This window comes from Coregonus lavaretus (genome assembly GCF_964263955.1).
Source record: "Coregonus lavaretus genome assembly, chromosome: 1".
NCBI classification, from domain to species: Eukaryota; Metazoa; Chordata; class Actinopteri; order Salmoniformes; family Salmonidae; genus Coregonus; species Coregonus lavaretus.
The window spans coordinates 71,295,877-71,422,257 of NC_139988.1; the positions used below are offsets into that span (position 1 = coordinate 71,295,877).

The 126,381-nt window shown below is 42.3% G+C and overlaps 3 protein-coding genes and 1 pseudogene across 6 annotated transcripts in view; 1 reads left to right on the forward strand and 3 right to left on the reverse strand.

Annotated features, from left to right (window-relative positions):
* Nucleotides 1-3,409: 3,409 nt before the first annotated feature.
* On the reverse strand, nucleotides 3,410-9,470 carry LOC311128156 (ataxin-7-like protein 3). 3 transcript variants are annotated; one of them, XR_014613188.1, is made up of 9 exons: nucleotides 9,330-9,470; nucleotides 8,439-8,562; nucleotides 8,057-8,189; nucleotides 7,671-7,842; nucleotides 6,048-6,148; nucleotides 5,442-5,464; nucleotides 5,263-5,326; nucleotides 4,931-4,976; nucleotides 3,410-4,454 (listed from the first exon to the last, which is right to left on the reverse strand). XR_014613188.1 is itself a non-coding variant. In XM_084160143.1 (9 exons), exons 2-9 carry the CDS (start codon nucleotides 8,487-8,489, stop codon nucleotides 4,449-4,451), a joined length of 558 nt encoding a protein of 185 aa, XP_084016269.1. In that variant the 5' UTR covers nucleotides 8,490-8,562; nucleotides 9,330-9,470; the 3' UTR covers nucleotides 3,410-4,448. The 3 variants fall into 3 exon arrangements, 2 of the variants coding, with proteins under 2 accessions (XP_084016269.1, XP_084016268.1); XM_084160143.1 differs by having other exon boundaries at nucleotides 5,301-5,326; XM_084160142.1 differs by lacking the exon at nucleotides 5,263-5,326.
* Nucleotides 9,471-23,791: 14,321 nt separating this feature from the next.
* Nucleotides 23,792-52,572, reverse strand: LOC311128125 (nucleolar transcription factor 1-like). The gene is made up of 16 exons (XM_084160101.1): nucleotides 52,177-52,572; nucleotides 51,405-51,577; nucleotides 50,849-50,932; nucleotides 48,352-48,507; nucleotides 45,073-45,137; nucleotides 44,852-44,975; nucleotides 43,626-43,745; nucleotides 42,357-42,478; nucleotides 36,477-36,624; nucleotides 36,210-36,251; nucleotides 32,894-33,018; nucleotides 32,448-32,643; nucleotides 32,168-32,215; nucleotides 31,244-31,303; nucleotides 24,777-24,857; nucleotides 23,792-24,685 (listed from the first exon to the last, which is right to left on the reverse strand). The coding sequence occupies exons 1-16, from the start codon at nucleotides 52,223-52,225 to the stop codon at nucleotides 24,590-24,592; spliced, it is 1,689 nt and encodes a 562-aa protein (XP_084016227.1). The 5' UTR covers nucleotides 52,226-52,572; the 3' UTR covers nucleotides 23,792-24,589.
* Nucleotides 52,573-59,174: 6,602 nt separating this feature from the next.
* Nucleotides 59,175-99,370, reverse strand: LOC311133914 (band 3 anion exchange protein-like; annotated as a pseudogene). Its single transcript has 19 exons — nucleotides 99,363-99,370; nucleotides 95,572-95,705; nucleotides 80,090-80,136; nucleotides 77,468-77,651; nucleotides 73,750-73,885; nucleotides 69,640-69,709; nucleotides 69,426-69,468; nucleotides 68,810-68,994; nucleotides 68,277-68,487; nucleotides 67,769-67,985; nucleotides 67,349-67,545; nucleotides 66,463-66,657; nucleotides 65,918-66,166; nucleotides 65,464-65,553; nucleotides 64,990-65,156; nucleotides 64,296-64,537; nucleotides 60,255-60,424; nucleotides 59,681-59,854; nucleotides 59,175-59,255 (listed from the first exon to the last, which is right to left on the reverse strand). The product of its transcript is annotated as a band 3 anion exchange protein-like (transcript).
* Nucleotides 99,371-123,177: 23,807 nt separating this feature from the next.
* The window catches only part of ngfrb (nerve growth factor receptor b), a gene marked incomplete at its 5' end in the record, with an annotated part of 73,170 nt that continues 69,966 nt past the window's right edge, over nucleotides 123,178-126,381 (forward strand). Inside the window, one exon of the mRNA XM_084160132.1 lies at nucleotides 123,178-123,213. Within this exon, the coding sequence (XP_084016258.1) occupies nucleotides 123,178-123,213 (36 nt within the window). The remainder of the gene's footprint in view (nucleotides 123,214-126,381) is intronic.

Sequence of the window (126,381 nt, forward strand, 5' to 3'; positions counted from 1 at the left end):
AAGGGATTAGCCAATCGTGAAGAATAAAATGGACTACTTCAAAATGGAGATCGCCTCAATGGTGCTGCTCATGCAGTCACAGATACAAAGAGGAGTCCTATCTATCTCTATGGCTGAAACTTTTGAAAGCTCCCTTTCTGCAAGGATGGGGGGAATGGGTTTTATTTGTCACTGTTCGACTGTAGCAAAGATACTTTACTCTGAGACTGAAGGCTACCCTGTCAACCCTCATGCCAAATACAAATTATGAGTGTATAGGCTTTAAAATCAATACATTTTCAAAAACACATAGAAAGCTTGAATAACGAATATCCTAGCAACGGGATATTAAAAACTGTAATATCTTATGTTTCACGGAGTCGTGGCTGAACGACGACATGGATAACATACAGCTGGCGGGGTTTACGTTGCATCTGCAAGATAGAACAACGGCCTCCGGTAAGACAAGGGGTGGCGGTCTGTGTATATTTGTAAACAACAGCTGGTGCACGGAATCTAACATTAAGGAAGTCTCAAGGTTTTGCCCGCCTGAGGTAGAGTATCTCATGATACGCTGTAGACCACACTATTTTTCGTAGATGTCTATTTACCACCACAAACTGATGCTGGCGCTAAAACCGCAATCCATGAGCTCTATAAGGCCATACGCAAACAGGAAAACGCTCATCCAGAGGCGGCGCTCCTAGTGGCCGGGGACTTTAATGCAGGGAAACTTAAATCTGTTTTACCTAATTTCTACCAGCATGTTAAACGTGCAACCAGAGGGAAAAAAACTCTAGGCCACCTTTAATCTACACACAGAGACGCCTACAATGCTCTCCCACGCCCTCCATTTGGCAAATCGGACCATAATTCTATCCTCCTGATTCCTGCTTACAAGCAAAAACTAAAGCGGGAAGCACCAGTGACTAGGTCAATAAAGAAGTGGTCAGATGACGCAGATGCTAAGCTACAGGACTGTTTTGCTAGCACAGACTGGAATATGTTCCGGGATTCTTCCGATGGCATTGAGGAGTACACCACATCAGTCACTGGCTTCATCAATAAGTGCATCGATAACTTCGTCCCCACAGCGACCGTACGTACATACCCCAACCAGAAGCCATGGATTACAGGCAACATCCGCACTGAGCTAAAGGGTAGACCTGCCGCTTTTAAGGAGCGGGACTCTAACCCGGACGCTTATAAGAAATCCCGCCATGCCCTCTGACAAACCATCAAACAGGCAAAGCGTCAATACAGGACTAAGATTGAATCGTACTACATCGGCTCCGACACTCGTCGGATGTGGCAGGGCTTGCAAACTATTACAGACTACAAAGGGAAGCACAGCCCCAAGCTGCCCAGTGACACGAGCCTACCAGACGAGCTAAATCACTTCTATGCCCGCTTTGAGGTAAGCAACACTGAAGCATGCATGGGAGCTTCAGCTGTTCCGGACGACTGTGTGATCACGCTCGGCGTAGCCGATGTGAGAAAGACCTTTTAACAGGTCAACATTCACAAGGCCACAGGGCCAGACGGATTACTAGGATGTGTACTCCGAGCATGCGCTGACCAACTGGCAAGTGTCTTCACTGACATTTTCAACCTGTCCCTGACTGAGTCTGTAATACCAACATGTTTTAAGCAGACCACCATAGTCCCTGTGCCCAAGAACACTAAGATAACCTGCCTAAATGACTAAAGACCCGTAGCACTCACGTCTATAGCCATGAAGTGCTTTGAAAGGCTGGTCATGGCTCACATCAACACTATTATCCAATAAACCCTTGACCCACTCCAATTTGCAGATGATGCAATCTCTTTTGCACTCCACACTGCCCTTTCCCACCTGGACAAAAGGAACACCTACGTGAAAATGCTATTAATTGACTACAGCTCAGCGTTCAACACCATAGTGCCCTCAAAGCTCATCACTAAGCTAAGGACCCTGGGACTAAACACCTCCCTCTGCAACTGGATCCTGGACTTCCTGATGGGCGGTCCCCAGGTGGTAAAGGTTGGTAACAACACATATGCCACGCTGATCCTCAACATGGGGGCCCCTCAGGGGTGCGTGCTCAGTCCCCTCCTGTACTCCCTGTTCACCCATGACTGCATGGCCAGGCACGACTCCAACACCATCATTAAGTTTGCCAACAACACAACAGCCTGATCACCGACAACGATGAGTGTGGTGCCAGGTTAACAACCTCTCCCTCAACGTGATCAATACAAAGGAGTTGATTGTGGACTACAGGAAAAGAAGGACCAAGCACGCCCCCATTCTCATCGACGGGGCTGTATTGGAGCAGGTTGAGAGCTTCAAGATCCTTGGTGTCCACATCACCAACAAACTATCATGGTCTAAACACACCAAGACAGTCGTGAAGAGGGCACGACAAAGCCTATTCCCCCTCAGGAGACTGAAAAGATTTGGCATGGGTCCTCAGATCCTCAAAAGGTTCTACAGCTGCACCATCGAGAGCATCCTGACTGGTTGCATCACTGCCTGGTATGTCAACTGCTTGGCCTCCGACCACAAGGCACTACAGAGGGTAGTGCGTATGGCGCAGTACATCACTGGGGCCAAGCTTCCTGCCATCCAGGACCTCTATACCAGGCGGTGTCAGAGGAAGGCCCTACAAATTGTCAAAGACTCCAGCCACCCTAGTCATAGACTGTTCTCTCTGCTACCGCATGGCAAGCGGTACCGGAGAGCCAAGTCTAGGTCCAAAAAGCTTCTAACAGCTTCTAACCCCAAGCAATAAGACTCCTGAACAGCTAATCAAATGGCTACCCGGACTATTTGCATTGTCCCCACCCCCACCCCCTCTTTTACGCTGCTGCTACTCTCTGTGTATTATCTATGCATAGTCACTTATCTATACCTACATGTACATATTACCTCAATTACCTCGACTAACCGGTGCCCCCGCACATTGACTCTGTACCAGTACCCCCTGTATATAGCGTCGCTACTGTTATTTTTACTGTTTGCTTTTATTTCCTACTTATCTATTGTTTACTTAACACTTTTATTAACTGCATTGGTGTTTAAGGGCCTGTAAGTAAGCATTTCACTGTAAGGTCTACACCTGTTGTATTTGGCGCATTTGACAAATAAAAATTTCTTTTATTTGAAAAGCTCTACAAGCTACATCACTTTGGGCACACACACAAAAAATTTAGGAAAATGTTGAATTCCCACAACAGGCAATCAACAGCCTTCCCTGCTGGTGGCTGAGTGCACTACAGGCTGGGAAGGCCTAGGGTATGTTCAGGTTCATTCAACAGATACAAATGTTTACTCAAACTTGGCTTTGTTGCAACCCTGACCCCGCTGCCTAGATATATGCATCAGCCCATGTCAAGCTAAACATAACTTTGATTCCTATACTCTCAGTTCAAATAATTATTACACGTCGACAGGTAATTGTTTATTACTTGACAGATTAACAAATACAAAGCCATGATAGCAGCATTTCAACTATTCAAATATTTACACTATCACAACACAGAGGATACATGTAACCCTTTACAATGTAAACAAATAATAAAACATGTATTGAATGCTAGAAAACAAGCCTAACTAACTACCCATCTACAATGAAACAGATTAACCCATGTTCTACAGCAAGGAGTTTGCAGTCTATTTCAAAACCTATTTCCACAGGTAAATGACAAGTGACGGGAGTCCTTTAAGCATACTCTCATCAGTAGGAGAATCATGTTGTTGACAGGGTGAATGTGGAGTAAGAAAATAAAACGACAAACCATTAATCATGATTGTAAGTTGTGTGACTTCTGATTTTAACTGTCCATTTGTCCATAATTATGTTCTTGTCAAAAAATGATTGTTGAAAAGACTTCTTGACTGATAATATCATCAAAAAGTCTGCGCATAATCAAAAGGGCCTTAGTATCCATTGCTCTGACCTCGACTGCCTCTACCTAGCCACTGTACTGTATGACCTCACTCCTTGTCTGTGCATTGACAGATTCTAACGTGATATTTCGTAGAGGCCAGCCAAGAGCTACCTATCGATAAAATCATGTATGATATAAAATAATGATTATTGGTGCAACGATTTGGTGAGGGGGGAAAACGGAAGTCACAAACTGTGCAGGGGGTCTCTGGACTGCTTCAGCAGTGTTGTGTTCATTAGGGCACACTGTAACAAAACATTTTAAAACGCTTCACAATGGAAAACAAACAAGCATTTCTTATTGGAGAAGTTCAGTCACTACCTCCCTGTTTCAGTCAGTTTTGTTCAGTTTGGTGCCTAATGAACATGACCCATTTAGCAATAGTCTACTACACGTCTGTCACGGTCCATTGAAAAACAAAAGGAGCCAGGGTGGACTCTGAATGGTCTTCCTGTCTGTCTGTCACTGAGGGAAGGCCTCGTCTTTCATCAGCATGCGTGGGCTCTCCTGGTTGTCCATACGCCGTCTGGGGCCGATCATACCTGTGGAGACAGACTGACTCTTTATCAAAGTCATTTCCATTCTCCACTCCAACCAAATTATGCTGTGAAATTATGATTATGGGGACATTCCAGGATGTTTTAATTTTAGTTACATTCCGCAAATGATCTCTGCAACCACCTTAATATAAAATAGCAATATCTTCTGAGATGCACAGCGCAACTGCAAAACATATTACCTAAAACTCCACCATTATCTGTAGGATAGCTTATATTTCATATGAGCCACAGTCCACACCTTACTTACTTTGTCTCTCAGTCTCAATGACCTAGAACTAGGGTAGAGCGTCTCAGGGACAACTTACATATAGTATATCCTTTGTCATAACACTGTCATACTATTGAATTAATGCCAGAGTGTGTATTAGGCCTCTCCAAAGAATGAGGTCTAAAGCAGTCGCTCCATTTGCCACAATTACCATGCATTTAGTAGTTATAGACTGATGATGATGACTTACCACTCTTATGTTTAAATGATTTGGATCTCCTGGGTGAGTTTGGATTCTACAATAAAAAGGAAAATATAAACAAATAGTTTACACAAAACTAAGAAAGATGTAATTGAATTGTCTTATTCGTAAAAAATAATATGTTTTGTTTAACAGAAAGCTTGACAATCACAACAAGCATTAAAATGGAAGAAATCTAAATTTGATCTCATCGCCTTTCAGGATCATGCTGCACACTGTTGGAAACTTTATGAACATATTAAGATAACTTTATATGTATGGTTTGTTTTGGTCGTGCTATCCTGTAGTAACTTTATTAGATTGGTTACAACTACACAAACCCCAAATACCAATCAACATTCTCCCTTCGATCTCTCACTTGAAATACAGCTGTGGCACTGGATTCTATTCAGATAAAGCATCAAGAAAAGCAGAATGATCAACTAGTGGCAAAACGATATTATTACAGAAAATATTAAATTTGATCAATAACAGGTTGTTTCAAAGAAAGTGCCAATACCTTATCTGATTTTCTCTTCTTCGCTGAAAAAATGAGAGCATTTTATAAGACACTTGGACATACTTTAAATGATATACATGATATCACAACGTACAAATACACAAGAGAACCAAGCACACTGATAACACTTCAAAGCATATATATATATATATATATATATATATATATATATATATATATATATATATATATATATATATATATATATATATATATATATATATATCTTAATTTTTTTATACACTTTTTTTTAACTACTAGATTACAAGTGAAGATCAAACAGATACAACTACATTTTGGATGCATGTGCACTTAGTTGAGGTCAATTCTGTTTCAGTTAAAATTAATGTAGAGATTGACTCATGGTATTCACAATTTAAAATTCTCAATGTCAATTTGTCTCCTCTTGTGAGTAGATATATACACTGTAACTGTCAGTCACCAGGGTCATCTTTAGTAGGGCACACTGTAGGAAAACGTTTTGCAATGGAAAATAACTTATGTTCTTATTGGACAAGGTCATGTAGTACCTTTCTGTTTCACAACGTTTGCTCTCGTTTCGTGCCTAGATCACCTTGGAAAGGAGGGTGAAAGCCAGTCCTTTACCTTTCTTTTCCGCCCCGTAAGACCAGTCGTTATCATTGACGTCATCGTTATCCTCCTGGTCGCTCTCTGATTTATTGTTAGTGTTGTTGCCGGTGACTATTCTGTGTGGGGAAGAAATGGCAGTCAATGACATCATCCATTGAATTATGACCTGGGTTCAAAATACTATTTGAAATCATTTCCAATACTTAATCTGCGCTTAATTGAGCTTGTGTGGTTTAATGGACCAATAGAATAGTCCCAAAATGGCAAACCCTGCCCATCTGGCACTCCAGGCAGGCTAGAGCAAAGTATTTGAAAGAAGCCTTCCTTCAGCATTACTTTAGAAAGTAAGGCTACAGTTTAATCAAGTGTGCAAACTACATTCTGATTAGAAAATAATAATAATACTCTAATAATATATATATATATATATATATATATATATATATATATATATATATATATATATTAAGATGTTTTATTGTCACATACACCAGATAGATACAGTGAAATGTGTTGTTTTACAGGGTCAGCCATAATAGTACAGCGCCCCTGGAGCAAATAAGGGTTAAGTGCCTTGCTCAAGGGCACATCAACAGATTTTTTACCTTGTCGGCTTGGGTCTTCGACCCAGCAACTCCAGTCTTAATGGCATTACAGTGCTGTCTGCACTGCAATGTCAGCTGGTTTTAGGGTAGCTGTATTTAAAGGGTAGCTGAACCCCCCCAAAAAGACGTATCTAGTTGAAAACGGCCTATGTGGCATCGATATTAGTCAGAAACATTTATGCTAGTGTCAAAATTTACTCCAACGTGTAAATAGGATAATTTTGGTCATAAAGTCAATATCTTCCAAAAGTGACACTTAAGTTCCTAAATCCTTGGATAATTGTGGGTTGGATTTTGATTTCAATCATGCCCAGTCTTGCCCACTAAAAGGGGATGGTAACGCATAGGGAAATTTGTCATGCCCGGTGAAACAGCTGCGCTGAGTGCAGCCGAATCAACCTACAGCCTGCCCATTTCATTACAGACAACAGAAATACCCATTAGCACGCAGCAACTCTGACTTGTTTACATGAAACAATACATACAAGACATCGTTGCCAATGTTATGTTGAAAGAACGAGACTTGGTCTTTATAAAGGGCTTGTTTTTTTCCCCCAACTATTCGTGAGCTAACATTAGCATCACAAACACAAATATCATCAAAGGTATTCTAGAAAGGAGGAAATGCTCAGAATTTGGGATTCTTGACCAATCACGTGCACGTTGTCATGCTGCGTCAAGTGGTTGCTAAGCCATTCATCTAGTAAAGTATGGTTGCTGTTTAGGATCAGTAAAGAGGAGCACACAACGCCAGGCTATTAGCGAACATAACACTCCCACTTCAAACTCTCGTTGCTTCAGTCATGGCTTCTAGCATTCCATAACAAAAACGTGGAAAAGGGAGGCGAAATTAGTGAGTTTAGCCCCCCATTTAATGATGTCAGTAACCGCATCAATATTACATACATGTATTGCCCAACTGCAATGTAGATTACATAGCATTCAATAATTGGTTAATTTGCACAGTGCGACTGCTTTGTAGACGGTTTGGAACGTGCCACTTGTTTCAGTTGTGTGGGGGTGGGTGGCTAACCTGCGGTTGGCTATGCGGCTGCTGTTGCGCCCCATGCCCAGGCACTTCTCCAAGTGCGGGGCAAAGCGTGACGCGGCGATGCTCCGGCTGCAGTTGGGACAGACACACTCCTTGTTCTTCCACTGGTTGTACACCTGCCCGAACACATCCACTCCTGGCTGGTCCACAATTTCTACTCACGCAAAAATAAAGATAATGAAAAATTGTACCTCAAAGCGCTTTACATAGTAAAGGTATGTAGGTATATATTATCTATTGTAATCATTGGAAGGTGGTGTAGTTAGCGAATTAAGAATTGTGGAATGATATCTTCTGTATGCGTCTTTATCTTAAACATTGTTAAACAATAATTTAAAAAAAGGTGAGTAGAAGGTAGAAATACATACCAAAGTCCCTCATGCTTTCTTGGTCCGTGTCTTCCAGGAAAAAGTAGCCCTGCTTGACGGCCCGGTGGACCTCAAAGCACAGGCCCAGACAAGCATCCTCCACCAGATCAGACAGGATGTCCTGAGCTACGCCCTGCCAACCACCACAGCATTATTATATAGAACCAGGATATAGCCTTTCTATGGAATGCTACTGTCAGAAGGGTTGGCTACAGAACTGATTCACACTAGGGCCAAGCTGAATTACGCTGGTCAGGTTACGCATCCGCCATAGCTGCAGTCCAAATGACACACAGTCAGACTAAATGAAATGTGTGGGTGAAAAACGAAACCCTTATGTATAGTCCACACAGGAGTAAACCAAACCTACTACTATATTTACCTCCAGCTTGCTGTTGTCCAGGCTGGACATCGAAATCTCATCCATTTTCATTTGCCAGAACTAGAAGATGAGCCGACACTTCTTTGCTCATGCTGTAAAGCAGCAAGCATTGGCCAAGACAGGGCTGGACCAGACAGGAGAGAAGACACGATATCATAACATCATTTCATCTTCATACATTACATTTACAATGTAAAATATATTTCAATGAGTAATGGCAAGGAGAGTGGCGAGCAGGAGCAACAACAAGCAATGAAACATTGTAACAAATGGTGATACTTACAACTAAATGCACAATGAATTATATTAAAAGAGTGGAATCTAGGCTATTCACGTTTATAACCTGTCATTAATGACAAAATATAATTGGATTATTCGCTGTTTGTAGTACAAATCAGATAACGACATGCTATGTTTTCTGCTTTGCATCATATCGTTTACAGTACAGCATTGAACAAATGTTTTCCTTAGATAATTTATCTTCTTTTTTTTATCGTACAGAAGTCCTCGGTCCCTACTATGGGGCATAACATTGTCCAGTATGCACAATAGAAAACAACGCAGATAGACACGATTGCATTCGTGTCGATTTCAGATTAGCAGAAAGAGACGGGGGGTATTTTTTGATTATTTACAGAAAATAAAAAAATACTGGAAATAAATGTATCATCAATCCAACATATGGTGCAATCATAAACAATTGTAAGACATTGCATGTTACTTAAAGAAACAGATTACTGCGAAGCATGCTATGGTTTGCTTAGTACACTGTTTCAAAAACTCGATACATTGTGTCACATAAGAAAAACATCACTTCACGGTGTAACTCCCTTTAGCCTTAAATATTACAACAATTAGATACATGCCAGTCCTTAAATGTTTTTTATTTACCTATATCGGAAGGCATCCATCTTTACGTCAGACGACTCAGGCAGTAGCAATCGATCGCTACACAAGAGAACGCTAAATACTAGCAGCATTGCCGTCTTCAGTGAACCCAGCCGGCTATTGTCAGTGGATTTAAGCATGTCCACGTACAGTGCAAGTGACCCATATTCTCCCTCTCCAGTCTTTAACACTCTCTCTTTCTCTCTGGGATTTACATATAACATGATTTTATGGTAAATGTCTGCTTTAAAGACTTGGCAGAATGGCTTTAGTTGTTGAAATATCAAATAGAGGCAAGATCATGAATGCTGAATGCAATACAGCATTCATCATCAGAGATCCCTATTCACATACAATAAAAAGTGACATCATAAAAAAAAAAAAACTCTGTCTGATGAGTATCTCGATATTGGTATCATCCCGGCCCTTGTTTTAGCATGCAGGTGTTGAGAATTATAATGTAGATGCATATCAATATTATATTTTAGATATAGATTTTAGATAAAGGTATATGATTTACACATTAGTGTATGTTGATTTCAAATGATAAAAGTCTGGTCAGTTTGATGAAAGTGGTGGAAATGACAGTAGTAATGGGCAACAGGTTTGATCGTTTCTCCTGCTTTGAATGGAGTTAGGTTTTTGCACAGGCTGCTCATATAATTGTGGCACTAGATGGCACTAGGTGTATGCCAGTGACACAGTTATGACAAGTGCAGATATAGACTGCCTCATCTTCAGCCTCAAATCCATTAATGTGCAGATACTCAGTATAGCCAGATCCAGATTCGGAATATGTGAACCTGCTTGACAACCCAGTTGCTCTTGTGTTGTCATAAAACAAAAAACATGGGCTACCTCCAGCCTTCTGTTGGTACCATGTAATGGTCTAGGTCCTGGTATCACTAATAACATTTGACATTTTAGTAATTCTTATCCAGAGCAATTAGGGTTAAGTGCCTTGCTCAAGGTCACATCCACAGATTTTTCACCTAGGCTTGAGGGGTTTGAACCAGCAACCTTTCAGTTACTGGCCCAACGCTCTTAACTGCTAAACTACAGTAGATTTTCACAATCTCTCCCAGGTTCATAGAAAGGGATTTCTCCTGAGTTAGTACCAGAGCAGCTTCCAGACCTGTTAAAATATATATATATTTTTAAGTTCATACAAATCATGTTCATACAATATAATCTTCCAATGCCTCTCATTGAGTGTGAGTAAATCAATTGGTCTGGTAAGAGTACCTAGTAATAATCTTCATATATATACAGTAGAATCTACACACAGTGTTTTCACCTTACTGTAGTTAGTCAGTGTTAAATCAGTCAGAGGACATCACTGCTTAATTAATCAGAGGACATCACTGCACACTCACTAGACAACTCTGAGAATTAGAGAAATGTTGGCAAAAGTTGACCATTTCTAATTGTAAAGGGAAAGGAGGGAGACCGTTGAACAGAATAAATACTGTAAATAAGTAAATAAATGTGTGTGTGTGTGTAAATGCATACAACATTCCATTTTATAAGCCATGACCCATGGAATAGTCAATGGCAATGTAAAAGCTGAAAAATGTGACTTGAAAGTTGACCTATTCTGAAGAAATCTTGTGTTCATTCATTTATTAAATATACTGTTTCATAAAATGTATTTTCAAAGTTTCAAAGATGGATTTTAAGATGTTGTTCATGATCATGCCTCGAGACTGACTGAAAAAGAAAAGTAAATGACTACATGAGAAGAAGAACATACCATTACCTTGTTCATAACAAATGAAAATAGAAATGTAATTGTCTCAAGGTCAGGAAATTAAGATAATGACCGATACTAATCTGTGTTGTTTGAGACATTCATAACCAGCTACAAAAGCTGTGTAACACAATGGCTGAGACAGTATTGGTGTAGACTAAAGCAATAAATCCATGATGACCCCTTTAGGAGAACCAGCAGAGTTCCCCAACCAGGCCTCATCATGGAGATGGACGGAGGAGGAGATGGAGGCTTGGTCATCACCCTCCTCTGAGGTTCCCTCCTATCCACCCATCTTCCCTGGGACTCATTCCAGACAATCTGAGGTGAAAGATCAGGTGAGCTTCTTGCTTTAGGGATTGCATGTAATTCAAAAAAATCCTCTTGTTACTTATTCACTTTTCTCTTTAATATTATTGGTATGCTGTTTATTGCTGTATTCCCGGTGTAGCCATATTAGATGTTGTACTATGCAGAGTATCTCTATCTTTCTCCATGAACTTAACAGAAAACCAGAAACATCTTTGATATTCAGTAATTAACTGATCTCTATGAAACCATCAGCCCCAAAGCTACAACAGTTGTCAGTGAGCAACATCAAGCACATATTAGCCTAGTATAATTTCTAATATAAAAAAAACAGCCTCCTTCCTGATTTATCCGTATCATCTGGAAGATTAACCTCTTTCTTCCTCCAACGAAAGAGTCGGCCGAACCACCCATCAGTCTTTGGGGCAAACGGGCTGGCGTCATTAGGAGACGGGACGTCGACCTTTGTGGACTGCCTAATGGCAATGGAGGGAGCACTAGCCTTCTTCTTGTCCAGAGGTGTGTGCGTGGGCATGTGAAGGTGAGGGGACAGTGGCTGGGCTGACAGCTCTAGACTGCTTGCACCTTCCCTCTGCAAGTCCTCCTAGATCTGTCTCAAGGTGTTTCCCAGCAGTACTGAGCGCCCCAGGCTGGCTTCTACTCTTCTGACTCTTCCACTCTTCTGACGTGGCTGTAGCTTGTCCACACACAGGCTCAGCACCAACGGGCGCTGCTGCTCAACAACAAGGGGTGTGCAGACCTGGATCTTGTCCACAGGTGTGGTGTTTCCTTCTAGGTAGGCTACCACATGGTCCATGGGTGGTGTGGCAACCTCCAAGGAGGCTTCCATGTAAAAGGCAGACGTGGCGTCGACCTGTGAGGTCACCTGCGGGTCAATGAAGGGAGCAGTATCACCCAGAGAGTCCTTCACGTCTTTGAGGTCGAGTGGTTTGTCGTTCACCTGAGGGGAAGCCTGTATGTTGTCATGGAGTGGTGGTTCATTGTCAGGTGGGCTATCGATCAGTTTGTCATCCAGGGTTTGGCTTTATCTTCTGTAGAGGTCTTTAGGACATCATCACTGGATGGAGCATTCATCTACTGAGAGGGCTCTTCTCAGGAGTACTTTGAACCACCAAGAAATGTAGAGATTGGGATATAGCAAGAAAGTCACAAAGACACAATTAATGAAAAGGTCTCTGACATTGATATGTAAACAGCCTACTCTGTAATGATCATCATCTTCATCATAGACCAATACATGGCTGACTATACTCACTTTAACCTGGATGCCGAAGAATCGAATAAACTGCCACATGATGTAGCCAAGGAGGAACTCCATGGACTTCCTCTGGGCAACCTTGGGCAAAATCCTTTAACCTGGAGTGAGTTTAGGTTGATGCATCCACACTGCTGTCAGTGCGCGTCTCTCGGCCTTGGCCTGCCATCCCTGACTTGGCAAAATGTAATGTGTTCTTTCTGGTCGTAGAGACAAACCCACACTTTATTTTGGAACGTAAGGCTATACCACCATTCGCAAATTTTTCATGCGGCTAACATGAGTTAGAGATACATTACAGTGTAAAAGGTTTCGTTTAAAGTTGCACTATGCAGAAATCGCTCCGCCAAATAGTTAGCCTAATTTCTGTTTATGTGACAAAATAAGCTAGTATAGTGTAGAGAATCATTGTACCGTCACAAACGCTGTGAAATATATTTTCCATTTTTAAAAAAATTGTATTTTAGGGAAGCATAGAAATAGCACACATAGAACCGCTCTACTGTTTATTAGACTTGCTTTCAATTAGAATGATAGATCTATAACTCACATTTCTATGTGAATATGGTTGGGTCACCTAAAAAGTTACATATCGCCACCTTAGATCTTAGATATTTTTATTTTGATAGGCTAATCTTTTACTGGTACAGTTTCTGCCACTATTTATTTTACCGGTACTCCGTACACCCCAGTGCCTGGGGCCTCATTTATAATCGTTGCTTAAATTTAACACTAAATATCTGCATGCACCATTTCTGCATTCACAAAACTATTTAGATTTATAAACTTGGCGCACGCCATACATAGGCATGTTTCCCGTTATAAAGCAGTAGCAAGCAGATTATTCAGTCAACCTTTTTATCTGTTGGTGATATTATTTATCGAAGTGCAGCTGCTACTACTCTTAAACTTTTGGATGCCATCTACCATAGTGCCCTTTGTTTTGTTACCTATGACAGTTTTGATACTCAACACTGCATCCTGTATCAAAAGGTTGGCTGGACTTTGCTAAAGACCCGTAGAGCTCTACATTACTCCCTTTTTGTTTACAAGGCCCTACTTCTTATCTAACTTTGCTGATGAAGTATAGACACCTATATATATATATATATATATATATATACACAGTGGGGAGAACAAGTATTTGATACACTGCCGATTTTGCAGGTTTTCCTACTTACAAAGCATGTAGAGGTCTGTAATTTTTATCATAGGTACACTTCAACTGTGAGAGACGGAATCTAAAACAAAAATCCAGAAAATCACATTGTATGATTTTTAAGTAATTCATTTGCATTTTATTGCATGACATAAGTATTTGATCACCTACCAACCAGTAAGAATTCCGGCTCTCACAGACCTGTTAGTTTTTCTTTAAGAAGCCCTCCTGTTCTCCACTCATTACCTGTATTAACTGCACCTGTTTGAACTCGTTACCTGTATAAAAGACACCTGTCCACACACTCAATCAAACAGACTCCAACCTCTCCACAATGGCCAAGACCAGAGCGCTGTGTAAGGACATCAGGGTTAAAATTGTAGACCTGCACAAGGCTGGGATGGGCTACAGGACAATAGGTAAGCAGCTTGGTGAGAAGGCAACAACTGAAGGCGCAATTATAAAAAAATGGAAGAAGTTCAAGATGACGGTCAATCACCCTCGGTCTGGGGCTCCATGCAAGATCTCACCTCGTGGGGCCTCAATGATCATGAGGAAGGTGAGGGATCAGCCCAGAACTACACGGCAGGACCTGGTCAATGACCTGAAGAGAGCTGGGACCACAGTCTCAAAGAAAACCATTAGTAACACACTACGCCGTCATGGATTAAAATCCTGCAGCGCACGCAAGGTCCCCCTGCTCAAGCCAGCGCATGTCCAGGCCCGTCTGAAGTTTGCCAATGACCATCAGGGTGATCCAGAGGAGGAATGGGAGAAGGTCATGTGGTCTGATGAGACAAAAATAGAGCTTTTTGGTCTAAACTCCACTCGCCGTGTTTGGAGGAAGAAGAAGGATGAGTACAACCCCAAGAACACCATCCCAACTGTGAAGCATGGAGGTGGAAAAATCATTATTTGGGGATGCTTTTCTGCAAAGGGGACAGGACGACTGCACCGTATTGAGGGGAGGATGGAAGGGGCCATGTATCGCGAGATCTTGGCCAACAACCTCCTTCCCTCAGTAAGAGCATTGAAGATGGGTCGTGGCTGGGTCTTCCAGCATGACAACGACCCGAAACACACAGCCAGGGAAACTAAGGAGTTGCTCCGTAAGAAGCATCTCAAGGTCCTGGAGTGGCCTAGCCAGTCTCCAGACCTGAACCCAATAGAAAATCTTTGGAGGGAGCTGAAAGTCCGTATTGCCCAGCGACAGCCCCAAAATCTGAAGGATCTGGAGAAGGTCTGTATGGAGGAGTGGGCCAAAATCCCTGCTGCAGTGTGTGCAAACCTGGTCAAGACCTACAAGAAACGTATGATCTCTGTAATTGCAAACAAAGGTTTCTGTATCAAATATTAAGTTCTGCTTTCCTGATGTATCAAATACTTACGTCATGCAATAAAATGCAAATTAATTACTTAAAAATCATATAATGTGATTTTCTGGATTTTTGTTTTAAATTCCGTCTCTCACAGTTGAAGTGTACCTAGGATAAAAATTACAGACCTCTACATGCTTTGTAAGTAGGAAAACCTGCAAAATCGGCAGTGTATCAAATACTTGTTCTCCCCACTGTATATATATATATATATATATATATATACACATACAGTACCAGTCAAAAGTTTGGACACACCTACTCGTTCAAGGGCTTTTCTTTATTTTTACTATTTTCTACCTTGTAGAATAATAGTGAAGACAATAAAACTATTAAATAACACATATGGAATCATGTAGTAACCAAAAAAGTGTTAAACAAATCAAAATGTATTTAATATTTGAGATTCTTCAAATAGCCACCCTTTGCCTTGATGACAGCTTTGCACACTCTTGGCATTCTCTCAACCAGCTTCATGAGGTAGTCACCTGGAATGCATTTCAATTAACAGGTGTGCCTTCTTAAAAGTTAATTTGTGGAATGTATTTCCTTCTTAATGCGTTTGAGCCAATCAGTTGTGTTGTGATAAGGTAGAAGATAACAGAAGTTAGCCCTACTTGGTAAAAGTCCATATTATGGCAAGAACAGCTCAAATAAGCAAAGAGAAACTACAGTCCATCATACAAAACTCAAAACAGATCATCAAAAAGCTGTTTTTTTTCTTCTAAATCACATAGTAACTTTTTCACCAAACCTAATCAGTGTTTCATCTAGAAATAGCTTTCATATAAAGTAATTGCCTTTCACAATTCAATGCTCACAATATTTTTCATATGATACTCTTCTCATTTGTTTAAATACATATGACCATCACTTAATCCAACTGCACTTAATTATTAATCACTTAACCGTTTGGTAAACCTACATATTTTAAAACTGGTTTGTCTACTATACAGTGCCTTCGGAAAGTATTCAGACTCCTTGACTTTTTCCACATTTTGTTAGGTTACAGCCTTATTCTAAAATGGATTAAATTGTTTTCCCCCCCTCATCAATCTACACACAATACCCCATAATGACAAAGCAAAAACAGGATTTTAGCAATAAAAAAAGAAAACTGAAATATCACATTTACATAAGTATTCAGACACTTTACTCAGTACTTTGTTGAAGCACCTTTGGCAGCGATTACAGCCTTGAGTCTTCTTGGGTAGGACGCTACAAGCTTGGCACACCTGTATTTGGGGAGTTTCTCCCATTCTTCACTGCAGATCATCTCAAGCTCTGTCAGGTTGGATGGGGACCGTTGCTGCACAGCTATTTTCAGGTCTCTCCAGAGATGTTCGATCAGGTTCAAGTCCGGGCTCTGGCTGGGCCACTCAAGGACATTCAGAGACTTGTCCCGAAGCCACTCCTGCGTTGTCTTAGCTGTGTGCTTAGGGTCGTTTGTCCTGTTGGAAGGTGAACCTTTTCCCCAGTCTGAGGTCCTGAGAGCTATGGAGCAAGTTTTCATCAAGGATCTCTGTACTTTGCTCCGTTCATCTTTGCCTCGATCCTGACTAGTCTCTCAGTCCCTGCTGCTGAAAAACATCCCCACAGCATGATGCTGCCACCACCATGCTTCACCGTAGGGATGGTGCCAGGTTTCTTCCAGAAATGACGCTTGGCATTCGGCCAAAGAGTTCAACCTTGGTTTCATCAGACCAGAGAATCTTGTTTCTCATGGTCTGAGAGTCTTTAGGTGCCTTTTGGGAAACTCCAAGCGGGCTGTCATGTGCCTTTTACTGAGGAGGGGCTTCCGTCTGGCCACTCTACCATGAAGGCCTGATTGGTGGAGTGCTGCAGAGATGGTTGTCCTTCTGGAAGGTTCTCCCATCTCCACAGAGGAACTCTAGAGCTCTGTCAGAGTGACCATCGGGTTCTTGGTCACCTCCCTGACCAAGGCCCTTCTCCCCAATTGCTCAGTTTGGCCGGGCAGCCAGGTCTAGGAAGAGTCTTGGTGTTTCCAAACTTCTTCCATTTAAGAATGATGGAGGCCACTGTGTTCTTGGTGACCTTCAATGCTAGAGACATTTTTTGGTACCCTTCCCCAGATCTGTTCCTCGACAATCCTGTTTCGGAGCTCTGCGGACAATTCCTTCGACCTTGTCACGATTGTTGAGAGACGGGTCAGACCAAGGTGCAGCGTGGTATTTGAACATGTTTATTAAACCAAATAAACATTAAACAAAACAAGAAACAACATAACGTGAAGTCCTCAGGCTAAACATATGCAAGCCTAACACGGAACAAGATCCCACAATTAAGGTAGGCAAACAGGCTACTTAAGTATGATCCCCAATCAGAGACAACGAGTGACAGCTGTCTCTGATTGGGAATCACACCCGGCCCAACATAGAAATACACTACCTAGATCACAAACATAGAATTTCCAGCATAGATTCTCACGCCCTGACCAAACCAACTAAAGACAACAGGCCTCTCAAGGCCAGGGTGTGACAGACCTCATGGCTTGGTTTTGCTCTGACATGCACTGTCAACTGTGGGACCTTATATAGACAGGTGTGTGCCTTTCCAAATCATGTTCAATCAATGTAATTTACAACAGGTGGACTCCAATCAAGTTGTAGAAATATCTCAAGGATGATCATTGGAAACAGGATGAACCTGAGCTTAATTTCGAGTCTGAATACTAATGTAAATAAGGTATTTTTATTTTTATAAATGTGCTATAAAAACCTGTTTTCGCTTTGTTATTATGGGGTATTGTGTGTAGATTGCTGAGGATAATTTTTTTATTCAATCAATTTTAGTATAAGGCTGTAATGTAACAAAATGTGGAAAAAGTCAAGATGTCTGAATACTTTCCGAAGGCACTGTATATGGACTTTGAGCACTGCAGAAATAAAATGTGTGTTTGTAAAGTATAAACATCTAAATGACATGTATGATACATGATAACCATACATAATGACTACTTGTTAATGCTACTTGATTTCACATAGTGTTAACCACAATTGGTCACCATATAAAAGAGTGTGTGTGAACACTTGCAATTTCTTTCAACATGGAGCTGGATACACATCAAAGGAGAGGAAGAAATCAAAGAGCTCATGGACAAGGGGCCCTTCAGAGAGGTGGTCATGGGCCCCATCAAAGAGGTCAAAGAGGTGGGCATTGGCCCCATCAAATAGGTCAAAGAGGTGGGCATGGGTATCATCAAAGAGGTCAAAGAGGTGGGCATGGGCTCCATCAGAGAGATCAAAGAGGTGGGCATGGGCCCCGTCAAAGAGGTCGAAGAGGTGGGCATGGGCCCCGTCAAAGAGGTGGACATCAGAGAGAGGGAGGCAGACGGCATGGAACTGTTGTGTCTAATGACGTCCGGGCCATCGTCATTGACCATGTGGTAAACAGAAGCCTTACCATGGCAGAGGCTGCCATATAAGTTCACCCCAATCTGAAAAGATAAACTGTTCGATCATGAGAACATTTTCCAAGAAAACCGGTAAGTCTGCAGGATATGCACTATGCTTTTATCATTACATTTACAGTAAACAACATATTGTAATGCAGGTAAATTCACAAAACATATTACTGTATTCTTACAGTATGACCTATTGACAGTATACTCTGTTCTACAATCAGAATTTACAGAAGACCCCATGGTGGTGGCCGTGTGCTGACCGACCAGCAGGAGTGGGCAGTGGTTGAAATGCTGAGGGCCAGGAATGACATACAGCTGTTCGAAATAAAGCAGGCCATTGAGGAGAACGATGACACCTTTTTCCAATGTGGCATCCATCAGCCTACCAACAATCGTCCGCCTTTTTACCTAGTGCCTTTAGAGAGAACACTCCTTCAAATTAGTGGATTTAGCTATTTCAGCCACACCGTTGCTGACAGGTGTATACAATTGAGCACACAGCCATGCAATCTCCATAGACAAACATTGGCAGTAGAATGGCCCGTACTGAAGAGCTCAGTGACTTTCAACGTGGCACCATCATAGGATGCCAATAAGTCAGTTCGTAAAATGTCTTCCCTGCTAGAGCTGCCCCGGTCAACTATAAGTGCTGTTATTGTGAAGTGGAAACATCTAGGAGCAACAACTGCTCAGCCGCGAAGTGGTATGCCACACAAGCTCACAGAACGGGACTGCCGAGTGCTGAAGCGCGTAGCTCGTAAAAATCGTCTGTCCTCGGTTGCAACACTCACTACTGTGTTCCAAATTGCCAAATCGAAGCAACGTCAGCACAATAACTGTTTGTCGGGAGCTTCATGAAATGAGTTTCTATGGCCAAGCAGCTGCACACAAGCCTAAGATCACCATGTGCAATGCCAAGTGTCGGCTGGAGTGGTGTAAAGCTCGCCGCCATTGGACTCTGGAGCAGTGGAAACGCATTATCTCGAGTGATGTATCATGATTCACCACCTGGCAGTTCAATGGACGAATCTGGGTTTGACGGATGCCAGAAGAACATTACCTGCCCGAATGCATAGTGCCAACTGTAAAGTTTGGTGAAGGAGAATAATGGTCTGGGGCTGTTTTTCATTGTTCGGGCTAGGCCCCTTAGTTCCAGTGAAGGGAAATCTTAACAGTACAGCATTTAATTACATTCTAGACAATTCTGTGCTTCCAACTTTGTGGCAAGAGTTTGGGGAAGGCCCTTTCCTGTTTCAGCATGACAATGCCCCCGTGCACAAAGCGAGGTCCATACAGAAACGGTTTGTCGAGATTGGTGTGGGAGAACTTGACTGGCCTGCACAAAGCCCTGACCTCAACCCCATCAAACACCTTTGGAATGAATTGGAACGCCGACTGCGAGCCAGGCCTAATCGCCCAACATCAGTGCCCGACCTCACTAATGCTCTTGTGGCTGAATGGAAGCAAGTCCCCGCAGCAATGTTCCAACATTTAGTGGATAGCCTTCCCAGAAGAGTGGAGGCTGTTATAGCAGCAAAGGGAGGACCAACTCCATATTAATGCCCATGATTTTGGTATGAGATGTTCGACGAACATACTTTTGGCCATGTAGTGTATCTATTTTTCAAAATGTAATATTTACTTGACTTTTTATATTATTTTCTCGTTATCTTTTTACTATCACTTAATCAAACTGCTCAAAACTGATACTATCCTAAATTATTTAGTGCCTAGTTGACATACAGTGGGGAAAAAATGTATTTAGTCAGCCACCAATTGTGCAAGTTCTCCCACTTAAAAAGATGAGAGAGGCCTGTAATTTTCATCATAGGTACACGTCAACTATGACAGACAAAATGAGATTTTTTTTCTCCAGAAAATCACATTGTAGGATTTTTAATGAATTTATTTGCAAATTATGGTGGAAAATAAGTATTTGGTCAATAACAAAAGTTTCTCAATACTTTGTTATATACCCTTTGTTGGCAATGACACAGGTCAAACGTTTTCTGTAAGTCTTCACAAGGTTTTCACACACTGTTGCTGGTATTTTGGCCCATTCCTCCATGCAGATCTCCTCTAGAGCAGTGTTTTGGGGCTGTCGCTGGGCAACACGGACTTTCAACTCCCTCCAAAGATTTTCTATGGGGTTGAGATCTGGAGACTGGCTAGGCCACTCCAGGACCTTGAAATGCTTCTTACGAAGCCACTCCTTCGTTGCCCGGGCGGTGTGTTTGGGATCATTGTCATGCTGAAAGACCCAGCCACGTTTCATCTTCAATGCCCTTGCTGATGGAAGGAGGTTTTCACTCAAAATCTCACGATACATGGCCCCATTCATTCTTTCCTTTACACGGATCAGTCGTCCTGGTCCCTTTGCAGAAAAACAGCCCCAAAGCATGATGTTTCCACCCCCATGCTTCACAGTAGGTATGGTGTTCTTTGGATGCAACTCAGCATTCTTTGTCCTCCAAACACGACGAGTTGAGTTTTTACCAAAAAGTTCTATTTTGGTTTCATCTGACCATATGACATTCTCCCAATCCTCTTCTGGATCATCCAAATGCACTCTAGCAAACTTCAGACGGGCCTGGACATGTACTGGCTTAAGCAGGGGGACACGTCTGGCACTGCAGGATTTGAGTCCCTGGCGGCGTAGTGTGTTACTGATGGTAGGCTTTGTTACTTTGGTCCCAGCTCTCTGCAGGTCATTCACTAGGTCCCCCTGTGTGGTTCTGGGATTTTTGCTCACCGTTCTTGTGATCATTTTGACCCCACGGGGTGAGATCTTGCGTGGAGCCCCAGATCGAGGGAGATTATCAGTGGTCTTGTATGTCTTCCATTTCCTAATAATTGCTCCCACAATTTCTCAATTTGTCTGTCATAGTTGATGTGTACCTATGATGAAAAGTACAGGCCTCTCTCATTTTTTTAAGTGGGAGAACTTGCACAATTGGTGGCTGACTAAATACTTTTTTCCCCCACTGTATATAGTTTGATAACTGCTGAACACTGTAAAATTCTATATTTACAGTATACCACATAAATGTATTAATTTGACATCAATTTATGTTGGAAGGTAAAACCAAATCATACACTGAGTGTACAACACATTAGGAACACCTTCCTAATATTCAGTTTTGCCCTCAGAACAGCCTAAATTTGTTGGAGCATGGACTCTACAAGGTGCCGAAAGCGTTCCACAGGGATGCTTCCCAAAGTTGTGCCATGTTGGCTGGAAGTACTTTGGGTGGTGGGCCATTCTTGATACACACAGGAAACTGTTGAGCGTGAAAAACCCAGCAGCGTTGCAGTTCTTGACACACTCAAACCGGTGCACCTGTCTTGCCCATTCACCCTCTGAATGGCACACACACACAATCTATGTCTCAATTGTCTCAAGGCTTAACAATCCTTCTTTAACCTGTCTCCTCCCCTTCATCAACACTGATTGAAGTGCCCCATGTAGCTCAGTTGGTAGAGCATGGCGTTTGCAACGCCAGGGTTGTGGGTTCGATTCCCACGGGGGGCCAGTATGAAAAAAATAAAAAAATAATGTATGCACTCACTAACTGTAAGTCGCTCTGGATAAGAGCGTCTGCTAAATGACGTAAATGTAAATGAAATAACACATATGGAATCATGTAGTAACCAAAAAAGTGTTAAACAAATCAAAATATATTTTATATTTGAGATTCTTCAACTAGCCACCCTTTGCCTTGATGACAGCTTTGCACACTCTTGGCATTCTCTCAACCAGCTTCACCTGGAATGCTTTTCCAACAGTCTTGAAGGAGTTCCCACATATGCTTAGCACTGGTTGGCTGCTTTTCCTTCACTCTGCTGTCCGAACTCATCCCAAACCATCTCAATTGGGTTGAGGTTGGGAAATTGTGGAGGCCAGGTCATCTGATGCAGCAATCCATCGCTCTCCTTCTTGGTAAAATAGACCTTACACAGCCTGGAGGTGTGTTGGCTCATTGTCCTGCAGAATGCCATGCTAGTTAAGTGTGCCTTGAATTCTAAATAAAATCACAGACACTGTCACCAGCAAAGCACCCCCACACCATAACACCTCCTCCTCCATGCTTTACGGTGGGAACTACACATGCGGAGATCATCCGTTCACCCACACCGGGTCTAACAAAGACACAGCGGTTTGAACCAAAAATCTCCAAATTGGACTCCAGACCAAAGGACAAATGTCCACCGGTCTAATGTCCATTGCTCGTGTTTCTTAGCCTAAACAGGTCTCTTCTTCTTATTGGTGTCCTTTAGTAGTGGTTTCTTTGCAGCAAACTGAAATGGTCCACCCACGCAGACAGTGTGGTGAAGAAGGCGCAACAGAGCCTCTTCAACCTCAGGAGGCTGAAGAAATTTGAAGAATCTCAAATATAAAATATATTTTGATTTGTTTAACACATTTTTGGTCACTACATGATTCCATGTGTTATTTCATAGTTTTGATGTCTTCACTATTATTCTACAATGTAAAAAATAGTAAAAAATAAAGGAAAACCCTTGAATGAGTAGGTGTGTCCAAACTTTTGACTGGTAGTGTATGGCAATCATGCTGGCCAAAATTGCAGTCTTCCCGACTGTAGGCAACCGGTAACTGCCAAAATAAAGGAAACACTTGAATAAATGAGGGATACAAATTACATTTTATGGTGGGGTGCATTTTCCTGCCATTAAAGCTGTTCTGGCAGCTCGTGGTGGCCATACACCCTTTTAAGACACTATGTTGGTTTTTCCTTTATTTTGACAGTTACCTGTACGTGCTTGTGATAACCTTTCATCAAGTAATGTTTTTGAAACTATTGATCCTCTGTGCCTAAATTATGCATTGCTCTCTGGTGTATTTTGAACATTGAGAGCGGGCTCCTGTGGTTGGATAAAACATTTACATAAATGTTTTTTTGCCTCTTGGGCCCAGCCCCTGACTCACACAACTGACCAGTCACATCTATTTACTATGCAGTTTATTTTTTATTAATCAGTTACCGAATCATGGCAGGGCTCCCCAGTTACCCACGTGTGCCCCCTACCATCTCTCCTCCCATCTGATGATTAGCAGAGCGGCAGCAGTAGGCTGTCTACACTCATTAAGAGCAGGCTCCTGAATCCTCCTGTGGTTGGCGGTTGCAGTAAAAAAATAATATTACATATATACTGTATGGATTTCCTTTATTTTTTTGTCTTCTGCCTCTTGGGCCACCCACGGGCCTGGGCCCAGGGGCTTCAGCCCCGGTAAGCCCTTACATTAATCCGGCCCTGTGTATTAGTGTATAAACAAAAGGTATTTCACAGAAATATTGAGGCACAACTTCAAAGATAGTCTAAAAGAAAAAAACTGATGGCACACCTGGCGCAGGTAAAACCATTGAATTTGTGAACGGATGTCATACTACATTAAAAAATATCAACTGGCAAATGAATGTCTTACCTCTTGTCCACTTCATTAAGGATACTGATCAAACAGCAATATGATTATCTCAAACTTTACATGAAATGTCATAATCTGCCGCACTAAATTATATCACAAGTTAGTTCTGTTTTTATGGAAATTGATGAATAAATCAATGAATAAATGGTCCTTTCACATAACTACCACACAGGAAAATTCTGATTTTATTAATAACAGTAAACATTGTTGGGGCCTGTTGATACAAGATACTGAATGTTATGTCAAAAAAACATCTGAGTCTATTGGGACACAAGTGTCAGTGACATTTTTAAAATTTATTTTTTAAGTCATTTAGCAGACGCTCGTATCCAGAGCGACTTACAGGAGCAATTAGGGTTAAGTGCCTTGCTCAAGGTCACATCGACAGATTTTTCACCTAGTCGGCTCGGGGTTTAGAACCAGCGACCTTTCGGTTACTGGCACAACGCTCTTAACCACTAAGCTACCTGCCATCCATAACCCCATGACATTAATTCAGTCATTAGGTTATGGACAGCGTGAATCATTCCGTATCGGAGTCCTCTTCGGAACTGGAGCTACTACTGGAGCTCCCTGAACAATTCTCCTTGTCTGTCATATCTTCATCATCATCCTCCTCCTAAGGATACATAAGATCAGTGTTAATACTTATCATGGCGAATTATCCCAAAATAAAGGCTTGATGAAATAAAAAATGTGTCTACTCTAACCTCATCATCAGAGTCATCTTCTACCTCCTCTTCATCACTGGATGTGTCGATGTCGTCCTCCAGGTCTTCGTCCTCGGAGTCCTAGGTTGAGAGAGATACATGCTGATACTGGCTGAAATCCCCAATTGGACATCAGTGAGGGATTTAACACTTACATTCAGATTATGCCTAACCCTATAGGCCCTGGTCAAAAGTAGTGCACTTTAAAGGGAATACGATGCCATTTGGGACACAGCCCATGTCAAGTTTGGATTCCACCCCATAGGAGCACTTGTTGCAGTATTGTTGGTAAGTATTGCAAATATGAAATAAACAATACCCAATAAATGCTCTAGGCGCTTTATTGTGCAATGTTTCGACCTGAAGGTCTTTGTCAGGCTGATATTGTACAAAGAAACAACTAGAGTATTGGTCAGCATGCAGGTATCTAATCTTTATTTCATGTGTTTACTTTTTGTACCCAGCACCTGCAAGTCATTTGATGTGCATACACTGTTTGAAACTACACTGCTCAAAAAAATTAAGGGAACACTAAAATAACAGATCCTAGATCTGAATGAATGAAATAATCTTATTAAATACTTTTTTCTTTACATAGTTGAATGTGCTGACAACAAAACCACACAAAAATTATCAATGGAAATCAAATGTATCAAACCATGGAGGTCTGGATTTGGAGTCACCCTCAAAATTAAAGTGGAAAACCACACTACAGGCTGATCCAACTTTGATGTAATGTCCTTAAAACAAGTCAAAATGAGGCTCAGTAGTGTGTGTGGCCTCCACGTGCCTGTATGACCTCCCTACAACGCCTGGGCATGCTCCTGATGAGGTGGCGGATGGTCTCCTGAGGGATCTCCTCCCAGACCTGGACTAAAGCATCCGCCAACTACTAGACAGTCTGTGGTGCAACGTGGCGTTGGTGGATGGAGCGAGACATGATGTCCCAGATGTGCTCAATTGGATTCAGGTCTGGGGAACGGGCGGGCCAGTCCATAGCATCAATGCCTTCCTCTTGCAGGAACTGCTGACACACTCCAGCCACATGAGGTCTAGCATTGTCTTGCATTAGGAGGAACCCAGGGCAAACCGCACCAACATATGGTCTCACAAGGGGTCTGAGGATCTCATCTCGGTACCTAATGGCAGTCAGGCTACCTCTGGCGAGCACATGGAGGGCTGTGCGGCCCCCCAAAGAAATGCCACCCCACACCATGACTGACCCACCGCCAAACCGGTCATGCTGGAGGATGTTGCAGGCTGCAGAACGTTCTCCACGGCGTCTCCAGACTCTGTCACGTCTGTCACATGTGCTCAGTGTGAACCTGCTTTCATCTGTGAAGAGCACAGGGCGCCAGTGGCGAATTTGCCAATCTTGGTGTTCTCTGGCAAATGCCAAACATCCTGCACGGTGTTGGGCTGTAAGCACAACCCCCACCTGTGGACGTCGGGCCCTCATACCACCCTCATGGAGTCTGTTTCTGACCGTTTGAGCAGACACATACACATTTGTGGCCTGCTGGAGGTCATTTGGCATTGCTCCTCCTGCTCCTCCTTGCACAAAGGCGGAGGTAGCAGTCCTGCTGCTGGGTTGTTGCCCTCCTACGGCCTCCTCCACGTCTCCTGACGTACTGGCCTGTCTCCTGGTAGCGCCTCCATGCTCTGGACACTACGCTGACAGACACAGCAAACCTTCTTGCCACAGCTCGCATTGATGTGCCATCCTGGATGAGCTGCACTACCTGAGCCACTTGTGTGGGTTGTAGACTCGATCTCATGCTACCACTAGAGTGAAAGCACCGCCAGCATTCAAAAGTGACCAAAACATCAGCCAGGAAGCATAGGAACTGAGAAGTGGTCTGTGGTCACCACCTGCAAAACCAGTCCTTTATTGGGGGTGTCTTGCTAATTGCCTATAATTTCCACCTGTTGTCTATTCCATTTGCACAACAGCATGTGAAATGTATTGTCAATCAGTGTTGCTTCCTAAGTGGACAGTTTGATTTCACAGAAGTGTGATTGACTTGGAGTTACATTGTGTTGTTTAAGTGTTCCCTTTATTTTTTTGAGCAGTGTATATACAGCGCATTCTGAAAGTATTCAGACCCCTTGACTTTCTCCAAATGTTGTTATGTTACAGCCTTATTCTATAAAATTGATTAAATCGTTTTCCCCCCTCATAAATATATACACAATATCCCATAATGATAAAGCAAAAATAGGTTTCTATAAACTTTTGCACCTTTATTAAAAATAAAAAACTGAAATATCACATTTACATACAGTGCCTTTGGAAATTATTCCGACCCCTTGACTTTCTCCACATTTTGTTACGTTACAGCCTTATTCTAAAATGGATTAAAAAATTAAAATAAAATCCTCAGCAATCTTCACACAATACCCCATACTGACAAAGTGAAAACAGGTTTTTTGAAATTTTTGCAAATGTATTAAAAATGAAAAACAGAAATACCTTATTTACATACGTTTTCAGACCCTTTGCTATGAGACTCGAAATTGAGCTAGGTAAATCCTGTTGACATTGATCATCCCATCTACCTATACAGTGAGGGAAAAAAGTATTTGATCGCCTGCTGATTTTGTACATTTGCCCACTGACAAATAAATGATCAGTCTACAATTTTAATGGTAGGTTTATTTGAACAGTGAGAGACAGAATAACAACAACAAAAATCCAGAAAAACACATGTCAAAAATGTTATAAATTGATTTGCATTTTAATGAGGGAAATAAGTATTTGACCCCCTCTCAATCAGAAAGATTTCTGGCTCCCAGGTGTCTTTTATACAGGTAACAAGCTGAGATTAGGAGCACACTCTTAAAGGGAGTGCTCCTAATCTCAGCTTGTTAACTGTATAAAAGACACCTGTCCACAGAAGCAATCAATCAATCAGATTCCAAACTCTCCACCATGGCCAAGACCAAAGAGCTCTCCAAGGATGTCAGGGACAAGATTGTAGACCTACACAAGGCTGGAATGGACTACAAGACCATCGCCAAGCAGCTTGGTGAGAAGGTGACAATTGGTGCGATTATTCGCAAATGGAAGAAACACAAAAGAACTGTCAAATCTTCCTCGGCCTGGGGCTCCATGCAAGATCTCATCTCATGGAGTTGCAATGATCATGAGAACAGTGAGGAATCAGCCCAGAACTACACGGGAGGATCTTGTCAATGATCTCAAGGCAGCTGGGACCATAGTCACCAAGAAAACAATTGGTAACATACTACGCCGTGAAGGACTGAAATCCTGCAGCGCCCGCAAGGTCCCCCTTCTCAAAAAAGCACATACAGTGGGGAAAAAAAGTATTTAGTCAGCCACCAATTGTGCAAGTTCTCCCACTTAAAAAGATGAGAGAGGCCTGTAATTTTCATCATAGGTACACGTCAACTATGACAGACAAATTGAGAAAAAAAATTTGTTTTGTCACATTGTAGGATTTTTTATGAATTTATTTGCAAATTATGGTGGAAAATAAGTATTTGGTCACCTACAAACAAGCAAGATTTCTGGCTCTCACAGACCTGTAACAACTTCTTTAAGCGGCTCCTCTGTCCTCCACTCGTTACCTGTATTAATGGCACCTGTTTGAACTTGTTATCAGTATAAAAGACACCTGTCCACAACCTCAAACAGTCACACTCCAAACTCCACTATGGCCAAGACCAAAGAGCTGTCAAAGGACACCAGAAACAAAATTGTAGACCTGCACCAGGCTGGGAAGACTGAATCTGCAATAGGTAAGCAGCTTGGTTTGAAGAAATCAACTGTGGGAGCAATTATTAGGAAATGGAAGACATACAAGACCACTGATAATCTCCCTCGATCTGGGGCTCCACGCAAGATCTCACCCCGTGGGGTCAAAATGATCACAAGAACGGTGAGCAAAAATCCCAGAACCACACGGGGGGACCTAGTGAATGACCTGCAGAGAGCTGGGACCAAAGTAACAAAGCCTACCATCAGTAAAACACTACGCCGCCAGGGACTCAAATCCTGCAGTGCCAGACGTGTCCCCCTGCTTAAGCCAGTACATGTCCAGGCTCGTCTGAAGTTTGCTAGAGTGCATTTGGATGATCCAGAAGAGGATTGGGAGAATGTCATATGGTCAGATGAAACCAAAATAGAACTTTTTGGTAAAAACTCAACTCGTCGTGTTTGGAGGACAAAGAATGCTGAGTTGCATCCAAAGAACACCATACCTACTGTGAAGCATGGGGGTGGAAACATCATGCTTTGGGGCTGTTTTTCTGCAAAGGGACCAGGACGACTGATCCGTGTAAAGGAAAGAATGAATGGGGCCATGTATCGTGAGATTTTGAGTGAAAACCTCCTTCCATCAGCAAGGGCATTGAAGATGAAACGTGGCTGGGTCTTTCAGCATGACAATGACCTGAAACACACGGCCAAGGCAACAAAGGAGTGGCTAAGGTATAGCAACAAAGGGTATATAACAAAGTATTGAGAAACTTTTGTTATTGACCAAATACTTATTTTCCATCATAATTTGCAAATAAATTCATAAAAAATCCTACAATGTGATTTTCTGGAAAACATTTTCTCATTTTGTCTGTCATAGTTGACGTGTACCTATGATGAAAATTACAGGCCTCTCTCATCTTTTTAAGTGGGAGAACTTGCACAATTGGTGGCTGACTAAATACTTTTTTCCCCCACTGTATACAGGCCCGTCTGAAGTTTGCCAATGAACATCTGAATGATTCAGAGGAGAACTGGGTGAAAGTGTTGTGGTCAGATGAGACCAAAATCGAGCTCTTTGGCATCAACTCAACTCGCCGTGTTTGGAGGAGGAGGAATGCTGCCTATGAACCCAAGAACACCATCCCCACCGTCAAACATGGAGGTGGAAACATTATGCTTTGGGGGTGTTTTTCTGCTAAGGGGACAGGACAACTTCACCGCATCAAAGGGACAATGGACGGGGCCATGTACCGTCAAATCTTGGGTGAGAACCTCCTTCCCTCAGCCAGGGCATTGAAAATGGGTCGTGGATGGGTATTCCAGCATGACAATGACCCAAAACACACGGCCAAGGCAACAAAGGAGTGGCTCAAGAAGAAGCACATTAAGTTCCTGGAGTGGCCTAGCCAGTCTCCAGACCTTAATCCCATAGAAAATCTGTGGAGGGAGCTGAAGGTTCGAGTTGCCAAACGTCAGGCTCGAAACCTTAATGACTTGGAGAAGATCTGCAAAGAGGAGTGGGACAAAATCCCTCCTGAGATGTGTGCAAACTTGGTGGCAACCTACAAGAAACGTCTGACCTCTGTGATTGCCAACAAGGGTTTTGCCACCAAGTAAATCATGTTTTGCAGAGGGGTCAAATACTTATTTCCCTCATTAAAATGCAAATCAATTTATAACATTTTTGACATGCATTTTTCTGGATTTTGTTGTTGTTATTCTGTCTCTCACTGTTCAAATAAACCTACCATTAAAATTATAGACTGATCATTTCTTTGTCAGTGGGCAAACATACAAAATCAGCAGGGGATCAAATACTTTTTTCCCCCTAACTGTAGGTGCCCTTCTTTGCAAAGCATTGGAAAACCTCCCTGGTCTTTGTGGTTGAATCTGCGTTTGAAATTCACTGCTCAACTGAGTGACTTTTCAGATAATTGTACGTGTGGGATAAAGAGGTGAGGTAGTCATACAAAAATCCTGTTAAACACTATTATTGCACACAGAGTGAGTCCATGCAACTTATGTAAGGGTGGCAGGTAGCCTGGCGGGTAGGAGCGTTGGGTCAGTAACCGATAGGTTGCCGGATCGAATCCCCGAGCTGACAAGGTAAAACTCTGTCGTTCTGCCCCTGAGCAAGGCAGTTAACCCAATGTTCCCCGGGCGCCGATGACATGGATGTCGATTAAGGGAGCCCCCCGCACCTCTCTGATTCAGAGGGGTTGGGTTAAATGTTGAATGCATTCAGTTGTACAACGGACTTTTTCGTTTTTACTTATTTAGCAAATTTTTACTCCTGAACTTATTTAGGCTTGCCATAACAAAGGAGTTGAATACTACTTAAGACATTAAGGGATGTAGCTCAGTTGGTAGAGCATGGTGTTTGCAACGCCAGGGTTGTGGGTTCGATTCCCACGGGGGGCCAGTATGAAAAAATTAAAAATAAAATTATGTATGCACTCACTCTGGATAAGAGCGTCTGCTAAATGATGTAAATGTACATTTCAGCTTTTAATTTTTTATGAATTTTGAAAAACATTATTCCATTGACATTAAGGGGTATAGTGTGTAGGCCAGTGACAAAAAGTCTCAATTTAATCCATTTTAAATTCGGCTCTAACACAACAAAATGTAGAAAAAGTAAAGGGTTGTGAATACTTCCTGAAGGCACTGTATCAGCACGTGTAATTTGTCGTCACGTTGTGTTGTTGTTGTGGAGGTGACAACGTGTGGTGTGTTAACTTACTGATGTTCTGCCCTGCTTTGCCATCCTTCCCTGCTCTGGGTTGTCGAGGATTTTCAATTTCTGAAGAAGAGATACACATTAACACATACAACATCAACGCTAAAGATAACTCACGCCAATCGCAACCAGACAGACACACACATAGGGCCCTATAAAATCTGTGGTGCCGGGAACTCGCAAGGATCACGGAATCCAGACATTAAAACGGAATTCAAGAATATTCCAAAATGTATTGAACTTAGTAGGGAATCAACTAAATGTATTGAAAATTAATTAACTTCCAAGTTTATCATAAGACATGAACAGAATGCATCAGTGATTCGTATTTCCTGCAACTTTCTCAAGAGGCAAAGAGAATTCCCCGTCTGTGTATGCGAGGTGTGCGCGCCTACCACTTTGTGTAGCCGTTAGTGGAAATGCTAATGAAAAGACATCTGGTAGATGGAAAGGCTTTCCCAAAAACTCAACTAAATGTTAACTACAAAGTAGTCTATGCTTACCTGGCAGAATGATATCATGATTATTTGCATCAATCCAGAGGGTATTTGTTTTGCAAACTCTACCATCACGTGTGCTACAAAAACACAGCTAAACAACAGCTTCTTGCTAGGTCCGCACTGGAATTAGAGGTTAACTAACTACACCCTAACATCTAAATTCCTTCCAGACCTAAAAGTGGTCGCCTGATGTGGTTTAAGCATTGTTGTAGACTTACAACATCCAATGTAGTTATTTTTCTATTAAAAAAAGTGTGATTTTGAGAGCGAAAACCTGAATGAAAACAGGGGGAAATGTCAACCTGAAAAAACTAAACGGAGAAAACGGAATTTGGGGAAAAATCTAACATTTTATAGGGCCTTATATACACACACACACCTCTATATACACACACATCAATTTCCTCTTGGTTTTATCTCTACTTACATTTGGGTTTTGCTCCAAGTACTTTGCCTGTTCCTTTGGGAACATGGTCTGAAAAATGTAAATAGTAAGATCACCAGTTAACAGTAGAAACTTACAGATAGACCTCAAATCATAACAGTGGTCATATTTAATCTAAAAGAAAGAGGGTTCGTCCGAAATGGCATCCTATTCCTAAGTGCACTACTTTTGACCAGAGCTCTACGGGCCCTGGTCAAAAGTAGACACTATATAGGGATTAGGGTGCCAGGTGGGAAACAACCAGAGAGTGAATGGACTTTACATTAAACCAGCTGTGTAGCTCTACTTGGTACTCCCTGGTCCTCTCCTGGGCCATTCTCTGGTAGCACTCCTTTTCCTTCTGGGACAGCTTCTTCCACAGTGGGCTGACCACGGCCATGCACTTCCTGGAGCTGAGGTGGCTCGACTCGGCTCTCAGCTCCGCCATCTTCTCGCTGTAGAACATTGTGTGACCCCACCTGTTCAGGAAGGGGGGAGGTTCAGTGAGGTGGGGAAGGGTTTCCAAAGCTAGAGGTTGGGGTCACACTCAATGCTGAAACTGGGGAATGGGGGGAATAATGACTGCATACATTTTGAATGGCAGATAAAATTATTATTATGATACATCTGCACTGCACAAAACTATAAGAAGTAAGTATTTCAGAAGTACTTTAACAAACTCAGATCCCTTATAAGGAGAACAGTTGGGCCACAGCCAGGGATACTCACTCAGGTGGTTTCTTGGGCTCGCCTTGAAACTTAATTTTCATCCCCTTTTGGGCAGCCAACGTTGAGGTCTGCACGCTTTTCCTGTTCTCCACTAGGATGTGCTGCTGCTCCTTATCTGTCACAGTCTGATTGGACACACACAAGCCCCATGTTTCTGACAGCATTATGACCACATTATGACTAAAGGCCACGATACATTGGTAATTTTGGGGGGCAATATTGCTGAGCAATGTTTAGGAATCCTCCAATCAGAGTGTAGATATTGGTCATGTGATCAATCTGCCATTCTAAAATATTTTGGAAAACATAGCAGACGTTTTTGAGCTCAAGTGAGAGAAAATGTTGGCCATTCACATCTCAAATGTTTCCTCACTCCATCTCTGCAGATCCTCTCAACCTCTGTCAGGTTGGATGGGGAGCATCGCTGCACAGCTATTTTCAGGTCTCTCCAGAGATGTTAGATCGGGTTCAAGTCCGGGCTCTGGCTGGGCCACTCAAGGACATTCAGAGACTTGTCCTGAAGCCACTCCTGCGTTGTCTTGGCTGTGTCCTTAGGGTCGTTGTCCTGTTGTGGTGCCCTTCCCCAGATCTGCGCCTCGACACAATCCTGTCTCAACGCTCTACAGACAATTCCTTCGACCTCATGGCTTGGTTTTTGCTCTGACATGCACTGTCAACTGTGGGACCTTATATAGACAGGTGTGCATTTCCAAATCATGTCCAATCAATTGAATTTACCACAGGTGGACTTCAACCAAGTTGTAGAAACATCCCAAGGATGATCAATGGAAACAGGATGCACCGGAGCTCAATTTCGAGTCTCATAGCAAAGGGTCTGAATACTTATGTAAATAAAGTATGTTTTTTATTAATATATTTGCAAAAATGTCTAAAAAACTGTTTTCGCTTTGTCATTATGGGGTATTGTGTGTAGATTGATGAGGGAAAAAAAATAAGTTAATCAATTTTAGAATTAGGCTGTAACGTAACAAAATGTGAAAAAAGTCAAGGGGTCTGAATACTTTCCAAATGCACTGTACATACTGCGTTTAGTTTGTCATGTTTAACCACGCTGGGGTGCATGCTAATCGATACCATGCTAACCTAAACCCATGCTAAGTCAATGGGACAAACAGGCTAATTCGCTAGCTAGCTAGGCATGTAGATTTTATATGTTGTTTTCTGAATGTTAAAATAACTGGCTAGCTGGATGAATACCATTTACACTTCCTTGCTTAGAATTGTAAAGTAAAATGTTTTCTAAATCTAGGCCTAGTTATCCTTACGTCTGCATTGCCATTGACTTGACTGGCAGTAGGTTGAGTGGATGCCCAGGGCAGGGGCAACAACTCTTTGTTGCTTGTTTGTTAGCTGATCAATTACAGTACATATACAGTGGGGAGAACAAGTATTTGATACACTGCCGATTTTGCAGGTTTTCCTACTTACAAAGCATGTAGAGGTCTGTAATTTTTATCATAGGTACATTTCAACTGTGAGAGACGGAATCTAAAACAAAAATCCAGAAAATCACATTGTATGATTTTTAAGTAATTCATTTGCATTTTATTGCATGACATAAGTATTTGATCACCTACAAACCAGTAAGAATTCCGGCTCTCACAGACCTGTTAATTTTTCTTTAAGAAGCCCTCCTGTTCTCCATTCATTACCTGTATTAACTGCACCTGTTTGAACTCGTTGCCTGTATAAAAGACACATGTCCACACACTCAATCAAACAGACTCCAACCTCTCCACAATGGCCAAGACCAGAGAGCTGTGTATAAGGACATCAGGGATAAAATTGTAGACCTGCACAAGGCTGGGATGGGCTACAGGACAATAGGCAAGCAGCTTGGTGAGAAGGCAACAACTGTTGGCGCAATTATTAGAAAATGGAAGAAGTTCAAGATGACGGCCAATCACCCTCGGTCTGGGGCTCCATGCAAGATCTCACCTCGTGGGGCATCAATGATCATGAGGAAGGTGAGGGATCAGCCCAGAACTACACGGCAGGACCTGGTCAATGACCTGAAGAGAGCTGGGACCACAGTCTCAAAGAAAACCATTAGTAACACACTACGCCGTCATGGATTAAAATCCTGCAGCGCACGCAAGGTCCCCCTGCTCAAGCCAGCGCATGTCCAGGCCCGTCTGAAGTTTGCCAATGACCATCTGGATGATCCAGAGGAGGAATGGGAGAAGGTCATGTGGTCTGATGAGACAAAAATATAGCTTTTTGGTCTAAACTCCACTCGCCGTGTTTGAAAGAAGAAGAAGGATGAGTACAACCCCAAGAACACCATCCCAACCGTGAAGCATGGAGGTGGAAACATCATTCTTTGGGGATGCTTTTCTGCAAAGGGGACAGGACGACTGTACCGTATTGAGGGGAGGATGGATGGGGCCATGTATCGCCAGATCTTGGCCAACAACCTCCTTCCCTCAGTAAGAGCATTGAAGATGGGTCGTGGCTGGGTCTTCCAGCATGACAACGACCCGAAACACACAGCCAGGGCAACTAATGAGTGGCTCCGTAAGAAGCATCTCAAGGTCCTGGAGTGGCCTAGCCAGTCTCCAGACCTGAACCCAATAGAAAATCTTTGGAGGGAGCTGAAAGTCCGTATTGCCCAGCGACAGCCCCGAAACCTGAAGGATCTGGAGAAGGTCTGTATGGAGGAGTGGACCAAAATCCCTGTTGCAGTGTGTGCAAACCTGGTCAAGACCTACAGGAAACATATGATCTCTGTAATTGCAAACAAAGGTTTCTGTACCAAATATTAAGTTCTGCTTTTCTGATGTATCAAATACTTATGTCATGCAATAAAATGCAAATTAATTACTTAAAAATCATACAATGTGATTTTCTGGATTTTTGTTTTAGATTCCGTCTCTCACAGTTGAAGTGTACCTATGATAAAAATTACAGACCTCTACATGCTTTGTAAGTAGGAAAACCTGCAAAATCGGCAGTGTATCAAATACTTGTTCTCCCCACTGTATGTCAGTCAAAAGGCAACAACAAGCTATAGGTGGTGAGTAAATAAATGGGGAAAATCAGTTTGAAGTTCATATATACTTCATATGAAATATAATAATATATTTATTATTCATGTCCATATTGCTCATTGCTCATTATTGCGCCAGTGTCTCATACCCCACTCTGTTACCAGCAACATTTCTCGGAAATATTGCCTCAAAAGTGTATCCTCAGCTTAAGTGTTCATCTAACATGCTAATCAGCCATTACAAATGTTTCTGTAAATAATGTGGTCACACAAGCAGACAGTTTTTGAAATAAAGAGAAAACTTACACACAAAAATCGGTTCATGTTGACCTCGTATTCTTTCTTCAACTGAAAAATGAACACAGAAAAAGTTGAATTGGAGGTCAGACCATTCATGTGTCTGTCTACACAACAAGACATTAAAAGAGCAGCTTCTCAACGGACTTGCCCCCAAACATGAAAATAAATACCAAAACGAGTTTAACAGATGAAGAATAGTGTATTTGAGTGTGTGTAACTTTTACTGAACTTCTCTACATTTATAAAAATGAGCATGCATGTTCTCCAATTAACCTTGTCACAGCGTCTTTGGTAGGCTTCCTTTTTACTCTTTGTCATTGTTTTCCAGCGCTGGGAGCAAATTACCATATACTGGGTGTTAGGGACTCCCTCTCCCTGTATGATGGCTTTCTGCTCCTTACAGAAAAGGTTGTAACCGTTCCTAAAACACAAACACATGGTCAACTCAACCCTAAAAGCAGTTATGATCACAAAATCCATCACCGTAAATATGACATGTCCATTTACAGTGCATTCGGAAAGTATTAAGACCCCTTGACTTCTTCCTGATTTTGTTAAATTACAGCCTTATTCTAAAATTGATTTTTTTTTTTTAATCCCCCCTCATCAATCTACACACACTACCCCATAATGACAAAGCAAAAACAGATTTAGATATTTTTGCAAATTTATAAAAAATACAAATCTGAAATATCACATTTACATAAGTATTCGGAAGCTTTACTCAGTACTTTGTTGAAGCACCTTTGGCAGCGATTACAGCCTTGAGCCTTATTGGGTATGACGCTACAAGCTTGGCACACCTGTATTTGGGGAGTTTCTCCCATTCTTCTCGGCAGATCCTCTCAAGCTCTGTCAGGTTGGATGGGCAGCATCGCTGCACAGCCATTTTCAGGTCTCTCCAGAGATGTTAGATCGGGTTCAAGTCCGGGCTCTTACTGGGCCACTCAAGGACATTTAGAGACTTGTCCCGAAACCACTCCTGCGTTGTCTTGGCTGTGTGCTTAGGGTGAACCTTCGCCCCAGTCTGAGGTTCTGAGCGCTCTGGAGCAGGTTTTCATCAAGGATCTCTCTGTACTTTGCTCCGTTCATCTTTCCCTTGATCCTGACTAGTCTCCCAGTCCCTAACGCTGAAAAACATCCCCACAGCATGCTGCTGCCACCACCATGCTTCACCGTAGGGATGGTGCCAGGTTTCCTCCAGACGTGACGCTTGGCATTCAGGCCAAAGAGTTCAATCTTGGTTTCATCAGACCAGAGAATCTTGTTTCTCATGGTCAGAGTCCTTTAGATGCCTTTTGCCAAACTCCAAGCGGGCTGTCATGTGCCTTTTGCTGAGGAGTGGCCTCCGTCTGGCCAATCTACCATAAAGGCCTGATTGGTGGAGTGCTGCAGAGATGGTTGTCCTTCTAGAAGGTTCTCCCATCTCCAGAGAGGAACTCTAGAGCTCTGTCAGAGTGAACATCGAGTTCTTGGTCACCTCCCTGACCAAGGCCCTTCTCCCCAATTGCTCAGTTTGGCCGGGCAGCCTGGTCTAGGAAGAGTCTTGGTGGTTCCAAACTTCTTCCATTTAAGAATGATGGAGGCCACTGTGTTCTTGGTGACCTTCAATGCTAGAGACATTTTTTGGTACCCTTCCCCAGATCTGTGCCTCGACACAATCCTGTTTCGGAGCTCTGCGGACAATTCCTTCGACCTTGTCACGATCGTTGAGAGACGGGTCAGACCAAGGTGCAGCGTGGTATTTGAACATGTTTATTAAACAAAATAAACATTAAACAAAACAAGAAACAACGTAACGTGAAGTCCTCAAGCTAAACACATGCAAGCCTAACACGGAACAAGATCCCACAATTAAGGTAGGCAAACAGGCTACTTAAGTATGATCCCCAATCAGAGACAACGAGCGACAGCTGTCTCTGATTGGGAATCACACCCGGCCCAACATAGAAATACACTACCTAGATCACAAACATAGAATTTCCAGCATAGATTCTCACGCCCTGACCAAACCAACTAAAGACAACAGGCCTCTCAAGGCCAGGGTGTGACAGACCTACAAACCTGACTCAGTTACACCAGCTCTGTCAGGAGGAATGGGCCAAAATTCACCCAACTTATTGTGGGAAGCTTGTGGAAGGCTACCTGAAACATTTGACCCAAGTTAAACAATGTAAAGGCAATGCTACCAAATACTAATTGAGTGTATGTAAACTTCTGACCCACTGGGAATATAATGAAAGAAATAAAAGCTGAAATAAATCAGTCTCTCTACTATTATTCTGACATTTCACATTCTTAAAATAAAGTGGTGATCCTAACTGACATAAGACATGGATTTCTTACTAGGATTAAATGTCAGGAATTGTGATAAACTGAGTTTAAATGTATTTGGCTAAGGTGTATGTAAACTTCCGACTTCAACTGTAAGTATTCAGTCCTTTTGCTATGAGACTCTCAATTGAGCTCAGGTGCATCCTGTTTCCATTGATCATCCTTGGGATGTTTCTACAACTTGGTTGAAGTCCACCTGTGGTAAATTCAATTGATTGGACATGATTTGGAAAGGCACACCTGTCTATATAAGGTCCCACAGTTGACAGTGCATGTCAGAGCTAAACCAAGCCATGAGGCCTCACTTTTTCAGTTCTGCCCACACATTTTCTATAGGATTGAGGTCAGGGCTTTGTGATGGCCACTCCAATACCTTGACTTTATTGTCCTTAAGCCATTTTGCCACAACTTTGGAAGTATGCTTGGGGTCATTGTCCATTTGGAAGACCTGTTTGCGACCAAGCTTTAACTTCCTGACTGATGTCTTGAGTTGTTGCTATGATGCCATCTATTTTGTGATGTGCACCAGTCCCTCCTGCAGCAAAGCACCCCCACAGAATAATGCTGCTACCCCCGTGCTTCACGGTTGGGATGGTGTTCTTCGGCTTGCAAGGCCCATCTTTTTCCTCCAAACATAACGATGGTCATTATGGCCAAACAGTTATATTTTTGTTTCATCAGACCAGAGGACATTTCTCCAAAAAGTATAATCTTTGTCCCCATGTGCAGTTGCAAACCGTAGTCTGTCTTTTTTATGGCGGTTTTGGAACAGTGGCTTCTTCCTTGCTGAGCGGCCTTTCAGGTTATGTCGATATAGGACTCGTTTTACTGTGGATATAGATACTTTTGTACCTGTTTCCTCCAGCATCTTCACAAGGTCCTTTGCTGTTGTTCTGGGATTGATTTGCACTTTTCGCACCAAAGTACGTTCATCTCTAGGAGACAGAACGCGTCTCCTTCCTGAGCGGTATGACGGCTGCGTGGTCCCATGGTGTTTATACTTGCATACTATTGTTTGTACAGATGAACGTTGTACGTTCAGGCGTTTGGAAATTGCTCCCAAGGATGAACCAGAGGTGGAGGTCTACAATTATTTTCTGAGGTCTTGGCTGATTTCTTTTGATTTTCCCATGATGTCAAGCAAAAAGGCACTGGATTTTAAGGTAGGCCTTGAAATACATCCACAGGTACACCTCCAATTGACTCAAATTATGTCAATTAGCCTATCAGAAGCTTCTAAAGCCATGACATCATTTTCTGGAATTTTCCAAGCTGTTTAAAGGCACAGTCAACTCAGTGTATGTAAACGTCTGACCCACTGGAATTATGATACAGTAAATTATAAGTGAAATAATCTGTCTGTAAACAATTGTTGGAAAAACTACTTGTGTCATGCACAAAGTAGATGTCCTAACCGACTTGCCAAAACGATAGTTTGTTAACAAGAAATGTGTGGAGTGGTTGAAAAATGAGTTTTATTGACTCCAACCTACAGTGAGGGAAATAAGTATTTGACCCCCTCTCAATCAGAAAGATTTCTGGCTCCCAGGTGTCTTTTATACAGGTAACAAGCTGAGATTAGGAGCACACTCTTAAAGGGAGTGCTCCTAATCTCAGTTTGTTACCTGTATAAAAAGACACCTGTCCACAGAAGCAATCAATCAATCAGATTCCAAACTCTCCACCATGGCCAAGACCAAAGAGCTCTCCAAGGATGTCACGAACAAGATTGTAGACCTACACAAGGCTGGAATGGGCTACAAGACCATCGCCAAGCAGCTTGGTGAGAAGGTGACAACAGTTGGTGCGATTATTCGCAAATAGAAGAAACACAAAATAACTATCAATCTCCCTCGGCCTGGGGCTCCATGCAAGATCTCACCTCGTGGAGTTGCAATGATCATGAGAACGGTGAGGAATCAGCCCAGAACTACACGGGAGGATCTTGTGAATGATCTCAAGGCAGCTGGGACCATAGTCACCAAGAAAACAATTGGTAACACACTACGCCGTGAAGGACTGAAATCCTGCAGCGCCCGCAAGCTCCTCCTGCTCAAGAAAGCACATATACAGGCCCGTCTGAAGTTTGCCAATGAACATCTGAATGATTCAGAGGAGAACTGGGTGAAAGTGTTGTGGTCAGATGAGACCAAAATGGAGCTCTTTGGCATCAACTCAACTCACCGTGTTTGGAGGAGGAGGAATGCTGCCTATGACCCCAAGAACACCATCCCCACCGTCAAACATGGAGGTGGAAACATTATGCTTTGGTGGTTTTTTTCTGCTAAGGGGACAGGACAACTTCACCACATCAAAGGGACGATGGACGGGGCCATGTACCGTCAAATCTTGGGTGAGAACCTCCTTCCCTCAGCTAGGGCATTGAAAATGGGTCGTGGATGGGTATTCCAGCATGACAATGACCCAAAACACACGGCCAAGGCAACAAAGGAGTGGCTCAAGAAGAAGCACATTAAGGTCCTGGAGTGGCCTAGCCAGTCTCCAGACCTTAATCCCATAGAAAATCTGTGGAGGGAGCTGAAGGTTTGAGTTGCCAAACGTCAGCCTCGAAACCTTAATGACTTGGAGAAGATCTGCAAAGAGGAGTGGGACAAAATCCCTCCTGAGATGTGTGCAAACCTGGTGGCCAACTACAAGAAACGTCTGACCTCTGTGATTGCCAACAAGGGTTTTGCCACCAAGTACTAAGTCATGTTTTGCAGAGGGGTCAAATACTTATTTCCCTCATTAAAATGCAAATCAATTTATAACATTTTTGACATGCATTTTTCTGGATTTTGTTGTTGTTATTCTGTCTCTCACTGTTCAAATAAACCTACCATTAAAATGATAGACTGATCATGTCTTTGTCAGTGGGCAAACGTACAAAATCAGCAAGGGATCAAATACTTTTTTCCCTCACTGTAAGTGTATGTAAACTTCCAACTTCAACTGTAAGTAAATAAGATATTTCTTTTTTAAATTTTTTATAAATTGCAAACATTTCTAAAAACCTGTTTTCGCTTTGTCATTATGGGGGGGGGGGTATTGTGTGTAGATTGATGAGGGGGAAAAATTCTAATAATAATTGTTTAATAATTTTTAGAATAAGGCTGTAACGTAACAAAATGTGTAAAAAAGTCAAGGGGTCTGAATACACTGTATATTGAAAACGTAATCAACTTTGACCTATATGGGAAAATGAATCGGCACTCATGCAATAGTTCTGTAAAAGGCACGAGTGGCGCAGTGGTCTAAGGCACTGCATCGCAGTACTAGCTGTGCCACTAGAGATCCTGGTTCGAATCCAGGCTCTGTCGTAGGCGGCCGCGACCAGGAGACCCATGGGGCGGCACACAATTGGCCCAGCGTCGTCCAGGGTAGGGGAGGGAATGGTCGGCAGGGATGTAGCTCAGTTGGTAGAGCATGGCGTTTGCAACGCCAGGGTTGTGGGTTTGATTCCCAAGGGGGGCCAGTATGAAAAATAAAATAATGTATGCACTCACTAACTGTAAGTCACTCTGGATAAGAGCGTCTGCTAAATGACTAAAATGTAAAATGTAAATGAGTGGGTACACACACAATAATGTTGGAGAGGTGCTGACTAACGGAATAGTATACATAAATAAATATACTCCCAATAATTGTATGGGTTAACCAACGTTCAAGCCTGAAGAAGGTACTATGTGCAGAAATGTTGTTTACCCACTAAATTATTGGGAGCATATTTAGTGTGTTCGACTATCTGTTTACTCATGCAATGGTTACCACTTTGGCAAAAGGTAGGCCTTTATGGTAAAGGTAGGCCCAGTGACTTACCATGGGGGTTTGTCAGGCTTGCCGTCTGCCAAGTCCTTCAACAGTCTCTCACTCTTGCGCAGAAGCGGCTTATGCTTGGCCTTCCGACTGCCCTTACTCTCTGGGTGCTCCTCCATCTCCTCCTGCAACATGAGTTGTTCATGGTTCAGTGATTCATAAATATGCCATTTAGCAGACGCTTTTATCCAAAGCGACTTACAGTCATGAGCGCATACATTTTTTGTGTATGGTGGTCCCGGGGATCGAACCTACTACCTTGGCGTTTCAAGCGCCGTGCTCTACCAGCTGAGCTACAGAGGACCATAATCTGTGATTCATGTGATGCAAAAACAACAACCTAAACCATAAATGTGTTGTGGAACGTTGTGATAGTGAAGTGAACACATACTGAACAACAATATAACGCAACATGTAAAGCAGGGTTCTTCAATTCCGGTCCTGGAGGGCCGAAACACTTCTGTTTTTTATTTCTACCTGGTAGTTAATTGCACTCACCTGGTGTCCCAGGTCTGAATTAGCCCCTGATTAGAAGGAGAGGATGAAAAACAGAGGTGTTTCGGCCCTCCAGGACCGGAATTAAAGAACCCTGATGTAAAGTGTTGAACCCATGTTTCATGAGCTGAAATAAAAAGATCCCAGAAATGTTCTGTATGTACAAAAAGCATATTTTTTCTCAAATTGTGCACAAATTTGTTTACATCCCAGTTAGTGAGCATTTCTCCTTTGCCAAGATAATCCATCCACCTGACAGGTGAGGTATATCAAGAATCTGATTAAACAGCATGACCATTACACAGGTGCACCTTGTGCTGGGGACAATGACTGAGGAGTACTTTTGTCTGTAATAAAGTCCTTTTGTGGGGAGAAACTCATTCTGATTGGCTGGGCCTGGCTCCCCAGTGGGTGGGCCTGGCTCCCAAATTGGTTGGCTATGCCCTCCCAGGCCCACCCATGGCTGTGCCCCTGCCCAGTCATGTGAAATCTATAGATTAGGGCCTAACAAATGTATTTCAATTTACTGATTTCCTTATATGAACTGTAACTCAGTAAAATCTTTGAAATTGTTGCATTAACATTTTTGTTCAGTATAGCTCTGACAGACTGAGCATAGTCCAGAAATGAGAGTACAAATCAGTGACTGAAATAAACAGATTCCCAACTGCTCTGGATAAGACTCTGCCTAGCCGTAGTGTATACATGTCGACTCCTTACAGTCGATTTTGACCAGTTAGGTATTCTAGGCGATAAAGACACCAGCAAAACACCCACCTCCTCATACTGTGTCTGCTGCTCAAGAGAGCGCTTGATCCACTTGAGTTTCTCCTTGTCGGGCAGCTCGGACCAGCGCTTTTTCTGCTCAATACTCTGCCTGATACAGTCTCCTCTGGCCTGGGGAGAGAGACATGGTGCTATGTCACCTGCTAGATCTTTCTGCAGTTAATCTGTTTCTTATGCAATGTAGATTTATCAGTAAGACTAACCTGTATAAATAATGGTTACATTAAATGAATTGTGTATTGGAACAGTCAGTGGGTGGTCAGGATAATAAGTAATTCCTCTATATAAAGAACATGCAATAACATACACTACCGGTCAAAAGTTTTAGAACACCTACTCATTCTTTGTGAGACGGGTGTGGGTGAATGGATGATCTCCACGTGTAGTTCCCACCGTAAAGCATGGAGGAGGAGGTGTTATGGTGTGGGGGTGCTTTGCTGGTGACACTGTCTGTGATTTATTTAGAATTCAAGGCACACTTAACCAGCATGGCTACCACAGCATTCTGCAGTGATACACCATTCCATCTGGTTTGGGCTTAGTGGGACTGTCATTTGTTGACCCAACACACCTCCAGGCTATGTAAGGGCTATTTTACCAAGAAGGAGAGTGATGGAGTGCTGCATCAGATGACCTGGCCTCCACAATCCCCTGACCTCAACCAAATTGAGATGGTTTGGGATGAGTTGGACCGCAGAGTGAAGGAAAAGCAGCCAACAAGTGCTCAGCATGTGGGAACTCCTTCAAGACTGTTGGAAAAGCATTCCAGGTGAAGCTGGTTGAGAGAATGCCAAGAGTATGCAAAGCTGTCATCAAGGCAAAGGATGGTTATTTGAAGAATCTCAAATATAACATATATTTTGATTTGTTTAACACTTTTTTGGTTACTACATGATTCCATATGTGTTATTTCATTGTTTTGATGTCTTCACTATTATTCTACAATGTAGAAAATAGTCTAAATAAAGAAAAACCCTTGAATGAGTAGGTGTTCAAAAACTTTTGACCAGTAGTGTAGGTGATTCAACTAATTAAAGGCTTGATTAAAAAGTATTATAAGTTGATTAGTAGAAGCAGGTTGCTGAACTCTGAAGCCACACCGGCCCTTTCAGTATAACATTTCCCACCCCTCCACTAGCTAGCCTTGTAGGATATTTCAACAAAAACATAAGCCTTGAACAGATGACATTAAATTGGCTGACAGCTATGACACTCACATCTGGGTTGGCTAGAAGGAATTTCCTCCTCTCGTGGCGGTACCACAGCCCGTGGGGTGTGAGGGGCCCTTTTATGTTCTTTAAACAGTCTCTCCGTACCTTCTTCACCCCAGTGTACTCTTTCCTGGAGGAGCATTGGTTCAGGTGAGACTTTAGAAAGTCAACAAACATGATGTATCTATGAAATCCAGAAAGCAAGAGACAGCTCAATACATTTTTACCTCAACCTCCTCATGCTTTTCTCATACAGTTCCTTCTCTTTCTGGAATTTCGCAATGTATATTGCCTATAAATCAGAAATAGGAATAAACAACCAGTCAGTCAAGCGTGTAGTTCACTCTAAGGTATCTTAGTGTAATGATGTCATGTCATAGTATCGTGGGGATCAGGTTAGAGTTACTAGATAAGGGGTTTGGTGCCACGGAGTCTACATTCCGTTATGTCAAAGGAGATTACTGATGTTGATCTTAGAATAATTGATGGACAGGATATACTGACAGTGGTAAAGGGTAATAACATCCAAGAATGGGAGTGCCCATGAGGATGACCAGATGTTCGTGGAGAGACTTGTAACAGAGTGTATATATAGAGAGAGTGGATCTTTGTTCTGGAGTTAGGGAGATGGTAGAGGCAAAGCTCTGTCCTTCTGTTATAGTTAACCATGTTACCATATTAAATATCTAATATGAACTCCCCATCAAAAGTGTCTAAGTATATTCTTACATCCTAGATTACTTGATATACTAGAAACTCATCATAACAGATTGGCGTCTAAACGAACAGGATGCAGTTCACAGCCAAACTAACAGGTAAGCGGACTTTCATTTTTTTGATTATGTCAAATTCTGCTCATCTGTGGTAAGGCTTAGCTGTAACGGATATTTGAAATTCAATATTTTTAAAGGGGGACGATGAGTGGTATTGAGTTGTGTAGAAGGGATTTAAGGAGAATATCAAATTAGACAATGACATGGTGATATGATTCAGAATAAGGTGTGTTTACAGTATTGAGTGAAGGCAAGAGAGGACAATAGAGTAGGCGCAGGGCATCTATGATGTAATAGTACATCATAAAGAGAGTGGATGATTCCATTAATGTAAAACAGTACATTATAAAATGAATGGGCTCAGGTAACCCTTGATGTTAGATACGTCATAAAGAGAGAGGGTGTTTATTCCCTTAATGTAAAAGTACATTATAAAAGAGAGGAATAGGTTACGGACCTTTGACGTAATAAATCGTCATAAACAGAAGAGAGCCTTGTAAATACTCAACACGGCCAGGAGATGGAGCCAATGCAGCGAAACATATTGAATCATAGCACCAAAACAAAAAATAGGAACTCAATTTTAATACAGATCAGGATGGGGATTTTAATTTAAGTATTTAATTACTAATATTGCATGTACTAATAGCAGTAATGAATGGCCAGCTTAGTAGACCGGTATATATATATACACTTGTTCTCCCCACTGTGTGTGTGTGTGTGTGTGTGTGAATATATATATATATATATATATATATATATATATATATATATATATATATATATATATATACATACACACACACACACACACACAGTGGGGAGAACAAGTATTTGATACACTGCTGATTTTGCAGGTTTTCCTACTTACAAAGCATGTGGAGGTCTGTAATTTTTTATCATAGGTACACTTCAACTGTGAGAGACGGAATCTAAAACAAAAATCCAGAAAATCACATTGGCGAGTGGAGTTTAGACCAAATAGCTATATTTCGGTCTCATCAGACCACATGACCTTCTCCCATTCCTCCTCTGGATCATCCAGATGGTCATTGGCAAACTTCAAACGGGCCTGGACATGCGCTGGCTTGAGCAGGGGGACCTTGCGTGCGCTGCAGGATTTTAATCCATGACGGCATAGTGTGTTACTAATGGTTTTCTTTGAGACTGTGGTCCCAGCTCTCTACAGGTCATTGACCAGGTCCTGCCGTGTAGTTCTGGGCTGATCCCTCACCTTCCTCATGATCATTGATGCCCCACGAGGTGAGATCTTGCATGGAGCCCCAGACCGAGGGTGATTGACCGTCATCTTGAACTTCTTCAATTTTCTAATAATTGCGCCAACAGTTGTTGCCTTCTCACCAAGCTGCTTGCCTATTGTCCTGTAGCCCATCCCAGCCTTGTGCAGGTCTACAATTTTATCCCTGATGTCCTTACACAGCTCTCTGGTCTTGGCCATTGTGGAGAGGTTGGAGTCTGTTTGATTGAGTGTGTGGACAGGTGTCTTTTATTCAGGTAACGAGTTCAAACAGGTGAAGTTAATACAGGTAATGAGTGGAGAACAGGAGGGCTTCTTAAAGAAAAACTAACTCGTCTGTGAGAGCCGGAATTCTTACTGGTTGGTAGGTGATCAAATACTTATGTCATGCAATAAAATGCAAATTAATTACTTAAAAATCATACAATGTGATTTTCTGGATTTTTGTTTTAGATTCCGTCTCTCACAGTTGAAGTGTACCTATGATAAAAATTACAGACCTCTACATGCTTTGTAAGTAGGAAAACCTGCAAAATCGGCAGTGTATCAAATACTTGTTCTCCCCACTGTGTGTGTGTGTGTGTATATATATATATATATATATATATATATATATATATATATAAATAAAAGTAAGGTTTTGACTACATAAATTGTTAGCATGAATATATAGTAGTTAATTATGTGTTTATCTTTTACTCAGACTGAGTCTATAGAGGTTTGATATCGCATAAGATAGATGACTGAGAATTTATACCTTTGTTGATTAAATATATGGAGAATCAGGTTGGATTCAGGTATAGAAGGTAGAAAGTGGTGAATTCTCAAGTTATCTAGCATAGTTTAGGCTCTAGTCAGATATATATTACTGATTGGAAATATTGTATTTTATATGAACTGTTGGGGGTTAAGTAATTTTACTTGCCACAAAATAAATAAATAAAATGTGGATTGTAATGATGTCATGTCATAGTATCGTGGGGACCAGGTTAGAGTTACTAGATAAGGGGTTTGGTGCCACGGAGTCTCCATTCCGTTATGTCAAAGGAGATTACTGATGTTGATCTTAGAATAATTGATGGACAGGATATACTGACAGGGGTAAAGGGTAATAACATCAAAGAATGGGAGTGCCCATGAGGATTACCAGATGTTTGTGGAGAGACTTGTAACAGAGTGTATATATAGAGAGAGTGGATCATTGTTCTGGAGTTAGGGAGATGGTAGAGGCAAAGCTCTGTCCTTCTGTTATAACTAACCATGTTACCATATTAAATATCTAATATGAACTCCCTATCAAAAGTGTCTAAGTATATTCTTACATCCTTGATTACTTGATATCCTAGAAACTCATCATAACACTTAGACTAACTCAAACCAAAGAAATCGAGGATAAATAAATCGTGCTATAGCAACTTGAAAATGGGAGATCATTGCCATTATGACTATAAAAAGCACTTCACACACTGACTCACCTTCTTGTGCTCTGGGAGCTCACTATACTTCTCATTGATGAACGTAAAGAGCTCAGAGGCCATCATCTCAGGCTGCTGCTTCTCAAACCTTTTAAAGTTCTCTTTGGAGAAGATGCTGTTTGGCGGGTTAGGTCTCCTTGGGAAGTCAGGGTGTATCTGCAAAAGAACAGAGCAGATTTTTCCATTACGTAAAGCATCCTCTCTTAAAGTCCTACTCCAGTCTCCTTTTCAGCTCATTTACCACCTGATTTACTTTACAAAAGGCACATCTCTGACATGGCACAAGTGTGGGGGGGTGGGCCTTTCCTCTTTTGTACTCGATTGCTCCTCTATTGTTCGTCAAGCATGGGGGAGGCCGATGACATCAGATGGCACCATCAGACCAACTCCTTGAATGGCCTACTCCATGAAGTTTGCGCTTGTGTCTAAAAAACTCTATTTGCTCAAAACATATTTGTTTTACCCTTAAGTGTGTGTACATTACTGTATTTATACTTGGGATATTGTTTTTCCAACAGGAACAGTTCAAACATAGCTGGAGTACATCTACAAGCAAATCCTCACTGTAACAAGTAATGGACAATAACTAAAAAAATTATCAGTTTGCCACTTGACTATAACTTATACTTTTGAATCCTAACTTGAGATCCCTGTTTTTCTCTTAAAATTCAATGCATGATTTGTGCAAAAGTCCAAATTACACACATCTTACAGCAAAATGACTAAATATTCTGCATCACTAACCAGGTTTCCATCGAACCAATTACCTGACGCATGAAAAAAGTCAGGACCGGGCTGATGGAAACAGGAAATGCCGGTACAATTTTATAAATGTGGACAGACAATTTGTTCGTTCGACATGGTGGGATCTTTTTTGTCTGTAAAATGTATGTGCGAGAAATTGTGGTCTTATTCTAGTGACATGATGATCGATGCTTGGCTGCCGGTTGACAAATACAAATTATCTTGCTCTTGTCAATAATAATCTCATCATGTAGGTTGCCTACCCGCACTGTATCTTCGAGCTGTTGGCTAGAGTGGACATGACAAGACCTGAGTGTGTACATTTGCTATATATAACGCAACAGTTTTTGTCACAAAACCATCAGTAGCTTTTCAAAAATGCGATGGAAACCCATTTAACTTGTATTTTTCATTCGGAACATGGGAATTTAACCGCAAAAGTTATTTTATGTGCACTACGTCAACACGCACTTCCTTTGATCTGCATTTGGTCCGTTTGATGGAAACATCTCTGGTGGGAAAATGTGCATATTGTTTTAAGCAGATTTTAGAATATTCACATGAAAATCTGTCGCCAATTTGATGAAACACTAGCTAGTGTCTTGGTTTAAGGGCAGGCAGTTGGCATGTTGAATTTCCCTGAGCCAGTGCCTACAGCAGGTGGAAGCTTCTACGTCTACTCCAGGGGTCTCCAACAGGTCGATCGTGAGCTACCAGTAGCTCACAGCCCACCTATGAGTAGCTCGCCAAACAGTTCTGAAACTACATGCAATTTTCACATGTTCCACCACAAACTGTCATAAACAAATCTCTGAAGTATCAGACACCGCAAGCTCCCAGCTACTATTTCCTCAACGCAACATTGACATTATCCCACCCCTGGTTAGCCACTATTGGCTTAAAAAGCCAAACATAACACAATATCTGCCAATTAATTTCCAGCAATATTGCCCGTCTGTCTGTGTGGTGCGTGCGTTTGTGATAACCGTCTTGTCGGTTGACAGAAATACTTTCCCCAAAACCTAATTAAATGTTAACTGCAAAGTAGGCTTACCTGGCAGAAGTATATCATGAGTAAGTATATAATTGGTATCTATTAATTTGCAAACTTTCCATGAATTGAGCAGCAGCAGTACAGAACCATCGCTAGACCAGCACATTAGATACACATTCCTCACTCACAAGATGCACAATTAAAGGGGAATTAGACAAAAAAATCTGAATTTGTTTGTTTTCTTTCAGACCCCCCCCCCCCCCCCCCAAAAAAAGAAGGGTATTCTGATGTGAGTTTAGCATTGACATGGACTCAGAACATCCAATTTTGTTGTTTCTCTATGAACAATTGGAATTTTGAGTGTGAAAAACAAAAACTAATCTAAAACCAGGAAAAATACAACTGAGAAAACATAATTTGGGAAAATATTAAACTGAATTTGGGAGACAAAAATCTTGGATTTTATAGGGCCCCCCTTAGTTGTTTATTAACCATTAGTTTACCTGGTATATTGACAGAAAACATAGTGCACTACTTTATCTTGTACACTAAGGACGGGGAAGAGTTGCAGGGGAGAAGAGAAGAACGTGCCTATTTGAAAGCTAGAAAATAATTAGTAGCTTGCGACATGTTTCATTTTTTAAAAGTAGCTCTCATGCTAGGAAAGATTGGAGACCCCTGGTCTACTCTATTAATTTAAGCAGCATTTTATAGGTTCATGAGGGACATTTACAGGAGTTAGACCAAGTTCTCACTTACCTTCCAGTTCTGGCCCTGGAAAGGGTTTTCAAAGGCACCCTCAGCTTCAGTGACCAGCTCTGCTAGAGAACGCATCTTGCGCAGCTTAGAGAGAAACACAGAGATATAAAATTTTGACAGTATCCCGTGTGGCTCAGTTGGTAGAGCTTGGCGCTTGCAACGACAGGGTTGTGGGTTCGATTCCCACGGGGGACCAGTGCGAAAATGTACACACTCACATTTGTAAGTCGCTCTGGATACGAGCGTCTGCCAAATGACTAAAACGTAAATGATAGTACAGAGATATACATAGTAATGTCTAAGTTCACGTGAACCAATGTATGAATATTTTGAATGACATTTCATATTCCATGAGAACCAAGAACAAACATACAAGAGTAGCCTAACTCATTTACTTAGTGGATAGCAAGGTAGCCAACTCAGATTAAATGCTGTCTGTCTCAGGAGGATTTGCCTATCCTGGTCCCAGATCTGTTAGTGCTGTATAGCCAACTCAGCTATACAGTACAAACAGATCTGGGTCCAGGCTAGGATTTTTAGGCCAAAAGTCACCCACCTTTATTGATAGCTCCTTCCACTTCTGATGACACATCTGTGGAGAGTAGGGATGGAAAGCCACCTTGTCCCACTCCAGTGTCCTCTCCCCTTTAGTGTATATACTCGTGTCACCTTTGGGGATGTTTTCTTTGATACCATGCAGGAGCTTTATCAGATCCTCCCTACCCCAGGCTGTAACCAAAGGACAGATATACAGAAGACCAACCAGCCAATCAGACACAGACAGACAGACATCCACAGAACAGAGGCGGTCAGAGAGACAGATGGCCAACCAACCAGAAAGACAAGAATAGACAGACAGTCAGACAGCAAACCAACCAGACAGATGACCAACCAGTCAGACAGATGTCTAAGAAATCAAACAGACGACCAACCAGACAGACATATGTATCGACAAGTCAAATAGACAGCCCTATATACAGAAAGACAGACATACAGACAGATGAACAACCACAAGTAGACAGACAGACGACCAATCAGTCAAACAGACAACCAACTAGTCAGACAAACAGACAGTCCATAGAATAGAAGGACAGGGGGCAATGACAGAGTGACAGGCAAAACTTTACTGAATTTCAAGCTAACTTACAGTGAACAAAGATATCATGCCTAATTGAGCTACATACAAAAGGGTTGCTTGAGCTACATACAAAAGGGTTGCTTGAACTCATCCAAAAGTCACAGCCCAATGATCCCAACCAGCTGGTCAAGTCACTTCACACCCCGGGGATAGTTAGCGAAGTCTTGAAAAAAACCTTCATATTACCTACCTTGCTCTTCATCACTTGTCTCCATTTCTTCATCCTCTGTGTAGTCCATCACAAACAAGTGTCGATGTTTGCACGAGTAACAGCCCTTTGAATGATACTGAAACACAACTACCGGCTAGGTAGGTAACGTTAGCTAGCTAGTTTAGCTGCTAAAGAACCACATGGCTATTTAAAATTCAGCAGTGTGGTCATTGTAAGCACGTGAGACGTTCCCCTTTCACGGTGCTGGTGCACACAATAATGTTTAGCTAAATGAAATACTCAACTTCAAATTCAGAAACGACTGATATACCCAGCTAACTTCTAGCTAGCTAAAGTTGTGCATTTTAATTGGGAGAGACTATACGGAAACGCCTGGTGCCGAACTTGATGACGTAGTGTCGCGCAGCTGAAACTGGGAGTCGAGATGAATGGATTCGGTTCAGACAGTCGAGTCGTCCTGATGAGCTTTCTTCTTCTTCAATGAGGTTTAACGGCGGTTGGCATCCAATTTGTTGCATTACCGCCACCTACTAGACTGGAGTATAACTCCCTTATCTTTTCTTGAAAAATAAAATAAAACAAGCAAAGAGATATCCTACCATCTAACACTACACTCACAACTTCAAAACTACTACTAATAATTAACCCCACCCTTCTCCACTATTTAAATATACTCACTCCTACCTCATGCCCTCAACCTGAAATGATGGGACATCACCACTTAACACTCCCTGTAACTCTTCAGCTGCCACCACAACCTCAATTTTCTTCGATTTGCGTTCCATCCCTGCAGTACAATTAATAACCATTGCTATAAATGCTAAAAACCCAATCTTACTGAAACATATATTGACATTTACATTTTAGTCATTTAGCAGACGCTCTTATCCAGAGCGACTTACAGTTAGTGAGTGCATACATTTTCATACTGGCCCCCGTGGGAATCGAACCCACAACCCTGGCGTTGCAAGCGCCATGCTCTACCAACTGAGCTACACGGGGCTTGCCTATCCCACTGTACTGGTATATATCTCCTACTGTCACCACTCCCCCCCTTTACCCCTCTTCCTCTACTTTCTTCACTGCCTCCGCATATGACAACTTCTTCTCTACTCTTACCCTGGAAACCTCAACCTGCTTCTCTCACACTGGACATGTCTGATCCCCAGCCCCATGGCCACCCCTACAATTAGCACATACCACCACTTTCCCCACTGCTTCACACTCCTTAGTCTCATGCCCTTCTGCACACTTCTCACACCTTGGAATCTCCCTCCTACATACTGCTGCCACATGCCCATAAGTTTGACACCTGTAACATCGTAATGTACTCTGCACATAAGCTCGCACAGGATAACTTATATATCCTAACTTCACTTTATCCGGCAAAGACTCAACTGCAAAACTCAAAAGAACAGACAATGACTCTTCTGTTTCCCCACTCTCGCCACCCTGTTTACGTCGCACCAAACGACGAGCATCACACACATCGGGAATCTTCTCCTTCAGTTGATCCACTTTTACATTTACTGCTACCCCAGTAATCACTCCTCTCAATGGCGCCCTTTTCTTAAGAGCGAAACAATTCACAATTCTTTCCCCCATTTGTTTAACTCTGAGCGCCTTCTCCCTCTGCCCAACAGAAACACAAACAATTATCACTAGACCACTTCTGGTTACCCTCACCGATTCCACTATACCCAACGCTTTTTTCACCCATCTTGAAACCACAAATAGATCAGCCAAAAGGCAAGGATCCACTTTTTCCACAAACTTCACTCCTACTGTCACAGACTCATCTTTATCCTGACCCTCTGCGCAAGCCTCTGGCTCCGAGCACTTCACCATACCTACCACCTCCAATACTTCACCCTCTTCCATTTCTATTCCTGTCTTCAGCTCACTTTGCTTACATTTCCTACCACTCTTCTTTAACAAACCTTCTCCCTTTTTCCCGCCATTTTTTACACTCAAACTCACAGTCTTCCTCCCTCTCTCTCTTAGACTTCCTCTGCCTCTCTTTTCCCCTCATTCCTCCTCATTCATCCAAGTATACGTCTCCTTATGATAATACTGCATTTCTCCTGACCAATATCTATTTCTTGCCTTCTCAAAGGACTCAATTTTCCCCCTCCTTTCCCTTCCGGCGTCTACTCTATCCTCGGCCTCACAGTCCACATTGACCTATTCATTGCTCCCTCCGGCATCTATTCTATCCTCTGGACTTGTGTCGACATCTTGGCTTGCGTCTTCCATCTGAAAAAATTTGGTCCGCCACATAATCCCCAATTGCCTGACGTCATTCCTGATTCAAACTCCAGTTTCGTTTGAGTTTGCGCGCTGCCCGCTTCCTTCACCAACTCCTCCGACTCCTACCCTAGCGGCTGGTCCCACGTCCTGATGAGCCCTTCCCAGCTAGGTATATTATGATAACAGCAGTATGGCGCTAGTTAGAACTTGTAAAATTGGGAGAAATATGGATGTCACCTTGACATGCCAATGTAGGCTAGCTAACGTAACGACAAGCCGGTGTGAATCCAGTGTAATGGAGTTGTATCCCTGAAAACCGGATGCATACGGAGTTGCCGTCTTGTCACAGATAGGTTAGTTATTTTAAAAAATGTGGCCTAGTCCTACAGTAACTAAGAGAGAAGTAGCTAGATAGTGTTGCTAATCAGGCCAGGGTGACAGCTAAAAAGCACATGTATTGCTTTTGTAGTCCGATAAAAACGGAATGATTCTGAACACAACCAAGTCCCAACTTCGGCAGACAAGTTTAAAATGATTGCTGAAGTTCCTAGCAAGATAGGGCTCATATGTCAACGGACTAAACTCAACTGACTGAACCGAATCAGTGTTGTCAACTCCTCAGTAAGGAAAGTAGCTATTGGCTGTCCTAAAAGTCGCTAGAAGTCGCTAAATGACGTCATCACCTAATTTGCATAATTGGCCATGTGCATGTAATTGTGATGGACGCTCTAGGAGTCGTGGGAGAGACAAAAAGTGAGTAAAGAACACCCTACATTTACATCCCGACCTGAATGTAAGCCAGGGCGGGATCAGCCAGCGGCGGCTTCCCGCATGCGCGATTCATTTGCAGTCTGGACGCGGAGGGGTGAACATCTCCTGCTCTGACTGCTGCGCGAGGACTGGGCCACCTGTGAGTGCTTTGGGACGGGGTAACAAAGCACCCGCTGCTTGTTGAGAAGAGTAAGAACGATACGTGCTTTCACGTCAGTCTCCAAAAGTCTCCAATAACACCAGAAAAAGTTGCTAGATTTGTCGCTAGTCGCTTTTTTGAAAATGTGTCGCTAGAGGGGTCTGAAAACTCGGTAAATATAGCGACAATGTCGCTAAATTGGCAACACTGAAACGAATCCGTTTGTCCCAATGATTTATATATACACTAGATAGTCAATATTGTAAAAATGTATGAATACAAAAATGTGATTTTTGGTCTTAATTTAAAGGTTAGGGTTATGCATAAGGTTAGCAGTGTGCTTAAAGTTAGGTTTAAAATAAGATTTTAAGAAGATACATTATTGAAATAGGCGGGGTTTATGACTTTGTGGCTGTGGTAACTAGTGACGACCATTTGAATCTACCGGTTGGCCATATTGGCACTCCCCAGTAAAAGCAGTCCTCCATAGGAATGAACTGAATTCTACAGTATTTCAATTAAACGTTTCAAGGACAAAATTGCATGTGTTTAAGTATTTTGTTGTTGTAAAAGTATGCATTTAGGTGTCTGTAATATAATAAAATGTGGAGGGGGGGATTGCCAAGATGGAGGCACGGTGGCTTCAACACAGCGCCTCCTATTAGTCATCTAGTGTATTTATAAATTATTAGTCTGTCCCTGCAAACTGATCGGGCGCGTCATCACACTCTCATCTGATTGGTCGTTTCCCACGAAAAGTCTGTCTTCCGACTTCAGTGCGTTCAAGACAACTGGGACCTCGGGGAAAAACGAGCACCGACTGGGAAAAATCGTTTTGAATTGTCATCCAACACGGAATTTCAAGTCGGGAACTCCAGCATCTTTCTAGAGATCCGGCTTTCGACATGAAGACAACTTTGACTTTTTAAATGTTTTCCCTGTTGTCTTGAAAGCACCACAATAAGAACGGTTCGTCCCCAGACTCCCCACTCAACTCTCGGTGCACGACATCCGTCATCAATTCTGGCCACCAGGCGTGTCCATATAGACTCTCCCGTTATCATGGTCATGTCTAAATGGAATACAGCTTTTGTCAAATGTCAAAAGTAGATTTCTTTGCATTTTAGTTAACCCTTTCCCTAACCTTAACCTAATTATCGTAAACTGCTACGTTAATTCTCCTAATTTGGTGTGAAAAAAATTATACCGTGCTACGAAAACTCAATTTTGACTAAAGCTGTATTCCATCTAGACAAAACCTGCTTTCATTGCATCGTGGTTCTCTCGTAGTTCTTCTTCTTCTTCTTTGGGATTTAACGGCGGTTGGCATCCAATATGTTGCATTACCGCCACCAACTGGACTATAATATAAATCCATTGTACTTTTTAAGTAAAAATTGGAAAAGGAAAAAACTACCAGAAAATATGTGTATTAAAAAAATCCACTTCCAAATAAACCTACACACATTAAAAACCCACTATCCCATTCCTCTACTTTCACCCTATCTGCTCCTGCACCATGCCAACGGGCTGGGTGGACAGGACATCACAACTCAACTCACACCCTGTAACTCTTCTGAAGTCATATCTCGTACACCCAAATATACGCAAAAATCTTGTATACCCACCACAACATCTATTTTCTGTGATTTATTTTCAATTTCTACGGTACAGTTGATAATCATTGCTATGAATGCTAAGAAGCCAACCTTATTGAAGCATATTTCACTTGTTGGCCTATCCCTCTGTGCTGGCACAGATCTACTACTCACAGGGACTTTCAGGATCCCTCACCCTTGACCCATCCTCCTCTACTTTATTCACTGCCTCAGCATACTACACCTTCTGCACTACTCTGACTGGCCACCTCAACCTGCCTGTCTCGCACCGGACACTTCCGATCCCCAGCAACATGGGCACCCCTACAGTTGACTAACACAACTTTATCCACCAAAACTACACAATCCTCTGTCCCATGCCCTCCTGCACACTTCCCTGCCCAAAGCAAGAAACAGATCTTGACTCAAGTTGCGTGACACAGATCGCCCACTCCCTCTGGGTAGAAGAAACACAAACAAATATCATAATTCCAAACTGATTCAACTGCAACCAACTCCTTTCCCACCCACCCTGAAACCCAAATGGATCGGGCTCCGTCTTCACCACACTTTCCACCTCACTTAACTCGCCCTCATTCACTTCCCTTTCACCTCCAGAACTCGGTCTGGTTTAGGGCTCACTTTGTTTGACACACCTCCTCCCTCTTTTCCGCAATCTTCAACAGATTGAGACTCTACCTCTGCCTCCCTCATTCTCTTTAACCTTTTCTTCCTCTCTTTTTCCCTCCATTCCTCCTCCGAAATCCAATTAAACGACTCCTTGTGAAAATATTCAACTTTTCCACAGTGAAATCTCTTTCTTGCTTCATCGAAGGACTCCATCTCTACTCCGCCAATGCAAGTTGCCTTCACCGACGGCAACCGATTAGTGACAAATACAAAAAAAGTGAAATCACCATATATTTTTTAGAAGCATTTAATTGATGTTGAGAAGAGATCACAACAACAAAGAAACACTGTCAGACCTATCAATAAAAAGTTCAATTAAACACACCCCTATGCATCCCTCCATCCCCTCTTCAAATATATTTTTAATTTATGATTTTAGCTTTGATGTATGTACATATAGAGAACAGTAGTAATTGTGTCTTTCTGTAGGCACCAACTCCGCCATATTTAGTTTGCCAAAGCCTATGCGAAAATGAATGGGGTTTTTCGAGGGTTTTTGGATAAATGCTGAAAATAAGGTCTGTGGTAAACACAGTCTTAGGAGATCTTATACGTTTTGTTCTATGAGATAATCTTCATCTACTATCGTCAATTTTGAAGCATTTATGTAATCAGAACAAGCACATAAAGGCTTCATAATTCATAAAGGTCATGTTAACTGACTGATATTATCTCATAGATCAAAACGTGTAAGATCTCCTCAGACTTTTTTTCAGCATTTATCCCAAAACCCCATTCTTTCCCCATAAATTTCCCCCATAGGAATGGCTAAACGAACCAGAGGTAACTCATTTCAATATTTTAGGACTACAAGCTCGCGATCTCTATTGTTCAAAGCTCTGTTATACAATATTTAAATCAATAACATTCCCCATCTCCATGGTACTTCATATCAATACGTAAAACAATACCTAAAAGTTATTTGAAAGGCACTTTTGAGTGATGTAGCTTCTTCAGTCATATGGTAGGTTTGTAATTCAAAAATGTGAAAGATATTGACACTGATATGGCCTCAGTCTACAGCTGTCTGCTTTTCAGCTCAACTGTTAAAAAATACCATTATAGTGGGCAGATAAGTGCAAAACATAATTCTTATATGGAATAAAGCCTTCTTGTACAATATTTGCAGATAATAGTTCTAAGTAAAAACATTTTTAAAGGTTAAACAGCCTTACAAAGGTGGAAAGTCAATATGGCAATTTGAAATTAACACACTATCATAGGCCAAAGTGTTACTATGGCCGGAAGAGCTGTTTGCTGCATAAATACACACATTTATGGCTGCAGGAATGTTTGACTTGAACGAAATATGCAAATATACAGCAGATATATTAAACTCTTTAAAAATCATTTTCTTTTACTGACAATTACTTCTATTTGAAATCTAAGGGTCATGTCAAAGGTAAAGCCTACTATTTGGGCTTCATGATGGTTTAAAAACACTCCAAAAAATATATATGTCAGTTCATACGGTAATAGACAAAAACAAGAACCCTATTAAAACACTTTCAGTCATGTCAGATAAATAAAAGAAAGGGCTTTTGGATCAAAATGGCAGGTCCAGATGTCTACAATGGCATCTGAGTTTCATTGTACATGTCCTGTCCAGGCTCCTCCTCGAATGTCACCTTGGCATCGTCAGCGTCCAACTGAAACACAACAGAACAAGGAAACACATAACAGTAAGGAACGATCTCATTCGATGTCAACCTCAACAAACGTTGTGCTCATTGGAAGCTTTGTGTATGAGACCAAACCAAACAAAGGCCTTCGAAAGAACTGATTTCAAATGAAGAATCAACCCACAATGATGAACAGCATGGTATAGATGAGGGTGGGAGTGAGGTTGGCTGTTGGTATGCTGCATTGTACTGTATTGTTCTGTATTGTACAGATAATAATAATATATACCACTTAGTAGATTATTTTATTCAAAGCAACTTGCAGTACAGTGGGTGCATTCCTTTTTTCGTATGTGTATGTGATCCCCTTCGGGAATCGAACCCACAACCTTACTATTACCAGCACCAAGCTTTATAATAGGACCACACGCAACACCCTGATGTCTACTTACACATTTCATCTCCAGTTCGGTGAAGAAGCGTCCGGTCATGGCCATGCGGAGGGGGATAGTGAGGATGAGAACAAAGGGCAGGGCCAGGGAGGCGGGGCTGGACTTGACGATCCACAGCACTGCCAGACACACCACCTGGATGGCTGTGTAAAGGTGCATCCTGCCCGTTGACACCTAGTGCAAGCAGGAATAAGGAGAAAGGGAATTCTGATTGTTATTTATTTACTTATACCATCTCCTTTTTGAGGGAGTCCTAGCCAATACATAAGAATACAGAGGCATACAGCGTGACGCCTTTATCTGGTTGTAATCTGACCAAAAAAACTAACACATAATAACCTAAATATGACGTCTTTCCCATGGCGTCTTGATCTTGTCATGAAAAAATATGTCTTTAACTGGTTGTAAGAGTCCAGTTGGATATAGTCTGGTTATATGACATCTTCTCAACCAAAAAACGGTTTATAACCAGAAAATGGTGTCATAAAGACGTCACATTATATGCCACATTTTGCCCAGATCCCTGACACACAGTGGGCATACTGTGTCAGGGATCTGCTGTCTGTTAATATACCCTGGTGGCGTAGGGCTCGTTGGGGTGGTATTTCTTGGGGACGAGCAGGAGCAGAATGCGATCCCACAACTGGATCCCGTTGAGCGAGGTGATTCCCATGTAGAGGAAGATCCCGAACAGAGCCGTCATCGGAATCATCTTCAGGATGGGCTCCATGAGAATGGACAGACCTGGATACAGACAGGTATTAGCCTTGTCAATACAGGTGAAGGGTGAAGTTGCCCCTAGACACTGATGGGGTCAGTTTTGCATTCCCCCACTAATGGTTAGGATTGGGGGAGGGGAAGATTATCCTAGATCTGTTTTAACCTAGGGAAAACAATATTACAGTATAAAATGGGCCACTATCTAACAATAATACTGCAAGAAGGACACAGTGAACAGTTAGTGTATTGTTTATGGCAGAGGAGGCTGGTGGGAGGAGCTATAGGGAGGAACTCATTGTAATGGCTGGAATGGAATCAACGGAATGGTACCAAACACATCAAACCCATGGAAACAATGTGTTTGACTCTGTTCCTATTATTCCATTCCAGCCATTACAATGAGCCCGTCCTTCTATAACTCCTCCCACCAGCCTCCTCTGGTTTATGGCAATATCCTATGTGTATGTTTCTCAAGTTTTTTGTAATTAGTCAGTGGTGTAAAGTACTTAAGTAAAGATACTTTAAAACACTACTTAAGTAGTTTTACTTGAGCCATTTTCTATTAAGGTATCTTTACTTTTACTCAAGTATGAAAATTGTTTACTAATTTCAGTGGTGGAAAAAGTACCCATGGGGTCATGTACAGTCGTGGTCAAAAGTTTTGAGAATGACACAAGTAATGGTCTTCACAAAGTTTGCTGCTTCAGTGTTTTTAAATATTTTTGTCAGATGTTACTATGGTATACTGAAGTATAATTACAAGCATTCCATAAGTGTCAAAAGCATTTATTGACAATTACATTAAGGTATATATTTGCAGTGTTGACCCTTCTTTTTCAAGACCTGTGCAATCCGCCCTGGCATGCTGTCAATTAACTTCTGGGCCACATCCTGACTGATAGCAGCCCATTCTTGCATAATCAATGCTTGGAGTTTGTCAGAATTTGTGGGTTTTTGTTTGTCCACCCGCCTCTTGAGGATTGACCACAAGTTCTCAATGGGATTAAGGTTTGGGGAGTTTCCTGGCCATGGACCCAAAATGTTGATGTTTTGTTCCCCAAGCCACTTAGTTATCACTTTTGCCTTATGGCAAGGTGCTCCATCATGCTGGAAAAGGCATTGTTCGTCACCAAACTGTTCTTGGATGGTTGGGAGAAGTTGCTCTCGGAGGATGTGTTGGTACCATTCTTTATTCATGGCTGTGTTCTTCGGCAAAATTGTGAGTGAGCCCACTCCATTGGCTGAGAAGCAACCCCACACATGAATGGTTTCAGGATGCTTTACTGTTGGCATGACACAGGACTGATGGTAGCGCTCACCTTGTCTTCTCCGGTCAAGCTTTTTTCCGGATGCCCCAAACAATCGGAAAGGGGATTCATCAGAGAAAATTACTTTACCAGAGCTGTTGCCAGAGAATTTAATGTTAATTTCTCTACCATAAGCTGCCTCCAACATCGTTTTATAGAATTTGGCAGTACGTCCAACCGGCCTCACAACCGCAGACCACGTGTAACCACGCCAGCCCAGGACCTCCACATCCGGCTTCTTCACCTGCGGGATCGTCTAAGACCAGCCACCCGGACTGCAAATGAAACTGTGGGTTTGCACAACGGACACATTTTGCACAAACTGCCAGAAACCGTCTCAGGGAAGCTCATCTGCGTGCTCGTCGTCCTCTCCATGGTCTTGATATGACTGCAGTTCGGCGTTGTAACCTGACTTCAATGGGCAAATACTCACCTTTGATGGCCACTGGCACACTGGAGAAGTGTGCTGTTCACGGATGAATCCCAGTTTCATCTGTATCGGGCAGATGGCAGACAGCGTAGTGTGTATGGCGTCATGTGGGCGAGCGGTTTGCTGATGTCAACGTTGTGAACAGAGTGCCCTATCATGGCAGTGGGATTATGGTATGGACAGGCATAAGCTATGGACAATGAACACAACTGCATTTTATCGATGGCAATTTGAATGCATAGAGATACCGTGACGAGATCCTGAGGCCCATTGTCGTGCCATTCATCCACTACCATCACGTCATGTTTCAGCATGATAATGCATGGCCCCATGTCACAAGGATCTTTACACAGTTCTTCCATGGCCTGTATACTCACCAGACATGTCACCCATTGAGCATGTTTGGGATGCTCTGGATCGACGTGTACGACAGCTTGTTCCAGTTCCCGATAATGTCCAGCAATTTCGCACAGCCATTGAAGAGGAGTGGGACAACATTCTACAGGCCACAATCAACAGCTTGATCAACTCTATGCGAAGGAGATGTATCGCGCTACATGAGGCAAATGATGGTCACACCAGATACTTACTGGTTTTCTGATCGATGCCCCTACCTTCTTTCTAAGGTATCTGTGACCAACAGATACATATCTTTATTCCCAGTAATGTGAAATCCATAGATTAGGGTCTAATGAATTTATTTCAATTGACTGATTTCCTTATATGAACTGTATCTCAGTAAAATCATTGGAATTGTTGCATGTTGTGTTTATATTATTGTTTAGTGTAGATCTGTCATTCTCATTGAAAGCAAGTCTAAGAAGCGGTAGATCTGTTCCATGAGCGCTATTTCTATGTTTCCCGTTCTTAAGTTTAGTTTTTGCGTCTTTTACTTTCGGTTTTGTACACCAGCTTCAAACATTTAAAAATACGTTTGTTATGGAAAATATATTTCACATTGGTTTAGATGGTACAATGGTTCTCTACACTATACTTGCTTGTTTTGTCACATAAACTGAAATTAGGCAAACGATTAGAATTTTAGCGACCAGGAAATGGTGGAGCGATTCCTGCATAGTGCATCTTTAAAGTTTCATTGTTAGGACAGTCACCATTTCGTTACAATATGATTTGGCCTTTTAATTTTTTTTTACCATACATTTTAATAAAAAGATACACTATCGGTCAAAAGTTTTAGAACACCTACTCATTCAAGGGTTTTTCTTTCTTTTTACTATTTTCTACATAGTAGAATAACACATTGGTGCAGCTGGCTTCCGGGTTAAGCGAACGTGTGTTAAGAAGTGCGGCTTGGCGGGTCATGTTTCGGAGGACGCATGACTCGACCTTCACCTCTCCCGAGCCCATTGGGGAGTTGCAGTGATGAGACAAGATCGTAATTGGACCGCAATTGGATATCACAAAATTGGGGAGAAAAAGGTGGTTAAAAAAATCAATAAAATAAAAATATTTCACATGTATCCTAAAAGATGTATAAAAACATATATTTGAAATGTATTTTTTTTCCATATACGAATAAGAATTGACTGATCAAGCAGTGGTGTAAAGTATTTAAGTCAAAATACTTTAAAGTACTACTTAAGTATTTTTTTTTGGGTATCTGTACTCTACTTTACTATTTATATTATTGACAACTTTAACTTTCTTTTCACTACATTCCTAAAGAAAATAATGTACTTTTTACTCCATACATTTTCCCTGACACCCAAAAGTGCTTGTTACATTTTGAATGCTTAGCAGGACAGGAAAATGGTCCAATTCACGCACTTATCAAGAGAACATCCCTGGTCATCCGTACTGCCTCTGATCTGACGGACTCACTAAACACACATGCTTAGTTTGTAGGTGATGTTTGAGTGTTGGAGTGTGCCCCTGGCTATCCATAAGTAAAAAATAAATAAATAATGGTGCCATCGGGTTTGCTTAATGTAAGGAATTTGAAATGATTTATACTTTTACTTTTGATACTTAAGTATATTTAAAACCATATACTTTTAGACTTTTACTGAAGTAGTATTTTACTGGGTGACTTTCACTTTTACTTGAGTCATTTTCTATTAAGGTATCTTTACTTTTACTCAAGTATGACAATTGGGTACTTTTTCCAGCACTGTGATCAAGTAGTGAGGTCACTCACCGACGAGTAGAGCCACCAGAATCCCACTGACCCTCTGCTCCACAACCTTCTCGATCTCCGGCTTGGGCCCCTTGCTCATGACAGTGAGGGCGTTGGCGTGGGTAACCGAACGCACGGTGGCGGCACTCAGCCACGGCACACCAAACATGGCACCAAACCCGCCCATGCCCACCAGGATGAGAAGGTCCAGATGGAAGCCGGATCCCTTGACCATCTTCCTCTCCGGCTTACTCACAATCAGACTGACAAGGAAAACAATATAGGTTAGGTTATGGGTAAGGGTAAGTATTAGGGGTAAGGGTCGTGTATCGATGGCCTTGTCCAGAAACAATCCTTAGAAACAAGTTTCTAGGAGATGGGGATTAGGGGTTTTGGACAGGGCCATCATTACAAAACCCTGTCCAGAAAAAAAACCTAGCACCTACAACCTATGGTAGCCTTTCTGAGGGCAAAGTGGAGATACAAGCATATTGCTGTCTGAGTATGTTTTCCACAAGAAATTATTATTTCATATCTCAGTTACCTTTGTAAATGTAATTTCTATCCAATTATTTATTTCACAATCACACAATTTCATCATTTCACTTGTAAATGGCAGGACTTACAAGTGAAATAGACTGATTTTGTAAATGGACTGATTTTAAACTGTAAACTTTGTAAATGGCCTGATTACTGATTGACAGCTGTCACTCACGTGGTGATCTGGGACTCGAGGAAGATGAGGATGAAGACGAGACAAGCGGGCACACAGCAAGCGAACATCACCCACACGGGGAAAGCCTTGTGTTCGCCAAACGGGTTGATGAGCCAACCTCTGGCAGCGGGGTTTGACACCGTCAGACCCTTGGGCACCACCAGTTTCTAACCAGGGAAAGACACCAGTTAGGGTGGCCAACTTTTAATTCATTTGATCTATTCCTACATCAGGTAAGTTACGTTTATTATGCTCAACTCACACTACAAGTTTATTCTATAACAAAGTGAATTGATACTTTAGTTGAACGTAGGGTTGAAAATTTCCAGAACGCCTGCAGTCATAGACTTAAGGACTTAGCCTGAGTGCCAGTCTGTATGTGCCACCATGCGAACATGTTTGATCCGACAATGACAGAGCAATGGAGTTGGAAAGAGCACAAACATATCTGAGACCAGGCTAGCAAGGACTAACCTGGGTGTAGGCATCCTCTATGTTGATGTCCACAACACACATTAAGAAAATAGCAATGGGCACCCCAAAGTCCCCAATCAAGCGCCGGATCTGAAAGGCAGACAAACACATAACAACAAAGCTTGACAAGTGTATCTGACTGGCTCCTAGGCTAGTGCCGAGTCCCCTGTCTTATAATTTAAAGTGCTTATAGAACTTGAATAATTTCATTGAGTTGAACTTTATTGTTCCCCAATGTGAGAGGGGATGAGGATGTAAAAAAAGTTGTTAAAACTAAAGATGCAAGCCCTATTGAAATGAAATCATGTTACAATGGAAATGAGTCTGTTGACAATGGAAATGAGTCTGTTGACTTTATCCTCAATATATGCATTGTTGTATTCACATGGCTGAGGCCACTTTAAATGTACATTAAATTGTTGAATAGAAATCATTAATTAATTCATATCATTACCTTTCCAGGTAGGAAGGTCCCATTCTTGAACTGGCGCAGGAAGAAGGCGATGAAGAAGCATCCAAACATGAGGCACATGGAGAGCAGGGCCGTGTTGGGGTAGGCCCGGTCCAGGATGTTGACTGTGGTGGTGGTGTTGCCCGTGCTGTTGTCATACAGGTAGTTGTGCATCACCACTGGGTGCCATGGGTCCTCCACCGTGTTGTTGAGGTGGTCGTAGTTCAGGATCAATGGGTGGGCCTTGAAAATCTACAGACAGCGATTGGATGAATTCCTGTTTTTGAGCTAAAACAATTATTTATTTATCCGGTCCTTCGAGTCAGATACCAGTAATTGATATTGAAATAAAGTTGAGAGAGAGCAAGAGGATTGGAGACAGTGGAGTAATGTAACAGTAATGACAGTGGAATAACGTAATGTAACGCTAATGACAGTGGAGTAATGTAATGGAACAATAATGACAGTAGACTGAATAAATGTAACATTAATGACAGTTGAGTAGTGTTATGTAACAGGATGGACAGAGGTGGGATGGTGATGTATACCCTGCCCAGCTTGGAGAAGGTCTCGTAGATGAAGATGAGGGAGATGAGGATGGAGAAGATCTCCTGGGTGAAGCGGGAGATGAAGCGGACCAAGAAACTTCCCTCGAACGCCACGATGACCACCACGATGACCACCAGCCACACGCCCACCCACACACGCCCCACAATGTACTCAATGTCCTGAGACTTACAGAACTGAATGGGATGGAATGGAATGACTCCAGGTTATTGCCAGTGGTCAGTGATATTTAGTGGTATTCTACAAATAGTCAAGGCGATATGTGAAAATTATGTGAACTTTTTCATAAAAACATGAAACTTGTACAGTTTGGAGCCCTGAACATTTTCAGATATGGATCCATCGCAAAAACATCTCATGACGGCTGTGGCAGCCATTTTCCATTCCTATGTATTTTACGTCATATCTCCTCAACCAAACATAATAACATGGAAATATTATGTCTACCCCTATGTTTACAATCAAAAACCACTCCAGGCAGCCATGGTGGCCATTTTGCTATTCCGCCACAACCACCTGGCTCCATATTTGAAAATGTTCAGGGCCCCAAACTGTACAAGTGTACCAAGTTTCATACTTTAATGAAAAAGTTAACATATCACCTCAAATGTGGCACATATTGCCTGGACTAATATCTTTAGCATTCTCATATGATCATTTACCATTCATCATACATTTAATTAAATATGATGAAACACATATGACACCACAAACATAACAGAAAGAAAAAAACACACTAACAAAAACACTTCAATAAGATGCATCATTGCATGCACGATGGAATATCCATTTTTTGTCAATCAAATATAGAGAGCCATAGCTCCTCAGCCATTTTGCAGGTGTTGCGTTACTAGAGGAATCACTCACGGCAAAGAAGGCCTCCTCAAACACGAGCAGTGGGCCTGAGAAGCCAATGACCAGGACAGGCTGGGCTGCGATGCAGCAGAAAATGACCCCCTGGACACAGGTGGAGACCAGGAGCTCAGACACACCCATCATGTTGTCCACCTTATCAGCTGAAGTAGGGGAGTGGGAAAGGAGAGGTTATGGCGTTACAGACATGGGTTTGAATAGTATTTGTTTTCTTTCAAATATTTTAGCTGCGTTTGATTGAGCTTGCCTAGCCCAATGGAATAGTCCCTAAAGTACAAACCACACCCATCTGGCACACCTGACAGGCTCACTCTGACACATAGATAACACGAACACACATATATACACACACACACACATACATGCGAACACGTAAGCAAGCACGCACGCACACTCAACACACACACTCAACACACACAGTACTTACCTAGCAGTCCTCCGAAGGTGACGGCAGGGGACAGGGCGGCGAAGTAGATAAAGATGACAGCGGCGAGAACTTGAGCGTTGAGGGCATCGGTGAAGTCACTCACATAGTGCTGGTAGCGTCTCTTCGCATCTCGTATCATCCCGCCGAACGGCCGACCCGTACGGACCAGAGGATCCTCAGGAGGAGGCCCAGATGGTTTGGAAACTAGGAAAATATTAGGTATAGCTAAGCTGGGAAGGTTTGGAATATACTTCTAATAAAACATATTTAAATAAGGGAGGAATGCTGATATGTTCCATTTTTTGGGGGAAAGGTTATGTTTTGAGAGATTTTTTAACAGAGGGAGACCTCCATCAACCAACTACAAAACAGGTGCTGTAGATGAAAGTGGGTTTTTGTAACACTTATGTATGTGTATGCTCATGTATTGATGCTATTTTATTTTATTATATTCTATTGTATTATTGTAGAATATGTCAATGAGCCTCCACCCACGTTTGCGTGGATTCATGACCAGACGCAACATGGGGCCGGAGGGGCCGAGCCTCTCCTGCAGCAGTTTCTTCTGGAAGCCGATGATGGACTGGAGCATTGCCCCATCCTGGATCTCCGTGGGAGGGATCACAATGCTGCAGTCCATGAAGTCAGCCACCGCGTCCGTCAGCTCTCGCTCGCCTTGCGCCTGGAACACCGCCTGGTTGAACACCTGGGATGGAGGGAAAAGAAGAGAGGGCAAAGAAATGGGGATGTGAAAAAGTTCCCAGACACTAGATAAGCCTAGTCCTGGAATAATAAACATGCTCAATGGAGAAATTGTTTTGCATTTCTCCTAAATGGAGAGTGTATCATGGTTGTAGTCCTAGAAACAACCATATCTTACAAACATGTACTGATACTGGTTACAAAATGTGTCATGAATCTCTTTTTTTATGATGACCATTTCCTGTTTACGTGCTCTCATTTCCTGTACAGTTTAGCTCTTCTCCACTTCCTGCTCTTTCATTGGACCTTTTAATTCGCTAACTCACTTTGTCGGCCATGAGTGCTGCCATTGCGCGGCCGGTCTCGTGGTAGTCCATGTCACTCTTGGTGGGGCCCACCAGGATAAAGACGAAGCGGACTGGCACTGGGGCCTCCAGGGCCGAATCCAGAACAAGAGCCTCCTTCAGACGCACAAACGCCACCGTTGGCCTCTCCAGGAAGTCCAGAGCTCCTGGTACACACACACACACACACACACACACAAACAAACATAAGCATACATAGGTATGACACAGGATGTTGGTGGCACCTTAATTGGGGAGGACGGGCTTATAGTAATGGCTGGAACGGAATCAATGGAATGGTATCGAACTCATCAAACATACAGTATGGTTTCCATGTGTTTTATACCATTCAATTCCCTCCATTCCAGACATTATTATGAGCCATCCTCCCCAATTAAGGTGCCACCAACCTCCTGTGAGGTATGCGTATACATACACATGCACACGTGCACAGGCATGAAGATGCGCACACACACACACACACACACACACACACACACACACACACACACACACACACACACACACACACACACACACACACACACACACACACACACACACACAGTACTGATAACCAATTCAGATTTGCACTTACCAACAAGCACCATAGAGGCCTCTACAGTGTCAGTTGCATCTCTCTGAGGGAAGAAACGTGATGTTTATAGTATGTAGTAAAATCAATGATCTGAAATGGCTGTTTGAACACATTTACATTTAATTTGTGTGTTTTTAAATGTTGGTATTGTTGATCTATTACTGTTTTGGGTGACTGCTGACTGAATGACACATTACAGGACAGGGTGACGTACCCTCTCTTTGACAGAAAAGGTCTGCATCTCAGTCCCCCCGATCAAGGGTTGGCTATCTCCTGCAGTTTGCCTGGGGAGAGAATCACACCTTATATTTATTAACAGTTTGTCTCAGAACCATATAGATGTATATGTATTCATGTACTGTATGTATAGCTCATAGAAAGGCTTATGCCTAGGTAATGTAACAGGTATAATTCTTAGGTCCGCATTCTAAGTCAGTTGTAGAGTTACGACCAGACATATACTCAACTGGTTTAACAGGCCCCTGGTCTGTCCCTAACAGTGGCGGTCGGTGGCGTTTAAGATTAAGGAGGAAGATTTTTTTTTATGAGTATGGCCTTATTTCTACTACTGCATATTGGATGACTGTCATTCATATTCCATTCACTTAGCTCAATGTAACATCAATAGGTTTAGGCTACTACATGATACTAGAATTTGCCCTATACCCATCATGAGGTTGCTACAACCTAACCTACAAATGAAAGTTTATAATGTGGGTGCACCGGTCGAGAGACAAATTGGAGTAATCAAGGTGACAGACAGTGTAATCATTAGTCCAAACTGTTGCAGAAAACTAAAACGAGAGTTTCTGTTGGACAAACTCAGGTATGTCCTCCACGTTTTGTTCCGTTTGCTTCTGTTTAAAAAACGTTTTGCAACAGAATCGGCGGAATGAATGTACCCTGATCACCCGCCATATACAGTGGGGAGAACAAGTATTTGATACACTGCCGATTTTGCAGGTTTTCCTACTTACAAAGCATGTAGAGGTCTGTAATTTTATCATAGGTACACTTCAACTGTGAGAGACGGAATCTAGAAAATCACATTGTATGATTTTTAAGTAATTAATTTGCATTTTATTGCATGACATAAGTATTTGATACATCAGAAAAGCAGAACTTAATATTTGTTACAGAAACCTTTGTTTGCAATTACAGAGATCATACGTTTCCTGTAGGTCTTGACCAGGTTTGCACACACTGCAGCAGGGATTTTGGCCCACTCCTCCATACAGACCTTCTCCAGATCCTTCAGGTTTCGGGGCTGTCGCTGGGCAATACAGACTTTCAGCTCCCTCCAAAGATTTTCTATTGTGTTCAGGTCTGGAGACTGGCTAGGCCACTCCAGGACCTTGAGATGCTTCTTACGGAGCCACTCCTAAGTTGCCCTGGCTGTGTGTTTTGGGTCGTTGTCATGCTGGAAGACCCAGCCACGACCCATCTTCAATGCTCTTACTGAGGGAAGGAGGTTGTTGGCCAAGATCTCGTGATACATGGCCCCATCCATCCTCCCCTCAATACGGTGCAGTCGTCCTGTCCCCTTTGCAGAAAAGCATCCCCAAAGAATGATGTTTCCACCTCCATGCTTCACGGTTGGGATGGTGTTCTTGGGGTTGTACTCATCCTTCTTCTTCCTCCAACACGGCGAGTGGAGTTTAGACCAAAAAGCTCTATTTTTGTCTCATCAGACCACATGACCTTCTCCCATTCCTCCTCTGGATCATCCAGATGGTCATTGGCAAACTTCAGACGGGCCTGGACATGCGCTGGCTTGAGCAGGGGGACCTTGCATGCGCTGCAGGATTTTAATCCATGACGGCGTAGTGTGTTACTAATGGTTTTCTTTGAGACTGTGGTCCCAGCTCTCTTCAGGTCATTGACCAGGTCCTGCCGTGTAGTTCTGGGCTGATCCTTCACCTTCCTCATGATCATTGATGCCCCACGAGGTGAGATCTTGCATGGAGCCCCAGACCGAGGGTGATTGACCGTCATCTTGAACTTCTTCCATTTTCTAATGATTGCGCCAACAGTTGTTGCCTTCTCACCAAGCTGCTTGCCTATTGTCCTGTAGCCCATCCCAGCCTTGTGCAGGTCTACAATTTTATCCCTGATGTCCTTACACAGCTCTCTGGTCTTGGCCATTGTGGAGAGGTTGGAGTCTGTTTGATTGAGTGTGTGGACAGGTGTCTTTTATACAGGTAACGAGTTCAAACAGGTGCAGTTAATACAGGTAATGAGTGGAGAACAGGAGGGCTTCTTAAAGAAAAACTAACAGGTCTGTGAGAGCCGGAATTCTTACTGGTTGGTAGGTGATCAAATACTTATGTCATGCAATAAAATGCAAATTAATTACTTAAAAATCATACAATGTCATTTTCTGGATTTTTGTTTTAGATTCCGTCTCTCACAGTTGAAGTGTACCTATGATACAAATTACAGACCTCTACATGCTTTGTAAGTAGGAAAACCTGCTCCAGCTCCTTCAAGTTGGATGGGTTCCGCTGGTGTACAGCAATCTTTAAGTCATACCACAGATTCTCAATTGGATTGAGGTCTGGGCTTTAACTAGGCCATTCCAAGACATTGAAATGTTTCCCCTTAAACCACTCAAGTGTTGCTTTAGCAGTATGCTTAGGGTCAATGTCCTGCTGGAAGGTGAACCTCCGTCCCAGTCTCAAGTCTCTGGAAGACTGAAACAGGTTTCCCTCAAGAATTTCCCTGTATTTAGCGCCATCCATCATTCCTTCAATTCTGACCAGTTTCCCAGTCCCTGTCGATGAAAAACATCCCCACAGCATGATGCTGCCACCACCATGCTTCACTGTGGGGATGGTGTTCTCGGGGTGATGAGAGGTGTTGGGTTTGTGCCAGACATAGTGTTTTCCTTGATGGCCAAAAAGCTCTGACCAGAGTACATTTTTACATATGTTTGGGGAGTCTCCCACATGCCTTTAAGCAATGGCTTTTTTCTGCCCACTCTTTCGTAAAGCCCAGCTCTGTGGAGTGTACGGCTTAAAGTTGTCGTATGGACAGATACTCCAATCTCCGCTGTGGAGCTTTGCAGCTCCTTCAGGGTTATCTCTTGTCTCTTTGTTGCCTCTCTGATTAATGCCCTCCTTGCTTGGTCCGTGAGTTTTGGTGGGCGGCCCTCTCTTGGCAGGTTTGTTGTGGTGCCATGTTCTTTCCATTTTTTAATAATGGATTTAATGGTGCTCCGTGGGATGTTCAAAGTTTCAGATATTCTTTTATAACCCAACCCTGATCTGTACTTCTCCACAACTTTGTCCCTGACCTGTTTGGAGAGCTCCATGGTCTTCATGGTGCTGCTTGCTTGGTGGTGCCCCTTGCAGACTCTTGGGCCTTTCAGAACAGGTGTAAATATACTGAGATCATGTGACAGATCATGTGACACTTAGATTGCACACGGTGGACTTTATTTAACTAATTATGTGACTTCTGAAGGTAATTGGTTGCACCAGATCTTATTTAGAGGCTTCATAGCCAAGGGGGTGAATACAAATGCCGCACCACTTTTCCGTTATTTATTTTTTAGAATTTTTTTCATTTGACTTCCCTAATTTGGACTATTTTGTGTATGTCCATTACATGAAATCCAAATAAAAATACATTTAAATGACAGGTTGTAATGCAACAAAATAGGAAAAATACCAAGGGGGATGAATACTTTTGCAAGGCACTGTACAGCATCATCACTTTGCTCGTTGTATAATTCCTTTTCACATCTACGTGCTCTCCTCCTCTCACCTTTTCCCTTTGCTTGTAACCGCTAACCGCAACATAGCCAACATCATTTTCACCATATTAATGTTATAGTCAACAAACTAGAACTAACGCATTAATAAACCCACAATCCAATCCATGTGTACAATCATGCAGTACAGCAGTTTAGCATTTACACCGGCTGTTGAGGCTACTGTAGATCTTCATTGCAAAACAGTGTGTTTTAATCAGTTATTTGGTGACGTGAATATATTTAGTATAATTGTATCTAAAAAGGATAGCTTTTTGAAAGTTTCAAAAACAAAAACAAATGAAATTCACTGAGTAGGATACTCCTCCCCTTCCTCCTCTAAGGAGCCTCCACTGGTCCCTAAGTTAGTATTTATATGGACAGTGGTATGGCTTGGCTTTGAACCACCTCCGATACAAAGATCTGAGTAGGACTTTACTGTGACAGACCATCTGAACCCATTGTGTTAAAGCCTAGGCATTTACTTAGACAGCAAACACAAGTATTCAGGTCGTGGGCAAGATGACTAATCATAGAAGCGTAGCTTAGTGAACACTTAGTGAACTTTACCTGCGGTTCTGGAGCAGGGAACGGAGCACCCCGTCCCGATCGCCGGGCCTGATCTCTTTCTTGTTGACCAACTCGTCCACTATCTTCTCAGCGATGCCGGAGAGACTGCGCTCCTCCCGGTCTAACATCACCACACCTGAACAATCCACAGCAAACATCACAGGGTGAGGGGTTGAACAGGGCCAGGGTAAAAATAAGAATGAATGATGTAAGAGGGGTGGAAGAGAGAGAGTAACTACAGAGGAATGGAAAGGGAAAGGGGGATACCTAGTCAGTTGCACAACTGAATGCATTCAACCGAAATGTGTCTTCCGCATTTAACCCAACCCCTCTGAATCAGGACATCAACATGGTTATATGGGGAGAAATATGCAGGTGCAATGCCCCTATAGGTAATTTCCTCTTAAATTGCAACACAACCTAGAAATACAGGTTCGGATGGGTTCTATTGTTGAAGGGCAGTTGATGGAGCTCACTCGAGCTTCAAGGTCAAAATCGAATAATTTCTCTCAAGATCTCATCTTGATGATATTCACTCATCTTCTAACCCTGTTCAAACACTTTTCAATAAATGCTTCCTTTTCCCTTTCCAAGGTAGCTACTGATATGCAACAAAAGGATACATCAAAGACAGAGTTACAACATAGCTTTTGCCAATCCAGTCATGCCAGATCAGTGATTACTTCACTAAAAGGAAGAAGGAACCACGCACTGGGCACAAACTGGTTGAATCAACGTTGCTACATAGGACTAAATGGAATCAAACTTAATTTAAAATGCATTTGAAGTTTGATTAGATTAGATTAGATTTAGTCCTATTCTTTAACTTAGATTGAGATGTGAATTCAACATACAGTATCAAATGATTAATTTGGAGACAAACTGGATATTGAATTGTGTTTGGTTGTCAATGAAACCAAATATCAACATTTGAAGGAGATGTATCTTCTGCTTGCATAGTTCCATCTGTGCCACTGACTTAGTCTGGCTTTAATTCTAGTTTGTCAACAAATTAATAATTCATATGTTGGATTCACGTCTCCATCTCAACCAATTGTTTTTTTTAAAGAATAGGATAAAGCCAATGGCTCAGATGACACTATACTCCATCTCAACCAAAAATCTAAGTTAAAAAATAGGACTAAATGAAATCAAACTTTATTTAAAACGCATTTAAAGTTTGATTAGATTAGATTTAGTCCTATTTTTTAACTTAGATTTTTGGTTGAGATGGAGATGTGAATCCAACATACAGTATCAAATGATTAATTTGTAGACAAACTGGATATTGAATTGTGTTTGGTTGTCAACTAAACCAAAAATCAGCATTTGAAGGAGATGTATCTTCTACTTGCATACATCCATCTGTGCCACTGACTTAGTCTGGCTTTAATTCCAGTTTGTCTACAAATTAATAATTCATACACTATCGGTCAAAAGTTTTAGAACACCTACTCATTCAAGGGTTTTTCTTTATTTTTACTATTTTCTACAAGACAATAGTACAATTTAAGAAAAACCCTTGAATGAGTAGGTGTTCTAAAACTTTTGACCGATAGTGTATGTTGGATTCACGTCTCCATCTCAACAAAAAATAAAAGTTAAAGAATAGGATAAAGCCAGTGGCTCATATGAAACTATCCTGCTTTGTCAACAGCTTAAAGTAAAGGCTATCTTACAACCTAATGTAACTGTATTTTTTCAACCTTAAAATGTGTAACACATCCATGGCTACATTTTGAGGTTAGCTTACTGTAACTTTAAATGTCTTCTTATGTAATCATAGAAAGCGTTCATGTTTAAGATAGCATGCAAAGGTCGCAGGTCTGTGGAGATCTTCACACTTGCTGTAATAATCTGCACAGAAGCTTGAGGAGCATTGATCACTTGCACTATGTACTTAAACATTTTTATTCGTTTTTTTTATTTATTTTGTGATACCAATTGGTAGTTACAGTCTTGTCCCATCGCTGAAACTCCCGTACAGACTCGGGAGTTCAGAACCATGTGTCCTCCAAAACACGACCCTGCCAAGCCGCACTGCTTCTTGACACACTGCTCGCTTAACCCGGAAGCCAGCCACACCAATGTGTCGGAGGAAACACTGTACAGCTGGCGACCGAAGTCAGCATGCATGCGCCCGGCCCACCAGAAGGAGTCACTAGAGCGCAATGGGACAAGGACATCCCAGCCGGCCAAACTCACCCCTAACCCGGACGACGCTGGGCCAATTGTACACCACCTCATTGGTCTCCCGGTCGCGGCCGGTTGCAACACAGCCTGGGATCGAACCCGGGTCTGTAGCCTTAGACCACTGCGCCACTCGGGAGGCCCTGCACTATGTACTTTTAATGTTATTCACAACTGCAATCCAGGTTATTTGGCTGTGCTATTTGATGAAACACAGTGATAACGCATTAAGTTGTTGTATAAATACAAAATATTTGATATTGTATTCGCATTTGAACTTTGTTGTGCTTTTAAATGGTTGAAAGCGCAGATAAGACATTTAGATGACAACTAAACCAACAAGCAGATATTGTTTTTCCATTGGAATTGAGTTGTGCTTTTAGATGGTTGAAAGTATAGTGATAACACATTGGGAATTTAGAAAACTTCTGGCTATCTTTTTGAGTGGGTGAATAATGGTTGAAATCTCATTGATCAACGTCTCAACCAAATATTACCCAAATGTCAACGTTGAAATGACGTGGTGTGCCCTGTGGGCAGGCTTTTCAGTCCATTCTATTCCATTCAAATTTGAATAAATTCCATACAGATCAGTAATACTTCTATAAGAGAAGGAGGAAGGATGCATTTGAAAACTATTGGAATGGGACCTTTTCCTCCATTCAACTCTATGCTGGGTCGTTTTCCCAAATGTTTTTGGCCTGTGACCCCATTTTGGCCTGATCACCATGTAAAAAAAAGTGATGTAATCAATAGCTAATGTTTAATTTTTTATTTGGCGCTATGACTGTCTATTACAAATCAGTCTGACAGTGCTTAAATCTGAAGGAAATATGGTTTGAAGTGACTGAAATGCATCAGAAAGGTATTAGGAAGTTCAGAAGATGATCAGGTAATAAGTATGTATGATATTCTGTGTAGATAAAAACACCATCATTACTTTCAATGATGATGTTCTTTTCCCCCCGAGTCTGATTTGGTGCCTGGTCCTGTGCGTGGCTGGTCCTGTGCCTGGCCTGTGAGCATTGTAATAGCTTATAGCTCCAACCGTTCACAAGTTAGAGCCACATTTATAGGAAGAAAACAGAAACCGCTTTGTTTGTCACAACCTGTTTAGCGGATATCGAAGGTTACTCACATCACAATGGTTCTATGAACCAAGCAGAGTTTCCCTCGTGACCCCATTTTCAAATCAAGCGACCCCACATGGGGTTGCAACCCCTAGTTTGTAAATGCTGCATTAGGACATGCAACGGAAAACATCTTAAAACATTTTAGAACATAAAATGAAAATGTGCATTTCTCATTGGACAAGCCCAGGTAGTCCTTTCCTGTTTCAGTACATTTTCTTCAGTTTGGTGCCTAATAATCACAACCCAGGGACATAGTCACTAAGAACGAAACAAAAGCAATGGGACAAAACACGAAGGTTCTACCTAGATTAAGAAATGTCAATTTTCGTTTTCCATTTCAAAGCGTTTCAAAACATTTTCCACTGTGACCCTAATGAACACGGCCCTGTTCTGACCTGTGTTCATGGTGCGGCGCAGCTGGATGAGGCTCTTGAAGGTGAGGTAGGAGATGTGCGAGGGTCCCCAGCCCCCGGCCTCTGGGTCGTAGCTCTCCTCATAGCCCACCCATCGGCCCGTCTCCTGCCAGAAGCCCTGCTGGTTCTGCTGGTCCTTCATCAGCTCGTTCAGCTCCACGTAGGCCTGCATTGGGAGACACAAGATACTGGCGGGGTGGAATTGAGGGGGAATGCATGGGGACTGAGTGAGTTCCCAAAGTAACACCAATGTTGCCACATTTTTTTTGCTTAATTTTCCAGCATGGGGAGATGTATCAACGTAAACATATATGGACAGATATATAGAAGTAATATAGCAGTAGGCCTATAGGAGACACAGGACACTGATGTGTATGTCAGAAAGGTAATTGGCCTATGGACGGGAGCCAAAGAACACTGTAGCCAAACTAATTTGAAATAATCCATAAAGCCCGATATCGGTGTTACCCTTGTGGCAATATATGTGCAAATCTGGTCACACTAATGCAGGTGATTCAAACACCCACAGGCATTCATCACTTGAAAATGTTTTAGCAGTTTCACCAAAAGACTGATTCAGGTGTGTTCATTATTGACATTGGCGGCAATGACCTCTCTATCAACTTTTGCATTGTCACTCCTGCACACGGCACACATACAGACCTACAAGGCATGCAGTGAGGGTGGGGTGAGGTCGGTCGCCAAGGCACCGACATGCTCGGCTGGTGGCCACAACGAGGGAGGCCGGGTGTAGCTGGTGTCTACAGCGTAAACATGGTGGCGGTAGCCCCTGTCTGCAGGGTTTTGGTCCACTGGTTGTTTTTGGTGTCGGTGTGGAGGTGACAGATTAGCTGCTGGCTGTGTTTGGAGTGTCAATAAATGGCGTGTGGCAGTGTGTGTGTGGGTACAAGAGTTTCAAAGGACAGGAGTGTATGTTTGTTTGTGTGTATGTCTTTCCTATGTATGAATACATTATCAATGGTGACAATCAGTTTAGTGACAACGGTGGCAGCTATGACATAGTGGTGGCAGCTATGATAAAATGTATATGTGTGGGGGAAAGGGTGTGTGTGTGTGTAACAGGGTTGAAGTTTGTTGTGGTTCTTGAACGAACCCTCCTGCCTCTGCCAGTCACAGGTGTACCTCATTTTAATTAAGGGCGTTTCAGGGGATCCCCTAATGATTGTAAAGGCTGGTAGGCCATGGGAGAACGGGAATGGATACCATGGTGTAGCTCAAACAGAGAAGTTTAATTGTGAACATACGTTCTATGTAGGGCTGTCAAATGATTAAAACATTCAATTGAGTTGCTCGTGTTTCTTGGCCCAATTCTTCTTATTGATGTCCTTTAGTAGTGGTTCCTTTGCAGCATTTTGACCATGAAGGCCTGATTCACACAGTCTCCTCTGAACAGTTGATGTTGATGTATCTTTTACTTGAACTCTGTGAAGCATTTATTTGGGCTGCAATTTCTGAAGCTGGTAACTCTAATGAACTTATCCTCTGCAGCAGAGGTAACTCTGGGTCTTCCATTCCTGTGGCGGTCCTCATGAGAGCCAGTTTCATCATAGCGCTTGATGGTTTTTGCGACTGCACTTGAAGAAACATTCAAAGTTCTTGAGATGTTCTGTATTGTCTGACCTTCGTGTCTTAAAGTAATGATGAACTGTTGTTTCTCTTTGCTTATTTGAGCTGTTCTTGCCATAATATGGACTTGGTCTTTTACCAAATAGGGCTATCTTCTGTATACCCCCCCAAACTGTTTGGCGCAAACGCATTAAGAAGAAAAGAAATTCCACAAATTAACTTTTAAGAAGGCACAGCTGTTAATTGAAATGCATTCCAGGTGACTACCTCATGAAGCTGGTTGAGAGAATGCCAAGAGTGTGCAAAGCTGTCATCAAGGCAAAGGGTTTGTTTAACCCTTTTTTGATTGCTTCATGATTCCATATGTGTTATTTCATTGAATGAGTAGGTGTGTCCAAACTTTTGACTGGTAGTGTATAAAAAAGGTAGCGTAGTATTGGCTATAGGAAAGGTTATGTATGTATAAATCCCCCCTATTGTGTGTGTGTGTGTGTGTTTGTGTGCTGTTCTTCTTTTAAGTGAGGGTCTGTATGCATGTATGAACTACACTATTGATAAACTGGCCCTTCAATGGCTTTTAGCTCTTCCCACAGATGGCTTAATCTATCACATCAACAGTATCAAAAACAAAATATCTCCAGCGGGTTGCTCAGCATGTTGCAGGTGTCTTAATGCTGTGGTACAAGGTCCTAGCCTTAAAACACTGAGAGACGGTTTCCAGACACAGATTCAGCCTAGTCCAAGACTCAAATAAATGTTCAATGGTGATTCTCCATTAAAAGTGGTTCTTAGTCCAAGATCAGGCTTCTGTGTCCAGGAAACCATTTCTGAAATGTACTATAGCAAAAAGGGGTCATAGTTAGATTGAATGGGGAACCCTATTTTCCCAGGAGTGGACAGCACGGGCAGCACAAAACACAGTATTAATACACTTTGAAATAGTTTTAGTATGCTTACCAAGGGAGTTATATACAGTATAGAGTATATACTGTACAAACGTGTGGAGGGACCACTTACCTGGCAGTCTCCGCTGGGGTTGGCGTTGGTGTTAACGTTCAATGCAGCTGGAACATAGAAAAGAGGCTCTGATAAGCATTGTATATAACCTTTCCTATTACTGTCTTTACATTGTTGTCCGATCTCATGTCTGATTCACACACTTTACATCTGAACATGAAAATTCTCAACAGTATCCTCTAAATGATTTATATGAGGGGTGGGCAATCATTTTGGTTGTAGACATTCAAGTATAAACAGAAGTAGTTTTTCAACCATAATTATAATGTCCCCAAATCCACTGCAGGCTTGCTGGCCGGATTTGGCTTGTGGGCCGTAAATTTGCCACCCCTGCTATACACTTTATACTGTACTGTGCAACTGATTGAAATACAGTGAATCTACAGAGCATTCGGAAAGTATTCAGACCCCTTGACTTTTTCCACATTTTGTTACATTACAACCTTATTCTAAAATTGATTAAATACATTTTCCCCCTAATCAATCTACACACAATACCCCATAACGACAAAGCGAAAACAGGATTTAATAATTTTTTGCACAACATGGGGCCGTGCATTATCATGCTGAAACGTTAGGTGATGGAGGCAGGTGAATGGCATGACAATGGGCATCAAGATCTCGTCACGGTATCTCTGTGCATTAAAATTGCCATCTATAAAATGCAATTTTGTTCGTTGTCCGTAGCTTATGCCTGCCCATACCATAACCCCACCACCACCATGGGGTACTCTGTCCACAACGTTGACATCAGCAAACTGCTAGCCCACACTACGCCATACAAGCTGTCTGCCATCTGCCCGGTACAGTTGAAACCAGGATTCATACTTGAAGAGCACACTTCTCCAGTGTGCCAGTGGCCATCGAAGGTGAGCATTTTTCCACTGAAGTCAGTTACGACACCAAACTGCAGTCAGGTCAAGACCCTGGTGAGGACGGCGGGCACGCAGATGAGCTTCCCTGACAGTTTGTGCAGAATTTCTTCGGTTGTACAAACCCACAGTTTCATCATCTGTCTGGGTGGCTGGTTTCAGAGGACGTGTGGCTTTTGTATTCTGATAATGGAGTTCAGATCATGGAAGTCCGAACGTGTCCACCATGTCCACATTGGGTCCGTTCCCGCTCTATATTCAAATGCCAGTATGCATTCTATAAACTGTGGAATAGGCAAAATACTGTATGATAATAACACAACAACAGCTGATGGCAGTAGCTGTAGCTAAGTAGCCAGCTAACCTCTGTAGCTAGCCAGCAAGTTAGCAAGCAATGCTAAAGGGATTGCAAATGAGTTAGCATAACTCTAGCCAAACAAAAAATAATTGTTCTAAATATTAGCTAGCTGGCTAGCATTTATGAGAACAGCAAACACGTTCCCCACATGCTAGGAACATATTTCCTCTAACGATATAATGAAAAGGTGCATCTCGGTCCCAAAACACATGTTTTCTGGAGACTTGTGGGAGGAGTGCTGATTATGTCGCCCACTGTATGCGCTTTCGGTAGCCTGATTGCGTCCAGATTGAGGAGAAATCCACACACACCCATCTTTTCAATGCGAGCTTTGTATTCTGATAGCAGAAGTCACATATAAGTGTCAAGTGTAGACACGACCATACTTTCCCGCAGGTGAAGAAGACGGATGTGGAGGTTCTGGCCTGGTGTGATTACACGTGGTCTGCGGTTGTGAGGCCGGTTAGAGGTACTGCCAAATTCCCTAAAACAACATTGGCCTCCAATGGTATAGGCTTATGGCAGAGAAATTAACATTCAATTCTCTGGCCACAGCACTGGTAGACATTCCTGCAGTCAGCATGCCAAATGTTCGCTCCCTCAAAAGTTGAGACATCTGTGGCATTGTGTTGTGTGACAAAACTGCACATTTTAGAGTGACCTTTAATTGTCCCCAGCACAAGGTGCACCTGCTGTTTAATCAGCTTCTTGATATGCCACACCTGTCAGGTGGATGGATTATCTTGGCAAAGGAGAAATGCTCACTAACAGGGATGTAAACAAATTTGTTCACAACATTTGAGAGAAATACGCTTTTTGTACGTATGGAACATTTCTGGGATCTTTTATTTCAGGTCATGAAACATGGGTCCAACACTTTACATATTGCGTTCATATTTTTGTTCAGTGTATAACAGATTTGCACAAAAATGTGAGTTAATGTTAGGATTCTGCCCTTATTGATTGAATGAGTGGGTATACAGTGGAGTCTGAAATTATTTACACCCTTGATAATGATGAGCAAAAATGACTATGTAAAATTAATAATTCTGTAGTACTGAGCTATATTATATGCTCTAAACACTTTGGAAATAATTTTTTCTCAAAAAGGTAAGTGTAAAAAATATTGACACCCCTGTTTACAATACCTTTCAATACCTCACCTTGAGAGGAAAATGGCACTGAGCCTTTTTCTAAAATGTTTTATGAGTTGGAGAACACATTGGGAGGGATCTTAGACCATTCCTCCATACAGAATCCTTCCAGATCCTTCGTCTGTGCTTACGGACTGCCCTCTTCAATTCAAACTACAGGTTTTCAAGTCCGGAGAATGAGATGGCCATTGCAAAATGTTGATTTTGTGGCCAATTAATCATTTCTCTATGGATTTGTATGTGTCCTTGGGGATATTGTCTTGCTGGAAGAGCAACTTGTGGCCAAGTTTCAGCCTCCGGGCAGAGGTAAACAGGCTTTGGGCTAAAATGTCCTGGTACTGGGTAAAGTTCATGATACCACTGGTGTGCGTGGTCAAATAACTCTTTATTCAGCTCATGAACGTATGAGTGCATGAGTGCATGTCTACATGTATTCCTGTGGTCCTGTCTTCCTTGTTACATAAAGTCTGTTGTGGCCTGTCACAGCATCCACAAATCTCTGACGGGAGCTGAGGATAGAAGTTGTCTGTGACAACAGTATGGATTATTTCCAAAACAGAGCAAGGTAAAGGGTAGTAGAGAGTCAGATTAGACAGACTAGACAGGTGTGTGTGTGTCAAGGTTATTATAGTAAACTAAAACTGAAACTAAAATTTAAACTAATTATGAAATAACGATTAATAAACCCGTTTGAAAAACTAAATTTATACTGAAACTATTATCTTTCACTTCAAAACTAACTAAAATAAAATAAAAACCATGTGAATTATGTTCAGTTGTTGTTCATTTCATTTAAGGGGGGGGGGGGTTGAATCAATGTTGTTTCCACGTCATTTCAATGAAATTATGTTGAACCAATATGGAATAGACGTTGAATTGACATCTATGCCCAGTATTTTTTTTTCTAATGTTTTAAAGCTTCTGAATCTGGCGGGTCACACTGAAATTAACTTTATAATTGAAAGGTAGACTCAGTGAGATGACGTTGCAATGAACAGCACCGCTGATATTGGGCTCGTTTGAGTGATAAAGGCTAAAGCAAACGACTGTAGACGAAAGTGGAGGAGTGGAGTCGGAGGTTCATGACCATTGATCACTTTCTGCAACAGCTGAAAGTCAGACACTAATGTAGATTTCCAACAGCAAGGCTCAGATCAACATGGCAGTGTTGCCATTGTTTATAAAAGGTTTTCTTTATAATGTCGAAATAAACATATCTCTTACCCCCATATCACACACTCAAAAACTGACATTTTAATACAATATTATGTGTACACATTGTACAATCACTTAGTGAGATAGAGCCTCAAATATCACATTTATTTGTATATATCCACAGTACCCATAAATCGCAAATTGGTTCCTGTTTCAGTCATATCTTTGGTCACATTCACATGGGTCAAATAAACCCCCCCTTATAATTGGTTGACAATAGAGCCTCCCAAAATGCAGGTGATAGCTGCAGGATGAAGTTGGTGAAGAGCAACAGCACAAACTTGCGGTCGACTGCAGTCAAAACTTCATGACCATTGATCACATGGTTTTTGTAAAGTTCAATGCAACACACTTTGCAGTTCAATGCAACACACATGCAGTTCAATGCAACACACTTTGAAAGGTGGTGACCAAAGATGGCCACTGACTTGACAAAATTGATCAGTTTGATTAGCTTGTATATCAGGAGATCTCAAGCATTGCGATGAGCACGATGCAAAACTTTGCTCTCATTCAGTCATACGGAGTATCTGCGGATGTACACGGGTGTGCTTCACACTGCTACAATGTGGTAGCTATGGGACCAAAACGTTGTTGCGGAAATTGACCCAGCACTACTACTGTTTACTTTGTGCATCTACGTCATCACGCAGAGTCTACCTTTAAACCTAACCTAACCTATGACCTGACCCATCATCTTATGCATTACTGCCCCAAAGTGGCAAGAAGTGACATCCCCAAAAACACATAAACTATACAACACATACTGTAAATGGCTGCTAGCCTCCCACGCATAGGCTACTCTCTGTCCTTAACACTAAAAATACAACTGAAACTAAATAATATTTTTTTTTAAATACAAATGTTGTGCGCGTGCGTGTGCATGTATGTATGTGTGTGTGTGTGTGTGTGTGTGTGTGTGTGTGTGTGTGTGTGTGTGTGTGTGTGTGTGTGTGTGTGTTTGTGTGAGCACGTGTGTGGTTGGGTGGGTGTCTGTGTAGATGTATACAAATTGATCCAGCATGAGTTTTGTATGGATAACTCATGGAAATATACACAGTGTAAATGAGGTGGAAAACGACTAGCATCTCAGATCTCAACCTCAAAAAACAGTACAAATACAATGATTGCAATTGAAATTGATATTTGCACAACTATCAAACCTATTTTGGACAGTTCTTATAACTAACAAAGGGACAATTACATTTATATCATGTAAATAGTAAATGCATTGTCCCTATCCCTCTGTTACACCTTGTGAGCTTTCCTATGGGTTTCTTCATGTAACTCTGTGCAATTGTATGGAGCGGTAAAAATGTTGCATGATGGCAATGATAAATAAGAAAATAACTATAGTTATAATACAAAAATGAACAGTTAATTATCCATTTTATGAACCAAATATTTTCAAATTGAACATTTCAAATTGAGTTAAAACATTTGCATTGTTGATAATTTCCAGTAACATTAGCATTATAATTTTTCATCTTGAACAATATTATCACAATAACTTAAAATACTATTTATAAGAGTAACGTAAATGGAAAAGCTTAAACTTACCTGCACCACACACTAGCCAACCCAACCACCTTGACAAGCGACTGGCCCACTCAGTGCAAACAAAGTGTGACTTTATAAACACCATGTATTTATAAGGTCTGTGACTGTGGCCTTAGATTGGGACACAGACACACACACACACACACACACACACACACACACACACACACACACACACACAAAGACTATCTCTCTCTCGCTCTCACACACACACACTCACACACACACACACACACACTCTGAGCCAGCGTGTTCCCGATGTCACCCATAATATTGATAGTAAATACCGTCACTTGATAACCTCGGACCAGTCTGACTGTCTCACTATCCCGACCGTCATCTTATCATCATATTTATTGGCTATGTTTGGAATAAACAATGGATTACACTGGACCAGGGGTGCAACTTTTACTGGGGATGGGGGGGGGGGGCATTTTTGTCCCCCCGCCAGTTTTACCGCACTGCGATACAAAAAGCGGTATCGGTGTGCTTTAGGACTATGCACACGCCTCAGAGCGGTCGGGTAGGCTGTTTGGAAGTTTCAGAAGGCTGGATTTAGGACCACGCGGACACCACAGAGCGTGCGAACAGAGGCAGCTGTGTGTGTTGTGCTTTTTCTCCGAGTTGTAAAAGCAAGCAGAGCAGAAATTGGCTACTCTTTATTTGACTGATATAGGTGGCAAGGTAACTGCTGTTTAACATAACAGAAAAAAGTATTTATTCCCAGTGCTGAGCTAGTAGTGTAACTGACATGTAAAGTTAGCTAATGTTTCATCCCCTCTCGACTGAAGTTCTGTCTGAAGTGAATGAACTGTAGCTACCACAGCCAGTTTGTCAGGTAGCAATAGCTAACAGCTGTTGCGTGTATGGAAATGTTTTGTAGCCTTTGCTTTGTCCCGTTTCAACAGAAGTAAACTTGGCTCGTTTTCGCCAGTTGAGCTAGCCAAAAGTTGGCTAACGTTAGCTATTCTTTTTTTACCTCAACCACACTAGACATGAATCAAATGATGAAACCAGCGGCCAAATTATTGAAGACTGATATTCTGAGTCTAAGTTTTTTTGACAGCGCAATGTGAGTTTTTATTAGAGTCAGTATAGCAATGTTGTTCACAAATGTGAACGATGATGAAGGCCAGTGATGAAGATGCGTCTAGCGACTTGCTGGCGCCGAGGCCCAGCATGATGACACAATCACGATTTATGCCATTATTTGCATGACAGATCATCTGTGGGCTATCACAGGGGTCAAACACACCTCATCTGTGGCAATTTCGGTGAAGGGTTACTGAAGCCAGGAGAGGTGAAGACTGATGAAACTTGAATCGACTAAATGAATGTCACTGTGTGAATTAAATTGTCATGTTTGGATTGTTTCAAGAGTTCATAAAGAGCTATGAATTTTGATATGTTTCATTGTACTGTAAGTACTATGGATTTATTGTTACAGAGAAACTGTGTTATTCTGTTCGTCGGACGGCGAATAGTTCAAAGAGGAGCGACACATTATATGGGTGGGCCCATATCATTTAGATAAAAGTTGTGATGATTAGATCCAAGAATGTATGTGTTGTTTTCATGCCTTTGTTTGAATGTTTTGGGCCATGCAAAGGGATGTTAATTAGACGATGGGAGATACTGGGATTTGGCGCTCAGAATAAAAGCTGGGTTTAAACGTTGATCATGGAGTCATTGATAAACCGATCTCCTGATATACGTTTGTATGTCATAGTAAATGTATTATTTTCATCGTGAAGATTTCTGGTATGTAGCATTTGTTAATTGTATTCTTATTGGACTGCCCGCTCCATGATCTCGCCATCACGGTTGACAACTCCATTGTGTTCTCCTCCCAGAGTGCAAATAACCTTGGTGTGACCCTGGACAAGACCCTGTCATTCTCCGCTAACATCAAAGCGGTGACCCGATCCTGCAGGCTCATGCTCTACAACATTCGCAGAGTACGACGCTACCTTACACAGAAAGTGGCACAGGTCCTTATCCAGGCACTTGTCATCTCCCGTCTGGATTACTGCAACTCGCTGTTGACTGGGCTCCCTGCCTGTGCCATTAAACCCCTACAACTTATTCAGAATGCTGCAGCCCGTCTGGTGTTCAACCTTCCCAAGTTCTCTCATGTCACCCCGCTCTTCCGCACACTCCACTGGCTTCCAGTTGAGGCTCACATCTACTACAAGACCATGGTGCTTGCCTACGGAGCTGTGAGGGGAACTGCACCTCCTTACCTTCAGGCTCTGATCAGACCCTACATCCAAACGAGGGCACTACGTTCATCCACCTCTGGCCTGCTAGCCCCCCTACCTCTACGGAAGCAAAGTTCCCGCTCAGCCCAGTCAAAGCTATTCGCTGTTCTGCCACCCCAATGGTGGAACAAGCTCCCCCACGACGCCAGGACCCTACCTCTTTAAGGAATACCTGGAATAGTATAAAAGTAATCCTTCTAACCCCCCCCCCACCCCCCCATAAAAAAAAGGGGTTAATAAGTTGAATGCACCAATTTGTAAGTTGCTCTGGATAAGAGCGTCTGCTAAATGACGTACATTTATTATTTTCCTCGTGAAGATTTCTGGTATGTACCATTTGTTAATTGTATTCTTATTGTGAAACTGTAATAAATCGTATTCTTTTTAAATGGTTACGAACTGTAATCCTCACATTTCTGTGTAATATTTATTGAATTATTATTTGGTTAAATGTTTAATGGTAAATGTTATTCACAATATACATAGCATATATTCTCGGTCTCTAACTGTGCATCTCTGAGCTAAGGTTAACTCAAACACTTTATGCTAGGACATTGATCGCAAGATATTAGGTCTTTGTTCATTAGCCTCATAATAATTGCATAACAATAAACCTAGACACGTGCATCTTATAGTATTCCGAGTGGTGACGTAAGGCTCGCAACCTTGGCTATACCCACTGGATACGATTATGGGCCTATAGCCTTCGAATAATAATGGAGTCAGATATGAATTTTCACTATTCTACAATGTAACGTTATTGATCTGTCAATTTCCCAAGATAATTCCCTACTTTTCACACTGACATGGTATAAACAGCTCTACAGGCTACACTGTCATGGTGCACAGTCAGTACACAACACTATGCTCATCATGTCTTAGCAGGGTCAGATGGTGACAGGTGTCCCAGCAGGGTCAGACAGCCAGGGAAGACTAGTCTACGGAGCTGAGGTGAATTTTGCAGTATATTATAACAATCAGTGAATGGATACAAAGTTCCATCTTGAGTTGATGGGTAGGCTACAGTCTAGGATCTGGGAATAATGGTAATTTCAATTATTGAACCATTGATTCTATTCTTGGATAATATAATGTATAAATGTACACCAAGGTAATTCTTTGTCATGCCTCAGATAGTGACAGGGGTCTCAGCAGGGTCAGGCAACCAGGGAAGACCAGTCTGTAACAGCGCTGAGGTGAACTCTTACAAATGCAACACTTTATTCTCTCTGTGCAGCAAACACTAGATAAGCCAGAAGCTTCAACTGTATTCTAAGGAAGTCTGACAAACCTCTACAGTTTATTTCCAAACTGTATCAAGGGTTGATAGAGGCTTTTCCCAACGACACAAAAAATGTAAAACAAAAATGTGAGGAAGACCTGGGAGACACTATTGATGATGATGAATGGATACAGATATGTTTGCATGCCCAGTCATGTTCATATAATCTCAGACATAAATTACTGCAGTTTAAGACCATCCATAGAACATACTATATGCCAGTGAAACTGAATATCATGCACTCAGAAATGTAATTCCTCTGCTGGTGTAAAACACAAAAGGGGACATATTTGCATATGTTGTGCTCTTGTGAAGGCTGGCCGTCACGGTTTCGGCCGAGGCGGCTCCTCCTCCTTGTTCGGGCAGGTTTCGCCGGTCGTCGTCTCCGGAGTTCTAGCTGCCACCGCTCTATGTTTCTTGTTTGTTTGGTTTGGTCTGTTAGTCACACCTGTTTTGTGTTATGTCTCATTTAGCACCCTATTTAGTTTCCTTGTTGTTAGTTTAGTGTTGTGTGTAATTGTTCGTGTCGTGTTTGCGCTACCCGTGTCGGTACGCTATTTTTCATAGCTTCCTCCTTGAGTATTACGCACCTGTGTGTGCGCTCGCTAATTACGCCTGTGTGCGTCCTTTTGCCTCCGGGCTGTTTGGATTTATTTTGTGTGCTCAAGTAAAGTCTTGTTGGACTTATCCTCTGCTGCCTGCGCCTGATTCTACACCACACCTATACACAGCAACGTGACAGAATTACACACCAGAACATGGAATCAGCAGGAGCACCCGTCGACACCATGGAGGAGCGTCTCCTTGGTCAAGAGCACCGTATCAACCGGATCGGGCACGCCTTGGAGGGCGTCATGGACACCCTTCGTCGATGGGAGACCAGCGGGGTTCCCACAGCCCCACCTATCGCACCATCACCACCGGACAGCCAGCCCGTCCATCGACCGGAACCCAGTGGGATTCGGCTCTCGCTCCCGAGGGCGTACGACGGCACCGCTGCCGGGTGTCAGGGGTTCCTCTTACAAGTGGAGCTCTACATTGCCACCATACACCCGGCGCCCTCGGGATACGAGAGCGTTTCCGCCCTCATCTCCTGTCTCACCGGCAAGGCGTTGGAGTGGGCCAACGCCGAATGGAGGGGAATAGACGCCGCCACAGTCACCTATGCGGAGTTCTCCCGTCGCTTCCGTGCGGTCTTCGACCATCCACCAGAGGGGAGAGCGGCGGGGGAACGTCTATTCCACCTCCGACAGGGGATGAGGAGCGCTCAGGAGTTTGCGCTGGAGTTCCGGACTCTAGCGGCTGATGCTGGGTGGAATGAGAGGGCCCTCATAGACCACTTCAGATGTAGCCTTCGGGAGGACGTCCGCAGGGAGTTAGCATGCAGGGACACTACACTAACATTTGACCAGCTGGTGGACATGGCCATTCGACTGGACAACCTGCTTGCGACCCGCGGACGTCCCAGGTGGGGGCCCCCCATTCCACCCTCCAGCGCCTCCGAGCAGTGTCCGATGGAGCTTGGAGGTGCTGGCGCTAGAGGGAGAAGAGGTAGGAGCCCGAGGGGGGCAGTCTCCTGCACCAAGTGTGGGCGCGGAGGGCACACCGCGGCTAGGTGCTGGGGAGGGTCCCCTGGTGAGGGAGAGGGCAGGTCATACAGTGGGGAGTCCTCCCAGGTGAGTAGGCGCCCTACTTACCCAGAGCTTTCTGTCGTACACATTACATTACCTGTTTGTTTCCCACAGGTTGCACCTCGGTCCCAGCATAAGGCGCTAGTCGATTCAGGCGCAGCTGGGAATTTTGTAGATCGGAGATTCTGTGTTAAGTTAGGGATTCCCCTCCTTCCAGTCGAAAAACCCTTTCCTGTACATGCCCTAGATAGTCGTCCGTTAGGATCTGGGTTGATTGGGGAGGTCACAGCGCCACTTAGGATGATGACGCAGGGGGGTCATGAGGAGACGATTCAACTCTATCTGATCGACTCTCCTGCGTATCCGGTGGTACTGGGGCTTCCCTGGTTGATGACCCATGATCCTACTATTTCGTGGCGAGAGAAGGCTCTTAAAGGGTGGTCTGCTCAGTGTGAGGGGTTATGTCTGGGTGTTTCCGTAGGGGCGACCTCGGTGGAGAGTCCGAACCAGATGCCAGCACTGCACATTCCTCCTGAGTATGAGGATTTGGCGCTCGTGTTTAGTAAGACCAGAGCGGCACAGTTGCCACCTCATAGACAAGGGGATTGTGCGATAGACCTCCAGACAGGAGCAGCGCTTCCGCGGAGCCATGTGTATCCTTTGTCACAGGAGGAGAAAAGGGCAATGGAAACTTACATTGCCGAGTCTCTGAGACAGGGATACATACGGTCCTCCACTTCTCCCGCGTCCTCGAGCTTCTTTTTTGTGAAGAAAAAGGATGGAGGTTTGCGTCCGTGTATTGATTACCGCGGTCTCAATCAGGTGACTGTGAAATATAGTTATCCACTTCCGCTGATTGGGACCATGACGGAGTCCTTACACGGGGCAAGGTTCTTCACAAAATTGGATCTCAGGAGCGCATATAACTTGGTGCGCATTAGGGAGGGCGATGAGTGGAAGACAGCATTTAGTACTACCTCCGGCCATTACGAGTATCTCGTCATGCCATATGGGTTAATGAATGCTCCATCAGTCTTCCAATCGTTTGTAGATGAACTTTTCCGGGACATGCAGGCGCAGGGAGTAGTGGTGTACATAGATGATATTCTTGTGTACAGTGCTACTCGGGCCGAGCATGTAGCCCTGGTGCGCAGGGTATTGAGGAGACTGTTGGAGCATGACCTGTATGTCAAAGCTGAGAAATGTCTGTTCTTCCAGGAGTCAGTTTCCTTTTTGGGTTACCAGTTGTCTGCGTCAGGGGTGAGAATGGAGGTGGACCGAGTGTCCGCCGTGCGTAATTGGCAAACCCCAACTACGGTGAAAGAGGTGCAGCGGTTCTTGGGTTTTGCGAATTACTACCGGAGGTTTATCCGGGGTTTTGGACAGGTGGCAGCTCCCATAACGTCTCTTCTGAAGGGGGGTCCGGTGCGCTTGCAGTGGTCGGCAGAGGCGGACAGGGCCTTTGGGAGACTGAAGGACCTGTTTACCTCGGCTCCGGTGTTGGCGCACCCGGATCCCACTTTACCCTTCCAAGTTGAGGTGGACGCGTCTGAGGCCGGTATCGGGGCAGTTCTTTCTCAACGATCCGGTACACCACCTAAGCTCCGCCCCTGTGCTTTTTATTCTAAGGAGCTCAGTCCGGCGGAGCGGAATTATGACGTAGGGGACAGGGAGCTGTTAGCCGTAGTACAGGCCCTAAAGGTGTGGAGGCATTGGCTTGAGGGGGCTCAGCACCCTTTCCTCATTCTGACCGACCATCGTAACCTGGAATACATTCGGGCAGCTAGGAGACTGAATCCTCGCCAGGCTCGATGGACTATGTTTCTCACCCGGTTTGTGTTCAAGATCACTTACATCCCTGGGTCCCAGAACGGGAAGGCAGATGCTCTGTCCCGTCGGTATGACACGGAGGAGAGGTGCGTGGAGTCCATTCCCATACTACCGGAGTCTTGTCTGGTGGCACCGGTGGTGTGGGAGGTCGATGCGGAGATCGAGCGGGCGTTACGCACCGAGCCTAGTCCTCCACAGTGTCCGGTGGGTCGGGCGTACGTCCCGCTCGAGGTCCGGGATCGGCTGATTTATTGGGCTCACACGTCCCCCTCCTCTGGACATCCGGGTATTGGCCGGACAGTGCACTGCCTTAGTACGAAGTACTGGTGGCCAACGTTAGCCAGGGATGTGAGGGTTTATGTCTCCTCCTGCTCAGTGTGTGCCCAGTGTAAGGCGCCCAGACACTTGCCCAGGGGTAAATTACAGCCCCTGCCCGTTCCACAACGACCCTGGTCTCACCTCTCGGTGGATTTTGTTACCGATCTTCCCTCCTCACAGGGGAATACCACCATCCTGGTCGTTGTGGATCGGTTCTCGAAGGCCTGTCGTCTCCTTCCCATGCCGGGTCTTCCTACGGCCCTACAGACCGCTGAGGCTCTATTTACTCACGTCTTCCGGCATTACGGGGTGCCCGAGGATATAGTGTCCGATCGAGGCCCCCAGTTTACCTCCAGAGTCTGGAGAGCATTTATGGAACGTTTGGGGGTCTCGGTGAGCCTTACCTCGGGTTACCACCCGGAGAGTAATGGGCAGGTTGAACGAGTCAACCAGGATGTGGGTAGGTTTCTGAGGTCATATTGTCAGGGCCGGCCGGAGGAGTGGGCGAGATATGTGCCCTGGGCCGAGATGGCACAGAACTCTCTCCGCCACTCCTCCACCCAACTAACCCCTTTCCAGTGTGTGTTAGGGTACCAGCCGGTTCTGGCACCGTGGCATGAGAGCCAGATCGAGGCCCCCGCTGTGGATGAGTGGGTGCGGCGCTCGGAGGAGACGTGGGACGCTGCACACGTCCATCTGCAGCGTGCCATACGTCGACAGAAGACGAGCGCCGACCTACACCGCAGTGAGGGGCTAGTGTACGCACCTGGAGATCGAGTCTGGCTCTCAACCAGAAACCTGCCCCTCCGCCTGCCCTGCCGGAAGCTGGGTCGGCGGTTTGTGGGGCCTTTTAAAGTCCTGAGGAGATTGAACGAGGTGAGTTACAGGTTAGAACTACCTATTGATTACAAGAATATTAACCCCTCGTTCCATGTGTCTCTCCTCAGGCCGGTGGTAGCTGGTCCACTCCAGGACTTTGAGATTGAGGAGACTCCTCCGCCCCCGTTGGACATCGAGGGGGCTCCGGCGTACACTGTTCGGACCATCCTGGATTCGAGACGCCGGATGGGGGGTCTCCAATATCTCGTGGAGTGGGAGGGGTACGGTCCGGAGGAGCGGTGCTGGGTGCCGAGGAGGGACATTCTGGATCCGTCCCTGATGACCGAATTCCATCGTGGTCATCCTACGCGCCCTGCTCCGCGTCCTCCTGGTCGTCTCCTGTCACGGTTTCGGCCGAGGCGGCTCCTCCTCCTTGTTCGGGCAGGTTTCGCCGGTCGTCGTCTCCGGAGTTCTAGCTGCCACCGCTCTATGTTTCTTGTTTGTTTGGTTTGGTCTGTTAGTCACACCTGTTTTGTGTTATGTCTCATTTAGCACCCTATTTAGTTTCCTTGTTGTTAGTTTAGTGTTGTTTGTAATTGTTCGTGTCGTGTTTGCGCTACCCGTGTCGGTACGCTATTTTTCATAGCTTCCTCCTTGTGTGTTAGGAGAGTATTACGCACCTGTGTGTGCGCTCGCTAATTACGCCTGTGTGCGTCCTTTTGCCTCCGGGCTGTTTGGATTTATTTTGTGTGCTCAAGTAAAGTCTTGTTGGACTTATCCTCTGCTGCCTGCGCCTGATTCTACACCACACCTATACACAGCAACGTGACACTGGCTGAATTCTGGCAAAGAGTATGTTCTTTTATCTCAGCATGTCTACAGATTCTCCCTTCTCCCTGTTTTTGTTTGCTTGGAAATGTTGATACTGGAGACTGTTATCAGAAGAAGCTGTGTAACCTAGTATTTATAGCGGCTAGGAAATGCATTGCCCTTTAATTGGAAGGTTGGCTATCCTCCCACAATGTCAAAATGGATGGGAGAAATGTCAAATTATGTATCACTCGATTTGATTTATTACAAGATTAAGGGTATACTGTGCAACTTTCATAAGGTCTGGATGCCTTATATGGAATCCTGTATGACAAAAGGAGTCTGTATTGAAAACATGCCTACGTCAGGGCCTAACACATCTGAAAACAATAATGAATGTTTCACTAAGATCCTAAAGCTGAGTGCGGTGTGTTGGGTTGGGGCGCTGCAGGGCGGTGGACCCCTAGGGGCAGGACGGGGCGATCCAGCTATACTGTGTGCAAGTAAAAGATCTCTACAGTACTATTAGGCCTATGATATGAATTACTGTGCCCTCTGTAATTATTGGGACAGTGAAGCAGTTTTCTTCTTTTGGCTCTATACTCCAAAAGTTTGGATTTGAAATCAAACCATGACTGTGAAGTTAAAGCACAGACTGTCAGCTTTCATTTGAGGGTATTTTCACCCATATAGGGTGAACCATTTAGAAATTACAGCACTTTTTAGGGGAGCAAAAGTATTTGGTCCCACATTCATAGCACACAATGACTACATCAAGCTTGTGACAATACACATTTGTTGGATGCATTTGCTGTTTGTTTTGGTTGTGTTTCAGATTATTTTGTGCCCAATAGAAATGAATGGTAAATAATGTATTGTGTCATTTTGGAATAACTTTTTTAGTAAATAAGAATATAATTTGTTTCTAAACTACCGTGATTATGGATAACCCTGAATGAATTGTGAATAATGATGAGTGAGAAAGTTACAGACGCACAAATATCATACCCACAAGACATGCTCACCTCTCACCATTACAATAACAGGGGTGATTAGCGTTTTTTTGGGGGTATGATATTTGTGCGTCTATAACTTTCTCACTCATCATTATTCACGATTCATTCAGGATTATCCATAATCACGGTAGCATCCACATTCATGTACAAGTGTTTAGAAACATATTATATTGTTATTTACAATAAATGTGATCCCAAAATGACACCAAGAGTGTCATATTAGATTTAGTAGAAATTCAGGAAATGAGCTTTAGATTGCCAAAGAATTCAGAGGGAGGACCCCCAGACCCCCCACCAGGTTAAGTCCCCCCCATTTCTAAAACCAAAGTTGCGCCCTTGCACTGGCCCCAGCTCACCTTCAAAATCCAGATGTCTAAAGCTTTGGAGATAGAAGTCTCTTTCCTCTTCCTCTTTTTCCTCGTCTTTTGTAACAACTTCCTCCAGCCCTGTAGACCTGTCAAAGCTGCCACCGTCATCACCAAACTGAGACCTACATTGAGGGGATCGCAAGGGCACCAGGTTTAACAGAGGTTCTATCCCAAATGGCACCCTATTCCCTATATCGTGCAATACTTTTGACCAGAGCCCGGCTCTGGTCAAAAGTAATGCACTACATACGGAATAGGGTGCTATTTGGGACGCAGATATAGATAGAGGAATATCCTCAGAGATCAATCTATTAAATGACAGAGAAAATATCTACGCATATATGTAATATAAGAGAAAAGTGTTATTCTTAAATGAAATTATATTTTGCAATCAACAAAGATGTCTGCCTATAGATCAGATTCTAAAACTATTTTGAATCCCCTTGACATGTACCAGTTAAACTTGATTCATCAAGCCCATCCAAGGGATTCTTAAACTTATTTCATAGGACAGTATAATCCGCTGCATTACTGGCCAATTGTTACTCAATTAACCAACTGATTACTGTATACACTGCGATTGGAGGGGCTATCATCTTATCTGGATTGCATTCAAGGCATGTAGCATTAACCCACTGGGCACACACTGGTTGAATCAATGTTGCTTCAACGTATTTTGTCAACGACTTGGAAAATACATTGAATATGAAGAAAGTCATCAACCAGTACTGTTTGCTTCTAATTTCAACCAGCATTATAAACATTGAAATTAGGGTAACACCTAAACTTAAATACATTGAATTAACCTGACTAACATCTTGTTACATCAATCTAATTGCTATGTATACAGTACTATGTATATATTGAAATTGAATTTAAAATTCCACATAGAAACTCAAAAACCCTTTTTGGGGTGGTTGAAATTATGTTGAATTTTAGCTTCGATTAGACATATTTTATTTGACCTTGTTTCAATGTTGATAGTAAAATGGTATGTTTGAGTCAACGCCATTGTTTCAGTGTCATGCCATCGACCTAAATAAAGAGGTATATTGAAATAAAATGGGAAGCCACAGTCCAACTATTTCTGCCTGAACATTGACTCCTACTGGTAAACGAGGGGTAATGCACTTCAATGAGAATGAGTCTACCATCCAGATGCCTTTGGTTTTGGAAACAAGCTGTGTCCGAGCTATCATGTTAACACATTTAGACATTGATCAGCCTAAATACCTAAATAATATTGAATAGTTGAAAGTAACTCCTCTAAGTTTTCTTACACAAGATGTATGTGAAAGTAAATTCAGAGTGAGGTTGGGTTTATGTAGGCTACATTGACATCTGATTTGCCCTACAAAGGACACCATCATTTCAACGTGTAGCTATGTATACTATCATTTATCCATGGTTGATTGTATCTTTGGAAGTTTAGAAGTAGTTACCATTGGCCTTATAAATAGGATGTCAAATTCATTATATTAATAATACACTTTTACCTTTGGATATTGTCTTGTATATGAAGGATGGTTGGTTGGTTTCAAATTAAATCTACAATGTATTAATACATTGGATTCCCGTCTCCATATCAACCAAAAAGGTGAAAAATAGGACTACGTGCATTTAATGTTTGATTTGATTTAGTGCTATTCTTTAACTTTTTGGGTGAGATGGAGTAGTGAATCCAACATATCAATCATTAATTTGTTGACAAACTGGATATTGAATGGTGAACGCAACCAAATATCAACATTTGAAGGAGATGTATCTTCTGCTTGGATAGTATATATACTGTATATTATGAACTGTTTTTTCCCAAAGCTAAGCAGGGTACATACAGGTAGGCATCTGTATGGTAGACTTGTTCTCACTAAGTGTGTTACCCTGCACATACCAGTAGGAGTCACTGTTCAGGGAGGAATTGTTGGACTGTGGCTTCACATCTTCTTTGAAACAAGGTCAAATAAAATATGTCTATTCATATTCAACATAATGTCAACCATCAAATATATATGGCATTTGCATTGTGAGAGAATAGGGATAACTCACATTGTTAAAGGTATGTAGAGGGGGGAGTCTTGTTCCTCATAGGCCGTGGCATTGCGCTGCTGAGAGAGAGAGAGACCTGAATTTCAATGAAATTCACCCCAATCCTGTTTTTACACCTCCTCACGTGACTTACCACATCGAGCGAGAGATCTGTAGCTACTGACATGTTTCTCAAGTCCTCTAGTCCGTCAGTTTTTGACAAGTCAGCAATTTTTTCATATAACCTGCAATACATCACAAGGTCATCCATGGCACAGAAAAGAGCGGGAACTCAAAGTTGCATGACACTTTTCAAAGTGTATCTGAAAGACAGGGGTTCTACTTTGACATAAGGCCCCTATCAGTGTTGAACACCCCTTGCACTGGGGCTCTGCTTGAATGGCCCTCAGCCCATCTTAAAACTGTAATCTACATGCAGCCTCTGTCAGTGATCTCACACACAGGACAACATACAATCGTCACCTGATATTGTAGATAAATGGTGGAAAAATGAACAAACATTCTCTGAGCCTACACCACAATTGTTTTACTGACTATGGGTTGTTGAGGTTTGTGTTATCAGTTACTTATTAAAAATCTAAAAGAATAGGTTTTAAGGAAAATAAAAATAGGTTGAAAATAGTAAACCAACATAGAGCACAAAACATTTAAGTATATACACACTGGGAAAATGTCTCATGTTGAGGGTATTTCAATAAGTATAAGGATTTAGCCTAAAACACCAGATTATCCATAAATAGTTACAATTTGGTTTGAGAGATATTCAATTAGGCATTCATTTCCATTTAGTGTCTTACGTTATAAACAGATCATTCTGCATTCATTAGATAATTCATAATTTGTCTGGAAACAATATTACACTCAACATAGTTTTTTATTTTTTTATTTTTTTACACGTTTACACCTTTGTTATAGAACACGATCATGAATGTACAGGGCTTCACACTGCACTTCTACAACCCAAAGGCTTAATAAATAAATAATACAATTAGATTAGATTAAATTGATCTCATCTTACCCGGGGAGAGGTATTCCAGATATGGCGAAGTGCCAGGACGTTCAAATGACACAGAAGGCGCAAGTCTGTGATCAACAAACATAATGGACAAGGGTAGCAACACCCACCTCTGGGGTACCCCTCTCCAAAACAGTTCCGCTCAACTTTTACAATACGCACTGATCTACAATCAGTTTATACTCTTTCCTCTTGGTTATATGATCTAGAATAGGTTTAGGGTGAGCTGATCCCAGATCAGCGCTCAGGGGCTCCTGTTCAATAGCCTGGGGGCTCATGAAATGGTAACACCCCCATCGACCACTTTGTTCTTCCCACCCCCATTGCCATCCATGAATGAGGACGAGATAAACCTCTGTCCAGGGGTACACAGTTTTATCGCCCATCCACATCTGGCTGACACAGGGGGCTATCCCACCACAGATCATCTCCTCCCTAACCCCCATCCCGCCCTCCAAGGGGCCATTGGTAGGGCCCCTCCACAACAGACGTACAACTGAGTGACAAGCAGAAAATAGGCCAACAATGTGCTAGTTTTAGTCAATGGGGAGGTTAGATTGATAAATGGGGCTAAAGTAGAGAGAATTATATCTTAATGTTTGGTTATGACATACTTTGGCCCATGTTTTTGGGGATTCCCTTTTTGAGGGGGGCCAGGGGCTTCATTTAGCAAAGGTGCACTTGCACAAAAACACTAAAATGCTTTGAACACACCTACAGCGTCATTGCGAAAAATGGTATGCAGCATCATCTGGATATGTGTGCAACAAAAGTTTAACATTCACCTTCTGCTACCATTTCTGTCAAGCCATACAATTTGATGCATACGTTTGATTTATCCAATGTATGCACCACACAGAACGCACTGCAACTGCCTCTGCAACGCAATGCTGCAAGGCAAACACAGTGTTCCATTGGAAATGAATGTACTTATGGTGTACCAAAATGCAATGACGCTATAGGTGTGATCGAGGTGTAAACCTTGCGTGTGCCAGTTCTCCACAAATGTTGGTATTTATACATTTTGAACTTGAGGGAAAGTGTGTGTGTCTCCAAGCACAGCTCAGACCATGGGTGCACACAACTTCTAATGGTTGATCAATTGTATTGCAAGCAAATATTGTTTTTATGGGGTAAATGGAGGTGTTTGATGCACAGGAAATATAATAAAGGTAGGCTAATAAAAACATTAAAACGTGGGCCTAATGATTAAACAGATGCATTTGCCATTGCATGTACTGAACAAAAATATAAACGCAACATGTAAAGTGTTGGTCCCATGTTTCATGATCTGAAATAAAATATCCCTGAAAATGTCCATATGCACAAAAAGCTTATTTCCCTCAAATTTGGTGTTCAAATTGTGCAATTGGCATCCTGACTGCAGGAATGTCCACCAGAGCTGTTGGCAGAGAATTTTATGTTCATTTCTCTACCATAAGCCATCTCCAACTTCGTTTTAGAGAATTTGGCAGTACATCCAACTGGCCTCACAACCACAGACCATGTGTAACCATGCCAGCCCAGAACCTCCACATCTGGCTTCTTCACCTGTGGGAGGATCTGAGACCAGCCACCAGGACAGCTGATGAAACTGTGGGTTTGCACAACCTAAGAATTTCGGCAGAAACTGTTAGAAACCTTCTCAGGGAAGCTCATCTATGGTGCTCACTGTCCTCATCAGGGTCTTGACCTGACTGCAGTTCGTTGTCGTAACCGACTTCAGTGGGCAAATGCACCTTCGATGGCCACTGGCATGCTGGAGAAGTGTGCTCTTCACGGATTAATACCGGTTTCAGCTATACTGGGCAGATGGCAGACAGCGTGTATGGCGTCGTGTGGCGGAGCGGTTTGCTGATGTCAATGTTGTGAACAGAGTGCCCCATTGTGGCGGTGGGGTTACGGTATGGGCAGGCATAAACTACAGACAACGAACACAATTGCATTTTATCGATGGCTATTTGAATGCACAGAGATACTGTGACCAGATCCTGAGGATTTCCTTATATGAACTTTAACTCAGTAAAATCTTCTGAAATTGTTGCATCATAATTGTTGCATATATTGCAGGACATGTCTCTCCTTTTCTGACATGACTGGTTTATTCCCGCTGCACATTTTAGGCTACCATTTATCCATTGCTCATTCAAAAGCCAAGCATGCTCGAAAGTAAATTGACCGGTAGCAAAATGTCTGACAGTAGGTAGGTTACAGTATTGCTGTGCGGTAGGACCTCAACATAATAGCCTATTTATTTCAGAGGCACCAAGGCAGCCACAATCAAATACTGATTAGTAAAATAATGAACAGCAATTAGAATTTTGCATAGAAGCATGGGCTGAAGCTTTTACTTTTAAATTGTTCGAATAGACACTCAATCTTGCAGAATGCACTGCCAGTGTTTGGCACTCTCTATAGGCGGCATGCATTTAATGCGTTTAATAAAGTCACTGCAAAAGATTAACACATTCTGCCCACATGTCTACAGATATAGTTTATTTTAGAAACTGTCATGGCACAGTTCCAACATCTCCAAATCATACAGCAAATGAGGGCGTTTTTGTTACCACTAGAGTTGAATGGAGGGTGTTTTTCAGGCAGGGTTATAACGCTTGTTCATGAGCACACATATATAGTATGGCTCTGATTTATCAAAGAATGTTACGTGCGACCGATAAATCCCAATAATTTGTTGCACACGCAAATCCTAGAATCTCCACATAGGGCTGCATTTAGTAAGAAATATACCCACGGTCGATAAATGAGGCCCCAAGGGTAGTGAACGAGCACTACAACCCCGCCTGGAAAACGCCCTCCAATCACTTTTTATGGTAACAAAAACGCCCTCATTTGCTGTATGATGTGGAAATATTGGACCAGGGCCATGTCAGTTTCCTAAAAGAAAGCGCAAAAGCATATTTTATCAAATTTCTGTAGAGGTGTGGGCAGAATGTATTCATCTTTTGCAGTGACTTTTCAAACTGAAAATGCATGCCACCTATAGGGAGTGCCAAACACTTACTGCGCATTCTGCAATATTGATTGTCTATATGAATATATCCGCAGTGCTTAATTTGAGACACCTCTCAATTTTGGACTGTTTTGTTCCGGAACCCATTTGCCAGGATCAGTACCTCTCTTGGCATGATAAATAATTATCACTGTTTGCAATGTAAAAAGTGTAATAAAATAAATCAGAGTCAATTCAAGTTGCCTTCTCTGTAATTCCCCTGCCCCCTAAAAAACGTTATGTGAAAACATGCCTGATATTCTAAGAATTGATTCGTGTTGGGCCGGCCCGGTTTTATGGTTTGCGCAACATTGTAGCCTGTATAGACGAATGCGTGGGTATTGCTGTGGTTAGAGAGAGAAGCGCGCCTGTATCTCTCACAGAACTAGAATGAGATTCACTTTCTATGATCTCTCTCCCTCTCTCTGCTCTGGGAGACATGCTCCTGCAATTCTTATCTCTCCAGCGTTGCACTTCATCATTTATTTCCTTTAGAATCATACACTCTTAGAAAAAAGGGTGCTATCTAGAAACAAAAAGGGTTCTTCCGCTGTCCCCATAGGAGAACCACTTTTGGTTCCAGGTAGAACCCTTTCCACAGAGGGTTCTAAATGGATCTCAAAAGAGTTCTACCTGGAACCAAAGAGGGTTCTACCTGGAACCAAAAAGGGTTTTCCTATGGGGAGAACCGCAGAACCCTTTTGTAGCCGCGGGAAGGGTGCTGGAGGTGCCGCAGCACCCCTGAGAAATTGAAATACATTTGCCAAAGTTATAGAATTACTGCTGTCTGTTGAGAAATAAATGAAAATAATTTAGAATACTACACCAGGAGTATGCCTATAATTTAGCCACAGATGATCAATAGCTTATTTTATTTTTAAATAGCCTAGCTGCAGATTGTGTGTAGCCCAATCACAAGGCATGCCTACGGTCTGGAACGCGCGGCAAATATGTGAGTGAACAGCATAGAGCCAAAACAGGTCTTTTGCAATATTTCAAACAGCCAAACATCGCGGGAAAACACAGGTTTGAAAGCAAGTGGATTCTGCTGAAAAGAGAAGACTAATCTGTCTGTAGGCTACCAAATATGTGATCAACTTTCAAATAGGATTACTGAGCGAACAGCATGGTTTTACAAAGTAAAACAATGCGTTACAAAGTAAAACAAGAGAGAGATAGGCTTTTGACAAGAGCGCATCGGCCATCGCGGGTGAGTGAGATGCGCATCCTTGGGTGAGTGAGTGAAACTGGAAAGCTTTTTTAGGACTATAATTTCCTTCTCATATTGTACAATATGTGTCTCCTCACACCTATGCCTACTGATGGATTCAAGACAAGGTCGTTTTTATTGATCTCAGATTCTCAATTTGTGAGGTATTAAAAAAGATTATGCTAAAGTCTCCAGTCATCTAAGATTATGTAGAATTGCATTTAATGCGTTTAAAAAAGGCAAAATTTTTCCCGGACCCTAGGCAACAACAAAAAAATGCGTTACCTCAGAGCCCCCCAGGTCAGCCCCCTCTTGGCTCACTTTTTGTTCTGGCACCTCCCAATTTACAAATTAAGCACTGTATATCCGAACAATTTAAAAGTAGGCTAAATGCCTACAGCCCACACTTCAATGCAAAATATGAATTGTTATTCAATATTTTGTTTATCAATACATGATTGTGTTTCTATCTCCTTCCTTGATTTAGGCTCTGAGATTAAATAAGCTATGATGTTGCGCTCCTTATGCACAGCAATATTGTAGCCTACCCATACTGTCAAATATTTTAAATAGGCTATGTCTATTTAATTTAGAGCCAGGTTGGCTATTTGCAACCTTGTCTCAGAGCCTTTTGTATTATCCTGTACATAAATTCAAGACACTCATTTAGTGTGAAATGTTACGTTTTGTATAATATGTTATGTTTTGTATGGTTTGTAATAATTTGTGGATATCCATCACACATTTCGTATGATGTTGCAAATTACAATTCGTATTATATGTTCCGAAATTGCAAAACCTACAATATGTTACGTATTTGCGAAACTTATTATAGTTAGGAATTCTAGCTAGGTGGCTAATGTTAGCTAGCTCGCTAACGTTAGCTAGGCTAGGGGTTAGGGGTTATTGTTAAGGTTGGGTTTAAGTTTAGGAGTTAGATTAAAGTGTTAAGGTTAGGGTTAGGCGAAGGGTTAGCCAAAAGGGTTAAGGTTAGGGTTAGGGGAAAGGTTAGCTAACATGCTAAGTAGTTGCAAAGTAGCAAAAAGTAGTAGGTAGTTGAAAAGTTGCTAATTGGCTAAAGTTGTCCGTGATGAGATCAAACTCGCAACATTTGGGTTGCTAGACGTTCGCATTATACGCCCACCCATCCACCCCGGCCACCCCATAAGTAACCATCTGTCTTATGTAACCATACCAAATGTAACATATCATACTGGTGATTTACGTACAGAATAATACGAAATGCTCTGACCAGGCTGCTATTTAATGAGCAATGGATAAATGGTAGCCTAATTTTTATTGTGTAGTGGGAATAAAGCAGTCATGTCAGAAAAGGAGAGACATGCCCTGCAATATGATTATGATTTAGGCCTATATAATAAAAAGTAAAATAAATAGGCCTATATGAATTAGACAACATGCTGCTATATACAGTATATGCATATATGCAATATTTGCTTGCAATACAGTTGATCACCTACTAGAAGTTGTACTTATGCATGGTCTGATATTTGCGTGGAGATAAGCACACATTCCCGTCAAGTTCAAAATGGGTAAATACCAACCTTTGTGGGAAAACTGTTTAGTCATTTTTGTGCACACATACCTTTGATAAATGAGGCCCCTGGTGAGGGATGTCTTTATGACAAGAAAAAAGTGAACTCATATCAAATGGAGAAGAAGCTGACATGAAAAGATGATTGGAGAACTTGTTCTACCTGTTATTACAGTGACTGAATTACTTCATTATACCATTTCATAACATATTAATTTCATAACATGTCATCATCATTGGACCGACCCTTGAAATAGTGCAATTAGGCAAGTCCTCCATCTTGAAAACTGAAGATGTTGTAAAGAATACTGGTTACTGTAAATTGGGCACATTTACATTTGTGTTTATAGCTACTTGTTTTATAACCCATGGCTACAATAGTTACTAGTCCAGCTTTGAAAGTCAACATGAAAGCAGGCCTGTCCGAGATTTCAGTCATCATACTGATATGAAGGCCTAGTAGAGTTATTTTGGGAGCAGAGTGTCAGAAACATTGTCACCTACCCATGCTAACATGAGGCAATTGGCCAAGTGCCAGGTCAGGCCTCTTAGTGATTGGGCAGAGACTATTTTTTGTCCATTTCCAATAAATAATGGACGCCTCCTTTTACTTCTGCTATTATCACATATAGAAAAGTCATTATTACAAGGTCTATGGTAAGTAAATAACAGAAAGTTATAATAAAATAATAAAAAAATAATATAATTGGTGTTATAGTCAAAGTGTAGGTAGCAGGCCAACCAAATGTAGGCCTACTATTTGAAATTAGATTTTGATATTGTGGAACCCTTGGAGGAGTCTGCATTGATGTGTTGCATTCCATTTATTTCCAGCAAAGATGTATGGGCAATTGATTATATAGCCACAGAATAGAGGTTTTGATATAAACATTTATGAAAATTGTGATGACAATATTTTTTATGATTGAAAGCTGCTGATATTGTTCACTGGAACATTATTTGTGCAGCAAGTTGTAATGCAATTAGACTTTAGGTTTAAAAACATGACAGAGACGTGGCTATGCGTTAGAGAGAAAAGTGGGTTTTGGTGAGTGCACTAGTGGAAAAAAGACATGTGTTATCACTGGTGATGGAAAATGTTAGTTGGCTATCAGTACCATACATGTGGTGCTTACTCCAAAGGCCACTATCTGGCCCAGAAAGACAGTGTGAGGAGAGGGTGTGTGTGTCTCACACAACACCATGGGTCTACAAACTCAACTCCATGCGGAGACCATGCTTGTTTCCATTATACGATTAAAATAGCAAAAAATGCAAGATACAGTATATGTTCCAAAATTGCCGTTTGAATGTAATATGTTATAGTACTATACATTACAGTACATTACGCTGTCATCACATTAGACAATACTCTTGCACTACCCATGAAAATTTACTGAACATAATAACATTTCCATAATTTCTATCCCATGTGTGATCAGTATGAAAAATGTATGCACTCACTAACTGTAAGTCGCTCTGGATAAGAGCGTCTGCTAAAATGACTAAAATGTAAAAATTGAAGACATCTTTCACAATCATTAATGGAAAAAAATAATGTATTGTTCAGATATAATTACAACATAGGTCTACTGTAATCAAAAAGACTCCATCAAAACTTCTTAACGTTTTGTACACTCTGTGTAGATCATAATTTATATTTTTCTACATTACAAACATACATTTTCATTATGTAGTTCTCAAAATCTGTATTAGACAAACCAGTTTAAATAATAATAATATGCCATTTAGCAGACGCTTTTATCCAAAGCGACTTACAGTCATGCGTGCATAAATTTTTTTGTGTATGGGTGGTCCCGGGGATCGAACCCACTACCTTGGCGTTACAAGCGCCGTGCTCTACCAGCTGAGCTACAGAGGACCACAGTTTAAAATCTATAAGTTTACCAAACGGTTAAGTGATTATCAATTAAGAAAAAGTAAGTAATGTGAGCATTGCATTGTGACAGGCAAATAATTTATATGAACATGTATTGCAATGTGACTGTGTGATTTTGTGTGTTGTACTTAGTCAACTGCAAACGTGCTTTGAGTTTTGAAACAACTGCCTTTTTGACGATCTGTTTTGAGATTTGTACTCTAGTTGTGAAAATGACATCAAAGCGCAAAAAAAAAAAAAATATCTGTATTATATGCCTGGACATATAATTTTGAATTACATTTAAATAACTTATAATTTCTAAAACTACAGAACATAAATCTTTATATAATCTATATACAAATGTAAAATATTGACTGACTGAGTTTGATGTGCTAGTTCTGATTAGCTGATTCCTTTCCTGACTATAGGAGGGAAACATACATGACTCAGTATGAAAATGTATGCACTCACTAACTAAGTCGCTCTGGATAAGAGAGTCTGCTAAATGACTAAAATGTGAATGTAAACGCTAGTGGGTGATGGATTTCATCCATTGAAAAAAAGAGGGGACCAAACAGCAGAGGGCAGTATTGTATTGCAAATACCAATACTTGACATTGTCACTAGCAACTGGATGGGATACACACAAATTACATTTAGGGTGTGTTCATGACATGTTGGAAACTCGGAAATACGAGCTTTCGAGTGGGAAAAATCAATTTCAACGGCCCACCAACTCATAATTACAAATCGGACACTCGGGTATCAGTACTCCGACTTCTCCGACATGCTGAACTCTGATTTCATCTACTAAGGAAATTACTTTGACGATAGCAACAACAAAAGGTTATTTATCAAAAACAATCTATTTATATGATTATTGAACACTATAATTTGTTCACGAGTGTATTAGCTGTACTTTTGTTTATGGTTGACATAGCTAGTTTGCGTAGGTACGTCAACCACTCTGACGTAGCTAGAGTTCAAAGCAAGTGAATACACCCAATTTGTTGCTACGAGTTTAGAAGATGGATTTCCAAACACTGATTTATGATTATATAGAGCAATATTTCCATTGTGTAACTTTCAGCAATCAAACCATAGCTGAGTTACTTGAAAGAAGGAAAGCAGGAAGGATTCATCTTAAATTAATTTGATCTGGACCCCAATTTAGCTGTTTTGGGTTGTTTTTGGATTGTTGAAACAAAACAGACACAGTTAACTTGACAATGATGACAAAAGACATTCAAGCCAGTGAAAATGGATGGAAAGCTGTTATAAATCAATGCTCACTCAGTATTGCAGCTTTTGTCCTAAATATTATTAGTCTTTGCAGATATGATATGAAGGGAAGTGTCAGTACTTTACAATCTTTTTGGAATAAAAACACATTATTTGTGAGTCTGTACTATTTCAGCATGTACTCATCTGACACAGGAGAATGTGGTGTTCAGCATCTCTCTCTCTCCCCCCTCTTTCCTCTCTCTCTCTCTCTCTCTCTCTCTCTCTCTCTCTCTCTCTCTCTCTCTCTCTCTCTCTCTCTCTCTCTCTCTCTCTCTCTCACTCTTTACCCCTCTCTCTCCAACCACCCCATTTCCTTGAACACAGAAAGGTTGCGGTTCGGTCACTAGGTCATGGTGAACTCTGATATCCTCCCGGATCACAATGCGCTAATTCGACCCTGATTAACTTTGAACCTTGAACCCTAACCTCAGTAAGAGGATGAAATCAATGACGCATTGTGGGCCATACCAAAGGCCACTGGCTGATGGGTCAACGTGGTGACGGCATGAGCATCACATCATCACTTGACATTTGTCTCATCCTTTTGTCCCTTTATCTGTCTCCATATCCATCTCCATATCTCCCCCACTCCAACTCTCTTTCTACACTCTTCTTTACACACTCAGTGTCTCTTGAAATTATCCCTAGCCATGTCATACATACACCAACAGATACATCCCACTGGGCACAGACGTCAATTCAACATCTATTCCACGTTGGTTCAACGTAATTTAGTTGAAATTATGTGGGAACAACGTTGATTCAACCAGTGTGTGCCCAGTGGGATGAGTTCACAAATTCAATCACTAGAATCGGACTTTGAAATAGGAAAAGGAAAAAACTAATGAAAGAAAAGTCAACATTGAATGAATCTTGTCTAATGAAAGAAGGACGAATGAGAGAACAATAATGGGTGTTGGGGGAGCTCCAGGTACAAAATGAACAGGAGAACAGAACAGGAAGAGAAAGCTGTAATCAATGCTAATAAATTTTTTATAGCTGCAGCCAAGCTTCAATCTATTGTTCCATATATTGATTCTGAGGGTAGATACACTGCCTTGAAGCGGAAAGGTGCTTCTTGTAAGTATTGTGTCAAAAGGGTGAGGAAAATAAATGTTCTGAGAATAAAAGGGAGAGGACGGGATGTTAGTCTTTGGTGGATCTGTCTATCATATAACAACCACCTCATGGTCAAAGAGTAAGGGCAAAAAGACACCGAAATATAACAATAAAGAGTATAATATATACGGTGTTTTCTTTATATGTAATCTACAACAGTGTGTATACATACAGGTAACTGACAAAATAAAGGAAACACCAACATAGAGTCTTAATAATAGGGCACTGACCGCCAGAACAGCTTCAATGCACCTTGGCATAGATTCTACAGGTGTCTGGAACTCTATTGGAGGGATGCGACGCCATTCTTCCACAAGAAATTCCATCATTTAGTGTTTTGTTGATGGTGGTGGAAAACGCTGTCTTTGGCGCCGCTCCAGAATCTCACATAAGTGTTGAATTGGGTTGAGATATAGTGACTGAGACAGCCATGGCATATTGTGAAACATAAGCAAGTTGAGCAGTCTTTGTCACTGAAGCACCTGCCAAATGTGCCCCAACAATCACCCCTCTTTCAAAGTCACTCAGATCTCTTCTTCTAGCCACGATAGCCAAAATAATGGGCAACTGGGCCTGCCTAGCATTTTTTCCATGACCCTAAGCATGATGGGATGTTAATTCCACACCTGTGTGGATGCACCTGCTTTCAATATACTTTGTATCCCTCATTTACTCGTATTTCATTTATTTTTGCAACTACCTGTATATGTTGTATGATATACAGTGCCTTCGGAAAGTATTCAGACCCGTTGACTTTTTCCAAATTTGTTACGTTACAGCCTCTTTCTAAAATTGATTGAATAAATAAATATCCTCAGCAATCTACACACAATACGCCATAATGACAAAGCGAAAACAGGTTTTCAGAAGAAAATAATAATTATGTAAGCATTCAGACCCTTTGCTATTAGACTCAAAATTGAGCTCGGGTGTATCCTGCTTCCATTGATCATCCTTGAGATGTTTCTACAACTTGATTGGAGTCCACCTGTGGTAAATTCAATTAATTGGACATGATTTGGAAAGGCACACACCTGTCTATAAAAGGTCCCACAGTTGACAGTGCATGTCAGAGCAAAAACCAAGCCATGAGGTCGAAGGAATTGTCCGTAGAGCTCCGAGACAGGATTGTGTCGAGGCACAGATCTGGGGAAGGGTACCAAAACATTTCTGCAGCATTGAAGGTCCCAAAGAACACAGTGCCCTCCATTATTCTTAAATGGAAGAAGTTTGGAACCACCAAGACTCTTCCTAGAGCTGGCCGCCCGGCCAAACTGAGCAATCGGGGGAAAAGGGCCTTGGTCAGGGAGGTGACCAAGAACCCGATGGTCACTCTGACAGAGCTCCAGAGTTCCTCTGTGGAGATTGGAGAACCTTCCAGAAGGACAACCATCTCTGCAGCACTCCACCAATCAGGCCTTTATGGTAGAGTGGCGCCATGGCAAGGATAGTTGGTTAGCTAGCATGTCACCACTTAGAAATGTCTGACTATACGAACAGTGAGCTAATGTGAACTAGCTAGATAGCTAGCTAGCTAAATATCGCCTGGTGGGCAAGCTAGTTAGGCACCTTGATTGGCTAGTTAGCTACATTAACAAAAGTTGGCTAGCTTGCTCACAAAGGACTTGTGGGCTCAATGTTTTCCCATAAAAAACACAAACGGTTTTGTTCCAGATCTGTTGTACATGACTAATCAAATGACCTGTGAAGTCAGTTATACATGCCAGCAGGGATGGAAAATAAGCTAGCCCAAGTCTAGTACATTTCAGACAGGGCTAGTAGACAATGTGCCAAACTAGTGTGATGGAAATGTTAATGTTGGTGCTTTTCTATTCTATACATTTCTATGTTCTATTCATGTGCTGTTCTAATAATCAATTTATGTGTTCATGCAAGTGACTGATCGGAAGAATCCTCACTTATCACTATCTGCAATTTGGCAGTACGCCCAGACCTTGTTTTGAGAACAAAATATATCTCAGTTTCAAGGTCTCAGCTTAGAGAGAAGAAGCCTCGTGAGATATTGGTCTGTCACATGTTATGAACCAGTATTGGTCGGTCAAATGAATGAAACAAAACGGTAATGATGAATTTATTATGCTAAATCATGCAAATATAACTTGTCTGTGTATATCCGTATATAAGACAACTGCTGGAACGGCCCCAGCAGAGCTCCTGATTGACGTGTGTACATATGATGCATTGAGTTGGTTGGGACCTTACCAGCACGCTGACAATAAACAATGATTCTTTTAAGATTGACTTTGAGTGTCCCTGTGTAAGAATTTCCGCTGCTGGCCAGTGCCCAAAATCTTTATGTTACATCCCTGCATGTCAGTCCCTTTCAGATGATCCCCCTATAAATGTGGACTTTATGTCCCCTTTTCCCCATGTTTTAGACATGAGGCGTGAAATGCGGCTCACCCCATGAGAAGCAGTGCATGATCAACGCCAACCTCAGCAAGGAGATTTGCTGGACGTGATGTCTCTTCCATCTTTCATTAACCAGAAAAGGAAGCTCCACACAACAAAGGGGGTAAGAAATAATTTAAACATCACATATATAAATTCCCACTGTGCCCATGATAATATGTGATGTGAATTGTTGTACTACTGAATGAAACTGTGAGGAGATACACTCAGACCAGCCTTTCGTCGCACCTGTCAGTACCTGTTTTCATGGAAGCTAATGGTCCCAAAATATTTTTTTCATATATTTTTTAGATACTTCAAAGGGTCTGAAAATGTCAAATCAAATAGCAAAATGATCCTTGGTATGACCTTCTTAAAACAATTCCATATAGCTTAGTAGAACCCCCCCCCTCCCAACCCCGGCTTAGACAAGGCTTAGACTCTTATGGGTTAAGGTGGGAACAACAGACCATTTAGTTCTACAGGATTTGTTCCTTGTATTGTCATAGTGACAACTGCAGATAATACTTCAATGTAGGCCACATGTAGCCTTATGAACAATATAATATAGAAATGTGTATTTAAATTAAATGTAGATATTCAACAACAAACGTTTAGCCTGCACATCTTTTACATCATGTCATTGTTTGCCTTGTTGCTCAAGTGGTTGCAAGTGATTTCCATTTTTCTAATGTGTGTTAATTCATTTGGATCTTCTTTGTCACTGTGCTCATCACTGTCTGTCCTGTGAAACCATTTAATACATCAGTGCAACAATGTTATCATCACTGGCGGCCAGTGATGCACTCTCTCTCCGCAACGTTCCCCGAGTTAATTTGGCCTAGGCCTATTTTACGTTCAGCAATTAACAAGAGCAAGTGTGATTCTCTCCACGAAAAGCCTATTAGGCCTAGTATACAAAATAAATCTACTATAGATTTTGTAGCCTATAGTTTTTCCTGGGATTTCACGAGAAGAGGAATAGCGGAGTATTGCGTTCGTATAGCCTATTGCGCATGAGAAGAACATGTGTAGCCAAAGAAGCTAAATATTTGCTAGATATTAGGCCACTCATTAGCTAAATATTACGGGCTATAAATATTTACCTGTCAAAGTGCAAGAAAAAAGTTAGATTATGAAATGGCAGATCTGTGGTTTTCTCCAGGCTGCGCTCTGCAGCAGTCGGGCATGCAAAGCTCCACTATTGATTAGGCCTATGTTTTCAGACAATTACATTATTCTACCTAGGCTACAACAACACAGTGCAATGAGGAAAGTATTATTGTTATCAAGTAAGTACACAATTATTGTCTCGGGCTGTAAACTGCAGTGATGTAGGCTAATTTGAATTTTGGTATATTTTGGTATGTTATTAGGATCCCCATTAGCTGTGGTGATTGCAGCAGCTACTCTTCCATTAATAGACAAGAAAAGCTTAAATAAAGGCCAGAACTGCATACATTTCTAACGTCACACATAGCTGGTGGGGTAAGTGTGTGTGTCAGTGCTGTGTGTAAGTTGACTATGCAAGCAATTTGGAATTTAACACATGAATGGTGCTTATATTAAAAACAAAAATGGGGTTGGCAGGCACAGACTGGTTTTACGAAGCGGCACCGATAATTATCCATCCGTCTCCCACAATGTGTGTGTGTGTGTTTAATCAATATTTAATCAGTTATATTCCAATTAATTTGTTCAAAAAATGTATAAATATGACAAACTATTGAAAACCGTTTGCTCTTGAATATCCTTTTAAAGACTGCTGGGTTTAAAAAGCTTGCCTTATTCACATGATAATGAGTTTAGTTTAACTGTACATAATGGAGTGTGAGGAAAAGGTACAAAAATAAAGATACTTTTTTGCAGGTGAGGTAAAAAATAGGAACATTTCTGTGAAGCCCTATGGCACAATCTTCAATTGGGGTAAGTAGCTGTGAAAATGCCCCTTTCCTAAAAAATACATTTGATTAAAAAACAAAAAATCTGTCAACTGTAGCCATTTATTTTCCTTTATAGTTTGTTACCCTGAGCATGGCCATCATTCACCTACAATTTTCTTCTACAAAATTTGCTTTTTTTGTGTCAGCAATTAGACATTGATCAATTAGACACACGTCTTACCGCATGTTACCCTATACACACACACACACACACACACACACACACACACACACACACACACACACACACTTTCCTTATCCCCAGGACTGGCCAACTGGAGAAAATGCCTGTTATCTATTTAATACAGACAGATAGGGTGGAAGGGTGTGTGTGGCGGTTAGCTGCCACTTTGTCTTACTAAGCAGTGATTACAGGGTATCCATTACAAACTCACCGGCCACCTACATTGTTTTTTTCCCTCATCAATCTACACACAATACCCCATAATGACAAAGCAACTTAGTCATGCGTGCATACATTTTACATATGGGTGGTCCCAGGAATCTAATCCAGTACCCTGGCGTTACAAGCGGAAATGGAAATGTACAGTACACATCACAAATGTGTTGAAAATGCATATCGTATTAATAATGTACTAATACAATATATTGTTAATATATATGTTAATGATGTGTTGCAATGTAATTTAAACAAATGTTTTGTGCTTCTGCAAACACAAAGCTGTTTTGAAATGTATTTTCTACGTTTTTTTCAAGCAAGTGGAACATATTAATCTTGTAAAGTTCAGTGGGGTACAGCAGGGTAGTGAGTGCAATAAAGCATTTTCAGCCAGTATCTTCCCACAAAAGTCCCCAAATGTTCAAGAGGTGAATGAATGTGCCCTTTCAATTTGACCACTCATGAAACACCCTCTTAGGCGCTGACCATGTCTGAACCCCATAACTGTCTCAGTGTTCCACTTCACTTTAGTTCCAGAGTGGCTATGTCATAGTGGTAGGGGGCGAGATGAGGGGGGAGGAAGATAGGCCAAGTATACTTACTAGACAAGAGGATACCTCTTTCTTTCTCCCCAGTTGAAAACAATAGGGAACGTGTTGTTTTGGGCCTGTGGTGTCTCTACAGTGTCTGGCTATGTCCCAAAGGACACCCTATTCCCTACATAGTGCATTCATTTGACCAGAGCCCTATGGGCCCTGGTCAAAGATAGTGCACGATACAGGGGATAGGGTGCCATTTGGGATGCAAAATCTGCATAATCAGAGGCTTTATGAGATTAGTGGGGCACTTGACTTGTAGCTTTGTCAATGAGTAGCGTTTTGGGGGAACAGCCACGGGCATTGATCAGATATTATCATCAGACACAGTGCAGTTTAACACGTTGCCCAACAATGACCCCTCAGGCACTGAAGAAGGCTGCCTCGGACTTGGAGAGTCAATGCAGCCCTTTATGTACATGCAGAGTCACACACAAGTATATGAGTGCACAAGAGTACACACACACACACACACACACACACACACACATGAATGCATTCGTAACCATGTACAACACACACGTGCATGCACGCTCAAACATGTATGACACACACAAACACATGCACACAGCCACGCACACAGCCACACATGCACGCACATGCACATTCACTCACACACAAACACACACACACACACAATTCATATAGGCACACAACCAACACATGCTAGAACATGGGTCAAGAATGTTGCATTTGTTTTCATCCCCCATGTCTTCGTAAGTGCCTGGCACAGCAGTAGTGGCCCGGCCAAATAAAAAGATAGCTTAACAAACTGCATAACTGTTCAGTTAGCTTTAATCCAGAACATAATAATAATAATAATAATAATATGCCATTTAGCAGACGCTTTTATCCAAAGCGACTTACAGTCATGCGTGCATAAAAATTTTTTTTGTGTACACACACACATGTTTTGTGCTAACATTCCATTCCTTGTAATCCGTTTCATGCCAAACATGTTTTGCATGACAAGGAGTGAAAAGGAGTGGAATGATAGCTAAACAGACTGGTACCCAGGTTACTGTTCAGTTGGCTGTTGAATTGAACAGGAAGTAGTTTATGTTACTTCATTGCACAGGAGTAGGAGCCACTGGCGCACAGTGTTCTTTGCTTTATGACTTGACAAAAAGAAAGAGGTCTGCTTCTGCTCTCAGTTCTCTGCTGACATCTTATATCTCACAGTATATACAGCCGATATTTCAGCTAAAGTCTCTTTATTATCTTATTTTGCAATATGGGAGAAAACACTGTAAATAAGATTATACTGTATGTATTTCAGCCAGGTCTGGTTGATACAATGTAGTATGGATACTGTGGGTTTGGTGACTATGGCTTTCTGTGGCTAGCGGTTGTTCTTGTAATATTTTTGAATGATAATGAATAGCATTTATATGGTGTTTAAGAGCCTTTTGAGGTACTTAACCATTTTCACCAATGTGTAGCTCCCACCTGGGTGAAACAGGGCAACCATTTTGTGACAAAAGAATCACTGCACATCTGTTTATTGACGAGGGAATGGGCATTCAGGAGGTCAGTGGCCAGATGACTCTGGTCCGGAAGCTAAATCCCTGCAATTCTATAAATTTTGCCATGGGGTTTTGTACTGTGTATTTAAATACTGTGTATTTAAATACTCTATTTTTTCTACTGCTGTACATTGCATTTTAGTTACACTGTTTATACACACCACATATGTATTTATATACTGGATTTTTGAGATAGCTCACTCTAATATATCTACCTCTGTAAATTAATCTGGTGTATATACAGTACCAGTCAAACGTTTGGACACACCTACTCATTCAAGGGTTTTTCTTTATTTTTACTATTTTCTACAATGTAGAATAATAGTGAAGACATCAAAACTATGAAATAACACATATGGAATCATGTAGTAACCAAAAAAGTATTGAACAAATCAAAATAGATGTTATATTTGAGATTCTTCAAATAGCCACCCTTTGCCTTGATGACAGCTTTGCACACTCTTGGCATTCTCTCAACCAGCTTCACCTGGAACGTTTTTCCAACAGTCTTGAAGGAGTTCCCATACAAGCTTAGCACTTGTTGGCTGCTTTTCCTTCACTCTGCCGTCCGACTCATCCCAAACCATCTCAATTGGGTTGAGGTCAGGGGATTTTGGAGGCCAGGTCATCTGATGCAGCACTCCATCACTCTCCTTTTTGGTAAAATAGCCGTTACACAGCCTGGAGCTGTGTTGGGACATTGTCCTGTTGAAAAACAAATGATAGTCCCACTAAGCCCAAACCAGATGGGATGGCGTATCACTGCAGAATGCTGTGGTAGCCATGCTAGTTAAGTGTGCCTTGAATTCTAAAGAAATCACAGACAGTGTCACCAGCAAAGCACCCCAACACCATAACACCTCATCCTCCATGATTTACGGTGGGAACTATACATGCGTTCACCCACACCGTGTCTCACAAAGACACGGTGGTTGGAACCAAAAATCTCCAATTTGGACTCCAGACCAAAGGACAATTTTCCACCTGTCTAATGCCATTGCTCATGTTTCTTGGCCCAAGCAGGTCTCTTCTTCTTATTGGTGTCCTTTAGTAGTTGTTTCTTTGCATCAATTCGACCATGAAGGCCTGATTCACACAGTCCCCTCTGAACAGTTGATGTTGAGATGTGTCTGTTACTTGAACTCTGTGAAGCATTTATTTGGGCTGCAATTGCTGAGGCTGGTAACTCTAATGAACTTATCCTCTGCAGCAGAGGTAACTCTGGTTCTTCCATTCCTGTGCCGGTCCTCATGAGAGCCAGTTTCTTCATAGCGCTTGATGGTTTTTGCGACTGCACTTGAAGAAACTTTCAAAGTTCTTGAAATATTCTGCATTGACTGACCTTCATGTCTTAAAGTAATGATGGACTGTCATTTCTCTTTGATTATTTGAGCTGTTCTTGCCATATTATGGACTTAGTCTTTTACCAAATTGGGCTATCTTCTGTATACCCCCCCTACCTTGTCACAACACAACTGATTGGCTCAAACGCATTAAGAAGGAAATAAATTCCACAAATTAACTTTTAAGAAGGCACACCTGTTAATTGAAATGCATTCCAGGTGACTACCTCATGAAGCTGGTTGAGAGAATGCCAAGAGTGTGCAAAGCTGTCATCAAGGCAAAGGGTGGCTATTTGAAGAATCTCAAATATAAAATACATTTTGATTTGTTTATCACTTTTTTGGTTACTCCACGATTCCATATGTGTTATTTCATAGTTTTGATGTCTTCACTATTATTCTACAATATAAAAAATAGTAAAAATAAAGAAAAACCCTTGAATGAGTAGGTGTGTCCAAACTTTTGACTTGTAGTGTATAGATTGCATTTGGATTACTGTTACAGTGCTATTTGGTTGTTAATTGGATTAGAGCTGATATTTCAAGATTTTTTATTTTATTTGTATTATTTGTGTACTTGTTTGACATTTTACTGAATTGTTAGGAGCTAGTAACATAAGCATTTTGCTGCACCTGCTATAACATCTGCTAAACTGTATATGCGACCAATAAACTTTGATCTGATTTGAGATGGCACGGATCCCTTCCAGTCCCAGGGACCCCCACATCTGTGCAGTATTGAACATGTCTGTTCATCATGCTATCCATCCAACTGCCGTTTCTTCATGAGTATTCTCTCCATTCGCTGGAAGCAGAGTCTAAAAAAGAAGGAAGATAGGTCATGGTCGACTATATATGAATGGACAAAGCCATCGATCAAGTGACACCATTCATTCATATGTGAAGACTCAATAGTGCATTTGAAGCCAAGGAAGTTGGTTAAGATGGTGTCTCATGTGGGAGATTTATGTAGAAGTAACATAAGCAGTTTGAGCTACTCCAGGAAGTGATGTTGCAGACTAGCTCAGTGCTGCCCCCTCTCATTGAGTATTTCAATTTGAAGTCCCACAGGGGTACTGCAGGCTACCATTAGCTTCTATATATCCTGTGTGCTATTTTAAAATAATCAGGTCAAGTACACACACCTTGTGTAATAGAAGCAATTATTGGTACCATGATTGTCTTAAGAAATATATATTTACACAAAGATTGACCACGAAGATTTACATTTTCCCCTTCACTATAATGGGGTATCCTGTTTTCTGCAAACAATGCCTGCAGTACCATGGTCGGCTTTGAACTTCAAATCAAATCAAATGTTATTTGCCACATGCGCCCAATACAACAGGTGTAGACATTACCGTGAAATGCTTACTTACAGCCCTTAACCAACAATGCATTTATTTTTAATAAAAAAGTAAAATAAAACTTTGAGAAAAAAAAACAGTAGGGAGGCTATATACAGGGGGGTACCGGTGCAGAGTCAATGTGCAGGGGCACCGGCTAGTTGAGGTAGTTGAGGTAATATGTACATGTGGGTAGAGTTAAAGTGACTATGCATAAATAATTAACAGAGTAGCAGCAGCGTAAAAAGATGGGGTGGGGGTGGGGTTTCAGTGCAAATAGTCCGGGTAGCCATGATTAGCTGTTCAGGAGTTATGGCTTGGGGGTAGAAGCTTTTGAGAAGCCTTTTGGACCTAGACTTGGCGCTCCGGTACCGCTTGCCGTGCGGTAGCAGAGAGAACAGTCTATGACTAGGGTGGCTGGAGTCTTTGACAATTTTGAGGGCCTTCCTCTGACACCGCCTGGTATAGAGGTCCTTGATGGCAGGAAACTTGGCCCCAGTGATGTACTGGGCCGTACGCACTACCCTCTGTAGTGCCTTGCGGTCGGAGACCGAGCAGTTGCCATACCAGGCGGTGATGCTCTCGATGGTGCAGCTGTAGAACTTTTTGAGGATCTGAGGACCCATGCCAAATCTTTTCAGTCTCCTGAGGGGGAATAGGCTTTGTCGTGCCCTCTTCACGACTGTCTTGGTGTGTTTGGACCATGATAGTTTGTTGGTGATGTGGACACCAAGGAACTTGAAGCTCTCAACCTGTTCCCTGTTGATGAGAATGAGGGCGTGCTCAGTCCTCTTTTTTTTTCCTGTAGTGCACAATCATCTCCTTTGTCTTGGTCACGTTGTGGGAGAGGTTGTTATCCTGGCACCACACGGCCAGGTCTCTGACCTCCTCCCTATAGGCTGTCTCATCGTTGTCGGTGATCAGGCCTACCACTGTTGTGTTGTCGGCAAACTCAATGATGGTGTTGGAGTCGTGCCTGGCCATGCAGTCATGGGTGAACAGGGAGTACAGGAGGGAACTGAGCACGCACCTCTGAGGGGCCCCGTGTTGAGGATCAGCGCGGCAGATGTGTTGTTACCTACCCTTACCACCTGGGGGCGGCCCGTCAGGAAGTCCAGGATCCAGTTGCAGAGGGAGGTGTTTAGTTCCAGGATCCTTAGCTTAGTGATGAGCTTTGAGGGCACTATGGTGTTGAATGCTGAGCTGTAGTCAATGAATAGCATTCTCACGTAGGTGTTCCTCTTGTCCAGGTGGGAAAGGGCATCTGTGGATCTGTTGGGGCGGTATGCAAATTGGAGTGGGTCTAGGATTTCTGGGATAATGGTGTTGATGTGAGCCATGACCAGCCTTTCAAAGCACTTCATGGCTACAGACGTCAGTGCTACGGGTCGGTAGTCATTTAGGCAGGTTATCTTAGTGTCCTTGGGCACGGGGACTATGGTGGTCTGCTTGAAACATGTTGGTATTACAGACTCAGTCAGGGACATGTTGAAAATGTCGGTGAAGACACTTGCCAGTTGGTCAGCACATGCTCAGAGTACACGTCCTGGTAATTCGTCTGACCCTGCGGCCTTGTGAATGTTGACCTGCTTAAAAGTCTTATTCACATCGGCTACGGAGAGCGTGATCACATAGTCATCCGGAACAGCTGGTGCTCCCATGCATGCTTCAGTGTTGCTTGCCTCGAAGGGTTTTAGCTCGTTTGGTAGGCTTGTGTCACTGGGCAGCTCGCGGGTGTACTTCCCTTTGTAGTCTGTAATAGTTTTCAAGCCCTGCCACATCCGACGAGCGTCAGAGCCGGTGTAGTACAATTCAATCTTAGTCCTGTATTGATTATTTGCCTGTTTGATGGTTCGTCGGAGGGCATAGCGGGATTTCTTATAAGCGTCCGGGTTAGAGTCCTGCTCCTTGAAACCGGCAGCTCTACCCTTTAGCTCAGTGCGGATGTTGCCTGTAATCCATGGCTTCTGGTTGGGGTATGCACGTACTGTCACTGTGGGGACGACGTCATCGATGCACTTATTGATGAAGCCAGTGACTGATGTGGTGTACTCCTCAATGCTATCTGAAGAATCCCGGAACATATTTCAGTCTGTGCTAGAAAAACAGTCCTGTAGTTTAGCATCTGCGTCATCTGACCACTTTTTTATTTGCCACTTTAGTTTTTGCTTATAAGCAGGAATCAGGAGGATATAGTTATGGTCAGATTTGCCAAATGGAGGGCGAGGGAGAGCTTTGTATGTGTCTCTGTGTGTGGAGTAAAGGTGGTCTAGAGTTTTTTTCCTCTGGTTGCACATTTAACATGCTGGTAGAAATTAGGTAGAACGGATTTAAGTTTCCCTGCATTAAAGTCCCCGGCCACTAGGAGCGCTGCCTCTGGATGAGCATTTTCATGTTTAGTTATGGCCTTATACAGCTCATTGAATGCAATCTTAATGCCAGCATTGGTTTGTGGTGGTAAATAGACAGCTATGAAAAATATAGATGAAAACTCTCTTGGTAAATAGTGTGGTCTACAGCTTATCTTAAATGTGTGGCTTCAATGAGAGGGGGCAGTCATTTTCCCCTGAGTTATACTCACCATCGAAGCATGAGCCTTAGTGATGCACTGTACTGACAATCGTCAATAGGCATATCATATATTTTGATCAATAAAGCATCCGTAATTTGGCACTATTAGGCACCCATCACTAGCCTATAGACTTGATAGCTGCACCGACTCCCTTGTCAAGCTTTGTGGTCCCCCATCTAAAATAATTTGGGACATATTCAAATTTCAATTGAAAGATTTGGTGAAGGCTGCATGTAGCCTATTATTCCTAGGGTCTTTATACCCTGCCAAAAAGATAAATTAATGGGAAACACTATCTTTCCGGCTAAACTCCAAATCAATCATTGGGTATGTCTGAAATGGCACCCTATTCCCTATGTAGTGCACTACTTTTGACCAAAGCCATATGCGACCTGGTCAAAAGTAGTGCACTACATAGTGAATAGGGTGTTGTTTCGGACTCAAACATTCTCATTTACCTTATTCATCAGTGGGTTATGGAGGATATCCGACATACTGCTGGACATAGGATGTTGATGATACACTGCCTGAAAGGCTACAGGATCGATACTGAGACTGTTTGGGAATTCACTGGCCCAAGGAAGAAACCTGAACCTCTTTCTCCAGCATCAACATTTCTTGTCCTTCAAGGGTTTTCTGTGAAGCTGCATGGTTGCATCTATATTCTTCACTCAGATCCAACCTCAATGAGCCTCTTCAATCAACAACATCACATGCAAATACTTTTTGTAGGCTATAAAACTATTACAACTTGTGATACTTGACTTCTCAGACAAAATGTCCTTATTTTTAAAGATTGAGTAGGCCTAACCTTTTTTTTGTATAATGACCATAGGCCAATTTGTGATTAATTCGCAGTAGCACATAGGTTACTCTGTGATACACATTAGCTAACACGAACCACACTGACAAATATTCTGAGCTGGAATTATGTTCAATAAAACAATTGTTGGTAAACATACAGATGTGTAATAGCGTGGCTTATGTTGTACCTGACACATCTGGTTTCTGTGCGCAAAGGCATGGCTATGGTGAGGCCATGTGGTCAACTGATGCACAAAGGACATTATAGTGATGCTCTGACCAGCACATGAGCTGAATGACTTCTTACATTGACATTGACATTTTGGTCATTTAGCAGAAGCTCTTATCCAGAGCGACTTACAGTTAGTGAGTGCATACATTTTCATACTGTGCTGTATGCACCTGTCTTCTTGTAGGTAGGTAGGTAGGCCTATTATGATATTGGTAATGCCTTACTCACGCAGAACGGATGTATTTAATAGCCGAACATAGTTTTAAATCATTAAAATAATTTACCTGTGCACCTAGGCACATGGGTATAGAACCAATTTTGCCCTCTAGTGGAAGGCTTTATTAGACATTCATTTACAGGTTGACAATACCTGTCAAAAAAGTAGACTAGACCAAGTTTATTAGGTCTAATTTCATTAGGCAAGACACAATTGGCCCAGCGTCGTCCGGGTTTGGCCGGTGTAGGCCATCATTGTAAATAAGAATTTGTTCTTAACTGACTTGCCTAGTTAAATAAAAAACATCAATAACAATTTTACAGGCTGTCAAAGTGGTGACTAAAGGTGATAACTCATGTTACGGTTGTAGGCTTTTAACCGTATAACCGTATTATGTCAATTCCCCTAAGATAAAGTTGTCTCTGCAGTGAATGACCTAAACTTTAATTTGTTACGCAATTGGCAATAGTGATTTGGCATAGACTATTTCGGAAAACAGAGCCACTAGCCTGTAATGATTTACTTATGGGTGGTTATCTAATCAGACAATAACTGTAAATGGTCGCTGGAAGGGAAAAGGCAGTGAAAAGTTCCAGGTTTGTTGTTTTGTGAAAGAAAAAAACTGAACATGAATGTTGGAGGGGTGGGCGTCCCCTTAGCTCATGACAGAAGCACAACAGTCATATGAGAAGCCGCACTGGAGAGATAATATACTTCCTAACAGCAGTCCATCTCTGTTCCGCGCTGTAGGCTGCTCTCTCGCAAGTACGCCCCGGACTGTCCCGCAACATAGTCTACTGCATGAGTAAATCTCTGCAGTTTGCTTGCTGAGGATAATTATTACGCAGAGACTCCAATACATGGACTGACTCATTTCTTTTGGAGACTCCGGAAACACAAGAGAGAATTGGAGCCGGACGAGACACATGAGGATAAAACACAGACGTATATTTTTATGCATGGGCATTATGTATATTTTACCCACGAAATAAATGATTTTCTTATTTTCTAGTGCTTTTCTTGTCAGTCCGTTGACCTATTGGAAAAATACATAAATATCGAAGAAGTGACGGGGATTCAGAATGGGTACTCTGTTCTTAACAGTTCTACTCGGAGCGGTGAGTGTCAATATACTTCTATAACATTCCTCGTGTGTTTTTGCATGGTTAATTTTTTATTAAGTTGTTTGAACTACCTCGTGCATATTCACGCCCCTATATGTGCGGCAACACTGTCACTTGCGCATCCAGGTAGGACTGTGTAGCCTAGGCTAGAGTGCCAGGCTACGAGTCGTGATTTCTACAGGCTTCTTTGGTGAAGTAATTTCATAACGTAGTGCATGTTCAAGTTTCTGTTCATTCATAGACTCATGTAGTGCATGTTAAAGTTTCTGTTCATTCATAGACTCTTTCATTCAATACTCTTGAAATAACCTCATTCACTCTGTCAAACCCACCAAGCCTATTGGAGACAACCCTCTTCGCAGTTCCACAACGCACGTAAAGTAACCAGTGTACATGATATCAACGTATATATATATATATATATATATATATATATTATTATATATATATATTATTATATATATTTTTTTAATATGAAGTATATTCGGAGCAGGGTCTGTCAATTGACCATATGGAGAGGGACTATCAATTGACCATACGTAAAATGTATGTACGCATGACTTTCGCCTTGGATAAAAGCATTTGCTAAATGGCCTATATTATAGCCTATGCATTTACATTTACATTTGAGTCATTTAGCAGACGCTGTTATCCAGAGCGACTTACAAATTGGTGCATTCAACTTAGGATAGCCAGTGGGACAACCACCTTTTTTTTAATGGGGGGGGTGGGGGAGGGGGGGCAGAAGGATTACTGTTATACTATTCCAGGTATTCCTTAAAGAGGTAGGGTTTCAAGTGTCTCCAGACGGTGGTCAGTGACTCCGCTGTCCTGGCGTCGTTGGGGAGCTTTTTCCACCATTGGCAGCGAATAGCTTTGACTGGGCTGAGCGGGAACTGTGCTTCTGTAGAGGTAGGGGGGCTAGCAGGCCAGAGGTGGATAAACGTAGTGCCCTCGTTTGGGTGTAGGGTCTGATCAGAGCCTGAAGGTAAGGAGGTGCCGTTCCCCTCACAGCTCCGAAGGCAAGCACCATGGTCTTGTAGTAGATGCGAGCCTCAACTGGAAGCCAGTGGAGTGTGCGGAGGAGCAGGGTGACATGAGAGAACTTTGGAAGGTTGAACACCAGACAGGCTGCAGCGTTCTGGATAAGTTGTAGGGGTTTAATGGCACAGGCAGGGAGCCCAGCCAACAGCGAGTTGCAGTAATCCAGACGGGAGATGACAAGTGCCTGGATTAGGACCTGTGCCGCTTTCTGTGTAAGGTAGGGTCGTACTCTGCGAATGTTGTAGAGCATGAACCTGCAGGATCGGGTCACCGCTTTGATGTTGGCGGAGAACGACAGGGTGTTGTCCAGGGGCACGCCAAGGTTCCTTGCACTCTGGGAGGAGGACACAATGGAGTTGTCAACCGTGATGGCGAGATCATGGAGCGGGCAGTCCTTCCCCGGGAGGAAGAGCAGCTCCATCTTGCTGAGGTTCAGCTTGAGGTGGTGATCCGACATCCACACTGATATGTCCGCCAGACATGCAGAGATGCGATTCGCCACCTGGTTATCAGAAGGGGGAAAGGAGAAAATTAATTGTGTGTCGTCTGCGTAGCAATGATAGGAGAGACCGTGTGAGGATATGACAGAGCCAAGTGACTTGGTGTATAGAGAGAATAGGAGAGGGCCTAGAACTGAGCCCTGGGGGACACCAGTGGTGAGAGCACGTGGTGCGGAGACAGATTCTCACCACACCACCTGGTAGGAGCGACCTGTCAGGTAGGACGCAATCCAAGAGTGAGCAGCGCCGGAGATGCCGAACTCGGAGAGGGTGGAGAGGAGGATCTGATGGTTCACAGTATCAAAGGCAGCAGATCCTATACACAGTTTCATCCTGCATATTTATTTTCCCGTTCCATTTATGCACAAAGTATAGCTGCGAACCTTGGAAACTACATCCTTCTCGATTACATTAGAGACAGCATGACAATAATGATGTGGCAGTAGATCATATGGAAGAGGTCAACAAAAGGCTACCAAGAACATCAGACCAATAGGCCTATAATACTCTCCAGCCTGGTCTCATAGACTAGACGTAACATACTAAATGTAAATCCTGATTTATGATGATTACCTGTATGATATGTTACATTTGGTATGGTTACATGAGACAGATGGTTACATAATGGTGGAGGGCGGATGGGTGGGCGTATAATGCAAACGTCTAGTAGTAGCTACTTTTAAATTAAAGCAAGCTTTACTGGAATAGCTACCGTTGGCCTAGTAGTAGATGTAGTCGATGTCTAATGGCTTAACAGGTGTTGACAGGCTGAGGTTGGAAGGTTAAGTGCATCCAAGTGAAAATTGACTCAAATAGTAGCTTGGTGGAACGTTCAAGTTGTGTGCCCTAAAAATAATTTTGTGTGTGTTTGTGTGTGGTTGGCAGGCTTGTGTGGGCATCAGTGTGCGTGTGTGTGCATACTGTATGTGTGTGTGCGTTCGTGCGTTTGTGTATGAGAGAGAGAGAGGGAGAGAGAACAGCCTCGCGTTCCACACTTTCCCGTTCCACCCCTTGTGATTGACCTGTACTCTTGACTCTCCAGAGATAACTGACTTGATAAGAAAACACAACAATAAACGATAAACCAATGAGACTATATGCCAAGTCAAGCAATGACTCGCACGTGTCAAGTACCAGGTATCCTTTGGCATTTGCTAATTGCTAATAGCTAATTATCCACCAATCCAACTGAGTGCACAATTACTTTGTGTTACTTTCTGTACTTTTTGGCCATTGAAACATGTTGTACTGCATCCATTCCTGAGGCAATAAGAAATCTTGAATCAGAAGAAACAAGGGCTGCTTCCCAAATGGCACCCTATTCCCTATAGTGCACTACTTTTGACCAGAGCCCTATAGGCCTGGTCAAAAGTAGCGCGTGCCATTTGAGACGCAGCCAAGGAGATTGAGCAGGTTAACATTTTTCATCGTGAATCTTGTTCTGGAGGTAGTTCTGAGGTGGTCACTAGCTGGCACAGCCACAAAGTCATAAAATCTGATTTTAAACCTAACGCTAACCCTAACCTGTAGCTCACGCCAGGGTTGTGGGTTCGATTCCCACGGGGGACCAGTATGAAAATGTATGCACTCACTAACTGTAAGTCGCTCTGGAAAAGAG

Excerpts from the sequence above, each read along its gene's own strand:
- LOC311128156 (XM_084160142.1), bottom strand. The coding sequence starts at position 8,489 with ATGAAAATGGATGAGATTTCGATGTCCAGCCTGGACAACAGCAAGCTG. Across the intron at positions 8,190-8,438 it reads TGGACAACAGCAAGCTGGAG|GGCGTAGCTCAGGACATCCT; the intron begins GTAAATATAGTA and ends GGTGGTTGGCAG. Across the intron at positions 6,149-7,670 it reads AGCCGCATAGCCAACCGCAG|AATAGTCACCGGCAACAACA; the intron begins GTTAGCCACCCA and ends TTCCCCACACAG.
- LOC311128125 (XM_084160101.1), bottom strand. The coding sequence starts at position 52,225 with ATGGACTACACAGAGGATGAAGAAATGGAGACAAGTGATGAAGAGCAA. Across the intron at positions 33,019-36,209 it reads ACATGAACCGATTTTTGTGT|ACTGTGACAGATAAGGAGCA; the intron begins GTAAGTTTTCTC and ends GTGTCCAATCAG. Across the intron at positions 24,858-31,243 it reads CAAAGCAGGGCAGAACATCA|GACTCCGAGGACGAAGACCT; the intron begins GTAAGTTAACAC and ends CTCTCAACCTAG.